We start from the raw sequence: 124,096 nt of genomic DNA, 5'->3' as shown, positions 1-124,096 counted from the left end.
TGTTTTATAAATGTTCAATGATTGGTTTTCACATTAAAAGTTTATATCACTCAAATTGCAAAAACAAATTGATCCCCCCTTGTTACGCCACTGGTATAGTTTTTATTGGTTTTAGCTGATAATTTTTCAATCTTATCGCATTCGGCTAAATTTGTGCGTAAGTGAATGACACCCGATGTGCGATTTTGTTTAGACGGTTGTAAAGAGAACTTGCGATGATTTCAAATTGAGTTTACGCCCACCAAAAAAGGGAAATAGAAAGAGCGCGTTAAATGCGATCAGTTCTTTTTTGAAACACAACGTGTTTAGTTTAGTGAACTATAATAACTGTAAAAATAAAGTGTAATGCTGAAATTTCGCACCTCAAAGTCGGCTAAAGCGGAGAGTCTTAAGGTGAAATTTGTAAAAAAAATCAAAAATAAAAAATAATATTAATATGGATGTATTATAAACGCTTGCAGGATGAAAAAACGCAGCTTGACGATAAACAATTGGTGCAACTCATACGTGCAACACCCGCGCGCAGTTCGCTCATTTTGGCGCTCAGCTGGTAAAGTTGAGGATAAGAAAAATTTTTTGGTGGAATTTTTGTGGAACAAATTTCAATTTTAAATAAAAAAAAAATAAAATATTTCGTAGTACTGCCCTCAATTCAATATTTATAAAAAAAATCATAAAAAATTCTGCTTAACCCTCGTGTGAATTTATACCTTTTAGTTTTACAAAATATTTAACATTATTTGATTTTTTAAGATATCTTTTTTTTTTACTTTAAAACTCTAAAATTATGCAATTTATTTTACGTTCATTTATTTTCATTTAATATTTTCTGATTTGTAATTAAACTCACGCCCCTCGTAGCAATCAGCCAGCTGAGCGTTGCAGCAAGTGCGGCAGTTTTAATGAAAAAATTACAACCAAGAAAACAAAAGCAACAAACACAGCAGTGTTACGCAGCAACAGCGGTAAGCTACCAACAATTAATTACACCAAATAATATATTTAGAAAGCGTTGGAAATTTATTTATTGCGATAAGATTTCTTGAAAGTGCAAATGGCAAGCTCATTTGGTAAAAATTCTCCATTCTAAGGTCCTGCCATAAATTCTGTTACAAGTTCATGCCATTACAAAAATTATACTATAATATATTTATTAATAAAGTCAGTTTTATTTAATAATGCATGCATTAAATGAGCGATGTACAATCTTTTATTCGAAATAGTAACCTTTTGCTTTGAAATAAGCATTAAACGATTCAACGGTGCTGTTCAAACCAAAGAATTTTCTCTAAATTTCTGTAGAGCATCTAACAGGGCATGTTCTCTATCGCTGAGCTCAAACTGTAGCCCAATGAATTCAATTCTAGACTTCCAAATAGCCTATCATCTGCTGTCATGAAAGCAGGAATATTGCTTTTCAGCCATTCACATATTGCAATATCGTAGGTTGCCTCGTCTTTGAATTCACCACTGTCAGTATCAGGTGGTGCACGTCTTGACCATGGAGTTCAGCTTCAGAGCCTCAAAACTAGAGAGAAAAACTGCATGTTGCTTATAAACCCTGCTATTTTAGACACTAACTTTTTTAAATATTTGAAAATTTGCCTCTTTGAAACATTTTTAGCGGGAATCGTTGAAATATCAAAACTCTATATTTGATGCGGCCTAACAATGAGCTGTTTCTTCTTTGACATACTAGTTGAAAAATTTTATGTGAGTCCATTTTTGGTGTGAATATACAAATGTACATGCAGGCATATAAGTTTATGTCGATTTCTGTCTCACATTTTCTTATTATTCTTCCTTCAGTCACTTCTCACTCTATATTAAATGCTTTTACAAAATTCTTTGGAAATGCGAACATTCATCAACTATCACCAGCGGCTACTACTTAATAGTTATTAGTTTTATTTACTCATACATACACATATTTCTACATACATACGTATACATTAATGTGTGATCTTTTATTAATAAAGCGCTTTGTAATTATTAGCAGAAGCTAAACGCAGCAGAATGGGTTTATTGTTAAGCTTAGCTTAATGGAAGAATTTTTTACTGCTGTTGTTGTTGTTGCATGCTTTCTATTTGCTCCAATTTCAAACGGACATATAAGAAATAAGGCCCATATACATACATACAAGTATATGCGTATCTATAAACTTAAATAGTTATGTGAGTATGTGCAGCTAATTATTTGCCCAACTGGCCAACTGTAAACTATAATTTCAATCACGGGACTTAACTGTCAGATGAGCAACTTAATGACAACAGAAATATGTTGACAACACTGACAACTGGTAGTCCGATCTCAGCAATTTACTCGTAGATTTTATCTTAGCCTTGTCTAGGCCAAGTTTCGTGAGGATGTTTTCCATACAAAAACTTGATTTTGATAGATCGGTTCAAAATTATTGGTTCCGACAAATGAGCAGCTTCCCGGAAAGAAAGAAACAAAGGAACATGTGCAAAATTTGACATCGATATCTCAAAAACTAAGAGACAAGTACGCGTAAACACCCTTAAAATCACACATAAATCTCTCGTTTATTTAAAAATTGGCAATATCGTATTTTCTATTTTTAAGCAAAGGACATTCAAATATAATATAATTTTCACATTTGTGTCATTCATAATTTTTTAATCAATATTGTTATTAGTTAAATTAATCAGTATTTTATGTTGACTTCACATAGCGGATGGCAACAACAAATTGCACACTCAGTGTGGGCTAGAGTCATCATAGGCCTTGGCACTTGTAAAGAATTTCTCAAAATCCTCTTTGCACATCAGTTCACCGTCTGAATTTATGATAATGCAACTATCTTCTAAAGAAGTTGGAGGGTCTAATAAAAGACGTTCTTCCAAATCTTCTATAATCCCGCGTCTGGTAGAGGAAGCTGAAAAAATATTTAAATTAATAAAATTCTGAAATATATATTTGCACACTTTGGTTTTCTCACTTGGGTAAAGACCATCCAATTCTGGGTAATAATTTTCCTTTTCATCTTCCAAGTTGGCCGTTTTGCCGTTGTCACAATCCAATATACGCGACTCTATTACTTTTATAGCTCTTGCCAATATATCAGCATGGTCCTCAATCACACGTTGTGACGACGAACAATTTAGCATTTGCGCACCCACGCCTTGCCATGGGTAAACACCCTCCAGTTGGGCAGCCATGTTCTCATAAAAAGCTGCTCTAAACTCCCTTTTAATTAGTTCGTGCATTTCGTTGGGCTCTCTGACTTTCACAGCTGCTCCTTCTGAAATTATTATCAAATTAAAAATTTATTTTATAAAGACAGTGCGTATCACTGCACGACAGTTTGGGTTATTGGTCTAACACAAATATACAGTAATACTTTGCAACGAGCATATTAGTTGTTCGCCAATTTATTTTAGTTGATTTTAGCATAAATTCAAATTTTACCTTCGGATATTTTTTCACCATGTTCATCTACAATTACGAAGCAGTCCGAATTCTCTTCGTTGCCACTTAGTTGTTCTATGTCTGTTTGACGAATACTCCTGAGTTGCGCTCTCATTGTACGGATGTCTGTTTAACAGATATTAAATATAAATTGTGTAAATAAATCTAAAATCGTATATATGTACATAAATACCTAATCTAATATTTGGATAATAAAACCTTTGTAAGATCTAACGCCTTTCTAGGATCTTACATAGGTTTTATTATCCAAATATTGGGTAGTCGAAAAAGCCTTTTCGTATTTTGTCAATAGATATCGTTGCAGTCGTATATCTCCAGTGCTACGAATCATACTGTGTCATGTCATATAGTGTTGGAAAAGTGAGATTTTAAGCTTCATTTAACCAAAAAAAGTTAAATTCGGGGAAGTTGGAAAAAGTTACAGCTGTTCAAAAATGAGTGAAAATAATGACGTTATTCGCTATTTTTGAAATTTTTTTATAAGTGATCGACCAAAATGGTACGTACTTATTTATGTATTTATTATTATAAATAATAAAAAAATAAACACAAAAGGACTTTTTCGATTATCCAATATTAGGGGTAGTGAAGCCAAAAAATATCTGACAGCTGGGCGATTGCGTGTGGATCGTTTTTGTAACATGTGTTTCAAGGTTATGAATTTAAAAAATAAGTCAAACTGAATCCGAAGCTAAAATCTGTTTCCGTGATTCCGTGAAAACCGCTCGAACCGAAGTGAATTCCGAAAAGCAAAAATAACTCGCCAAAAAGGAAGAATGAACAAACCCAAAGTGAAAACGATGCTGATTGTCTTTTTTGACATCAAAGGCATCGTCCACCATGTATTTGTTCCTCCTGGAAAAACTGTCAATGCCAAGTTTTACGTGGAAGTCCTCGAGAGACTCAAACGAATGGCCAATCGGGTCCGATAAGAGAGCACAACCGATTGGAAGTTGCATCACGACAACGTCCCGGCTCACACCGTCTTTCCTGTGAACAGCTACTTAACCAAGGCAGCAATGCTTCCGCAACCGCCCTACAGCTCAGATGTGGCCCACGGACTCTTTTTTGTTTCTTTGTCTGCAAAGTCCGATGAAAGGCAAGCTTTTTGAGACGACAGAGGGGATCCAAGCAGCATGCGGCTCAACTCTCAAGGTTATTCCGAAGAATGCCTTCCGCGACGACTTCAATGCTTGGAAATCGCGCCGGTAGCGCTGCATCAATACATAAAGAGCTTATTTTGAAAGTTTTTAAAGAATTGTAACGATTGGATCAACAATTTTTTTTAAATCGACTCAGTCCTATTACTTTCCGGACAAGCCCTTTATAAACGAATATTTGATTAGTATCCATATTAATTAACTTACCTCTTTGTATGCCTTCCAGTATATACTCTAATTTTGAAAGCTTAGCGCGTGAGTGTGGGCTTACAGCATTTCCAGCTAAACTAATTTTCGTTTCTTCTTCTATTTTTACAATTATTGCACGCAATTGGCAGACTTTCAGAACAATTAGCGTATCCTCTATATCAGTTTTGGTGTTGTTGCCAATTTTCAGAATGGGTTCTTCGTTTGCTTCAAAATTCTCCGCCTTGAAAATACTCCTTAACTTCGGGACATTCAGTGTGTTATTGCTATGAAAGGCGTCTGCGAATGCGTCTTTAAGGTCTAGATAAAACAATCCCATCTCAACAGCTAAAACATAAATTAATACGTCGATAGTAGATTGAGAGTAGTGTGCGGGTATTCAGTATTGGTATATAAATCAAAAGTCACAAATTTTTACTCATATTCCGTATTAATAAATTGCAGTAAATATCTAAATACACAATAAATTAAATATTTGTGCTCACTTACGATTAGGTTTTCGGCTAGCGCGACTTGTTGACGGGCCATCCGAAATTAAATCCAGCTTCTGGAGTCTGATAGAACAGTCGTCCGAAAAATGGCCTTGCATAAGTACCCTTGACCTTTGGATAATCTGTCTTTCCCTGGCAGATACGACTTGTTTGCCTTTCGTCCTTGCCTTACTCTTTCGTCCCATTTTTAATTTTAAAAAGTCAGCTGAATACTTTTATTGTTATTTTTATATTATCCAAAGATGAAACTATTCTGCTCCGATTTTTTATTTTTCTTTTTAGGAACACAATTTTATTACAAATTAATTAGAACACTAAAACATTAAGGCAACTCTTCTGAGAAACGATTATGTCTGTAATGAGAAGAATATTATGGTAGATAACTGCAGTCTTCCAGTAATCCTACTCCTACTCTTAGGCGTTTACCAGATCGATAAGGCAGTAGAATGATAAGTAGCAGTATACTAAGAATAAAGTGGACTATATGAAGAAATGTATACAGAATATAGCACAAAGTAACATGAAAACAATACAGTTCGAACAAAAAGCTCAAATTTTTTTCTGCGTAATAAATAAAGTAATTTTATTTAGTAGATTCTTTTATCTTCGAAGATAAGTGTAAAATCTGTTAGAAAATTAAAAATGTATAATCTCAACAGAATTATGTTTTCCACGAAATTTGGAACAACCATGAGGAAACGACGTAGTCCTTATAAAATATATATGGTAAATAATCAGAGTGACGACTGGAGCCGAATTTAGCATATCTGGCTTTCTGTCTCTTCCACCCTCCATCGAAGTAGTCTCTCAGTTTTTAAGATATTGATATAAAATTTTGCATAACTAAAATTTTCCCTTTCTCTTAGAAATAGCTGCTTATTTATCGAAACCGCCGATAACAAAACACTATAACATGTATTCAGCTGTTATTTAAATCTATCAAACAAGACCAAGTTCCTGCAAGGTATAATTTTTTATTTGGAAATATATGTATTCACGAAATTTGGCAAAAACCAAAGGTGCTATGGAAACTTTTTTATTTGAGAAGGGCATAATAGTTCCGGTGCAACCGAAGTTAACGCTTCTCCTTGCTTTTTTTTCATAGCTCCACCTAGCTCTCAAATATCGATTGTAACGTTGTCTGTCCGTCCGTTTGAACAACAGATAAACAAATTTATCAAATCGGTGCGAAACTACCCAAAAATCGTCTGAATGTCGCACTTCATTCCGACCGAACTTGGATTCACTTACTTAACTTATTTGCCAAACACAACTCAAGTTAAGCTTCCATTTAAATACAATTCATTGTCAATTTATAATTACCATAAATACCAATCATGTATTCATTAATTTTATTAGATTTTCTGAACTTCATTTAACCCGCGCACTTGTTGTTTTACCTGCCAACATTTCACCACTGACCCATACTTCGCTGTAACGTCATTTGTTTCATTTAAAAAATTGAGATCAAAGCCGAAGCCGCTCTTTACAGTAAGCTGCCATATGTAGCGCTCGAACCAAAGCTTACTATTGCTACATAAATACACATACATACATACTTACAAGCATATGAGCAAAGAATTAATTTTATTTTGCCCTCTGCTTTTGTCGCAAACGATTTTTTTACCCTACATACCCGCAAACACAACAACAACGTAAAATATTGTCTAGCAGCGCGGCTGAGCAGTCAATGCGAACACTTTGTTGTTGTTTTGCGTCAGTGCTTAGTCGAAACCCTAAATTCGCCAGCCTCCCAGTCAACAAGCCAGCCAACCGTTCATCCATCTATCTATCCGACCAGACAGATATACCCATTCATATACAACCGACCGACCAGCCGGTTAGTGAATCAGCGCCAAAGCGTTCTCGCTCCGATCAGTTGTGAGTTAGTGTTTGTTATTATTTTTATTGTTGGAAGCACAAAAATACTCGGATAGTTCCTACAGTGGTGCTGAATTGAGCAAAACACACGCTGAATATCAGACATTGTCTCTTCGCTTTGCAAATTCGACTTTATTGACGGATGTTCTATAATAAAGATCGCGCCAGGTTATCATAAAAAATGTTGTAGTTTCTTAGAAACTTTTCCGGCTTCCGGTTTCGGGCAATAAGTGAGCGATTAACTTGCTTTCTATAAAGGATTCTCTTTTTAGCCCAATGGAGTCAAAAAGAACCCATTTTTGATCCTTCGGAGAAGTTCATATTTAGTAGAGCTGCCAGACAATACAGCCAAAGCTAAAAGTCTCTTCAAAGATCTCGAACAAACTATCTAAGGACTCTATTAGCTCGCTAGATACAATACTTGTAGGAACCGTGCTTTCATTATATATTCAGTCTTCTTTTAAGGAGTAATTGAGCTCTAATTTCCGACAAAATTTCATACTTAATAGTGCTCCCGATAATAAGCTAAACGTCTATTCAAAGATCTTCAAAATGTTACAGTACCATCCGAGGACTTTATGAGGTCTCCAAACACAAGAATGTACGTGAATGATCTTTTTATGTTATGCCTGACCTTATACAGTAACTGAGCGATCAAAAGCCGTCGAAAAATTTCATATCCAGTAGGAACGTAATTTTAACTTACTTGTCATTTTTATGTACACTTGAGAACCCCTTAAAGTCTATGCAGCGCCTTACCGATAAAAAAATCCGTTATTATATGAAATTACACTTTTCCACCCACTGTATGGCCTGTTGATTCTAAGTTCAAATCCACACTTTGATCAGCCAACGCACTGAAAGTATGGTGGTCGGTGGTGGTTCTGGAGATTCGCTTAGCCCAGCAGCGCGCCTTAGTTCGTGAACACTGATATGATACTGTCGTCGTTCGTTTCATCTGCCGACGTCACCGACGACTACAGACTACAGCGGTCTGTTGAGTGATGGTGGTGGTGGTAGCACTGTTTTCTGACTAAGCGAGCGGCACTGCCTGTTCGCCTGCTTGCTAACCAAACGGCTGACGCTGACTGAGTGGCTGTTGGGTTGGCTCGTTGGTCGGCTGTTTGGTTGGTTGCTTGGTTGGATGTTTGGCTGTTTCGAGCCCCTCTGAACTTCAGCGACCGCAGCAAATGCTTTTTCAGTTATATTATAAGTTTCGTCAAGTCAAGTCGCGTTGATTACGAGAGGGTCTCTGTTGTTGTTTTGTTATGCGTCGCTGTCGCTGTCTCTGCCGATGAACGCATCTCGTTTACGAACGTACGTGTGTGTTGTAATGCGAAATTTGCAAAAACAAAATAAAATTAAATTAGAAATAAATAAAAGCAAATAAAAACAAAAAAAAAAACAAAAACAAAAACAAGAAAAAATAATTATAGTAAGAAATCAGCTGTCGACCGCAACAACAACAAGTTTGTACTGTAACCAGCAAAGGTTCTCGACGTAAGTGATTAAAAATACTTTTAGCTTTTATCATTATACTTTGCCTCTTTCGTGTTTTTACGCTGTTATTTAACAATAATTAGACACAGACAGGGTTAGAATAATTGCGAAAAATTAAAACACAAAATATTAATTAGTGAGATAAGTGAGAAAATGCTGAAAACGGTCGAAGAAATGTGTGAATGTGTTGGTTGTTAGGTTTGTGAATGAGCGCGCTCGATTCGTATGTTTGTGTATTTGTGTGAACGTTTGCTGCTATTTCGCTATGTTTGTGTGTGTGTTTGTGTGCGAATTGATTAGCATTTCTGTTTGAGCGCTCAACTGAACTTGCGCTGTGTGTTGTTTGTGTGTGTTTTATTTTGTTTTTGTCCAGTCGACAACAAAGTGTCAAGTACAGCGTTGATAAGCGCAACAGGTATTTACTTAGTTTGGAAGCAAAGCAAAGTCAAAAAGTGAAATCTACACCGCCCAACGGCGCCACCCTACAGGGCACGCGCTCGATTGACTTTCAGCATTTATTCACGCAATTCAAACGATCAGCGATGTTGCAACTATTTACGCACCCATAACAACAACAACAATAACAACAACATATGCAGTAATAGTAGTAGCAACATTGACAACAACAATAATAAATAGAAAACATAAAAATCAAAAGCGCTAGGGAGCAGATAGTACACTAAGCGCTAATCAAATGGATTATCACCCATAACAAGCGCAACGCGCGCAGACTTAAAAACTCGAGTTCACATACATACATATGTACATATGTACCCACATACAATACATACATATGTATATGTTTGTATTTACGAACTAACGTGGAAGAAAACGCATTTGCCTAGTTATTTGTACGCAAGCATGTAGATTATAAAAATTACTACAGTGTGTGGCATAAAAATGGACACACTTCAGTTAGTGCAGGTAGAATTGATGATTATTTCTGGCGATCAGCATCCAGTGCATTCGTAATGCACCGAAGTTTTGTGATTTCAAATACATTGGAACCCGCTTAAATGAGTCACGAAAAATTACAGCTTTTTGAGGTACTTAGGTAGGTTGCGTACTTCATGGGTACTTCATGTTCCTTCGACGCGAGAACTAAGCCCAAAAATGTTGGTTATTTAAGTTGGTTCGGTACTTAAGCGAGGGGTTTTTTATTTCAATGGCATTTTTATATCAATTTTCATCTGTTTCTGGATCAAGAGAAATTTGACAACATAGCTTAAATTTGAATTATTATCAATCTGGACAGTTGAATATCCAGTCTATATTCCAAGAATATCATATATTCTTCAAGTTTGGTCTAAGATCTTTCTGTAGTTATGGAATAATCGACAATTAAAAATTTATTATTGTTTTAAAATACTAAATTTATTCTTCAAAGTCTAGATCGTTCTCATCAAAGAAATCCCCCTTGGCCACAATACACTTGTGCCAACGTTTTTTCCAATCCTCGAAACAATTGTTAAAGTTAATTTAGGGAATAGCCTCATAATAGTGATTCACGTTTAATGTTGAATCAAAAAGGTTTCTCCGGAGCAGTAGTTTCAGTTTGCTGAAGAGCCAGAAGTCACGCGGAGCTAAATCAGGCGAATACGGTGGTTGCGGCTTGAAATTGGTTGAAAATTTGACGAAAAAGAAGAATCAATGCAGATGCGACGATGCATTGTCTAGTATAAAAACCAAGACTTGTCGGCCTATAATTTCGGGATCTTTTTACGAGCAGCTTCCCGCAAACGAGGAATAACACTCCTTTTTGACAGTTTGACCGGTCGGAAGGAGTTTGGGGTGCACCACACCTCGATAATCGAAGAAAACTGTAAACATATTTTGATTCTCCACTTGCTTTGACGTGGTTTCCGGTTTCGGTTCACCTTTGCCACGATATTCGGCCAATTGATCGTATGTTTCCTGGCCACAAGCAGAGATCCAAGACTCATATCCAGTAATAATACATGATATCCTGGTAGTTTGCTTCACAGACGTTAACGCTACATTGTTTTCCAAAAATTAAGTGATTTTGGAACCAATCGTCGTTTCATTTTTCTTAGGCTCAAACGATCTTTCAAAATGGTTTTCACTGTTGCTTCTGATATTCGAATGATGCCAGTAAGATTTCTGACTGTTAATCGTCGATTCTCAAGCATCAATTCATTTATTCTATTGACGTGTTGATTATCAGTAGATGTTGATGGTCGTACTGGATGTGGTGGTTAAAAAGCACGTTACCAATACTTTTTTTTGCAATTTTCACGGTTAAACTACAGAGACTCATCTGTGAACAAAAAGCTGTCGAGCACATTACATAAATTTCATTTCTCACACCGATTAGATCAGTGCTCAAGAGGGTTGAGCGAAACCAGAAGATATTTTCAACCCAGTTTAGGCCACTTTTTTCGGTTGTTATAGACCAAAAAGTATCAAATACTTATTTTTGGTCATATAAAACATGGGTACTGCTGCTATTATTGCGCTCGCATACTGTATTTATATTTGCAACCCATTGATTTCTCAAAATAAATGACATAAAATCAGCACACACCTTCAAAATTTAAGGTTTTGCCAATGCAACAATAACAAAAACAAGCATTGCGCGCATGCTGTCACCGCGCCCAGGTGCACGGCCCAAACGACGAGCCGAATATGCAGTTATTTAAATAGCAATGAGTACTTGACAGACAGCATACTGACAGCGCGGTGGAAACAGTGCGATGCGGTTGACTGGTTGCAATTATGACAACTTTTCATGGAAAACAATAACAAAACTATAAAAAATAAATAAATTTAAAGAGTATGTAATGAAAAGCAGCGGCAGTAGTTGAATTAAAACCAATAGTAATAACAACAACAGTAACGGCAATAACATATAATCTGCATATGACATACTGCATGATCATTTGTATGTATGTTTGCATGTAATTGTATTTGTTATTCTTTCTGTGTGCGAGCTAATTTTAATGGTGATTACCTTGGCGCTGGGCGATCGGTGGTTCACTGTTTGGACTATTACAAGCTCGTACATAAGCTTCTGTGTATGTATGTGTGTTTATGTGCGCGTAGCTAGATATTCGCCTGTAACTAGACTTGTATGCCACTTGTCCGGTTTGCTGGAGTGTGATCTGTCGTCGCTCGATCGCTTGCTGCTTAATATGCATACCAAAGTGATTGTGCCAGCGTACGCGAGAATATTGGAGCGTAATCAAAACAACAACAACAATGTGTATATATATGCAAATATAGAATAATAATGTAATAAGCGATGACGAAACCGACAATAAACGGTTTCCTACAGCTGTTTGTGTGTGTGTATAATTATATGCATTTGCCGGAGCAGCCAAAAACGGTAGCCAACATGACATAACAAAAATACAAAAAAAAAAAAATACCAAAAAAAAAGTAAATAAAATACAAAAAAAAAAAAAATACGAAAAAAACACAAAAATAGAATTTAAATAATTATATTAGAATTTCCTTATTTATATGAATGTAGTATAAACTAGTTTCGGAATTCCATTCAATTCATTGCGACGTGCACGTCAAGCATTAATTTAGAATTTAATTTCTTCTAATAAATGGACATTTGAATATACAAATGAGATAATAGTTAGATGTTGCTACTTAAAAGCTTGCTCAGATACAATAGCGGTGTAGATATGTAGGCGACTATCGGTATGTGTTAGCATAGACTTCTAGAGCATCCTTTGTTTATGATTAGTGGTGATGTGCCAGCGCTCACATGGTAGCTGAATAGTCGCTACATACATACACACATACAAACATGCATACACACATACATATAAGCACACATATATGTATGTATGTATGTAAGAAAAATTTATAATACTTTTTCCAAGAGATAAACAAGCGCCGACTTCTGGGGGCATGCGAACTTTTTCTGATTTTCAAGCGTATGCTAATTTTTCACTTAAAAACAAATTTGTGGCATTTATTTATATGCATGTCTGTCTGTATGTATGGCTATGTAAATTGCCGTGCGCTTGATGAAAAAAGTCATGCGATTTTGCGAAATTTCAAACGGTTGCTGCGCAAATGTAGGACAGCATTTACATTTCGCAACGCGTAATTTATTCTATTTCCAAATTGAAACATTTTTATAACAAACGTTATATGTACATACGTAAGTATGGTTGTATTTAGGTATGCACCTTGATTTGGCATTGAATTTTTATGGCGCGCAATTTGTGCAATTTGGTGCGAGAAAATGCACAATTTTGATTTGAATTGCGCCAGGAAATATTAGGTTAACGTTTTTGGGTTTACGGGATCCCGGAATTTCTTTATCTTAATGTGAAAAATATTGCATTATATTGAATGGTGAAAATTGTATCTGTATTTTGTGTTTCCACGTTACCCTGCTCGCATTGCCACTTGGCAAAATATTTGTACGGAAAATTCACTTTGTTGTTGCTAGTTGATTCAAAACAACAAAAGATGTCATCAAAATGTTATAAACGACTTTTGTTTAATTTCTAGTTTATTATACCAGTTTCGCCGATTTATACCAGTTGTTTTTTCGTTTCGTAAAACTGTAGAAATTGGTATTGCTCCTCATTTATATTACTCTACGTACTTAGAAATCCATTTTTTAATTATACCAGTTTCTTTGATTTATACCAGTTGTTCATTCGATTCTTCAAACGGTAGAAATTGGTATCGCTTCTCATGTATATTATTCTACAGAATTAGAAATCCACTGTTTAATTATACCAGTTTCATTTATTTATACCAGTTGTTTTTTATTCGTCAAACCGTAAATATTGATACCGCTCCCCTTGTGTATTATTCTACAGACATATAAATCCACTTTTTGATTATACCAGTTTAATTGATTTATACCAGTTGTCAAACCATAAAGATTGATATCCTTGCCCCTCTTTGTGTATCCTTCTACAGACTTAGTAATCCACTTTTCATTTAAATAACGTCGCACTATCTTTTCTATCGGGATTAAGCTACATGAAATTCTCTCAATTTTAAGGCCTACATTTAGGCGGAAGCAAATTATCGCATGTTCTTTTGTTGGGCCAGAACCTTATTTAAACTCTTTTTAAAGTTATAAAGATAGATGAAACCGGCATCTGCAAATTTTATTTTGGAGGACTAATCTTTTCTAAAATCTTATCATTCATAAATTATGTTTCTCTTGTAATAAATAGGCAAAGCAGATAGGTGCGCTCCAAGCACTCATAAAAGACATCCGTCGGGGAGTCGGCGAAAACAGCGATATGTTGAAGAACTTCGCATTGATGCGAATTGTGGCTAGACGATCATCGTCCGGGGTGAATGCCAGGACTCGACGACGTAGTCTCACTCCCAAACTCAGCGCACAACCCTGAGTAGGCATGATTAGCCTTCTAACTTTATATTTACCGATTTCGGAATAATTTACTTCAAAAGTAAACAGACGTGCAAAAACAAAAGATTAACCTCGATACTAAGTACTTAAAATGGCATTGAACTCATTCATTGATTCACTAAGAAAATATATTACAATGCTTTCTTCTTTCTTCAAAACCCCATTTGCACTGAATACGAATTTGCAACAAACAAGCTTTGTCATAAATCTAAGTATTTTATTTTTATAATTTCCTTTCTGTTTATTGTTTCGTTTGAATATTTGCCAAATACTCCTACAGTCACCATTTGGCTTGTTGCCAGCCATAAATTTCCAATGGCCACAGCTGACTGATAACAGTGAAATGTAAACGAAAAACTTTTTCGAATTTTTTAAGCACACAATTTCACGTCACAGCGAAAACTAAAATAAATATAATAAATATTGTAAACACCGAAACTATTTGCTGCCTCGCATGATTCGAATGCCGGCCAGTTAGCGCTTGCTCGGAAAATTTATGTGCGGAGCGGATTTTTGCAAATTTATGAAATATCGAAAATCACCAGATGACTGACAATGGTCTTGATCTACATTTGAACTACATTTGTACTATAGGCATGTTCGTACTGTATACATATGTATGTATAAATACATCGATATGTACATGCAAATCAACGGATGTATGATGTGGTGCTGAGGCTAGGGAAAATTATACTAAAATTTATTAGCTTATAGGAAAATTTTGGGCTTACTTTCGCTAATGAAGTTGTCTACTAAGATCAGCTTTCATATAATTTCCTCTTTTCAATATTAAATATAAAAAGATATGCTAATTTTTTTAATTATTTATTATGAAGTTTTAAGAGTTCATGGAATTCTTGGAATCCCAAAACTTCATAGAAAATAATTTCTCAAAATTCCATATTTCTTATATTTAATATTCAGAAGAGGAAATGATATGAAATCTGATCTTTAAAGACATGCACCATACTTGGTGACCCTTTATTCATTGATCCATAAACGTGCAATGCAACATTGGCTGAGCCATAAAAATCTAAAAATAAAAATAAATATTAAAAATTAGAATACATTAGCGGCTACATGTTCATAAATGTCAGACATGCATCCATACACACATACCAACATACATACATATGTCCATGTCATATAGTGCATTTGCCGTGAAGGAAGCCCAATTAAGTTATTGAGCTGATAGATAGGTGCATGCGTGCATAATATTTTTCATTGTCTAGCGGATCAGAAACACTCATACAAATGCCATATTTTATTTACACACAAATGTATACTCGTCAGTGTAATTTTTTTTTTGTTCTATATTTATTATTTTTATTTTGGTATGTGCGCCTCTAAAAATATGGGGCGTCTCGTTTGAGTAGCTGGCTATGTAAGTACATACATATGTATGTTTAACTACAGGCGGATATATGCATAAATATATTACCGTTTGGTAATTGTGAGCGCGAGGAAATTCTAGAGAGGAGAGCTTTCATTTTCAAGGCGCTTTCACTAGTTTAAACGTGTCGATTGGTACTTACTACGGCCCGACGGCAGTGATTAACGAAATCTCATTAAGAAACTTTAACATACAACAACAACAACAATTTTACACGCTTCAAAACAGTATTTAAAACATTAAAATAATTTATTTAGTGGAAATAATTATTATAAAATTTTATTAATTTTTTTTTTTAATTTTATTTTTCGAATTTAATTTATTTTTTCAAAATTTAATTAATTTTTAAATTTTTTTTAATTTTAAAAATTCTATATCTCTATGTAAACTTTCCTACAGGGCTCAAAATTGTATATATAATTATGCAGATACATTGACTTTGCCGTTGCATCTGTTTTCCATCAATTAGACGCTTAAATTATGTACATATTGTTGTGGCTTTTAGATAACAATTACTTATCTGTACTCTGCAGCTTATAGCTTGCATACATACATACATTAATGCACCAATACATTTACAAATATAAAAAATATGGCAAAAATTTATTTTTTATATTTTCCACATAAATATATGTGGGTGTATGTACACATGTGTTGGTGTATGTAGTATGTGTGCCATATGGCTTTAATGTAGCGAATGCCCTCAAGTGCTGTGTGAAGTTCATTATTGACCATTAAACGCAAATATTGCACATGGAAACAGTTATATGTATGTACGTGAAGTTGTAGACTTAGGGATTTCAGCATACAATACCTACATATACTTTTTACTGTAGAGGATAGTGAAATATCCAATAAGCTAGAGGCCGGTTTTTCTTAAGCGAGCTGCAAAAGAACACCCAACCCGTATAAAATTTTACTGAAGGTATTTAACTAAACTGGTTAAACATATGCTTAACTATTTTATTGGTAATTTAAGGGATTTTGGTAAGCGAGTTGCAAAAGAACACTCATATCAGCTAAAACTTCCCATAAGAGGAATAAGACTGAAGAGATCTCAGTTCTAAAAAATCTGCTTAATTTTTTGTTGGTACTTTGAGTGATTTGATTAGAAGTACGAAAAGACTTTTTCGACTATCCAATATTATACGAGGTATGGCAATTAAGTAATGAGACTGATTCCATAAAAACCGTATATTTGAAAATTATTCTACAACTCTACCATTCCCTTCAAAGTAGTCCCCTTGGGCAGCTATACAGCGATTCCAGCGCGTTTTCCATGCTTCGTAACATTTCTGGAACGCTTCGACTGGGATGTCCGCGAGTACCCTCGTCACGGCCACCTGAATGTCCGCAATCGACTCAAAATGGGTTCCTATGACCACTGATTTTATTTTAGGAAACAAAAAAAAGTCACAGGGTGGCATGGCGCGCGAATAAGGCGGCTGTTGCAACACGGCGATCCCTGGCCAAATACTGGGACACGCTGAGGGCGGTGTGGCACGGCGCGTTGTCGTGATGAAGGATCCAGTTACGAACGATGTCTGGGCGCACCCTTTTGACTCGTTTTCGCAATCTTTCGAGTACTTTGCAATAGTAGACTTGATTCACAGTTTTCCCCGGTGGAACGAATTCTTTGTGGACGATTCCACCGCTATCAGAAAAGGCAATAATCATCGTTTTCACCATCGACTTGCTCATGCGAGTTTTTTTCGGGCGGGGGGCGCGCGGAGACAACATCGAAGCACCTGGGCACGACTAAGAGCACTATCACCATACATCCTTACAATTTTAGCATACGTTTCCGAAGCTGCTTCATCCAATGCTCTTGATTTCGTTTTTCCATTTTCGTGACGAGCTCTACAAACGCAAGTCTACTCAACTTGACGCAGCAGGCGAACTAAACAAGATAGAGCGATGGTAATATATCAATGGAGAATGCCGGAAAAAGAGAAAGGTAATTAAAAGAATGACTTAGGGTTACGATATGGTAACTTTCGGATTGTGTTTACAATGTCAGCTTCAATCTTGAATACTTGTTTGAACCGTCTGTGCAGCGGGTTGACCTATTATTTGCACTTTTAGCAGAAATTGTATTATTATAAGCATTCATTAGCATTAGAGGCCTCGACTAGTCTCACAATAGCACCCTTTAATATAAGAACCACCCTAATAATAATAATAGTATATTGTGGAAAGGAAAGTTAAAAACTAATTTTCTGCTCAATTTATAAATGCAATATTGCATTCACGTTTCACACATGACACACATATAAACTTTATGTTAAATTAAAAATAATTAAAAGGCCCATTGCATAATCATTCATACACATTCACCGCATAGTGAGTAAAAATAATACAAAATTGCTCGCCGCTTGATTCCAAACAAACTATTATTGTTTTTTTAACGTTAAACGGAAATGGCACAAATATGCCTACTTTCACAAAACACATATGTACATACATACGTGAAATACTTATATAATATATTAGTTACTAGAAACTTTTAGGTTATGAATAGACACTACAGCAACATTAGAGAGAGTGAAGGTAATAGTTATTTTTACAACTTAATATATTAATGGTAAATGAATTCAACACATCTAATATTAACTAAAATTGATATCAAAGAAGAGTAGCCATCTCGCCTATTCTTGTTATAGAACTATTCTTTTCGTTCCTTGAAAACAACACAAAACCCAGCAGTCTTTTTCGCGTTTATTGAAGTAATTTTCCTTAAAATTTGTGAGGTTATTTCGAGTATATTCAGGCCACTGCAGCCAACTTTGGTTGAAATCTTCAAATATGCTAAAATTGGCTCTACAAACCCGGTCATAGCTTTATTTGCTTATTGAGGAGTTATGCATTTTTTCTGCTACGAAGACCACTTCTAATTTTTAGTGTAGTATTAAACTGGAGAAGTTTTCTTAACATCGATTATACAAACGCTCCAAATGTAGGCAATAATTTTTATTTATAGTCAAAATATTTTGCATACTTTCAAGCGCACTATCTCGCTCTGATGTTCTTGCAGCGGCAGATAATATTTTTGAAGTAATTTAGAAGAATGCTGCTGGTTTGACAATATTTGGCTGGATAGCAATACGGTTCCGTTAACGTAGACCTGACTGTCGTGACAACTTTCTCTCTCTGTTTGTTCTTTCATCTGTCTGTATATAATATACACGATCTGGTTCCTCAGTGTATGAGTTATCGATATGAAACATTTTTCACCCAAGAAGCAGCTCATTTGTTGTAACGTCGATATCGGAACAATAAAGCATACAGCGACGACTTAACGAAATTTGAAATCAAGACCACACTAGAAACGAAGAAATTGCTCGGATCGGACTATTAGTTTATATGCCATTCAAATTTACCGATCAAAATCAAGTTCTTGTAAGGAAACTCTTTTTTGTCTCGATATTTTCAAGATATTTGACTTCGATTATTGTCCATGGCAACGCTGTAATCTCTGAAGTAATTGTTCAGATCGAACCATTATAGTTACCATTCAAACTGACCAACCAAAATCAAGATGATTTTTTGTCTTATTAGGTATCCTTAGGTCAATTTGATGCAAACCCTTAACCGATCCCATTTTCAGAATTATTTATACATATTGTTGCTATAAAAATACGAGTGTGAAGGGTATTATAGTTTTTTCCTTCTTTTATATTCATAAATATTCAACAAATGCTATTATCTAGTGACAACTGTGGTTTTGCTTTAGAGCAATTACTTTGCTGTTAATGGATAATTTATTACATTTGTATGAATTAGAAAATATTGCAGACAATAAATAGTATAATTTCTATAATAAAATTTCAATCTATATTGAGTATACACATACACATATATACAAGTATACAATTATACAATTATATAGTATGTATATTTTATGCACGTTCAGGTAATTGACGTGCAATTTTCTACGCTTATCAGTGCGAGCATGACAAATAAACGTATTGATAAGCAATGGCAGTAAGTGTTTGTATACAAATACATACATACATATATTCAATATACATTTGTATGTATGAATAACAGTATAAATACGCATGTACATACATATTCTTTGTGCTTTTTCTGCGAAATATATCAGCACATTACCTTTTGTATAAACACACACATGCACATATGTATATATATTTACATACATACAAACATCTGCCGATAAAGCGCGCTTCCGCACAGCCGTTCTTCAGCTTCGCCACTTACACACTTCATTTTTGGCACATCACAAAATCACAACAATACAATGCCACCACGATTTCATTGTCATTTTGGAGCGGCCGATTGTTGTCACTCCGCCGCGCGGTCACGTTGCGTCGCAGCGCTGCGAAGACTCACCTGCGCGACAACGGCGCGCACTCACACAGCACCGAGCCAACTTAGCGAAGCAACCAAGTGCTGTACGAATATAAGTGCTTCGAGTACTTTAATTGCAAATCGGCCGCAATGACGCCACACCCTTCGGCCCACTGCGCGTCGCAAGCGCCCTCTGGCTGCCGGTGTGGCGTTTGGCTTTTGGCGTTGATATACCGCGCACACGTTGTTTGGCCGTGTGTTACGGTGCCTTTTGTGCATTGTTGTTGCTATTTTTATTTTATTTTACAATTTTTTTGTATTCCACGTACCTTGTTGTTGTTTTGTTTTATTTTTTTGAATTTGATTTTTTTGTTTCTGTGGCGTTGTGGCGTTGAGTGGTTGTGTACGACGGTTGGCTGCGCGACCGCTCGTTAATTGATCACTCAAGTCGGTGCTCCCGGCGGCAGGCGGCAGGCAGCGCGGCACCGGGCTATCTGTGCGCGCAGGCCGACAAGGCACAGCATTGTGTCAGTCAGTGAGTAACAGAACTCCGTTCCTGGCGTACAAGTATTATACTACAGTTCGTTCGTTCGTTCATTCGTTTGTAGCGGTAGTGATTTTTCGCCTGTTTTTCTTCTTTGTTTTATTGTTGTTAGGACCCACTAGCACGTTGCCGCGTCTAATTCTACTGGCTGCTCTGCTGTGTGTGCCTGAAGTGTGGTGTTAAGAGCCCTCTTAGAGTATTGTTCGCAGCAATTGCTAGTCTTTCGGTGCGGTATTGTTTAGCTAAGTGTTGTGGAGATCAAGTACCAACACACACACACACCCGTACGCACATGCCGACTTAATTATTTATTTGCATTTGCTTACGAAAAATCTCGGGAGTTGTGTGCGTGGGAAGTTGCGCACGCGGCTCTTGCCAAAAATAGCCATAGACAACAATAAAAAAACCAACAAAAAATCAACAAAGCCAATAAAATCAAGTCAATAACTGTAAACAAGAAAGCGGAGTCTACACATGTAGCTACAAGAATGTGAAGTCAGTTTTGTTTACACTTGAACACAGGCGCATGCGGTTAATAGTCGTAATGAACGCGCCGATCATCTCCAGCCGTCAGCTGTTAAGGACTGCGCAAAGTGCTTAATTAATTTGCTTAATTTGCATAAAACGGGCAGTGCATTTTGCAAAAGGTGTAATGAATTGCAATTAATATTAAAAATGCAGTGTTACTGAAGTGAAGTGATCGCGGAATTCGAAAGAACACTCGAAGGCAAAAGTATGTTTTAATTATTTTGAGCGCGGTAGTGTGCTTAAGCGCGAGTTTAGTACTGTGTTTTGTGCTTTTAATAAAATCAAGCTTAACTATATGATCAGTGATCGTTTTATTTTCAAGTATAATTTTTTTTAGTGCTTGAGCTCAGTCATAAACCAAGTAAAGAGTCATTGTTCTGCATAGAAATTTGGCTTGGTGTTGTTGAAAGTACTATCAAGACAATAAGGAAGCAATGACAAGCTAATGTTTGAAGTAAAAATATTCGACAAAAATAAAATTCAAACATTTTTACTATTTTTTGCTGACATTTGCTTTAAAAAGTTCTCAAAAAAGTGCTCGGGGAGTGAATTAACAGTGACAAACTAAGTGCTGCATTAATTAAAAATTAAGTGTACTAAAAAAAATAAGAAATGTAATTCCAAAATAAGCGCACAAAAACAAAAATTAAAAAAAAAATTAAAAAAAAAAGAATTAAAAGTTAAATTTGCTGCGGAAAACATTTTATAAAATTTTAAAATATCTAAAAAACATATAAAAAAGTCAAGTGCACCACAAATTTTTTTTAAGAATTTAAAATTTTCAAATATCTAAAAAATTGTAAAAAAACTGAAAAAATTCTCTGCGCGCAAAAATCAAGTTTATATTCACCATTTAATAACGAAAAGCACATTGAAGTCGTTAATTAACATTTTAATTAAATAAAGCTCTTGGCAAGCGTTGAATGTCATAAAAACGCTTTGAGCGACTAAAAGCCATAAATGTTATAATTGTTCGACACACCTGCATACAAACATACTTATGTATGTCGTCATACAGCTTTATTTAAAACCAAAACATTGATCAATTCTGAAAATTATTATGAAAAAGTTTGCTCAATTAATCCGCCACACACGCTTTGTACAAGCCAACTACAGTGGCCTATGGCTATATACGCTTAATCTCTGAAAATGCTTCACGTTACACACATACATACACATAGTTGAGAAATTAAATAAATTACGTTCGAATATGCTCAAAAGTACATTCAATTTGATTTAATAATGATAATAATAACATGGCAGTTATTGTTTGCGCAAATTGATATTCTCTTTTAGAAGCGTTATACGTCATGATTTTTTTTATTTTTTTGCTTTTTTTTCCAAAGATCGTTATCTTGTAGTATAATAATATGACGCATGGAATTTTTTAAGCATTTCGTGAAACGCGGTTTACTGCAATAAATATCGTGATCAGTAGTGATTGCATATAATTTGTTTTTTTTTTATCTATTTAAATGTTTATATTCATATAGTGGATCCTATCAAGGAGCACACCTAGTGTGACAGCCTTGAAAAATCGATTTTTGGAAATTAAAAAAAACTACTGTACTACTTTGAGCAGAAAATAGTAAGACTTTATTCATAATTTTTAAAACCTTTTTTAAACCAATTTTTGACCTGCTTTGAAGATTTTTTCGGTTTCTGCTCGCTTTTGTTACGATATTCGGCCGATTATAATAATTCGTTTCATGACATCCTGGTAGTCGGAAGCATTGTTTCACAGACGTTAACGCGACGCTGTTTTTCGAGAGAATTTAGTGATTTTGCAATCAATCGTGCTTTCACTTTTCTTAGGCTCTAATTATCTTTTAAAATGGTTTTCACTTCCGATATTCGAACGATATCAGTAAGATTTTTGGCTGTTATTTTATTGACATGGTATAACATTTTTGAAGAAAAACTTAAATATTTTTCGAGTTAGATGTGATCTCCGACGCCGCTAAAAAAGGTCCACTGCTGTAAGAATATCGTGGGTGAAACCTATTTAAAAATTAAACTACGATAATATAATGTCCGTACAATGGCACATCAAAAGAAGTTAAATTTTACACTTAAGAAGCCTGTAACTCAAAAACTATTCCAGATATCAATTTAAAATTCTAGTATACAATTTTTAAAGGTATGCCCTATCGAATGGTGAAAATATTATTGAGGTTTTCGAATTGTAACGATTTGTGACACAGCAAGCGCTTTAAAATACCTGTCTTATATGGGAAGTACATGACCTTGCAATCCAAAATTTCGTACTTTTAGATATCACAGACTTCTTTTTGTTTTGAGCTTTTGTTCATTCTATAAAAAAGCAGCGATAAAGATAACGTGGTCAATACTCAAAAGATCAAACATCTTGCAAAAACATCGATTCATCAGATGTTGCCATCGTCCATGCATCTTCACTGTATAGCAGGACAGGATAAATGGATAAACTAATTTTATAGATTTATCTAAAAGAATCATTCGATTTGGAAACACTTATTCCAAATTTTCGATTTAATTTTATGGAAAAGGAATAGTCACAGCAAAACAGCTGATTTCACCAATTATATCATAAACTCATTTATTTCATCTTGCTGTAATCAATTATTCGAAAAATAAAATTATTTTTAACGATTCATCTTAAATTAATAATGTTGAAACCGCATTGCTGGAAAACGCTTTTCCTTCTTCGATGACTTTGCACCTCTCTTTACAAGCTTTCGCACCTTATTTACACGGGTCAATTAGCTGAGATCATTAAGAGGTTAATTATGTAACTCATGGGCGTTGGTGTTAAAACATACTCAGTTTAGCTTTAGCACTAACATTCCGATATTATTGATGAAAAACTCACAATTCACGTTCTACAACTAACTATAAATAATAAAGACTAATAAAATATTTAATGATTCATCCTTTAATAAAGTCGAGTTTTACGTTGTTAGATGGCACTATGGTGGAGAAGTGTAAAATTACCTGCTAATAGTTCAAACATGTAGCAAAACGCTTTTTGTCATTTCTTTTGATGACGTTTTCTTTTCTCAGAAAACATACATTCCTTCCCTTCATTGAACCCACTCATCACTCCACCAGACTTTCAAATCTATTTATTTCAAATTAAATGCTAATTGAACAATTGGTTAATAGTTTCATTGTATGGTAAATTGGCAACAATTATGAGTCAAATGAATTATTTCAACTGGCAACTATGTAGTATAGTATTTTATTAGAAACTTGCACTTTTCATTGGCTATAAGAGTTTTGTGTGTTTTTTCAAGCATTTTATAAACTTTGTGAAATTATTTACTATAATAGGCAGGTCTAATAGTCAAGTCTACAAATCTAAATTCTGCTATGTATAGTCTGCATATCCAAAACTATCACTCGTATCAACTTAAAAATTGAAGACAATATTCCAGAAGTGTTGTAAAATTTTATAAGATATTAAAAAAATTGATTTTTTTAAACTTGTGAACCTATGTAACCCCTTAAAGCATTGACTCACAATTCCATTGTTATTTATTACCGTGACGATTTTTGTTCTGATAATAAAATATATGAAAGAAAAAAGGAAAAAGTCAACACCTCGTCGTTTTTATAAATGCTACAAAACATAAATTGATTACACCTTTTCCGGAAGTGAAAACATGAAAAACTACCACCCCAGCACATAGGCGATAAAGGTGTCAGCAGTTAGCAGACCACGCCACTGCTCACCTGCCTTCGCACTGCTGAAAATGATGCTCGGCACCCTGCGCGCCGTCGCTTACAACAGAGTGATGTGTGTGCGACGCTCACGTGTGGTTCGCCGACGCGGCAGCGCTCTATTTGTGGCACTTGCGGCTTGTAAATTCGCTAATTCGCAAAAAACGTCTGGCCACAAAATTGTGCGGCTGCCGCAATACCGCTTGCAACAGCTAATGCGCTTTGCAGTTTCTTGCATTTTTACTTTATTTACATATACTGATGTTTATATGTATATATACTTATGCTTATATATATGTATAGATGTATGTTTATGCACTTATGTATGTGTGTGACGCAATTTGCAGCTTGGTGCGCGCTGGTGGACATTCACTCGCCGCTGGCGCTGTCTGTTGCCGGCAACTGACAGTATTTGCTTGACCGTCGCGCCGGCAATAGGGCAAGTTTCTAAAGGGACGCACCAGCCACTAATAAGAAATACATACATACATATGTAAATACATGAGTGCAAGTGGATAACTGGTGATCCCTAATTAAATTGGCTAAGTAAATGCCGCGCGTTCGTGTATATGTGTGTGCGGGGCAGTGAAATAAACTGCAATAAACAGTGGATTTTGTTCGTGCGCCACAACAACAATAATAAGAAACACTTGCTAGGTACATGCGCAAAAATAGCCATATGATAATTATTAAAAAAATATTTGCAATGTGCAGTTTGATTGCAAACAAAAATTAAACACCCGCACACACATGCACCAGAGATACACAAATACACACACGCGATGTTGATGAAACCCGCTTATATTTGTTAATTATTGAATGAGCGCATTCACACGCTCACACACATATATATATCTCGGATGTGAACGCACACACACTCACACACAAGTATTTGTGAATGCATTAACTTTTGTGTGCCAACTTGTTTATCGCGACAGCGATCGTCAGCGAAGTCGTCGCTATTCAGCCGCTAGCCGGTAACGCTACACACAGGTGACATCATCACCAATAGTAAACATACGAGTCCACCAAAACCAAGAGCGCCAACGAAAAGCCACACGAAACGCAAATCACAATAAACAAAGCGGTCACATTCAGTGAACTGTCGACGCGCTGACCAAGCGACCACCGACGACCGACGACCGACCCACAAACTAAGTTAGGCGAAAGGAAATACGCGCACAACAACAGCAACTACACGCATGCAATGCAGCGATCGCGGCGCGCCAAGTGCGGTGTGGCGGCTGTTGGGGGTGTGAGATCGAGCGCTTAGACAAAAGCCGTGCGCGCCTGCCGTTGTGTGTGCGTGCGCGCAGCGAATGGTTTGAATAGAAACTAATTATTTCCAGCGCATTCGCATTAATTAGTGCTGTAAAAGTAGAGCAAAAGCCGAAGCTGCGCTCAGATTGATGATAATTGAAAAATGCGAAATTAAAAAGAGCGAAAATTAAAAAAAATAATGAGAACAAACAATAGATATGACTGAAGAGTGCAGTTGGTTTTCACAGCAATCAATTTTAAAAGTAATCTCCATAACCGAGTGTCGTGCAAACGAAATAGCAAAGCAAATAAAAAATAATAGCGAAAACATTTAGAACAAAAAGCTTAAAAGCAGCGCTGACTAATCAGCCGGTTTTTAGAATGTTTATTTACCTAAGCTTAAATTTAGTTAATTATTTAAAGTGTGTTTGCTGGTCTTCATAGATACATATACTGCGTACATATTTACATACAAACCCATGTATACGTAAAAGCACGATTTTAGTTTGGTTGTCAGTCAACTAAAAATACAACTAAGTGCTTAGATAATGCTTCGACGTAAGCAAATAGGGACGTAACAATTCTTTAGTGGGCTTGACGTTTGTTTAGTTGATATCTTTTAGTGATTTTTTGGAAAAAACTATAAAATTCTCATCAAAAAATTACAGTAATAATGGTCATAAGTTGAAAAAATTAAAAAAATTTAAATTTAATGAAATTTTTGGCAATTGTTAAAAAAAATTAAAATTTAAATTATTACAAAAAAAATTCTGTTCGAAAAAAACTTTAAAATTTTCTAAAAAAAAACCACAATAACAATGCTCATAAGTTGAAAAAAATTTAAATTTTAAAATAATCGAAATTTTTGCCAATTCTTCAAAAAAGATTAAAATTTAAATTGTTTAAAAAAATTTTTAAATTTGTATATAATGAAATTTTTGAAAAAAACAAAAAAATAATTTTAATTTAATGTAATTTTTTTAATTAAGTGGCGACACTGCTCAGCAATATTTTCGACCAGAAGCGTGCTTAAATCACTTACTTTGGATATCCAACCTGCGGTATGTTTTTGGAAATATTTTATAATTAAAAATTGCGAACAAGTGGCAACGTTGTAATTTTTTGTTTAAAAAAATCTATTATTTGAGCAATTCAAGAAAAATTACTCAAACCGGTTCCGCTTTTATTACGACGTCTTGATAATATGGGTGTGAGGAAATTTCGTTGCACAACAAAATTTCGTTGCTGTCGATCAATTTTGTTGTTATCAACAACTGTTTAGTTGAGAGAATTCGCCAGGAAAAATTTTAGATTAAAAAAAAAACAACAATAATAATGCCAAAAAAGCCAAAATCTTCAAAAATTTAATTTGAATAATTTTTTAATCTGGTGGCAACACTGCTCAGAAGTATTTGCGACCCGCAACTTGCTCAAATCTCTGGCGTTGGTTCTCTCTTCTCCAACCTGTGTGTAATATTTGATTTTATAATTATTTCGTAATTCAAAATTTAAACAGGTGGCAACATTTTTGCCTTAAAAAGAATATAACAACACAATAAACCATTTAAATAACCGCAATTGAAAAGTCTTTATTTTATAATAATTTTATAGTTCAAAATTTGAACAGGTGGCAACATTTTTTTCTTAAAAAAACATAATATTACAACAAAAAAATTGAATAAACGCTCTTTAGTTTTCTTTATTTTAAATAAATTTTGTAATTGAAAATATTAAACAGGTGGCAACTTACTAATTTTTTGTTTAAGAAAAAGGAGTACTACCTCAAACAATTCAAAAAATTTATACAAACCGCTACCGTCTTTATAATGCTGACGTTATGTAATAATATGGGTGTGACGAAATTTCGTTGCGTAACACAATTTCGTTGCAATCGACCAATTTTGTAGTTATTATAAATATTTTTCGCTTCAAAATTGCATATTATAGAAATGTGTTAAACGCGTTATATGATTTAATTATTTTTTGTTTCCTAAAGCCCTTACCCAAACTTGAGCTATGCCACATTGAAATCAATTTATGTTGATGTTCAGTTTTTAAATAAAAAACGATGTGTGGTATTTTCCGAAAGTGCATTGAATTTTAAAGAATATTCCGTTAATGTGCTTACTTTGGTTAATTGATAACACTTCAATCGGCATTCCATCATACAAACCACCAAAGCCCTCTCTTTTTACCCAAAAACGCCATAAACCTCAACACTTTCCATTCAATGCCCGTACCGCTGCCACTATCCGGCTACTCACCCTGTATGCGATATTGCCAAACCGAAAATGCCTGTTTAGTATATTTTTATAGAATTTTACTCGCACGCACACACACACACAGCCAAACAACACACAAAACTAGAACCATTAATTTTGCCGCACAGCTCGTGCACCGCTCCACCAACCCCTCACCTCCCTAAAATTGTAATCATGTGTGTGTGTATGGGAAACCGACGCTCAAAAAACCATTCAAATTTCACTCGCACTTCTATTTCCGTGGCGGGCTGCTCACAGCGGCAGCGTACTCACAGCGCGCCATATTCTTCCACTTCGAACTTTTGCTGCCTTTCCGCTCATTTTAGCACACCAAACTAAGCGAATGCCCAACAAGCATACCAAAATATGCACTATTTAGCTACAAACAAAAGCCAGCAAATAATGTTAGAAAGCAAAACACACACAAAAAAAAACAGCAATAAATATTATTAATGTTGAGAGCGCCTCGGAAACATTGCGCGCACATAGAATTCAGTTTGATACAACGACTCTCCGTGACGTGCGAGCGTGCACGGGTGAGCTAACGAACGCGCGCTGTTGCCGCACAAGAGCAAACGAAGCGCGAAAAGTTTTCAAAAATCCGATTTTTTTTCACTGCGCCTACTCGGTGGTTTTCGAAAACAAATCGAGTGAAAAATTTTGTAATTTCTCTACGCGTTATGTGAATTTTCAGTTGCGGCAGCGAAGCACTGTTGCTCGTGCTGTTATGAAATCTTCTGCTATCTATCTATGTGTATGTGTGTGCCGAATACCAAAAACAAATTGTAAAAGTTTTCTGCAGGCATATCCAAAATTCTGTTTTTCGAAACCTAAAAGGCAGCGCGCCAACATACAGACGCTGCTGCTGTGTGACATTTAGGGAAACAGTGCGCGTGCCCAATGTCTCTTGGGCCACCACCGTCCACCACGGCGAATAACCGTTGACGCTGTGCTCAGCGCTCGCCGGTCGGTGCTACTTTGTTGAACATTTAGTGGGGATCACTCAGTATTTTCATAGACCTACAGTCGAACAGAATGAGTCGACGATTTTCGACAACCGAAACGAATAGCAAAAAGAAGAAAACAAGCAGCACATTCAGCAGCAATAGCAGCAAAAACAGCAACAACAAACGAATTAGCGGAAATTTTGAAATACGCAATACGAATTTCAATTGATTGAGCAAACTTTTTCATACGCAACGAACAACTTTCCTTTAAACTGAACAAATATACATAACTGTATAGATACATTTTTTGTTTTTGTCTTTCCTGGTTACGCGACCTTAGTCACCACAAAAAGCGCTGAAAATCACCGCAAAGTAAAAAACTAAAACAAAAAGAAACGAGAACCTAATTAACATAGTAGTGGTAGAGTACGGAGACATTTGTAAGCACAAGGCATACACTTGAGTCACGGACCGCCTAGAACTGAAAGTAGACAATCAAAAGTGATCGATGAGCGATCGTGTTGAGCAAGGGACAACAAGTGCAATAAAAACTATCTAATTGAATTGGAAATAACATGCCAAATTATCGCCAGAAAAATAAGCGAAATAAGAATAAGAATCGACAGAAAAATCAACAACAGCAACAGCAGCAACAACAACAACAAAATAAAAACAAAAACGAAAACCAAAACCAAAACCAAAACCCACAACAACCAGAAATTCAACAAACCGATCAAAACCGGCAGCCAAGCAATAATCAAGACAATCAAAGTCAGGGTCAAAGCAGACGTGAACAATCTAATCAACAGCAACAACAACAACCCACAACATCGCCGCAAACACCAAAATCCCCCACACCAACTGCCACCCAAACCACACCGGCTGCTTCGGAAGACGAACCGCGAGCAGCTACTTCACCACAGCAGCAGCCGGCGAGCTCAGAAGATGCGCGAGAAGTGGACTCTGACGTCCCTGCTGCTGCGCTCAATCAGTGTCATAATTTAAATTCGAACGAACCCACAACCAGTCACCAAACGTTCACAACTGCAGTTGAACGTGAAGAGTGCAATCGTGTGGAAGATGCAGACGCACAACTTTCGAAATTAGATAATAAGGAAGCGACACACAGTGACATAGCGCGCATTGCGGAGATAGTGGGTGCCGAGTGCGACAGTGCAGTGCAGGAATCCACGATGGGCAATAAAGATTCGAAATCAGACATCACAAACGATGATGACGCTGCAACAACAGCGACGACCGAAACAGTGACAGCTTCGACTGATTTGTGCGGCATGAGTAGACCAGATCGCACCATAGCCGGTGCCAGAGAGTTGGACGAGCTGCACACGGCAGCGCCGAAAACGCAAATGGCAAAGGTGATTGTGCATAGAATAGTGCGCGAGACGTCAAGTGAGGGGGGCGAGAATGAGCAGCGCATTGGAGACATTGACAAGGTCGAACAAGTGGCGAGTGTTGGTGAGCAATTGACAAGTGGGAAGACGGGTGAGCTTAAAGTGGAAGTAATGGATGAGCAAAACGCACAAGTGACGGCGACTGATGGACAAATTGAAGGGTTTGCACTGCAAACGCAAGTGCAAAGTACAGCAAAGGAGGTCGAGACAATAAGTGAGATACAACAACCTAAAGTGATTGTGCACAAGATCGAGCAGAAGCCGGTAGAAGTGCAGGAAGCAAAGCACACGAGTGATGAGCCGAAAGTGATAGTGCATGCAATACAGCATGAAGCAGACGATCTAACGGTTAAACCGCAAACAGAAATATTTGCGACACAAACAACTAGCCAGACGCCACAATCGAATGCCGGCGCAAAGGTGATCGTGCATAAGATCGCACAGACATCGAACGATAACGCAGGTGCCAGCCAAATACAGCGCGATGAAGTCGATAATTCAAGAGTGACTCCAACCAATGCGGCTTGCGTTAGCCCCAAAGGTAGGCCCGATCAAATTGATGACTCCAAAGTCATTATACATCACATACAACTCGAATCCACATCACCCATTAACTATCGCGTTGACTCGCCGGACACTGACAGCCCCACAGCGCAGTTGTACCGCAGCAAACCGGCACAATTGCTCAATAAAAGTATTGTGCAAATACAAGAGCTGAGCGACGAAAGCTCCAGCGAATATAACGACAATCCGCCTGTGATAAGCGAAGCCGAGTCTGAGACCGAGTCTACGGCCGGCGCTTGCGCTTTAGACTATGCACAAGCTGTGCGCACACTCTCTCCTGACAGCGAGGATGGCTACGAGGTTTCGCGCAAACCCCCAGCCATACCAAGTCAGGAGCAACAAGACCTGAAACAGCGGCGCGCACAAAAGCGCGTGGCGCTCGAAACACATTTCCTGCCACAATTATTGAGTCCACGTTATTTGGACAGCATTATGGAGGAGAACAGCGATATGAGCGATGCGCGCAGCGATTGCTCCGAAAACCCACTGATGACCACGCACTCCGGCGACGATTTGCATGATGCATCCGCGTCGAAAGTGCGTAAAGCCAATGAAGTATTCCCGCGCAGCAATTTGGATTTCACGCGACGACATGCGAAAAAACAGCTTGGCGCACTGCCAAAGAAACCATTACCCATACGCGAAGAGCCTGTTGCCATGGTGGTTGCGGCCAAATTGATCGATAACGCAATAACGCCCGCACAGGAATGTTGTACGCGCTTGTCCAGCGAGCACACGCCCGAATCGGAAGCAGCTGAAGTGATATATTTGAGTAGTTCGGCATCGAGCAGCCTGTCCGATCTGATGGAGCTCGACGCGGAGGGTGACGGCGATGATGAGTGCGGCAACAGCAGTCGCTCAACAATCGATCTCGACACGGACGCAAGGGAAATCATAACACGACCGGGCAGCGAGGAGTGTGCGGCGACAGCAAGTGATAGTCGCGAGAGTACACCTGTTAATCAGGCATCAACAAGACTGTCAGAAAATAATGAAACGCAAAAAATTCACACAAATAACAATAACAATTCGAGTGGTTGGGTAGAACAAGCAACGCCAGCGGCAGCCGCTGTTAATGGCACAAATATTGACACAGCCAAGATCACTAATCCCATTGAGCACAGAATATTTGAGAATTTGAAAAGTTTGCAATTGCTGGCGGAGCCAAGTGGAGAGCGCACACTCTCCAACGGCAGTGGCAGTGGCGAAACAAAAACAAGCACAATAACAACAAGCATAAGTAAGCGCACAATAACCACACATAACGAGTCGGAAACGGAGACGGAGACGAGTTCAGAGACAACAACGGAGAGGTGTGAATATTTGCGCAGCTCGAGCAGCAGCGGCAACGGCAGCGGCAGCAGCAGTCTCACTAGCAGTATTGATGCTAAGTATCCGCCAGCCATAATTGCGACTAGTGATAGTTTAAACGTTGACCCAGCAGTGCTGCTTGAAAATATTGAATTGGAAATGAATAGCGTGCGCGATATATTAAACTCGCATACAGTCGAGACAACGGCGACAACGTGCGGGAATCAGCATGTCTCCGATACGCGTACTTCGTGTGAATTGAAAAATATTGATAAATTTAATAGTGCTAAGAATGTTTCGCCCTCACCACCACCCATACCACCACCACCCACCAGTGCTAGTGCTAGTGATTTTCATAGTGATTTTACAGGTTTTCAAACACAGTCAGCACCACAACCACCACCACCAATACCCGCGCGCGCCCCACAAGACAACACCTTCAACTCTGCAACGACACTTACAACAGAACAGAAGAGTCCACAAATGCAAACAACAAATACACTCTCCCCCAACACCCATAACGCTTTGACCACACTATCCTTGCTGTCGCGTCAAGAGTCCGCCGAGTCCCATTGCTCCGACAGCACACAACACAGTCAGTGTACAGCCATCAATGTTGGCTCGCGCCCCTCCACCGATCATGAGTTAACGCCACCACTGACTGCAATCTCACCCATTTCAGATGCGCAACAGCAACGTCAGCACACCGTATGGAAATATGGAGAAAATATTGAAAGCGACGCCAACTCACGCGGTCCGCAAAACGATTTAGAATTGCCGAGCGCCGAACAAAAGGATGCCGCAATTAAAAAGTTACGTCTCTTATGCACCGAAACATTGGCTTCCATGCCATATGGCGAGCAGGTACTGGTAGAACTGGCCACAGTAGCACAGAATATAGGTGAATTGCAAGCGAAGGCGCCAACACAAACGCCAACGGGACAGAGGTCTGCGCTGCCACAAGGAACAACACACGCAACGAACATGCCATACCCGTTACCCCAATTACCGCACATAAGCGAATTGCAATTGTCGATCGCTGCTGACGATCGTACGCCCACAACAACCAGTGAACCGAAGCGCGCACAGCCGTCACACAGCGCCTCCTCCACACATACGACGACTACCCACAATGTGGCGATCACACAGCGCAGTGATCCAGTAGGCGCATCGCGTGATCTCACCGCCGCCTCTGCAAAATTATTGCATTCGCCACCACCACCACCAGTGCCCGCGCCACCTGCGCGCTACAGCGATGCCCCTTGGCTGGGCGTGCCAACAGCAGCCGATCCCAATGTGTTGGTCTGTCTATCGCCCGCGCAACAACAGCAATTGACAACCGGCACGCAATCCTCACAACAGGCTGGCGCCCAACAAACGCCACAACCCGATCAACTTTTGGATGCGCATCAAAAGTTTCTGGAGCGACGTGGCTATCACGAGTACACCGAGGAACAGGTGAAATCGCTCAATGCTGAATTGCAGCCGGAGGAGCAACAAATCTTGAAGACGGCGGCGTACATGAAGAAATTACGTAAAAGCCTGACACCACCACCGCCGCCCGTGCCGCCACCACCAGTGCCAGCGAAGAATGCCGAAACTGCGGCGAAGGCACAAAATCAAGTAAGAATAGCCGCGTCGTCTTCGCATCTGAGCAGCGACCACAGCCAACGCGTTTATGACGTAATACAAGATAGAAATGCTAATGAGCAAATAGCAGGCACTTTTGCGAATGGAGAACCGCAGCGCCAGCAGATACAAGCGAACCAGTCAGAACAAAAGCGCTTGCTAAAGCTAATACAGAACGCTGACGCGCCAGCTGATGCTGTTGCTGTTTCGGTAGATGGCTCATCATCAACAACATCTTCGGCACACCAACAGACATCATCACTTGAAAATAACTCAAGGCAAACGAGTGCCGCTGACGCCGCTGCCGCCACAGCTGCTGCACAGGGTGGCGCGCCAGCATTCGCAGGAAAACAGCCAACAGCCAGCGCCGATACACGCCAGTATTCAAACGCAAACGCGTCCGCATCAACCAGCATTAGTAGAGTGTCCGACTTGTACGCTGCTAATAATTACACAAAGAACAATTTCCCAACAACAGCAACAACATCAACGTCCTCAGTCAATATGCAGGGTGTCGAGAGTGAATTGGCCAAAATGTTCCCAACCATGGGCTCCAGCGATATTTTCGACAGCAACCGTAAACGCTTCTCCAACATTGAATCCTCGACTACAACGAAGGATGGCGCTTATTGCGCTCAACTGCAGAGCACGCTACCCAAACGGTACTCCAATATCGAGACGCACTCCTACGAGGCGAAGAAGCGCATGGAAAATGGTCAGGTGGTCTATGACTATAGTGATTCACGCCACGAGCGTCAGTCGGATGGTGACAAGTCCTTGGAGAGCGCATCCACGCCCTCTTTGTTGCAATTCCCCGTCAGAGAGCCATCCAAAGAATATCTGCAATACCCGGTGGCTGGCGATGGCGTGTCAAGTAGAAGCGGAAACAGTGAAATTATGTCAGCAATAAAATTAAACGCAACAGAAAGTGCAAAAACAACTACGCAGGAAACTAACGTAGAAACAAAAGAACAAACCAACGGCATAAACATGACAAATTTCGCACACCCTGTCGCCACTTCAAACACCACCGCCACTTCTACCACAGCTACGACACAGCAAAACCCCACCGATCGCACGTTTGGCACAACGGCTACAACAACGGAGACCACAATAAAAGAAGAACATATTAAAAATAGTCAAGAGTTTGGTAGTAGCACGGCACGACCACAAGCCTCAAGTGGCGGTGGCGATAGCGGCAGTGCTTATGAAGAATTTAGGCAACGTGCCAAAGCAGCGGCGGATGGCGGCGCGCTCGGTGCTTTCGGTGGTCAGACGCCAGCCACCGCGCCACCGCTTGGCCAAGGCAATAGCAAGCATTCCGCTTTCAATTTTCAACATGACAAACTGTTCAAGGACTTTGATGCGTTGTCGCAACAATTACACATGGAGCTCGAAGAGGGCAAGGCGCAACGGCAGCAACGCGAGAAGTCTGCATCACTTTTCGATCTCAATCGTTCGCAGTGGAATTTCAAGGACCATTTCGATGAGCTGAAGCAACAACGGCATCAGCACATGCAAGAGTTGGAGCGTGAAATCGAGCGTTCGATGCGTTCGCGTCAATTGAAGGGGTGGGCGAATGGCGGTGCACAGAACACCACGAATGCACCAGCTGCTGGTCGTACTTATGAAATACCAATACAAATTGAACAAAATAACGGTGCCTACGACAGCGCACATTCAAATGGTTTTGCGCGCAAAAGTGATAGAAGTTCAGCGCCCAGAGAGCTAACACAGCCGCGCGCCTACAATATACCAATTGTAATGGAAAATGGTGACGCACCAGTGCCACCTCCACCACCTGCGGACTATGATACGGTGGATGATGCGTCGCGTTTCAGACGTGCCGAGTCAATGTTTAATATCTCCGAGAACACGAGACACGCGCAACCCCAAACACCGCAAACATATGCCACCTACGAGCGGCCTAAATCCGCCGCTGCCGATGATTGGGCGCGTTATGCAAGTGACTTTGGTTCTTCGGAAAATATCACACGTCCTTTCGCACGTGAAGTGGAGATCTGCTATCAGCGCCAGCGACCACGCACCATACGCGCACCACGCCTTAGCGCCTCCACCAACGATCTCTCGTCCTACACGCACAGCTATGACAACTATAACGCTTACAATGCGCGCCGCTCGCATGCGCCTATGTTGCAACCAGTGGCACAACAACAACGACCACATCACGGCAGTTGCTACTCAGTGCTCGAGCGTGATCCCAACCCCACTTATATTAGCACAACAACGCGACGCGGTGTATCGCCAGCACCAGTTTCACCTGCGGCACAAGCGGCAGCACAGGAACCGCTCTACAGTCCACATGCGCCTGAGCGGCAGCGTCGCGCCTCACTACCACGTGAGATACAAGAGCAGCAACTGAAATATATCAGTAGCAAAGAAGAAGAGCTGCGCATGGAATTCGAGCGTTTGCAAAATGAGCGACGCCGTCTGATGGAAGAACTAAATACGCCACCGGCTGCAACGCTGCAAATGCCACAACATCCAATGCGTGACATATACCGACCAGTGCCAAAGTTGCCCACACTCACTGAAGATGAGGTGTTCCGCCAGCAAATGGCTGAAGAGTGGCTGAGCAAAGTGGCGGAACGCGAAGAGCGTCGCCTACAGAAAATCATCAAAATCTCCAAGGTCAATGAGACACAGCAGGGACAACAACCGCCTGTGCCGCCACATCCCAAAACCGATATTAGCGATGAGTTCCTCAAGCGCGTGCAGGAGCGGCGCACGAAACTGGCTATGCCAGCTGACAGCGATTGGGAGAGTGGCGCCGAGTCACAACCGGCCAGAGCAGGACACGCGAGCGAGAGTGATGCCGAAGTGCCGCCTGTGAAAGTGATCGAGGGCAAATCGGAGGCGGATTTGCGTCAATTACCGCGTCACCTGCGCGAATTCGCGCGCTTCTCAAATCACAATGAAGAGAAAATCGACGGAGGTCATCGGGTGGTGCATCAGGAGGAGGAGCGTCGCCAAGAGGCGAATGGTAATTCAATGAGTAGTGCATTAAAGAAATCGTCTGTGGTGAAAACTGTGAAAATTGCAAGACCGGAAATCGTTACAAACACTAGCCAACGTGTGGCGCCACCGCCAGTAAGCGCGCAACAACAGCAACAATCGCGACAACAACCGCAACAACAAGGGCATAGCCGTCCAGTAAGCGGCGGTGAAACGGGTGAGTGCATGCACAGTGTGAACGCTCCTACATTACAAACTATTCGTAAAACATTTGCTTCAGCTTCTAGTACTACTACTACCAACTCCTCCACCATAACCAAGTCCAACTCAAATTCCTCGAACGCTACCGATACAATCGATACTACTGCTACTACAACAAGCGACAATGTTGTTGCAAACGGTAATTCAATCGACTCAAATGATTCCACTCCAACCTTACCCGCTTTAATTGGTGCTGGTAGCTTTTTGGGTACTGCGATCGTTGTTGGCTTGTCGATTTGGAGCGCTTGGAATTAAATATTAATACGAACAGCAAATTAGCAAGCGTAATGTGTGTGTGTTTTTGGTTTTGTAGAGTAAATAAAAATTTCGAAGAAATTAAATTGCAAAGAAAATGAGAAAAACATTAGTAGCACAGTATAACGGCAAAACAACAGTGACCTTGAGAAATGTCGCATGAGCTTTGATGCTTCGTATAAGTCATAAATTTTTGTTATGGCGCCTTAAATTTGAGAGGGATATAATATTCAAAGAAAAACGATTGAAACATTTTTTTAATACTTTATAGCATTGGTAGAGGTGCCAAACGGCAAGAAAGGCATTGAAATATGTATATATATATTTTTTTTATATCAGCAGATATTTTTTGGCAATTTAAGCATTTAGAGAAATTGGAATAATGAGAAAGCGGATTAATAGCAACACTATTTTATAATAATAACAAAAAAAAATAATAAAAAACAATGTCAAAATTTCTAGTTTTTGAAATTGAATAATGATAAGAGTACTGTTCTTACTTATTATTATAGCATAAATGGTAGTTTTACCTCAAAAATAGATTTATCTTATTTTCAAACTAACTTTTCATTACTATTTGGCTGAAATAATAATTTACGAATTAAATTTCAAAAACCAACGATAGCCAACCCAGTAAACTACTTCTAATCGGCAGCGGTCGTCCGAGCGATAAATATAAAAAATATCTCTGATAAAAACAATGTCGAAAAATTAAAAAAAAAATAAACAAAAATAAAAATAAAAAATATGAAACTTAGATAAAGAAAAAATTAAAAAAAAAATATTAAAAAAAAAATTTAAAAAAGCTAAAAAAAATAATTAGAAAAATTATTAAAAATATTTTTGTTTGTTTTTATGTATATAGATAGTTATGTCAATAGAATTTTAAAATCATTAACTTAAAAAAACTTTCGGCGGCGATCATCTGAGCGATAAATTTAAAAAATGTCTTTAATAAAAAATAGCTCGAAAAGTAGAAAAATAACAATAAAAAAAAAAAAACAAAATTAAGAAATAATAAATAATAATGCTTAGATTCAAAAAACAAAAATATTAAAAAAAAAAAATAAAAAACAAATTTTACCAAAATAATTAGATAAATAATAAAATTTTGTTTTGTTTTTATTCCATAAAAAATATGATAAAAATTGTCAAAAGTACAAAAAAAAAAACAAAATAAAATAATATGGACAATATATTACGTGAAAAGGATTTCAAAATCAATATAAATAACTTTCGTAATTTTCAAAAATTGTAATTTTGAAACACTTTCTTGTTAAGCTCTAGAAAAGAATTTTAAAATCATAACATTTAAAAAAAACTTCAGAAATTTTTCAAGATTGTAATTTCAAAACATTTTTTTGTTAAGCTGGGTCCTTTTAAGAAACTTTGCTGTTATACTGTGCTACTTTTTGTGTCAAATAAACCAAAACTACTTTGAAAAAATACACACAACTTTAACGCGCGCCAAGCCAACATACGATCCGCAGCTGTATCGCCCTCATTTTCACCACGTTTTCATCCAGACATACCAAAAACATAAAAAATCACAAAGAGGCTAATATGTACATATATACAATATAATTGGTAATTAGGTTAACTCATACTTTCGAGTACTTAAATGTTTCATAAACATCTCTACTTCCCTCAAAAACAAAAAAAAAGAACTGTGAACTATCTGCTTTATGTAACTACATACTCACCACATATACATATGTGTATGTAAAATATTCCAGCAACCTACTTTCCTATCTAGCCACCACTGTAACTACTCCACGCATCAATAGCTCATCGATAAACTGAATTATAACTACATCTGTGGTGCATTGTAAATAATTGTGCTTCAAAATTTGTACTTCAAAATCCACTTCGACCATCAACCATCTGGGAATATTGTACCTATGTATACATACTCGTACATATGTAGTTTTGTCTACACAATTCACAAATTAGTTAATTTGTTCACTATAAATCGTTAATGTTTCTCTTCAATTGCTCGCTTTAGTCGACGCTGCTGAAACAGCGCCCTTTACAACAACACCACCATCACCACCAACCCATTCACCATTCTTTAGCAAGCTACCAGTATCGCCCTCCTTTGACGAGATGTTCGCCACGTCACCGTTCAAGAGCCGAATTTATGACGAATTCGAAAGATTTTGGCGTAGCTTTGACCATACCACATAACTACATAGCCAAGCAGCTATCTACACACCTATGTACATTGCAACAACAAATAAAAAAATGCAAACCGCAGCAATGTGTCATGTGATGTTGCAACAACATTTCGTGTGATTTGCCACTAGCAAGCCGAGTATTCCCGAACCCTGTGAATGAAACCCCGTATTGTGTAGCCTTAACTACTTACGTCTTATATACACCTACTACCACTACTACTACTACAAATTACAAAAACAAAAATTTTATTAAACTATTCTTATTTTTTATGAAATATTACTAAAATTTATTTGGATTATTATTTCTTTCAATTACTTCTATGCGATATACTCGAAAACGATATTAACGAAATTATAAAAAAAAAAATTAAAAATAAAAAAATGTATTTGTAAAAAGAAACAAAAATACTAATGAAATTAAACGTTATGCATATATTTATAAAAAAAAAAAAAACAACAACAAAAACTACTGTTACAAAACCAACCCGCTTGTAAAATTAGTAGTTGAAAATTATGTCTGTATGCTCTTAATTTAATAATTAATAATATAATATGTATGTAATAAATATTAATGCAGTTCTTTGTTGAATAAAAAATACATATTCGTTGTTTTAACCAACCAAAAAAATGAAAAAATAATAATGCTGTTTGTTTTTCGTCTTTCGATTGATATGTTTACCACATTTTACGTATGTATGTATTATTTGCTGTACTATATACTTATTATATATATTAATTTTTGATTTTCTCTTCGCTGGCTGCTCCGCTTTGCATGTTTATCTAGCGCGAAAATCCCCGTTTCTTTATTTATATTCTTCTTTAGCGCCACTCTTTCGGCAATGATGGAATTAAAAAAAAAATATATATTTTTTCCAAATTATTTATTAAGTACTTATTTAAAATGATTTTTGAAATAATTGATAATTTTTTCAAAATTACTTTTACAAATCCCATAACATAGATATGTATATTTTCTAAATGTACAATATGTGTATGCATATGTTAAGTATGCTAAAATTTTTCTAAATTAGGGTTATAATATTCTCTCAATCTCATAAAAAAAAATTTTCTCGACTTCGAGATGTAGTCAACTTTAGGATATTGTATAAAATGTTGCCTACATGTGTGCGCTTAATATAATGATTATTTTCTTCGATTCACCACTTCACTACTCGTTATGTTAGAGCTCCGCGCTCTGTTATAGAGTTTACATGTGACAGCAACGTTTAAGTTATTTGTTTAAATTCATGATCATAGCGCCTTCGGAAAGTTCGTTCAAGAGGTATAAGGGCTTATTTTATATCGCTTTTTCATTTCTACAACGGCCTGTCTTTTTGTTCGATTTGGCGTTCTTCAAGGTTTAGCTAAGTGACAGTACTTTAATAAAAATGCAATAAAAAGCTAAAGTTGCTGGTAAATGAATTGAGTCGAGTTAAAAATTAATCCATTGGATAAAAAAACTGAATCAAACTCTTGATTGGTAATAATATGTATAATTTAAGCCTGTTAAATGATTTTTTTTACTTGTGTTTACCCTACCCGTCGCTTACCCTTCCTCCTAGGTACATTATCAAACATGAAATATTAATCTGTCTAAGTTATTGGTTTATTTGATAAAGAGAATTTCGATCAGCTAAGTCAAATTGTTTCGACTTTTTTATTGGTGTTTTCTAATATATATATTTTTGGGAATTCAAAAATGTTTATAAATTGTTCTCTATTTACTGTTCAATGTTTAATTTTCAAAAAAATATGGTTGTATTTTCTTCTGTTTTAAAGTCTTATCTAAGTAATTAATTACTAAACACTATCGTGAAAACAAGGTAATACTCGCATAATAATAATTTGGATAATATCCAAATTTCATGAAAAATATGGATTGCATGTGATACGGACATGTACATGACAGTAACTACTTCTTTGTAAGTCTCTCAAGAATACTAATTGAACTCACTTACGGATCTACTTCTTCGAAACAGTACATTTTCCGATATATCTACGAAGACTGTAGTAACTTTTCTGTATTATAATTCTCCTGCGTTCTTACAATCGGTCCTTATCCCTTCATAAAGTAACTAATTTACCCGAAACTAACATTACTTTCCTTAAGGGATTACAAGAGTTTCCTTGGGTAAAAAACAGCCTATTTTCAAAAATTTTTTATCATATAAAAAATGATATATTTTATTAGAATTTTTTATTGTTATAATATACATTATTAGCAAAGAAATTCTGAAACTTTTGGAAAAATATTTTAAACTAAGCCATTGTCACGACATTCATTTCCGGCGGAAAAAATATGCAGTTGGTAGGATAACTCCTTACCAGATCATTTGAAGTGAAAAAATACATATTTTAGTTGAAACTTTAACTTAGAACTTTTACGATGGAAAAAAAGGAAATTGGATTTTTGGCAGACATTTTTTACAAAAAATTAAACTTTCAGTGAAAATTAAATTTCCGACATTTTTTCTCAAATAGTTTTAATCGAAAAAAATCCTTTGTCCAAGTTTTTAAGAGTTGTATCATCCCAAAGACCTGTGTAAATTTCCATGAAGATCGGTGGAGTAGTTCTCGAGAAAACTTGCCAACCGACTTCGAAAACACAGTTTCGAGAAAAACGCGTTTAAAGACGGCGCACTGAGCCTAGCTAGCCTCGAGTGTACAAGTTCTCAAAGCTGCATTTCCGAAACTATTAATCGGATCAACTTGTAAATTTAGGAAAAATTTAAAAAATATTTTAGAGGTATTCTAGAATTTAATTAGATAATAAAAATATTTAATGAGATATTTATTTAAACCCGTAAACCCATGTAACCCTTTAAGAATGAGTCATTAAAAAAAATTGATAAAAATCACCATAAAATCTTCTGGTTTTTTATTCTCTTCTAGAGAAGTGTGAAAAAAAATATTTTCAAATTATGACGGCATAATTAACATATTGAAATGAACCCGCTTTGAGTATTTTTGTACACTTACTTTTGTATGGACACAGTTAGCTAACCTGTTCTGCGAATTATTGTGTTCTGTTCAATACCAAAATTTAAAGATGCAATAGGGAGGATCTATATTTACTTTAAAAATAAAAATTAACATATTTCAAACTTTGTAAATTAGGCAAAAGTTTTGAAATTTGTTTTTCATAGTATTCTTTGGTGTAACAAATTCTCTCATTGTAATGCTTTTTTATTTCAAGAAAATTTCGTAATTTGGAAATTGAACTATATGAAAAATTTCAAAAGCCAAATTTCTATTATATATATTTTCTATATTCATATAAAATATCACCCACCCTAACATGCATGCATACCTCATAAATTTCGAAAGTCACATGTAATATATCCGAACAAAAAATATAATAACAAGAAACGGAAATTGCCGCGAAGTGAGGCGAACAATTAGCGGATCCGCTACTTAACATTCGACAGATAAAGAGCAAATAAAAAGTCTCACACATATAAGAAAAGTAGCAACGCGATTCAGCGGTAAAAAAATATGAAAAATAAGAATCAATTCGTTACAACTTGGGCGACGAGCCGCGCTGGCATGCAATTACCGTTAAAGCGCGACCCGACGCTCAAAGCACGCGAACAGCTCAACCAGCAAACAAGCCACTTAAATTGTAGATCAACTCAAGAATTGCAAAGAGCAAAAGTTGAGAATGAAAGAAGAAACTGAAATGAAGAATAAATACAAAAGATAAGATAGAAGCGCGCATGAAAAGGAAGTTTCAATTAGGTCGGCCAACAGATCAGCGACTTTTGTGGCACTTCTGGCACGCTAATTGGTTTGATGGGCGGACTAGCGGTCAGAGCGTTGAACCACAAATTCAATAATTATTTATAAGCGGCATGGAAAATAAATGAACACGTTTTCAAAATTCAACACGCTCACACAAACTTATATAAATTTTTAAGCGAAATCGACGCAAAATTAAAAAAATAAAATATGGAAAAGGGATATATTTTAGTATGTAGGTCAATTAACGATGACAAATAACAAAAAATCAAAAGTTACTGCTCATAAAAATTAAACGCGCAACAATAATGCTTGCCATTCACTCCATAAAGACTCCCAAGCTGCTGTTGCACACTTTCAAGAAATCTGGCAAAATCAAAATTTCCAACCCTTCACCGATGATTGGCACAAAATTCCGCACATCCTTCTGTTGCCCGTTCGAAATTGAAACATACATACAAACATATGTTTTGTGGCTATCAGTTGTTCTTGTCAATGGTCAAGTTTCTGATGAGCTTTACCCTCTTCTCTCTCTCTCTCTTTTTATTACTTTTCTCCTTCATTGTTTCTTCAACCAAAAAACCACTTTAGTCGTTACGCGTCGCAGCCACATTTCCACTGCCACTTCAAGCACGCGCAGCAGCTACGAAACACACGCCAAACTGCAGCAGAGCAGCATTTCGAGAACAGGTGGAGCTGCTGGTGGTGCTATGGGTGGTGCTAACCCCCAACAGCAGCCGCACTCACACCTAAAGCACCAAAACCAGCAGCAACAACATCAGCATCACCACCATCACCAGCACAGTCACAGCCACAAAGCGAGCAGCGGCAGCCGGCCGCCAGCGCCGCACGTGCGCACCTGCAAGAAGACGCGCTTCCTGCTGGAGCCGAATCGCCGCAGTTGGTCCGAAAGCGATCTACTCAAGGAGATCGACAGCGAACTGAAGCTGGCGAAGGGCTTCCTCTATGCAAATGGTGGGTGAGTCAGTCATTCGGTCTGTGATTGTGTGTGTGTATGCAATTTAGCGAATGTGTGCATGCCACCCTCACCCCTTTAGCATTTTGGAGAGTATATGCATTGCATATGTGATTATATAGTTATTCCTAACAATGGTTTCACATATTCCTGCTAATTGTTATTGAATTGCATTCGAAGTCGATGCATGCGTTTAAAAATATATTGATGTCATTCCCTCTATATATGTAAATAATATTGGATTTGAAACACGAAATTTTTTTCAAATTATTCAGAAATTCCATTAAGTATTGCACTCACAAACATGTTTTTGTAAATCGATTTTTCCAAATTTATTATATTCCCAATTTTCGCATGAACTATTTTCAAATTAGAATTAGATTCAAAAGTATGTATGTTCTTCGAGTATGTAGTCGTAATAATTGAATCCCTAAGTTTTTATGTATTCCTACTATATTTATGGAACTGATTATGGAGCAGATCTTGTGCGAAATGAAAAAAACCTCGTTTTTCTTGAAATTATCTAACCCAAATCTCGAACTTTAGTTTAGGTTAGTTTAATCTGGTTGGCCACGTATAGATCAGTTTTGGTCCTTTGCGATACCAGATGGAGTTCATTTGCTAGGTTCAAGAGGAGTAGTCATCCTTTCGGATGTTTGCGCTTAACGCCTATTTTAACAGACTCGTCGGCCTCACTATCGATATCACCTCCAGTGTATCATACCGTGGGGACCCCAGATGCTTACAGCATAGTCTTTCCAATACGAGGCAAGTGCACAAGGGAGCGTCGTATAGACAATGCGTTGGTTTCCATTCACCATTCTCGGCAATCTTGTCTACTATTTCATTGCCTTCGATTCCTTGATTGCTGATTGGCTGTCTATGTAGATGTTGACTCTGGAATTGCCTGCAAAAACAGCAAAGACCTCAACTTGAAATATACTGCAGATGTCCGGCAATTTAAAAGGCTGTCTTCGGCCTAACTCTGGATAGAATATTCCCGCACCAACTCCATCGTCCATTTTCGAGCCATCCGTACAGATGTTTAGAGTGTTGCGCATAACTAACCTATCATTACGCCAGGCATCTTTTTCTATGCTTACTTTGCTGCGCAGTTTTCAGCCAAGAGGTCTGTAGGTGGCAGGTTTAGTACCAGTTCAAGAGCCGCCTTTGAAGTTGTTCTTAAAGCTCAGGCTATGCACAGAGCAGCCAGTTTCTGAACTATGTATTTCCATTGGCTTCCGATAAGTAGATCCTTCTGGATAAGCTGACAAAGATTATCCGCTGTGGTGACAGATCCCCTTGACTTGTCTGGCGTTAGTTGGTGAGGTAATGTGTTTCGGAGTTAGACGTTCTATGCTTCCAGTAAATATATGGAACATGGAAATACTAAATATTTATCAAGCACTTTTTGATTTTCCAAAATATCTTAGAAACTTCTGTGAAAGAGGTATAGTCGTCAATAATCTTGAAATTATTCGGCCTCTGTTAAACTATATTCATAAAACCAGAAGCGGAATTATAGATACAAGTAAAAGTATGTTTTTCGGATGTTTGATTTTTATTTTTCTTGAGATGTGCTTACTAAACGCGAAGAGAGACTTTTAAACCTACTCCTGTCATTTACTAATATCAACATTGAAATATACCGCGATGAACTCGTCAAACTGTGGACTGTTTCTCATTTGCATAAACTTTACTTATTATATGCCTCAATCATGAAGAAATAGTAGAGCAGGAGCACACGATTCTATAAAGTTTTGGTAGATAGTTCGAGAAACTCGAAAGTAAAAACTTTGCTCACTTGGCTTAAAGATCACCAGGCAGGGAGAGCGAACACAATTCCAATATACAAGTATGCGTTGAATAAGTTTCTCTCTCAAGCAAGTCAGTGTTCTACAGAAGCATACTTATCCAGACATTCTATATCCACGCTGTGCTCAGTGCTTCACTAATGGTTGCTCGAATTCTAAGAAACACGCTGCATCTGATGATTATTATACACTTATTTTCATATTTATAGTGAACATGGGTTTTAATGACTGCGAACATGTTTCACACGTAATTAAGTCGTCCATTATCCAGATGTCTGTATTTCGAAATGGAAACTATTTTTATGCGACAGCTTGTTAACTTGATATTTGCGCCATTAGCGCACATTTTTAGACAACACAATGCAGTGAACAACTTGTTGGAATTATCTATTTGAACTAAGAAAATGTCAAATAGAAACACTCGAAGCACACAAATTGTAAACAACTTAGTATAAATACAGACATGCTGACACACAGATGTTAAGTGAGTGGATCTTTAAGTAAATTTACATATCTATCAGTCGTGACATGACACAACGCGCGAAGGCGACAATGCGACAGCCAACTAATGAAAGTGAGAACGGATGTTGTGTTGAAATTTTCCGAACGCCTCGCTAAATATGATCGATAGGCGGCATTTGAGCTGAAGATGCGCAGGGTGTGTGGCGAGGCGTTGGGTGAATGAAAACTAAAAACATTTAATGAGTGCGTGTGGACTATTTATGTCGGCACAAAGTGTGTCTCTGGGTTAGGAAAGCAGTTGCCTTACCTCACCTAATGTTCCGTCCTTTGCAGCGGTGACAGCTGCTGCTGCTTCGCTCGCAGTTGACGTTGACTCAGTGTCGCAGCCGAGAGTTTGCGCCAACCGCTGCTCTGTAAATTTCCATCTCTCCCAAGCAAAGAATATTAAGAGATTCTGCGCATAATCCATTTGAAAATTTGAAAAAGTCGAGCGACGTTCACACCTGATGATTCTTGCTCGTTATTTGAGTGAAATTCAACGCTTTCTATTCACTCATAAATCGAAATGAGCTGAGCAGGTGTCTAAAAGTGGCATTTGTGAAGAAGTAAATAATAATTATATATATATAGTATGTATAATGTAGTATGTACTGGTTATATCACACAGTTACAAACAAACAATTTGAGTAGGTCTGAAACTTTGAAAAATTTTGGTATAGAATTTTGAGTACATTTTGAGTTTCTTTTTAAACACTATAAGTATATATAGTTAATGATTCAAAAAAATTTAAAAGCTTTCTTGCACATACGATCTTACCATATACATACATACTTTAATATATAATTTTTGGAATATTCGAATAAATATATAATCGATTATATTGTATATACATATGTATATGAAATGAAAAAGCTTTTAATAATGCTTTAGTCTTCATGAATTTGCACTGTGCTTTGGTGACCAAGAAATGGAGAATTAAATTTGACATTTCTTTGAAGAAAATACTTAAAAAACAAGTAAAACTAAAAAATCCATAAGCGGTGTATTTCTTAGTACATAAAAGGGTATAAAATGGTTTTATATTGGTTTCGATCGGTCAGTTTGTATGGCAGCTATATGCTAAGGTAGTCCGCGCTCCATAATTTATTCAGAGATTATAGCGCCAAGCGAAGCCAGGTCCATCTCCACCTGGTCTTTCCAATGGAGTGGAGGTCTTCCTCCTCCTCTGCTTCCATCGGCGGGTACTGCGTCCAAAAATTTCAGAGCTGGAGCGTTTTCATCCATTAGGACGACATAACCTAGCCATCGTAGCCGCTGTCTTTTAATTCGCTGAACTATGTCAGTGTCGTCGTTTATCTCATACAGCTCATCGTTCCATCGAATGCGGTATTCGCCGTGGCTAATGTGCAAAGGACCATAAATCTTTCGCAGAACCTTTCTCTCAAAAACTCGTAGGACCAAGATAGAACAAATTATCTACGACTTCAAAGTTGTGACTTTTAACAGTGAAGTGGGACCCGACCTCGATTAAAGAAATGAAATGAAATTTTGCAAGGGAAGCCTAACAGCCAAGTTTGCTCCTAATTTTCAACGAGGTTGAAACCCAGAAAAATTGTCCGTTTTAACTCTCGACTTTTCTCATACTTTGTCCTTTGACGTAGCGCGTCACAATTTTTGAAATCTGTCATTCTTGGTATATACCTTTCAAAAGAGCAGCTTGTATGTCTTTTTCTCTGAGTTTCACTTGTTTCAATTTATTTCGTGTTTTTCGTCGCATTTTGGTGTTCATAGGTTTTTTTTTATGAAAGTGAGTAGCCAATTGAAGATATATTCAAAGGGACATTGGCTTATCGACTAATTTTTTTTAATTGAGGAGCTTTCAAATTAAGATATACATTTTTTGCATTTCCAAAATTCACTAGTTATTTTTGCCATCACCCCACTGTACCCCAAATACACCCCTGCGTTAAACTGACTGCTGTCCATCCACTGTAGCGCGCTCGCCATATGCTTATTGTTTACGAAAGTTTTCCAATACTTTTTTCTAGAGCTCATTTTATTCGTAAAAAACTTTTCTATGCTATATCATCAACTTTTCTGCCGCTTTTTCGAAAATACAAAATAAATAACGCGCATGAACAACAATACACACTTCGTTATAACTGTAAGAAGCAATGCGAGCCCACAGCCGATCCGCCAATATGTGATCCATTCGTTTTTCAGAACACTCACTCGTCCAACTAGCCGATCTGCACGATTCGAATATGCTTTTCGAAAGTAAAAAATAAAATCAAAATAATTTGAAAATTTCGTGCAAGTTGAGCGGCGGACGCAAAGGCGTACACACAACCCACCAAAAGGCGCGTTCGTTTTGTATTTTTACGGTTTTCAAATTTTTTGTTGGAGATAATTTCAATTTCTGTTCTGTTTTTTGTAAAGACGCGTCAGCGAAATGGGACAGGGTTAGTTGGTTTTAGAAAAAAATTAAATGAAATTTAGTGTGTTTTTTAAGTGTGCCAAATGAAAAAAATTAAATTTGTGATTTTCTCCAAATTTGTGTGAGCCTCAACTTAGTGAGTGCAATAAAAAAGCCATGAAAAAATGATTAGTGATGTAACGGTAATTTTTGTCAGTCAAGTGCAATTAAACGCTAGCAAAAATTAAAAAGTCCAATTAAAGTGTCACATATCTCACACACAAGCAGCTAGTTAAATAGCTGTCAAGTGCTCATAAAAGCTCTGAGTAAGCCTCCCGCTACATCTTTTCCGTTAAATTGCAGAGCCAGCATCGAAAGGCAGCATGTTCGCACCGAAATTCAAAGCGACCGCACCAAGTGGCTCAGGTAATCAAAGCGCGCAGAAAAGTGGCCACGCATAGCCATTATCAGCTCATCTACTTTCGTCTCACCATCATCAACATCACCATCATCACAACCGCACATCTCATCAGACGCATCAGCGACTCGAAAGTCTTTCGTGCTTAGAACCTTGTCTCGCATAATTGAAAGTCTGCGTGTGTTTTATGGATTCAACTGCCCCAGTTCCGACTTGTGTCACCATTAGACAGCGCGCATATCTCCAAACCGCGATCTTTTGCGCTTTCACACGCATTCCTTTGCGCGCTTCAAGTGGCCGAGCCGTCTTTGCAAACAATTGCTCTTTGCTGACCGCTCGGTTGAGTCATCATGCTCGTTATTTTTCACTGATTGCTTAATTTTTTTTTATTGTTGTTACTAGAAGTGGCTCATATTAGTGTTTCGGTTAGTCTAAGCATTCACACGCTGCCAACGAAGTTGATGTGCCTTCCGCCACCTGCTCCACACCCACTATACTCGGCTAGTTCGCTCCATAAGTACTCCCTTTGTTGTGTCTCAAATAATTTTCAGTTTTTTTTGTTTTATTGTGCACTTCAGCAGTCGAATGTCTATTTGTTGGAAATTTATTACCGTTTATTTTTAGCGTTTTTCTAATTAATCGCATTTGTAAGCGTTTTGTGCGCTTTTGTGGCTTTTACGTGTGTTGTTCTTGTTGCCTCTGCTATGGTTTCCATCACAATTCACTTTCTCGAATTTTAAGTGGTCATTTTTGTTTTGAAAAATTATTATGTATTTTACGAAAATTATCCAGTTCGGCGGGCAAATGGCGAAAGAGTCACGAGTTCATTTCAAGTTTACGATTTTCCATTATTAGCGATTAGCAAATATTCCGTTACAAAAATGTGTTCGAAAGAAATATGTTTTTTGAAGTTCCTGCATTTTTTGTTTGTGCCGCAGTAGCTATGCTGCCATCCGCTACGTTTATTAAATATAAACAAATTCTAAATTTATTGTATGACGCGCTGTTGGCTTTGCCGTGGGCGTGTGTAGCGCGAGCTGATACAGTGTGTATTTTTACAAAAACAAAAATAACGTAATCGGCTTAATTTTGTTTGTTGTACCACTTCCTCAAAGACTTATGAAAAAATATTTGGAACCCAATCAATAAGGTCTTGTCACTCATCAATGCGGAATAAAGATTGAGGCTCAAGAAACACCTGTACGATATGGTTATAGGTTCCAATAGAAACGCCGTTTCAGCGACATGATTCTAAATTGCAAAATAGACTGCAAGTTAAATGCTCTTGGATGTTGTTGTAGTGGCTGCATTCTTGAGTTGACAGCCCTTGGCCGGATAAAATATTCGAGTCCGTTCCATCTGACGTGAGAACTTGCCGAGGGACCTATATATCCGTAAGGGATTACACCGCCACTACATATCGCACAGCAGATTTCTGGAATTCATCAGAGCGCTGGGTCTTATTGAGTATGTGTAATAGTGAAAGAGAAGGCGCACTAGACTTTAGTTCGCAAAGCAATCCTCAATGCAGTTCTTTTCTATTTTATTCTAATCGGAAGACGAATTTTCTGCTTACACATTTATCTGGAACCAAAAGAAACTATAATGTTGAAACATGAAAAACCGTTGAATTATGCATCGGTGAGCATATATCGCCATTTTAAGAAACTAATTCAATCGGTGAAGTTTAGTGGTTATAAGTCCGCTCTGTCGAAATCTGTTCGAACCAGTGAAGGGTATCAGAATTAGCCCTCGGCAGACCCGATTATATTTCAGTCACGACTAATTTTTTCCCAATAGCTGTTCGAAGTTGGTTTACAATTTGCAGATTCTTCTTTTGTTGGATAATATTTACGCACTCCAACAAAGAGGAGAAGAAGCTTGGCCAATATTCTGAAAATTGGAAGAGCAAATTACATATATAGTCACTTCGACAAAGCATCATGATGATTTGAGCAGTTCCATGGGTTTCCTCGGGTAAATTACAAACATACAGTATTAATAAAGAAATTCTGAAATTTTTGGGAAAAAAATATTTTAAACACGGCCATTGCGAAGGCATTTCCGGTGACCCCTCGGAAAAAAGATGCGCCCATGTTTGCAGGATCACTTACAGGATTATCTAAAGTCAAAAAATACGTGTTTTAGTTAAAGCCTTAACTTAGATCAGGGACGAAGGTAAAAAAACCTGAAATTTTAATTTTAGGCAGACATTTTTACAAAAAAAATTAAATTTTCAATGAAAATTTCGCGTCATTTAGTTTTCGAATAGGTGTAATCAAACAAATCATTGGTTCAAGTCTTTAAGAATTGTATCTCAAAGACCTGTGTAAAATTTCATGAAGATCGGTTGAGTAGTTCTCGAGAAATTTTGCCAACCGACTTCAAAAACACAGTTTCGAGAAAAACGCGTTTAAAGACGACGCACTTAGCCTAGCTAGCCTCGAGCGCACAAGTTCTCAAGGCTGTATCTCCGAAACTATTACTCGGATCAACTTGAAAATTTTAGATTATAATTCAAAGGTGTTGTAAAATTTAAGAACATAATAAAAAATTGATTTTTTGAAACCCGTAAGCACATGGAACCCTTTAAGCAAATAATAGACAGAAAGCATCGCAACCACACCGCACGAGAAAAATCTTTATTATGAAGCTAACCGCAATCACATCAAGGTTGTTTGCGTCAATATTTATTTTGCATTTTATATTACTTTTATTTAATCTTCATTAATTATGCCATATTTTCATAATTAAGACCCACTGTGCGTCATCCTGTCACCATTTCCAACGCTACATATTGTCCAGCATTTGTGGTTTTGGTGCTGTCGGCCAACATACAGTTAAGCGCACACTTTTCTTTTTTCACCATTTTCTTTGCTTTTAATTTTTGTATTTTCAACACTTTTTCACGTTTTTATTTTTTACTTTTTATTTCGTTTTTTCACCATTTTTTTATTTTTTTCACTTTTTTCGAAACTGCCACCCGCTGGAAATGAACTGTCAGCATCTCGTTGTTTGCCGCGCTCTTTTATGCCCCTTTTAAATCTTTCAACCAATCCATCAGCGCATAATTTTGGTAGTCGACTAAATCTATCATGTTTTTCGATTCTTTTTCCATTTTTTGTATTGTTTTTGTTTGCATTGGCGTCAACGTATTAAAGATTTTCTGGCAGTTTTACTGCTGCCACCGCTAAGCTTGCGAATGCGTGTTGTCGCTGGTAATCGTGTTTTTATTGGCAACGCCTGCATGTTGAACGAATGGTGTGTGGGTTGTTTATTCCATACACCCACACATACACATGTGCGTCTATTGTATATGCATCCTTTTTCTACGGCAAGAGTGCGTGCAACAATAACATCTAATTATATAGTCACTAATTTATGAACACATGTAAATGATTTATTTATGAGTCAATATCGCGCCGAATGTGTGTATATATATTTTACGAGTAACACGCGCGGGGTGAGCACTTTTGGCGCCCTTCTTACATATATCACATTCAAACATCTTCGGTCCAGGGCCATTGTCAGGTCGAAATGTGTGGGCGAAATCTTAGCAGTGTCGTTAATTAAATTTTTGACAATAATTTTCACTCAAGTTCACGTAGCTAAACATCCTTAAATATGTACATATGTGTTTTATATAGAAGCTGACAGTTTCGTCGGAGAGATCAAATTTGAATCACTTCTAAGCAATCTGAATATTTTCAATTAATTAGTGAGTGCTTTGAGCTCTCGAAATATATTCTCCACCTTCTTTGAAGATATTTACTGCAGAACTATACATCTGAGTCCTGGAATGTGAAAGAAGTATTCTTAAGGACTGTTTGAGGTACATACATATGTAGGTAGGTCAGAGTGCCGCCCCTTTGAGCTCAATTAAAGCTATGTACGTCATTGATAGTGTGTCAATATTATCGTAATCGTTTTACCGTTGCGTTCAAACCATTTGGTTGAAACAACCTATATCCGTTATACTTTTTGTAGATAGACATTCAAGGTTTAGTACCTAATGGATTCTAAGATGTCTATGTCGGGCTTGTGATAGAGTTGGGAATTCACAGAGAAAATGTAAAGCAGTTTTCTTATTCTCCTCGAGTTTGCAACTCCGGCCAATATTTTAATATTTGTTAATGCATGTTCTTCGAATGGCAAATGCCACGTTATAGTAACTGAAGGCTCTATATATTGTTCCTGGATTGTTTAATAGGTTCTTAGAGCTTGTCTTGTCATATTTTGGTCAGATAGGCTTCGCTATCTTGCATTTATTTATAGATTTTCATCTGTTCTGAACTTTATGTTCTTCTTCTTCTTAATTGGCGTAGACACAGCTTACACGATTATAGCCGAGTTAACAACCGCGCGCCAGTAGTTTCTTCTTTTCGCTACGTGACGCCAATTGGGTATTCCAAGCGAAGCCAGGTCCTTCTCCATCTGGTCTTTCCAACGGCGTGTTGGTCTTCCTCTTCATCTGCTCCTCCGACGGGTATTGCGTCCAATACTTTCAGAGCTGGAGCGTTTTCATCCATTCGGACGACATGAGCTAGCCAGCGTAATCGCTGTCTTTTAATTCGCTAAACTATGTTAATGTCGTCGTATATCTCATACAGCCATCGTTCCATCAAAAGCGATATTCGCCGTGGCCAACGCGCAAAGGACCATAAATCCTTCGCAGAACTTTTCTCTCGAAAATTCGCAACGTCGACTCATCCGTTGTTGACATCGTCCAAGCCTCTGTACCATGGAGCAGGACGGGAATTATGAGTGACTTATAGACTTCGGCTTTTGTTCGTCGTGAACTATATGTTCACGTTATAATATTTGTCTCACATTCTGAATAGACTTCTGATTTCACAAACTCATCTACTTTTTCGTTGCTGAAAATGTTCCTGTGACCGGGGACCTTGATTGTGGACCTGGCAGTGGAGTTGGCCTGTGAGCTAGAAGCTTTACCTTTAGCTAACTACGATGGCAGTAATCACTGGCGATGACAAGGTTAACACAACCGCTGGACTATCTGTGTATATGACAGCTTCATGAATTCTTCCCTAATCGTACAGTAGAACTTCACAAGCTTTTTCTATGTCTATTACTTTGACTAGCAAGATCCTAGGTGAGTTTGGCAGACGAATAGAGAGAAAGAGAGAGATTTCCAGATCCTCGGAGTAAACCTCCGTTCCTGTTGCGTATTCAGTTTTGGACCCGTCTTCTTTATTCATGAACATGCTAGCTGAGTTTGGTAGACGAAGATATATATATATATATATAGATCTTTAGAGTATACGTCGATCCCTGTTGCACAGTTCATTTTGGACCCGTATTTTCTTTTCACGAAAATAGGGTATTTTATTATATCCCGAACCCGCTGAACTCCGCAAAAATAGTCGAATTTCATTATTTAGAGAGCGTTTATAAACACTCAACGAACACACCAACAAAATATCATCTATTAAAATAGAATAGAGAGCCATAAAGAAGCAATAAAAGCAATTATAATTACGACCACCTATGTTCCCTTACTTTCTGCCACACATTATTTTATGAGATCCATGAGAATAACATGATAATGGTAATATCAAGCTATCAAGCTATTTTTAAAGCATAACATTATTATTATAAGCATATTTTTTGTCCTCTTCTCTCTTTCTCTCTGTCCGAAATTAATTGATTTTTCGCTTACAACTCCATTACTAGAACAACACCTATAATTACAAGAACTTTTCTTTTTTATGTCCAAATTAATGATTTCATTATATAATTACAACGCACGAACCTTGATCACTCCCATCAATCATGTCTTTTATTCTCCATTCTCCACTTGCTTATCTGCCGCGAATTGGGTCATCGCAAACAAATCTCGGAAAGCGTTAGAAAATTTCTATTTGCACGAATCTATGCTACGAAAAATCGATTTAAATCGCCGCACCTTATTAAGGGCCAAAAGCAAGAGAACAAAGGCATTAGTAGCATAAATAACATGAGATTCGCATAAAAAGCCGCAAAAGTGTACACAGTGTAGATAGAATGCCTGCCACCCGGCGCGCGCGTCAACTAAGGCTAAGCGGATGAAGCGACTAATCCTAACGGCCGCTTTATTTCCCAATAAATATCTATTTACTTTTATTACCATAGGGTTTTTGTAACTTTTTTGTTATTTAGCTAGGCGTTTCACTATGTCTCACTTTACGCTTTACGCTTAATAGTGTCCGTCGGCGCTTGCAGAAAATCAATAATAGTTTTAGTGATTTTTTACGATGAGCGCCTAACTGTAGCCCACAAAGCGCACCATGCCACAACTTGGTAGACAGGCGGGCATTGAACGCGTCAACAATCGCACACAAATGTGCGCATGTATGTGTGCGGTAAAGCGTAAAAATGTGGCGCAGCGCGATTGAGGTGGCGACTGGAGTTGTATTCAAGGCAGATTGGGTCTCGTTAAATTCAATGCACCAACGGCGCTCCTTGTACGCGCCTAGTTTTGTTGTTGCGCGCTGAAATTTTCACATTTTTTGTTTTGGTTTTGTTCCTTATTTTTACTGTTCTATACATAGTTTATTCGTATGTTCTTTATTTAAAAAAATACTTTTACTAGATGAAAAAGCGAGTAATGCAAAAAGAGCTGAATAAAAGCTTGTTTCCGATTGATTTGATTTGATTGACTGACTGCGACTGCCGTGCGCCGCTTGCTGCCTTCCACTTTACTACCAAGAGCTCGGCGCTCAGCGCCTGAACGGGCGCGCGGCCTTACAAATGGTATCAACGGCGGTGCGGCGCGGTTGAGTGCCTTGGAGCGGTCGCTATCATTGTGAACTACTTGCTTTTATACACGTTTGTGTGTGTATATGTAAGTCTTACTATGTACGCGCCCGCACATACCGGAAGCGCGTTCGATTGCTTCATGGCCCGCGGCGGTGGCGCGCAACGTTCAAACAACCACCGCTAGACTATATAAAGCGCATAAGCGCACACCACCGAAGCGAATATTTTAAAGAACCAATAATTAGACAATATGCGAATATGGTCTACAAATCGACAATAATGTGCTTTGTTATTGTTGTTGCTATTAGCTTAATTGTTGGCAGTTCATTATTACGTGTATGCATGCAGGCGCGTATGTGCGGTGGTTTACGCCGCCACTGTAGGGTGCGTCAGGGAGTCACAAAAATGCTTCAATACTCAAATTGTATTTGTGTACGCATATAGCGCGGATGGACGGACGGACGGACGTGGACGCGCACGATTGACTGATGCTTGACTGATCAGGTATTGCTTTTTTATTGTTTTCCATTTTTTATTTAAATGGCGAATTAAAAAAGAAATGGATTGAAATAAATTCCCGCAAAACAACAACAACAACAATATCAAAAGTAATATTGAGAATAAAAAGTACGCTTGATTTGCATTGTTCGCCCCTGACGCGCTAATTCACTCAGCCGCTTAGTCAGTCAGTCACCGGTTGTCGCATTGCCATTTCGCTTTTGTAATTGATCGCCTTGTTCCTCAACTGGTACATGTAAGAGTTGTTGTCATTGCTGTTATTATTATTGTTGTCGTTGTTATTGCTGTTGTTGTTGCTGCACTCATTTAACGCCACTCGAACTGGGTGTGTGCTTGCGTCGCATTGGAATCTACCGCGACAGCCTAGCCTGACCTACGCCCGTCCAACCGTCTGTCTGCGCGTCCGTTCTGCCTTCAGCCACCCGTCCATCCGTCCATCCGTCCGTGCGACCATCAAGCCATAGTCTATTCAACAAGGTAGTGATTTTTGCAGTGCACTTATTCCGCCTGCGGTGGGCATTTAGCTGCCTCAGCACAACACTACAGCAACAACAGAAGCAGCAGCAGCAGCCGTCGCAGTCGCAACAACAACAGTAGCGCTGGTGTTTTTGCCTTCGCTTCGAAGCAGTCAGCAGTCAGCTTTTTGGAGTGTTTACTTATGCGATGTCACGCAACATTCAGTCGACTCCAAACGCGCGCGGAGTCAGCCAGCAAAAACGCGAATCGTCGAGCAAATCTCTGAGTTAAATGTATAAAAAAGCGACATTTTGCAAGTGAAAACGAAATCACAAAAAACGCTTCCTTTTCACAAAGGTCCTGTGCGCATACAGCAAAAGGATATTGCCGCTGCGTTAGCGGTGTAATTGAAGTTCGCTATTTCAAGTATGTTCGAAAGTGTGTTAAGTCATGATTTAGTGTTTGGTGTTTGCAAGTGTTTTTGTTGTCATTAAGAGTGATTTGAAAGCGCAAAAGTGATTTGAAAGTGTGCATAAACTACATGAAGGGCTGACTAATTTTTTCAAAACAAGTTTTGTGTTTACTATACTTTTAATTCTTTATGAAGTTGTAGGTGACTTTCAGGTGTTGAAGTAGTTGTATGTGTGTAAATAGTGGCGATCAAGGGACTGTGAATTAAAAATAATAATAATAATATTTCGTTATGTAAATTTTGCAAGAAATATGTCAAAGTACATATATATACATATGTATACATATATAAGCTAAAACTAATAGTTTATTATTTATTCAATACAATTTGTTTTCCTAAAACTTTTATTTATAAATTTTTTTCGAATGGAAATCATTATCATCTTACAACTTAGTAAAAAAAGTTCTTCAATACGAAGAACAGTGCTGACAACAAATAGTCTGAATTTCTTCGTATGTAAGTATGTTTGAAACTGGGTTTAATAGGATCTAATACAATGCCACCATGACAAAGAAACTAGAAGGAGTCAATCAATAATAAAAAAATGTTATCGTAGAATATGAAAGATTTTTATTTGGTCTAAGACCGGAAGTCGTGAACTGCTTGAACCATATTCGAAGATGCGTTTTTGGCCACTTCTACTCATGTCTCCATCCTCCATATAGCCGCGATGGCGGTGTCTCCACACCGTGCCTCCACAGCACAGATCCGAATTGAGTTTGATCGTAGGAGAAGAGATGATTCCCTGCCGGTTCCACCAAACACTCAGCGCTCGTGTGGCACGCATACATCGAACTTCTTTTTATATTCAGCCTTATTTTAATGGTGCTAAACGATTTTTTGTGCTATGCCATGTTCCATTATTTTATCGATATTTTCGATTGGCCTTCCAGCGCGTGGTGGATCATTGCCATAAAAATTATCGGAACGGTGTTAACAAAATCTAAATTACACATGATTGACTTCTACAATACCAGGATCATAAATACTACTAACATTTATTAAAAAAAAACTGTAAAATTTGGTGTAGGTTTGCTGGTGTCCACATTTGAGCCATATTCAGATAATACTGAGTCAAGCAGTCACAACACTGTCTGAAAATATTTTTTAGAACGGCATCTTTTCTTTCAATAAATCGATTGTGACATTCCCTGTGTGGCCTGTGGCGCCGGTCTGGATTATCACGGAAGAAGTACGGCCCAATGACGCTGGCGGCACATAAACCGCACTGAACCGTAATTTTTTCGGGATGCAATGGCAACTTATGAAGTACTTTTGGATTGCCGCGTCACCAATATTTTGCTTACTGACAAAACCATTCAGTCAGAAATGAGCCTCGTCGCTGAGGAAGATATTTCGATGAAAATCCGGATAATTTTCAAGATGTTGCTCAGGCCAATACGAACATGCAACGATTCTGATGGTCAAGCGGCTTCTGTTTTTGCGTCAATTTGAACTTGTAAGGATAGAAGTCAAGATTTTTTCGAAAAATTCGCCACAACGATGTCGCAGAGATACCCACTGTTCGGGAACGGCGTGTCTGTGGATGCAAATTTTTCCCACTATGCACTCAATTGTTGATCAGGACGATTAAAGTTGAGGCCACTGAATCAGAATTTCGGTAGTTATTTTTAATAATTACGACTCGTTGTTTGGTCGTGTATCGTTTCACAATAAAATGGTAAACTTTACTGAAGAGAAATGTCGATAGAGTAGGAAAAAATGGCGTTTTTTGCTATCCCTATCAACCTACTTTTGTAGCATCCCTATTGAAGAAACCGTTATATATTGAAGCTTCTTGGTAATTTCCTTCTGGGTGTAAATATTACGAAAAATACACACGCTTTATTCAATAATATACCAGATAATGTAATAAATTTTAATCAGTTAGTTTTTGTGAAACTACGCTATGTTACCAGTTTGTTCTTCTTTACTTTCCTACTTATAAAAAGCCAAAGACAAATCGAAATTTATTGAAACAAATATTAGTAGTCTACATGCTAATTTCAAATATTCACCTTCCTGTCTATAGATTTAATCAACTCACACGTCAAAATTAATTGTATTCAAAATATCAACGGAATATGCATATACCACTGTTGTTTATTACTACAATGTTTTTGTATTTCCTAAAAATAAAGAAAGACCACTTTTATTGATTGACAAAAATATAAAAAAAAAGAAACATAAAGCACAAATAAAATGTACCATATCGCATCAAAAGCAAAGCAACTGTGCTGAGTCAACGTTGATGTGATGCTGATGAGAAATGAAGTGTCGCCACTTCCCTTGAGACAGTTTCTTTTTTATGCTTGTAGCCAAGAAACCCGCGGTGCTGCTGATGCCTCTGGTGGCAGCCACCTTCACCGCGTTCGTTCACTTACAGGTGGCCGATAAATTGAGGAAAGCAAAAACCAAAAACAAAATACATTTATGAAGGCGTCGAAATTTTATTAGATTCACTGCCGTTAAATGGACATGTACGCACACCATCAAATGCCTGTATATAAATATCGGCGAGAACGCTGTGATTTTAAAGCTTTGTGCGTAGTTTTCAGGCAAAAAATAATTAAAAAGCAACCGAAACTATATTGCGTTCAGTGTTGGCTTTGAGACTGCAAATGATGTTGTACACTTCACTGTCTACATTCGTGTTCTTTTTGCCGTTATTTTGCCCGGTTCTTTGGTAGCTGCCCCTAGTAGCGACGTGCGCCAAAACGGATGATTCATCCAACGCCGTTGGCCACTACTATTGGCCATCCATTTCTTGACTGCCTGCCAAATGTGATGCTTGCGCGTTGCATACATGTTGTTGTTCAATGATTACCTCAGTGTTGCACGCAAATACTGAATTACCCTGTAAACAAAAGCGTGTCGAATGCAAAGAAGAAATGCCAAAAACATTTTTTTTTTTTAATTTTTTGTTCTTTTTTTTAATCAATTTACTTTATTTCCGTTCGAAATCCCATGATATTGAAATCTTTTTTTCGATATTTGGTTGTTAATCATCATTTCTAGCGTGTGTTTTCTTTTCGGACATACATAAATAACATGAAAGAATTTCGCTTTGCGAAAATTTCTGTTCCCATCTGCGGGTGATTTCAATTTAGCAGCATACCTTAACGGTTTACGTATGTAATTAAGTGTTTTTATAATCACTTAAGTGAGGGCAAAGTAAGAATTCCAGTCTGCAAACGTCACGCATCCGTCTATTTCGCTGCTGCTATGGAAAAATTCATTCTTAGCTCTATATAAATATATACTATATTACATACATATATCTATATAGGTATATTCTGCTAAAAATAGACTCCACGTTTGCGTTTTGCGTTAAATTTAGCTTCACACTGTTTATAAAAATAATTCATTAAAGTTGATGCTGTATTTCAAGGAAAAAAAGTAAGCTTTGCATTACTTCAGCGAACTTGAACTGAAATTGAAATTGATAAAAATAATAGCAGTGACCTAAGCATGTAAAAATATTATATTTACTTGCCTCTATGGATGTTTCAATAAGTTTATTCTGGACCATGAATCATAAAAAATCTTGACATGGCAGTATTTCACAACGGGAAACTTTAAAAAATAATAATATTAAATTATAACCGAGCAGAATACACTATGAGGTTTGAGAGACCTGACGAGGTGCAATTATTGTTTGAAAATATCCTTTCTATAATATTTCACTTCTCATGATGTCACGCACTTTGCGCTCTGAAAACCTGTTTTCGTCTCTATTGGTTGTCATCTTCTCAACTGCAGCACTTCGCGAACAACCTTCGCACAATTTCTTTCCAGTGTACATTCTCTTGAGATCTAAAGTCACGAAAAAGTCGGCGGAAACGTTTGTCGGATAATGTGGAACATGCGAACACAACTCTAAGATAAATTTATGCAAATTTTTTCTGTGATTCTTGACAGGAAGCATTGTTTTGATAAAAAAAATTGTCTATATATTCACTTCTGCAATCTCAAACGATCCAGTGTTTTTGATGTTTTCGAGCATAAAAGTCACATTTGGGAGTCTACTATGTTGATTGTCTTTAAAGTATTGCCTGTTGATAAAGTTCAATGCTGATAGATAAGATTTCTAGAATCTTGTTGTTGATGTGGTAATCAAAACTCTGTGTAGATGACAAGACGATAGTGATCCAACGAGAAGTCCAGGAAACGTGACGTTTCGACGCGGTCCGTCTATTGCGAAATGAGTGTTAGAGGAGTGAGATTCGTTGGACGTGCGGGGATTCATGGCACATGAACCATATATTTCATATGTCAGGGTAGATTCTAGATAGCTAAGAGTTTAACATTATCTACGATGAAGTTCCGCAAAGCTCAAAGTACATGGCACATACACCACATATTTAGTACATCGGGGTCGATTCTAGACACATATGAGTTTAGCGTTATTAAGACTGAATGGACTTTCGAAACTCTAGCCCTTCGGTCTTACGACTATTGCGAACTTTTTTACATCGTGGGTATTAGGAAATCCTAAAATCATATTGAGAGTCCATTAAGAAAATACTGTACCTGCAAATATGCAAAAAGTAATTGCCAAAACTTCTCCAAAAATGGCAACAATATTAAGGTTTCCTCATAAAACTAGTGTCGTTTCGCTTTTCACACGCCCTTTATATTTGTAACCTCGTTATTTTCCGGTCGTTCCGACATACATTTTTTAGAAACCTTTAATAGCCACTGTCAACGACGTCTTTGTTATTCGTAAGTACTTTACGAGTCGTTTCCGTGATCGCCGCTATCAAACTCATCAGCCTCATCTTTATCAGTGTCACACACATTTAGTTCAAATTCGAATTACATGCGATTTCAATCAAACGTTTTCTCTTCACTTTCCTCATACTGCTTATGGACATACGAATGTTCGTGCATATGTGTTTGTTTGGACTATATGCACATTTAGGCATCTGGACACCCGGCACGCAAACACCCAACACATCCTTCACCAATTTGAACGACATACACCCGAAGGTCAGCACACCCACACCACCGCCACCACCACTTCCAGCACAAGCCGGCGGACAAACCGTTTGGACGCCACAGCCATCGCCAACTAGCGGTCGTAAAGAATTTCGTCCTGTGCGTTTCGAATCGCCAACACTGCCACGTCGCTACGTCGTTACGCCGCAATCGAACGACGGTACAGCTCAAATACCGCCACCGTGGCGTCAAAGCACCACAACCACGGACGGTGATAGCTCCTATGCAGCGCCCTCACCACGTTCCGCCTACAGTTATACGAATCTCAGTACGCCAACAACTACGATCGGCTCGGCTGGCAGCACGAACTACTGCGACTCCATACCGTCTGAATCGTCATTGCTGAATCACGTGGGCACCGGACCCAGTCACAGTGTGGCGGACAAAATCAAAAGTATGGGTGGTTAAAATGTATCGCTATCACTTAACGGTTACATTAAATGTTTTTGTCGTTGTTGTGCTGTTTTTGTGTGATTTCATTTCATATTTTGTGCATAAACAGTGAATTGTGCCTACGAAATCGTCTCAATCACGAACAGATCATACGCACAATAGTGTTGTTTTTTTTTTTTTGTTTTCGGCTGCATGTGCGAAACTGTGAAGTTTAGACAATTTGCATAAACAATATACATACATACATTTGCTCAACTCTTTGAGGAGGCTGGGTAACGTCTCGTCCAAAGTTGTTTTGGTTAATTTGTATTTGTTGCAAATATTGTCTCGGGCACATTATAATAAGTTCTCTCATCTCTAACCACATAACATTTTCTCACACCCTCTACAGCGTTCGAAAGATCAGCCTCCACATCGGCATTATACTCGCCGGCGGCGCGACGCCGACACGACACCGCTCAGCCATTTTACAAACCCAATGAAGTCAGTAAGTATAGCCATAGTATGAAGGTCCATGAAGGTCCAAAGACACGGCGAACTCCGTTACGTGCTTATGGTGTTCGACTGTGTACGTATTTTATACTAACGACCACTTTCACGACGACACTTGCACACTTTCCGGTGGCAAAGCAACTTTGTGTTTATATTTTTATGATTTCTTTAATTTTTTTGTGGGAACTTATGGGACTTGAAAAGCGTCGGTGGCACCTTTTTTAATACTTAAGAGAGATTTTTTTAAATAAGTTACGAAGTATTATCGCTTGTTGAGAAATAGTGCGTAAGAGCGTAAATTTCGAAGTGTAAGAATATTTTATTTTTTTTTTAAATATCAAAAAATTCTTTAAAAATAATTAGGGTGTGTACGTTGTGTTTTTGCATGTAAACTACTTCCTTTTGTTATTGTAATTTTAATGTGGTAACTTTTTTCAATATACATGTTGCCTAGTAAACTTACCAAATCTTATATGTTTTTTGAGAAATTTTTGTTGTGAACCAAAATACATACAAAACCACTAAAATATGAACAAATAGTAACTACAACAACAACTCCTCACTCTATAATACTGAATTGCAGTTTTTAAAGTTAAACATGAGTACATGAGCGAACCGGAAACGGAGCACGATCATCCTAGAAAAATGGCACAATTGGGTCGACGGCAGGTCGACGGCATCGGACCGGTTACCAACGATGGAATGCCCATCATATTGAGATCGGTAAAAAGCGCAAAATCATATACACATTACAAAGAAATTTAATTTAAGACAATTCGAGATTTATCGTATTGAAAAATTTCATATTTTAACACTTCACTGCAAACACGAAACGATCCGAAACGAAACGTTCGTGCTTTTTCGATGTCTAACGGCGTTAATGATGTGTTGTTCTTCGGTCACGCGTCGCAGGAAGTGAAGGAGCCACATCAGCATGAATGGTATAAACGACTCTATCAGACGATACACAAGCAGAAGAGCGGCGGTAATGAATACAAATTGTTTAATGATTCCAAGATATAAAATTTTACTCTTAGTAGAATTAGTCTTATTACTTAAATGAGGTTTTATTAGGTGAGGTATAGTTTGTATAGAAAAAGACTACGTAAAATTAAGGGGTTACATGGGTTTCCTCGGGTAAAAACAACCATTTTCAAAATATTTTTCTCATACAAAAAATGAAATATTTTATTAAAAAACAAAGAACTGAAAATTGTATTTAAATTAAGATTTCTGTGAAAATTTCGATTCTTTTAATTTTTTTTAAATCGTTGTCAAAAAGATAATCCTTCGTCCAAGAATTATATCTCAAAGACCTGTGTAAAATATCATGAAGATCGGTTGAATAGCTCTCGAGAAATCTTGCCAATCGATTTCAAAACCTCAGTTTTGAGAAAAACGTGTTTAAAGACGGCGCACTTAGCCTAGCTTATCTCGAGAGCACAAGTTCTCAAGGCTGTTTCTCCGAAACTTTTACTCGTATCAACAATTAGGGCAATATTCTAGAGATGCTGTAGAATTTATTAAGCAAATAAATCTTCGAATTTTTGAAACCCGTAAGCCCATTGAACCCCTTAAAAATGATGAGTTTTGTGTCTTTGTCAGTTAGGTGTATGTAGAGAAGTGAAGAGAGGAGATTAATCGAAGACAATTTCACTCTAGTCAACAATGTTTCACAGATGTTTTTATCCAAAAATTCACTACAATCATCTCCGGTAGTCCCCTTGGGTCGATATACAGCGAGAATCGCGACTAAAATAAGTTCAAAATACACTCTTACAATTTTTGGAAAAAGAGAAAGGGAATTTCAAAATAAAGATTGTAAAAACTGCAAAAGGTACAGATCTGAAGACATATCCCCAATAAACATATGTATGTACCTGTAGTATGCACATGTATACATATTTGTTTTTGGTTTTTGGAAAAAAGACTGGAGCCTACGTTCAAAATTATCTAGATTTATCTATAATGAGATCTTGTGAATGATCTATGGGATCTAATACTTACAAGCTAGTTAAACGCTCCTAATAATACAAACAAATCTTGTCTCAGTTCATCAGAATCTATCTCATAGCAACCAACAGTTTCAGAGGAAGGCATTTCCGATAGATAATGGTTTTGAGAACAGTTGTAATTACAGTCGTACTCTCGTTTCCTTGCCATATTTCAACAAGGAATATCAGGGTGGTTCAAGTAATGCATATAAAAACATTATGTAGTGATTATTCGGTATTTTACAAGCTATTAGTAGTTGTGACCATAACAGAATCAAAACAGTAACAAAATATGAAAAACACACAATGATGTCAAACCTTAAATATACCATTACATGACATAAATGTTGGGAATCTATTTCAGACGAGCATCACCAAAACTATCAAAAACTATTTTGTACAATACTTAAATAAAGATTGTTTGTTTTATTTGGTAAAAGCAACCGAAAAATTGATTTCGATTCAAAATGGTCATCACCCTCCCACACTTTTATTTTCCTCCAACATTTATTCAGTTATTGAGCTCTATGTGACGAATTTCATGTTGTGCTGTCACAAACCCAATTTTTTTAATTAATCGAGCGGCACTAATTTATAGTGAATGTAGAAATTGTGCAAAAAATTTATTGCCGCGCCATATTTAGTAGCATTTCCGCTCGTTAAACGGAAATTAAAATAACTATGAGCACATACCATATGAAAACGTATGTTTGTGCAAAGAAAAGATTTAGTGGAGCGCGTGGCAGAACTGACAATAGCCACATAAGTAAGGCAATCAGTGATAGAAATTAGAGAAATCTTAATTGTCATAGAAGAAAATCAACGGAATGTTTTTTTTTGACAAAATAAAATAAAAAGTAGCAAATTTATTTACTTATTTTATTTTTTTAATTTTTTAACTTAAGCTCTTGAATAATTGGCAACATAAATAATAAATAAGTTATATAAGTACTTAAGATATATGAAAGAATCATTTCACCCTTTTAACCACTACTATATAAGTTATAATATTTACTATCCCTTTTTTATCGAATTCCGACTCGCTCATTATACGCGTTACGCTTTTCGGCTTTCAAAATGCTTTCCGGCGTTTATACCATTCCCCGTTTTAATGCTCACGCCACACTACGTCGGCAATGCCGCTCCGCAACGCAACGCAACGCAACTGCAACGCGCCTCTACTCGCCCCTACAACTACAACACTCACAGATGATTACGTGATTCGCTACAAATGTCAAAGAGGTGATGATTTTTACGTTTACTTTTTAACAAGAAAATTAAAACAACAAGAAAAAATAGTTGAATGTAGAAATAGTTGTAGAAATTGCAAACGCGTCCATTGGACTATATGCTTCATTAGATATTTATAAAGCCTTAGACGTACATTAATAGAACGCGTGCCTTGGAATGCTTGAAATGCGTTATTAGAACCTGAGCACATTTGTTATGCCTCATTGTCTTATTGTGTGTATATATGAGAGTCATAACCATATTAAGAGGGTTAACATTATTACCCATGAACTCCTAAACTAAAATAAAAATCTAGAATAAATACTTGCATGCCTGACCCCTTGGGAAATGTTCTGGGGGTATTATTTAAAAACATATTTGCCACACCTAGCAATAAGCATCAGCACTGCATATAAGATACCAATTAACAACAATAACAATTCTAACAACAAACACTTTATATTATAAGTATAACACCGCACTAAATGACCCTTTACTAAGTGGTGGTCTTGGGTTCTCACTGGTATTTGTTACGCCGCTAATGCACCAAAATTTTACTAAAAACTCGCTATACGAAAAATAACAGAAAATTAAACGAATAATACAACAAAAAAAAATAAATGTAGTTAATAATCATAATATCTATCACAATTTGATTCCACATTTTATTAAATAATATTTTACGCATTTCGCAACAGCTCGTCCACAATTGAAAGCGACTGGCTACCAATCAGAGCCCGAGCCCAATTACGATTCCGACTACTCCACAGTAAAGTATCGAACATTAGATCGCCGACGTTTGCAATCGGTCTCATCGGCCACGAACGTTGCGAATCGCCACACGAATACATACCAGGACGATAAGTGAGTAATGTAGAATTAAGATAATACATAATTGCATAATTGCATAATAGAAAATTTATAGATGATAGGATAGGTAGATAATAGAATAAGTTTTCTCTGATTCCGCGCTTCCTACTGAACGGCTTTTGTGACTTATCTACTTGTATTCTCGTTGAAGTTGACTTCGCATAACTAGCCCCTTAGTTTTTAGAGCATCGATCTAAATCTTTGACATGTCCTTTTATCACCAAAAGCTGTTGATTTGTCAAAATCGTCGATTTAGGAGCACTATAGCCAATAGCTACCATAAAACCTGTCCGATCAAAATCAAGTTCTCGTATAGAAAAAGTTTTTTTTTTGTTCCTTCTTCATGAAATTCGGGATATATTTTAGTCTAAGACAAGGCTTCTCCAAAAATATTGTTCGAATAGGACTAATATACCATAGCTTATACTTGCCTAACAAGATAACCGATCAAAGTCAAGCTCTTGTATGAAAAAATTTGTCATTTGACAAGATGTCTTCACGAAATTTGGCTTAAATTATTAAAAATGGCAGTACAAGGTAAGGTTAGTCTTAGTTATGAATCAGTAAGACCTTGCCATCAATTTATTGAGGCGGCTAATATTCATTCCAGCCGATTGGCAGGGTTTTTACAAAGTATGACAACCCAGATACTTCAATTTTAGTCTGACGAAAGCTGGACAGTGAAGAAGAAAGTGTCTAGCTGTTTCCATCTCATCTTATACCTTGTAGTCAACAGGAAAACGTTCAGTTAAGACTTGCGGCGCTGTGAACCTTGCTTAGAAGTGGCAAATCAATGAATCCTTTCTTCTTATTCTTCTTTAATGACGTAGACAACGCTTACGCGGTTATAGCCGCGCCAATCGTACTTCCTCTTCGCTGTTTGGCGCCAATTAGAGAGTCCAAGTCCTTCTATTCCTGGTCCTTCCAACGTAGTGGAGGTCTTCCTCTTATTTTCAGAACTGTAGCGTTTTCAACCATTCGGACGACATAACGAAAAGGGGGTCTCTCATCCGAGGCTGTTTTCTTCTTTTAGACAAACCAAACCCAGCGCACAACCTTGGGGACCGAATGTTTCGCCATCTCATATGTTAGAAACATATGTTTTTTTGGCTACACAGAGGATACTTGGTCTAAGACTTGGAAGTAGTGAGCTTTTACAATAATATAAGACAAGCAATTATTTACTGTCCTCTCCCCTAAATTGGGCTTGAATGATAGTATTCTATCAAGAATGCCCCAATACCTCACGTTTTCGACAGAGCGAAGTCGAGAGCTCCCTAATGAAGAAAGGGATACATCTATGAGTTTATATCTCTTGGTAACTAAAAGCAGCCCAGTTTTATTTGGAGTGACAACTAAGCCGCTTCTTTCCGTCCAATTGGCTACAACTTGAGGTACCCTTTGGCTAATTTATAAACGGTATCTAGAAATTTTCATTAAACCTTTGAGAGCAGCATCATCTGCGTTAGCTATCACATTACAGCCGCATCTTTTAAGTCAAGCTCAGGGTAAAGCAAACAGAATCCCATCACGCAGGGTTTATTTGTTGACCTTTTCTATGTTAGTGCACGCACTCTGCCCCACACCGCTACGTATACGACATTTATGCCTCCGGACGCTACAGTCCTCGGACAAAATTTTAAGATCGGATCACTACATATGTATATCATGTAGCTATCATGCAAACTGACCCATCAAAATCAAGACAAATATCCTATGACAAACTTAGCTGAGAAGGGTATTACAGCTTTGATGCTCCCAAAATTAGTGTTTTTCCTGGTTTTCATTTCCAAACTATAAATATCAAATTTTGCAATTCTTCAGCATCCATTTCATAAACATTTCAAATGTTTTAACATTTTCAGATTATATGGTACTATGCCAAATCCGATTAAATCGGAACAAAACCAGTACAAAAATCAACCTGGACGCATTGAAGACTACGTAACAGGACGTTCATCGGTCTCAGAGAAGGAACGCAAAGAGGTATAAATATAAAAAGCTAACAACTCGAATGCATAGTTGCAAAGAAAAAAATCCAAACTCATTGAAATTCAAAAAAAATAAATAAAAAAGCATATTCAACAGCAATTATCAATTCAGCCAGGTTAATGCAAAGTAATGCAATCTAATTGCTGCGAGTAATCATACGTTCCACTTTAAAGTCACACACACACAGTACACTACGTACTTACATTTGCATTCTACGCTATTCACTTTCACTTGCCGTTAGCACTCGAATACTTATGCGATTATCACACGATTACACATACTCATTCCCACCAACACCTACGCTCAGTTATTAACTCTTTGAACCACATACATACACTCATACCATTAAACGTGTTTCTATTTGCATAACAGTTATTTATAATGTTAATATTATTTACCTTGTCCGTGAATTTCGATTACGTCGCCGTACAATACTCGTACGTGTACAACAGTGCTTATCACGTTTCCAGCTGATTATCGTCAAGGTTTCTGCAGTCGAAAACAGCCACAACAAATCTACATACATAGTCTTATATAGCATATAAACTTTTGTATTCTTATGCAGCTATTTTTGTGTTTTTGATTTTTTATTTATTATTTCATTTAACTGAATCTATTTTATTCCACGTTTTCTAGTGGTGGGACGAAGTGATGGACATCTTTAATGGGGTATGCATCACCTTTTTGATTAAACTTTAACTATTATTTGATACGAGTATAAAGATTGATAAATATGAATTATGATGATATGATTGAAAAGCCATAAATTAATTTGAATAAAGTATAGTTTAGTGTTAATATGGTTGTGGGAATACATTTCAATTGGTTATGAAGCCATTGAAGGCTGAACACAGGGTGGTTTATTATATTTGGTTATAAAACCTACAAATATGTTTGAATTTTAGTAATGGTACTGCATGTATAAGGTCCTGTGAAGAGAAATCCATTATAGTTAACAGATTTAGCTGAAATGTGCACCTTTTTATTCCAGAATTAGAGTAAAGGTTATTTCTTAATCCCACTCTAATAGAAAAGCTCGTCAAAAACCCGTGAGAGTCGATTCTCACAAGCTCCTCTTTAGGCCAATTTTTTCTTCAGAAAAATCATTCGCATTAGACAGGAACAGGTTAGTAGCAGTTAGAAATCGGTCGAAAACAGGTCCAAACTATAAAGTAGATGCATAAGCACATCCCAACCAAGCTTCCAGAGCTGCTGGCGAGTCACTTTCGATGTGTGTGGCCTAGCGTTGTCCTGATAGAAATCATTTCCTCTCCATTTGCCCAAATACGGCCGCTTCTGGGCGATTGGTTGCTTCAGATTGTTTAATTATTGACAGTTCAAGTCTGAATTAAGAATTTGGCCGTAGGAGAGCAATTCATAGTAGAATTAAATCCCTCGAATCACAAAACAAACCCATCCTAGCTGTCAATCTTGGCTTGGTGACCTCTTGCACCGGCTCATCGCGTTTCGACAAAGAACCTTTTCACTTGAGGTTGTCGTAAGTGATTAACTTTTCATCGCCAGTAACCATCGGTTTTAGAAATAGATCAATTTTGTAACAAAAATGGCTCGATTTTGTTGAAAATTCTGTCCATGAGATTTAATACCTATGTGCAAGTAGTACCCACAAATCCAGCTTCTTGTTATACCCAGCCTTACTTAAATACATAAACCAAATTGTTTTTTTTTAGCTAATCTTTAGCTTCTCAGTAATCGAAACAATAATTACATGACGGTTACACTCAAAGTCTGCACGTGATTGACTCATACTTTGTTAACACCACAAACAGAGTTTCTGCCGACTCGCTTGTGGATTCGATTTTATCGAAGAAAAGCTATAAATTATGGCTTGTCTTTGCTGGCGTCCAATCACAATTGTCTGATAGGATGCTTTAGTTCGAAATCTTATCTTTCTAAAGCCATATTGTGTAGTCCATTCCCACATTAACAAGGCGAGGTATGGATTTCTAAAGCCATATATTGGAAAACCCATGGATTTCTTTTTACTAAATCTAATATTATTAATTATTTAGACAATTACTTTCTCTTGGAAGAAGTTTACCCGAGCTCTAGATGTTTTTAGAATAATAGAACTATTAAAGTCTGTTTGAGATCAAAATAGAAAATGTTTTCTTAAAACAGCATGAATGTTGGCTGGATTTATAATATAAGTGACAACCTCTTACCCACTAAAGTTCACTTTTATATTTAGAATATAGTTAGAACTTTCTCAAGATTCTGAAAAAATACTTGTTAGTAATCAAGCGCAATATAAATATATTTCTTTCTACTGAAATCATCCATTCACAATAAATCTTGCTTCACTAATATTTTCTGTTTCGAAACAATTCTATATCTGGAATTCACTAACTTGTTAAGTGGTTAAGGGAGCATCGTGTAATTCCGCGTATATTCATCGAATTCGCCGATGATGTAAACGTAAGTTCACAACAATTTCATGAGCACTTATACGAGTATAACTTAGAAAGTGAATCACGTGTGTATTATATTGTATATGGAGCACACAGATACTCGTAATAACTACTTAGCGTAGAAAGCACTGCACAGAATGCACACTTTATAGGTGTTTAATAAAAATTTGGATAGATCAAATATATTAATGGAATCTCACCATGATATTTTTTCGCGTAGTGGACAAGGCACCTGCAATTTATCGCATTGAAACTGCATACTATATTTTAATGACTTCTTGAAACGAATTTTACGAGAGAAATAATCAACACCACTATTTATTTTATTATGATTTTAAGCAATTTTTTAGTTTCGCTTTAGTTTATTTTCGATTTTTATTATTTGTTTTTATTTATTATTATTTTTAAGTTATGAGTTTGAATTATTATATTACGAAGAAAAGCTTTTTAAGTTTGTGGAGTGATGTTTGAATAAATTATGCTCAATAAAATTCTTTAAAGAGCACACTCAAAAAGCAATGACGCGTAAGAAAAATGGGGTTAGGTTTGGACACTTTTTCTTTAACGAACAAAGTCTACAGCCGGAATGTAAGACCGTTAGTCCAACCCAGCCGCGTGAATTTTTTCAAATTTTGATGCTGCCACTCCATCACTCAAACTTAAAAAGCTTGAACATATATTTTTTTATAAACATATTTATACTCATAATCTTGTTATTAAAAATACCTTTTTTTAATGCAATCGACGCATTTCTCATCTTCACCTCGACAATATGATAACATGTGTATTCTCTTCTCACTTTTTAACACACTCCGTTAACTAACAGCACTTGGAACAAACAAAGCTCTCGCCGCACTATACTGAAGGAAATCTTTCCAGGTAAACCTCGCTAGCATCCATATAAAGTATATTTAAATTGATCTCACTTTTCACAATACTTTTGTAGAGCCTTAGCCAAAGAGTCTGGTTACGCGAGTGATTCAAATTTGGTATTCCGCAAGCGTGACGTGCCACAAGCCAGCCCACTTAGCCCGGTCGAACAAAAGCAGGCTTACAAGAGCGTGCAAGCCGGCGGCGAACCACCTTTATTCGGGTTTAGGAAACCAGCACCGGAAAGACCAAAAGGTGAGCACCGAAAATAATAATTTTGCCTACGTAAAAGCACAAAGATTTTGTTATCGAAAGCATATAGTATTTTTGTAGATTTTGTTTTTCAAAGTATTAATATTGTATAACTGTTGATGCTAACACTGGGTACGAGTACAAGGTTACGTGCATACTAAAACCGTTTTTAAATGTTTAGAATTACTTTATCATAATGTTCTATAAACACACAATACCAAACACCACTACAAAATACACGAAAAGCAGTTGGCTTAACTCTTAGGTTAAAACCGGTGTGGTCTCAAGTGTAACTGATCCCAAATAAAGTCTGAAAAACTATTAACCTTTATTAAGTACAACTACCATTAAGTTAAACTGTAAATTAGCAATAATTCACAAATACAAACGCTCAACAAGCGCGTTGAAAAAAGTTCGCGCACAAAAAGTTATTTCTTTACCACGGAAACGCACCGCACCGTTTGGAAAGCAACATTCACAAAGTATTGCCACACTAACGGCTACCGCAACAATTTCTAATATATACATTTAAATTATTCCATTTTTGAAAACGTCAAAAGAAATCTTCGACTACACACAAATCTCGCCAACATTGACGCGAATTCGCGTGATCTCGACAGCACCAGCGTGCAATAATACTGCCAGCAACCAATTGAAATCTAGCCAAGTCACACACCAACAAGCGACTCCACCCCAACTGACGCATATTAAAGTTCACCACCAAGCGAAAATGTTCACGCCGTCATTCATACCGCTCGGCGGTAAGCGTGCCTCCAGTACGGGCGGTGCTTCACCACCACAACCGCCGAATCGTAAATCGTCGTGTCAAAAAGTGACTGCAAAGACGTCCCCAGCGCGTACACCGAAGCCGACACCGGTCATACCGAAACGTCATGAACAATGTTTTCAAAGCCCCGAAGAAACTGTATTGGGCGCCAACAAGTATGCAACAATTACACTGCGCAAACACGGGCGCGTTAATGGCGCGATTTCTCGTTCAAAATCTGCTGGCGCGGTTTCAACGCTGTTGGCGGCTACGAAAAGTAGCAGTGATGCACAAGCAGCACCGAGAGCGCTTAGCATTTGTCGCGATGATGCAAACGGTACAGATGGCATGAAGCTCAAACGTGTACAACAACATATGCGCTTTCGTTCGATTAGTCCCACACGTTCGCAAAGTCGCGTGGCGACGTTAAGACAGTCGAGTCGCAGTCCGGTTGCTTTCGGACGTTCGATATCGAAAGAGCGTACATTTGCCGAAGAAAAGAAGCGTTTGGAGAATACTCTGCCTACTGCGTTGACAAATTTTGAAGCCAGTACTAATATCTTACGCGATCCATCACTCAAATCACCGCAAGAGGTGAAACAAGCCGTGCGCTCATATGCCACATGTGTGGCACATCTGCGCAGTAAGTCACTGCCACGCCTTAGAGAAGAAGTTAAGAAGACGGAGAACTCCAGTGTTAGCACCACGGTACGTCATTCAATGTGTTTTCCACAGGCCAAAATATTTGATTGTGCCAAAGCAATGCGTAAGTCATTGACACGTTCGAAGAGTCCACGCCCGAAAACGGTCTCTACGGTCAGTCTTGCCCGCACAGACTCCACCTTCTCTATAGAGTCTACAACACCTAAAAACGTGAGTAGAACTAATTTAGTGGTTACGAAACGTGTTGCACCGCCCAAGTCTAAGCCTGAAAGCAAGTCCGTTAAAACAAAATCTGTAACCCAACAAAATGGTAAACGAGTTCCGGCTTCGGCGAAAGGAAACACAATACCTAAGACGGTGAAAACGCGTAGCTCATTAAAGGCGCAAACTTCGCCTACAGCTTCCACTTATAAGCGCGCGGAAGACTCGCATACCATACCACGTAGCGGCTATCAATCAATAACCCTACATCAATCACGTAGTCTCAGTCCGAAGCGTTACTATCACCTGGCAGAGTATAACGCCAGATTAGACGATTACGATGTAGTGGATCGTAGTTATGTAGATGATTTGCTTTGGCAATACGAACGCAGTAATGCCAAACGCCATCCACCACAGGCTTTGCAAGTTGAGCCAACTGCAAGAGATATTGCACGTCCCGAATCCCCCACACCAAGTTTGAAACATAGAAAGTTTTCTCCTACTCGTGAAGTCCGTGTACCACAAGAGCTCAGAAGTTTGCAAGTTTCGTACAGCAAAACCGAGTCACCGAGAGGGGACCCAGATGTGGCTCAAACAGTCAAACGCACGAGTAGATTTTCTCCAACACGTGAAGTACGTATGCCACACTTGCCTCCGAGCTTGCAACCCGTAATTCCACGTTCGAAATCGGCACGAACAGTGCGTGATATCGCACGACCGGAGTCACCGGCTATTGCGGATAATACACGACGATTCTCACCCACACGCGAGGTACGTGTGCCACAGCCTCCACAAAGTTTGCCACCTCCATTGCCACCAGTTTCTTCGGCACACGCAGTACGCGTACAATCTCCTTCAAGAGACGCGAACTCCACTTCGCGAAAGTTTTCGCCCACACGAGAGATACGCGTACCTCCACAACAGAGTGCGCGCAGCGTACGTTCACCCTCGAGACGTCGCATAGACACTTATCGTGCCAGCACCACAAAACCTACAGATAAATACGATGGTGGTAAAGTGATTAGAGCCAGCAGTTTGAGCAGTGCCGATGATCGCAATAAACGGGGTCTCTATCTATGTGGTGAGTTGGCGCATAGCGCTACTTCGCTCGAACATTATGAGCGGCACAGTCCCACATGTCGCTATCGTAATAATTCCGAACGTTTTACGGAGTTGAATCGATTCTACAGCACTCTAGAGCGGGTCGGTCAACTAGAGCGTGCTACTTCGTTATCATCATTTAAGCCGATACGCCGAGAAGGCGAGCCCTTAGATTTTGATGAGTGGCGTAAGATAAGACATCATGAACGAGCCGAGAAGGAGTTAAATTATTTGGTAGGTAAGCTAAAACACGAACAACGTACAAAGGATTTTGTGTTTCGTCCAAAAGACGTGGAGGATGTGAAATGGCGTCAAGATACAGACTTTGGCTTGCACTCAAAAGATAAATCTGTGGAGGACTTACGATATACTTTCGAACAAAAGAATATTTTCGCAGATTATGAACAAAAAATGCGTCAAGAGTTTGATGGATCACGTGATATTGTGCGACCTTACTGGCGTCGAAACACCGTAGCAGATTTGGCTTCCAGTTTGGAAGGCAAAATCCAGCCACATAGTGTAGTCGATCACATGACAGTAACAGCAGAGCCTGAAGAGCTCGCAAAATGTCAGTTAAGCAGTCGTCTCGTAAGCACGCTCTCCAAAGATCAGATATTGAAGATTACGCAGCAATTAAACGAAATATATTCGAACAACACGCTTGCCTCTTCGGAAGATTATGTGATCACTGTGGATGAGGATGCTAAGAGACGGGCTGCTTTACCGGGTGCACTCAAAGTGCGATGTAACTCGACATTGACGAAAGAGGAACTTTTAAAACCAACGATTAGCAAAAAGTTGGCAAAGGAAACTACAATTAGCAAAGATTACAGCAAAGGTAAGGCCACAAACGAATCTACTTCGAAGGAACCCACCGTTAAAAGCGCACGTAGCAGCTCGCCAGTATATCTGGCACGTGAAACACGTGGTGCCGTTGCCGCAAAAAACGCTGAAGTTTTTATGCCCAAACCACCGCCAGTACCAGAACAACCGCAATCTATAAAACTTGATAGGAAAACCACGGAACATCGCGAACATGCAAAAGTGGCAACTGAAGAAACCAGACCATTTAGGAGCCATGTGCACTATGAGCAACCCGAGAAGGATATTGAAAGCGAGCAACATAAGCAGTGTGAACCTTCGCCGAGTGGAAAGGAACCGAAAGAAAAAATCACGCAGAAGATACAATATTTTGAAGAACGTCAATATGATGAACCACCAAAGACAATTTATCATGCACGCGAAGACTCCTCCCCGGACGAAGCCGAAGTAATGAAAGTAATTGAAGAAAATATGAAATCGCGCGCACGCAGAGGATCTCCAACACCAGCACTGCATCATCATAAGGAGCTTAGTCACTCTTTAACCGATCTGAAGGAGATTTTTGGCGAACGCCACACAGCACGTGTAAATTTTCACATGCATTCACCACCTGAGCGGCCACCCGACGTCGGCAGCGTCTCTCAGCCCATGAGTCCAGTGCGTGATTGCGTGGACGTGACAGAAGACGCTTGGTATAATTTAGGCGAGTTGACGCCAAACAGTAGCGCCGAGCAGTTGGATGGACACTATCGCTCGCGTAGCATTTCGCCCGTCTCACAGGCCTCATCCTCTTACCTATGTCGCGTGCACACTGGCGATGTACGTAAAATGAAGGAGCGCTTCGAGAGTTTTGGTGCACACGATGATAGTCGGTGTCATTTTTTTGGGGTTAGTACGCTGAGAAAGGTGCGCAGCGATCCTGAATTGAAGCAATTCAATGCAGTTTCAAAAGACGCCTTAAAGATGGAGACCACAAATGAAGAATATGGTGATGTACAAGCGCTGGCGCACAAATTCGAACAACGCAGTCAAAGCATGCGCCTACGCACCGGAAGTGGTCGTGGACGTACACCATACCGACGCGTAATCTCGCCGATAGGTGTGAGAGATCGACTTATGCCGCATATCGATATAATAAGCAAAACAGCTGCTCTAAAAGAGAACAAGCATGTGACTGCGCAGCAGCGTCTAGTAAAAGCGGCACCTGAACGTGGCTTTGTCGTTGAGAAAATACGCAGTCAATACGAACGTAGCTTATCACCGCCAATAGACGTGTTTAAATCGCGCTCAAGCCCAGACATACCACAAGCAGCTATCTCACCGCATCTTTCGGCGGACTGGACTGCACACAGGTATCCAAGTCCCACACAAAATGCATTTAGAGGAAATGGAAGTGCAAAACCGTTAAATAGAGAACGCACTTCGGTACGTATAGCGAAAATTTTACGAAGGCTGCCGCCGCGGTCGAGTTCGGCTTCGCCGCCGAGACCACCGAAAGCCCAGCAACATACTCGTGACACCTCGCTACGGAGAATGCACCGTAGCGATATATTTGCAAATCAGCAATTCGATCCGAAGAAGCATCAGCCGAAAGCGCGCTATGTGCCAGACGGCGCCGAGGCAAGTGAGCGGAAGCGCGCCTCTTCGCATCCACGTTGCGGCGGCAGTTGTGAGATACTCAAGAGTGCGATGGCGGTATCATTTCAAGGTTTTTAAAATACAAATTTACCGAATATGCACAAATTTATGATGATTCTTACAAAGCGCACAATAATTAAGGTGATTTACAAAGAACTATCGACCTATAAAATTCTTTAATAGTCCTGATTGGGTTACTAGCGCCCAATGAACTGAAGAAGCATATTATTTTCATAGTCTTTAATACTGAAACCCCCAGGTTTGGGCTCATACCGTTCTCCCTACCAATTTACATATTTTCTTAAGGACTTGCATGTGTACTTATAAGAAAGAAGTCGCCTATAAGTATTTTTTGTGTTTAAGATCATATTTTCTCGATACCTCGTGCCATTATTACAAATCCATTTTCTCAGTAGTTAGCTGCTCTTTATCTTTTACTTACAAAATTCGTATACGCTTTGGTATTTGTGTAAGAGTCATTACATAATGGTTGACTGATTCGCTGGGTTATACCGTTTTTTGCTGCTTTGGCTTAATAGCTTACGAGTTTTCACGCCCTCTCCTTATCTATATCTCTATTAACATCTTCAACTTTTAAATGTCCTTTTTCATGTCCGTTTGGTACGTTCTAAACACGTTATCGCAGATGACGGTAACGATCCACCAGTACCACCAAAACCCAGTGGATATCGCGCAGGTGAGTTGTTACATATAACTGATATTCATAGACGATTTAAGGGATGATGGGATACTACTTAATATGTACTATATGTTAGGCCGCCTTCATTTCACTAAACATTGAAGTGTGGCTAATCGAACAAACAACTGGTATAAATCGGAGACCCAGACTCTAATAAAATATAGATAAAATAGTAAGGGGTTTTATGCTTTACAACACGAGTTTTCCTACAATCTTATATTTTGAATTTACTTAGATACTTTTATTATTGCTTTTGCCTATCAAATGCTCAACAAGATAGTAGAACTTAAATGTTGGACGAATCGAACGGTTCAAGTACAAAATTTCTTTAAAAACCTGACAGCCTACCCTTAGACTAGATTGTCGTTTAAAATAGAACTGTAATCGACACTTCAAAGAGAATAGATGGTGGTAAAAATTTAGATGAATTATATAGAAGTAGAAAGGATATGCGGATTTAATGCTACAAATCAAAAATTAATGTCACCCCAAGGTCTTGTTCGAATGATTATTCATTCCAGAGAAGAATATCATATACTTGTAAAGCTGCTGATCATTTCTATCCCTCTCACCGTAGTCTGTAAGCATGTATGTAAGATTTTGCTATAGATGTAAGTCTAAATTTTGTGAAGAATGCCAATATCTTAAGCGCTTTTAAGGTGCGAGACCGTTTTAGAGGTTACCTAAGAGTAGAGTGCCACGCCGAAGACATAAGTCAACGAAAACTTTTCTCATATTAGTCGACAAGTACATCGCAACAGTTGAAGAAATTTTAATGTATACTTTCAAGGTTCCCTACTTAAAAAAAACACAGAAACTTCAAATTCAGTGGGGAATGTTTATTATCATTCGAAAGAACATTCCTTGGAATTTATTTTTTGAAGATTATCTTTTCGCAGATGGTCTATCCGTTGAGCCCAATTTTCGATGACTCGTTCGAACAATTCGACTGATAACTAGTGAATGACACGGTGGTGCTTTGTTCCAAGGCCTGAATCGAAGATGAATTGTCCGAATAGACTTTAGACTTTACATATCACTACAGGAAAAAGTAACGGTGTGATATCACACTATCTTGAAGTCAACAATGACGTGGGAGTCAAGTCGCGAGTGCGACGACTGTTCGTTTGAAGACAGGAGATATTTCGTCTTGTCTTCGTACACTGCCAGACCCATACGTTTCGCTTCCTCATCCAGTCTGGAAAAAACAGAACTAACAGCGCGGTTGTTGAGCCCATTTATATCAATATTATCGGCATTCGCCAATAGCTGTACACTCTTATAGAAGATTGTACCTTCTTTATTTAGCTCTACAGCTCGTATTATTTTCTCCAGCAATAGATTGAAGAAGCCACACGATAGGTAGTCCCCTAATTTCTCTTTTGGTATCGATCGGCTCGGAGAGGTCCTTCCGGATCCTGACGGAGCAATTTATGTTGCTAATCGTCAGCTTACAAAGCCGTACTAGCTTTCCGGGGATACCAAGTTCAGACATAGCAGCATAGAGACAGTTCCTTTCTTGCTGTCAAATACGGCTTCAAAATCGATGAAGAGGTGGTATGTGTTGATCTTCCTTTCACTTGTCCTTTCTAATATTTAGTGCATGGTGGAAATACAACCAGACACAATAACCATAAAAGATTCCAAAAGTTGCTGATAAGCTTTTCAAACACCATTCCAATATAAAATTAGAAACAACATTTGCTTTAATTCTCTTTCGCCTCCCATTGCAGTTCTTCGTTACAAAAAAAAAATAATAACAACAAATAATCATTTGTTTACATTTCTTACGCGTACACGGCACTTACAAAGTCCGCTGCTCTTTCTACCGCAGACAAACTACAAGCTCAATAGGCCATTGACACACCCAACGAAGTGCGCGTAACCTTTAAGAAACACACTGTCGTCATTAAGATTATGAAAAGCAAAGTGAAAAGAAAATGAAACCAAAAACTAATAATAAAAGGAATATTTCCTTTTGACCGCAAAAAAGATAATTCGCGCACACGAAGGCGAAGGCAAGTGCGAAGCTCAAGCAAAACAAACAACAAATCGAAGACGCTTAACGCTAAAAGCCGTTTCCGTCGCCGGTCCACAACTGCGCACTACTTAGCAAGTACAGGCTGAGAAGGTTAGCGCATTGCTAGGTGCAGCACCGTCAAAAGTCTCATTTCCTTCATTTCGTTTAGTTTTCTTAACATTCTCATGTTATTTTTTCCACTTGCGCACCGTTACACCTGTTCGTTGGTGTGGTTGTTGTTGCTCAAGACTTAAAATCAATACTACCAATAGTGCTTTGTGACCTCCTTAGCTTGGCCGGTGGTGCGCTGCAGTACGCAGACTATTAGTTAGTTAGCCAAGTTAGTACGTAGTTGGTGGCAGAAAACCTCGCAACGTCAAAGCCAGTGTGGTGGCGTTGGTAATTAGAGTGATGGCGGTGGTGGTTTTCGGAGGGTTGCGCTCATATAAACGTGCAAAGCGTTGCCATGGCCAGCGCTAACAACAGTCATAACAAAACAACAACTACAACAACAACAATGGGCAGAGCAATCATGCAGCGCTCAATGTTAGTATCGAGCGCCCTTCCACAAGGCAATCAAGTTAGCCAGCCAGCGGCAACAGACCACCAGACCAAGAGGCTAGTAGTAAACAGGCTTAGCTGGCGCATTGGACACTCACGTTGCACCACCAAGGCAGACAAGTTGGTCAGTCGGCGTTGAGCCGCCGCTTTTTCCGCAAGTCTATCAGAAATTAGACGCGTGCTCCGCGTGCACCACTGTGTCCAATCGGCGAAAGAAAAACAAATCGATTTTCTTATAAATAGAGTGTGTAGATAATAAGTGAGCAGCAAATAGTGAGCTAATAATAAAATCGAAAATGAAAGTGAATAGTGAATTGTGAGTGAATTGAAGTGGATTAGTGCGTGCGTCAGTCCGCCAACTCACATGCAGTGCCATAACGAAACTACGCGTCCGCTAACGCAGTACACGCGCATCGGTAAATTTTCCTATCAAGCGACGCAAAATGGTTTCCCCTTGCCGCCCAGCACGGTGGCCACAAACCGCAGATACCATTTGAATGCGGAACAACCGCAACATTATGGTCGCGCCACCAACTTGACCAACCACTTCACCACCAGCAGCAACAACACACCCGCCATACCAACCTCAACAACGCCGAGTCGTTTGCATCAGAGTTGTCATGATTTACGTGCATTGCAAGAGCCGCTGACTGCTGCGCCGCGTGCGTTAGCCGGTATGGCGCCCGCATTTCAACGCGTTGAGACACCTGTCGGCGCCAGCAACAATGCAACAACTGATGGCAGCGCAACGCTTGCAACACACCGCTGGTCGCGCCAACGCTCCAGCGACTCCTGCAATATTGCCAATTGCGGTAAAATACTGTGGGTGAGTCGCGAGACAGTCGGCGTGCCAGTGGACAATGAGTATGAGGCAGCGCGCACGTTTGCCGCTAGTAAAGGTTATTACTATGATCGCGAGCAGAACGTGCGTATACGCACCAATGCCAAGGGGCTGCCTTATACGCCGTTGCCGGAGCGCAAACAGGACTTCCTCGCCAACCAGCGCGCCATTGAGGCGGTGGTGCCGTTGGTGTTCAACAGGCGCCGCAAGTCGAGTTAGTATCCTAATGTCCTATTTGCATTTATATGTGTGAACATATGTATGTGGTAGAAGAGAAATTTGCATAGTGGCATATTTTCAAGTGAAAAGTATGTCAATGCAGCTAAGGCGGGCTCAAATTTATAGCTACAGCAGTGACTAAAATAGATTTACTTTGCTGAAAATGTAGGCCAAAAGGTTTTAGACCTTCTATATATACTCGTACATGGAAGTTTATTAATAGTTACAAAAAAGTAGTGGGCAAACTAAAGTAAAAGAAAGTGTCGTTTAAAATTAGTTAACAAAAAATAATATTAACTTTGGATGCGCCGAAGCTAGGAAGTGTTTTTGGGCGGTATGTTTGAATGATAGCTAAGTTTTGTAAGGGTCCAATGTGAAAAGCTATATAGAGTCTAACGTTGTCTTAGCCAATAGTAAATGTCCAATTCAAAAAGATATGTTGTCAAATAAAAATATTTTTCTTGCATGAACCAGATCAATTATTTTCTATGGTAGCTATGGAAATACTACAGTAGTCCTATATCGGCAGTTCGGGCAAATAAAATAGCTTCTTGGTAAGAAGAGGACGTGTGCAAAATTTCATATCGATATCTCAAACTCTGAGAGACTAGTGCGCGTATATATAGACGAACAAACAGACGAGCGTAGCTAAACTGACTTAGCTCGTTACTCAAACTCATTTATGTATGTATAGAAATTACAGCGTCTCCGAAAACTCCTTCTATATAGATGCCACAAACTTCGTCGCAAATTAATTATTCTCTATTCAGAGTATAACAAATCCTAAGTAACTTAATAAACCTTGCTCATATTATATTAATGGGGATGGGAATTATAGTATATGATGATGGATCTTTGACCACTTTGTATGCCCTACTGTAGTAGGATCACTACTCTTTGAATTGATTCAATTAATGATTTTGGAAATAGTCCAAAAAACTGTTAAGATTAGACTAGGTCAGATTCAAATCCAGAAAATTTTGCAAACCTACACACTTCCGCCTCTCTATCTGTAATTTCAGTTGAAGAACAAGGAAAAATCAGACGGAGCCAAATCTGGTGAATACGGTGGTTGATCAAGGGTATTCATTGCATTTTTGGCTTTAAATTCGGTCACAATTGTGGCTCGATGCGATGGTGCTTTATCATCGTGTAAAATCCATGAATTGTTCTTCCACAATTCCAGCCGTTTTCGACCGATGTTTCCATGCAAATGCTTCAATACGGCCAAATAGAACTCTGTCTCTCCGAAACAAATTTATGATGCAATTATGCGGCTTTGTGTGGTCTAGTTGATTTCAGCTTTTCCGATGCATGTTGACTTGTTTGCATGTCAAACTCATAAACCCTTTTTTTATCGGCAGTCATAATACTGTTCATCGTGGGATCGGAATTCGCACGATCAAACTCGTCCAAAGAGACCATTTACGATACTCTTTTTGAAAAAAAATCAGCTTTATCGAGACGAGTCGAGCAAGAACGCATACCCAAATATCCACCAAAATCATTCGAACGGACTCGCGAGAGATGTTGAGCTCTCTTGCCATGTCTCTAACACTTGCCTAAAGATTTTCAAGCACCATATCTACACTTTTTTAATTATATTTTTTTATTATATTTTTCTAGAACTTAAAATGTATCGAACAAAATTTTTTGTGCGGTATTACAGCTGCATAATTTTTTGTGCAATAATTTAATTGCAATTTTGAGAATGTCATTACATACTATAGAGAACTAATTTTCAGAAAGTCTTCGTCGAATAATGGTAAAATGGAGAAATACTTTTTCAGACTAAAAAAATCTGCACACTTCATTAGCTTCTTTTCACAGTCCATTATGAACTAATTTCCACTACTGTAACGGAAAACCACATAGCTTTAAATAAATTGTGACTCGAGTTTAGAGAATTGCTTTTAAGGTCATTGTGTACAGCATACATCTATACATATTTTATTTCTTCAAACTACGAAGCCATTTCTCTAAAATAGGGCAATTTTCAGAAATTTGCATATAATTATATTTGGCGCATATGAAATTGAAATCCTTCCGAATATGCCTATGCCTTAGAGAAATAATAATTTTAGCTATTAAATGCAATTTAAAGTAATTTACACCGCAAAGCCTTGGCATAAATGCCATGTGGCGAACTGCTTCAGTCAAAGGCTAGAATTTAACCGCCAAAAAACGGAAGAATAGAAGGTTATTTCCTTAGAAAAAGTTGTTCTAATAAATGACACGAGTCACAATGCACTGAATGCGGGAGACTGCAAAAAACACACGTATGTACATATAATATATAATACATATGCATATGTGTGTATATAAAATAAAAGTGACCCTCAGAAGTGAAGTGGACTGTGTAGAATAAGGTTTGCAAGTACAAAAACATATATTCTACATATTTATGGGTATATACATATGTATGTATATAGGTAATTTTATAACTATATAATTAGCTGCAACTGAAGCGTAACAAAAGGCAATTAAGAGAATACTGAGCTTATTTGACAAACATTTAAATGTAAATTTTTCAAACAAGTGCAACTCTTTTCAAAAATATGGTCTACAGAAAATATTTACAATAATTTAATTAAACAAAAATTGCACTAGGCGGCAAACCTTACCCAATTTTTGGCAAAATTTAGCTTTAAATATTTTACTACGTTATAAACAGGTGGCAACATCAAAAATTATTTACAGCTTTTAGTTTTATAAACCTTTTCAGTTTTTTAACCACATAGTATTAATTCAATAATTACATTATTGTAATGGAACATAAAATTAAAACAGGTGGCAACGTTTTTCCAAATTTTCTTAAACTTCAAACCTTTCTAAACTCCTTAGACACTTCTTTTTATGTTTTATTTATATTACCAATTGTATTTGAAAAAGGTGGTAACCACAAAATTTTTGTACAACTTTTAGTTTCTTACCTTAAAATCGTTTATTACCAAAATAGTATTATTTCATTAATTTTAGTAATTTAAATAAGCATAAAATTCAAGCAGCTGCCAACCCTTTTGCAGAATTTTTTTTACTTTAAAACTAAGCGAACTCTTTTGATAAATTAAATTAAAAATAATTCTATGATGTAAGCAATTTTATTTTGAACAGGTGGCAACCTCAAAACTTTTTTACACCTTTTAGTTTCTTACTTTAAATCAGTTTAATACCTACAGATTGTTATTCAGTTAATTATATTAATTTAATTAATCATAAAATTTAAAAAAGTGGCAACCCTTTTTCATAATTTTTATTTTTTAAACTTGCAAACTCCTTTGATAAATTGAATAAAAAATAATATTTTTATACGTTAAACATATTATTAAATTGTAAAGAAGTGGCAACACTTTTCCAGAATTTTTTCAACTTGGAAACTATGCGAACTCTTTTAGTAAATTAAATTAAAAATAAATTTATTTTGTTACCAATTTTATTTAAACAGGTGGCAACCCTTTTGCATAATTTTTTAAGCTTCAAAACTATACAACTTCTTTGATAAATACAATTAAAATTTTTTAAATAGTTGGTAACCCTTTCGAAAGAAATTTTCTGATGTAAACTTTTTTTAGCCTCTTTGCTGATAATTTCAAGCAGTTGGCAACCTTTCACACATTTTTTTATAATTTAAACTACTTCTATAATTATAATTACGGGTGCCACATAAACTACTTCTCTGACGTGATTTTATTACCTCTTACAATTATGTTGTAACAAATAAAAAATAAGTTGAGGTTGAACTTTATCCACTACATAACTCTCCTTTCTCTTTTCCCACACTCACGCAAAACCCTAATTTAATTAAGCATTTAATTGAACACACTAATTTGACTGATTTAACAAAAGAGAAGCAAAAAAGTTAACTTCGGTTGCATCAAGCTAGAATACCCTTCACAATCTAAAAGCTTCCATATACAAAATACTCGTATAGATGGGGAAACTGACTACACACAAAACTTAGTTTTTACGGACATACCTAAACTTAACATAATATAATACATACTAAAATGAGCCCTAACAAGAATAGCGAAAAAACGAAGTAGACATACTAGAAATGGAACTATCTTACTCAGACCTCTCAAGAAAAATAAACAAACGGCAAAAAGGTAAACATATCGCTACTTTAAAACACCACAAGATGACAACAAAAATAGTTATCACGTAGAGTTGTTGTAAATCAACAAAACAAATTGTTACTCGGTATTTGCGGAGAAGCGTCGAACGCTGAGTATAAGAGTGAACAATCTAACCGCATTGTTGAGATATTAATTACAACTACAAGTGAATTAACTACGAATTACCCTCGTGGCACATATGAAAATCGTAATCACAGTGCAAGTATTAATATGAAAAAACCGAATGAATGGAGAGTCTGTCGTTACGGTAGTGCGTCAAATGAGAGTAACGAGCAATTTCGCGCGCGCTCCATAAGTCAGTAAGTCAAAAAGCATATGATTACAGTGACACAAGATGAATGGAATCGAAAAAACAACAATTTAAATATTTTAAATTTGAAATATTAATAATTGCAAGGAAGCTCTCTAGAGGTATCTTTAACGGCGATATAAAACAACATTAGTTAGAAATTAACAGGAGAAATTATTTTTAAGTTCAGCGTGGGAACTTAAATTCTTTATTTAATACATAAGAGATGATCAAAATTGACCCGGACTGAAGACAGGTATTTTACTACAAGTATTCAAAATAAGCTCTTGAGCCAATACTAGCCAGCCATTATTTCAATTTTCAATACATTTGTTATAAGGCAATTGTTAAGTGCCTTCAGCGCAGTTTTCTTCGGTTTCGCCTCATTTTTGGAAGATCATTCCCTATATTGTTGGAGAAGTTTCGACGTAATCTTCATAACTCACGTTGTTAATCACCTATTTTGCGACCTCTACTCGACGTCATTAAACATTAACCAAAATGAGTTAAGCCCATCCATAATGAGTGTTGAGATCCTCTGCTATCTTCTTGACTAGAAGAACTAAATTATTTTCGGACTTTTTTTCGAAACGGTCAATTATTATCGTTCTTCGAAAATATTAACTCCCACAATCACTCCATTATAAGTTCCAGAGTTAAAATTTCCCCCACAAATGTTCTAAATGTGCCACAGTGCATACAAACCAGTCACTCTAATAAAAGACCGTTGCAAATCTAAATGAAAGTACGTGAGCACAACCGAGTACTTGGCGACTGAGACTCATCGCGAAATCTGCGCCAGAAGCATGCACGGTCGCGCTAACTGGGAGTAGCGCAGCCGGCAATGGAGCAACTGGCTGAGTGCCCCAATCGAACGGCGCCACAAACAGTTGAACGATGCGCGCCCGCCAGTAATGTGCACACGCTAACGGTTAACGGTTGAATTGTGTCGAATTTTTCATTTCAAGTGGGTTCAAGTAGACTTTCGCGAAGGCGCAGCAGCTGAGCCAAATAGAAAACCAAATTGAAAGAACAAAACGACTTCAACGAATCAAGCGCTTTAAGCACGTTCACTGGATATAAAAAAGAATTATATTCGAGTAAGTGTTAGCACAGACGAGCGACAGCGGCGTGCCGCCGCACGCAAAGATAACATTAGCGACTGTGGCAACGAACTGCATGTTTAGCATTATTGTTGTTGTTATTTGTGAACTGTTCTAATTAGCAAACAATTGATACGCGCGTAATTCGAAGCGCGCCGCCTGCCCGTAGACAGCGCGCGTCTCAGCTTGCCGGACCGCAATCACCACACGCCGCGCTGATTGTATTGTTCGTTGAATAGAGGTTGAAAAAAGTGGAAAACACTTAATTTTACATGCGGCCATAAAGTTCAATTCAGTTCAGTTTACAGTTTAGTGTCTACAAGTTGTCTTATCTGACGACGTCGTTGATCGCCGCGCCGCGCACCACCGCACACCGTCAAATGCCGGGCGCTAGACAGTGCAACGTTTTGCGAGGTATTTTATGTGCAATTTTATACATGCTTAGGTAGTTAACCCGCCAAGCAGCGCTTTTGTTAAAGTCACTATGAAAAAGCAGCAACAAAACGATACGAAAAAGTTAAGCACAAAATAAAAAAGTTGTGGGAAAAGTGTTGTGGAAAAGTTGTTGCCCGCTTGCGCAGTAGTGAAAGTGTAAATTAAACGCGCCGCAAAAATAACCGGCGTCACAAGACAAAGCTCGTCCGACAGCTGGCGCTGCCGCTGCGGCGCGCACAGACCGCAGACAAGCGCTAAGTGACAAGCTGGTTCGACTGGCGCGCAATCAATTTACCGCATCAATGTAGCAATTTGTTGTTTTTTATTTTTGTTGCTTTTGTCTTTTGGTCTGTAATTATTTTTCAGTTTTTGGCAAGTTTTGTCTATTATTATTCTAGTGTTTATGTTTTTTATTTAACACTTTAGTGTAGTGCTTTTCTGGAGGGAGGCGAGGCAATAGTTGATGCTGTTAAAGCGAATCTCTTTCTGGGTCAAACGAAATTGGTTTGTTCTACATTTGATTGGCTCCATTTAGCCAATTTATTTTTTCTTTTCCTCAATTTTCTGCTATTACTCGCTTACTTTTCTCTTTCTCTATTGCATATGCGGAAGAACTTTAGATTGAACGTATGAGTGTATAAAATTAGCGTTTTTATCTCAAAAGCGTTGGTTTTCTACTTCTCGAGATTTGATTCTATATACCTTTGTTCTAAGCGATTTCGGGTGTCTTGTGTTTGCAGCTAAGATTTTGTTTTAGTGAAAGTGATTCAACATACCATATAATGTTGACAGATCTTATATCATTCACTGTAAGATCCGCAATAGTCTCTCGAATCATAAAATTATTTCGTTTTCCACCTTTTTATTTTCTTTCTAACAACAGAATTAATAATATTGATGTATAGTTTTGAGGAATGTTGCCGAGTTAACATATAAAACTATTATAGTTATTTAGATCCGATTGCCATCGGCATGGTACAGTAACCTGTAACGTTACATAGTATATTCTTTCCTGATGCTATATATGAATATATCGGAGACTTTCGTATCTTTCTTAATTACTATTGACATTTGCTTGTGAAACAGTGACAGTCCTACTGTTTTAACAGAACTCAATTTATCTTGCCTCAATTTTTGATATTTTGACCTGAAATATTTCACACATACGTTTTCTTCAAGAACCTGCTCATTTGTCGGAAACTGTGATATTGGACCTCTGTAGCAAGTATATGTACCATTTTGGTCGATCACTTTTAGACATTTTTGCGCTAGAGACATTATTTCATCAGTGTAAAACTTTTCTGATAATTTTTACAGGCTTCTCTTGAAGCCAACTTTACTCCATAAAGAGATTTCTGCATTGACCGAAACAAATGGTAATCCGATGGTGCCAAGTCAGGACTATATGGTGGATGCATCAAAACTTCCCTGCCAAACTCTGACAATTTTTGCTGAGTCATCAAAGATGTGTGTGGTCTAGCATAGTCCTGATGGAAACGAAGAATGTAGAATCAATCGTTCGTCCAGGCTGCAGCAGCTCATGGTGGGCGATTCCTTTCCAATCCCCTTAAACACTCAGCATAACCTTTTGAGGCGTCAAGACTGGCTTTGCGACCATTTGTTGAGCTTCACCTCGCTTGGATCATGATCTTTCTCGCATATTATTGTCGTATTTGATGCACTTTTCATCCCCTGTTACCATTCGCATCAGAAATGGTTCGATTTCATTACGTTTCAGCAAATAATCGCAGATGAAGCTTAAAATCTCATGTTTCCAACACTATATGGTATGACACAATGTGATTGGTAGCACTGGAGATATACGACTGCAACGACATCTATTGACAAAATACGAAAAGACTTTTTCGACTTCCAATATCTTCACGAAATTTTTCATAGAGTATTAACTAAAACAACGAAACAATTTTCAAACAAATTCTTCAGATCGGAATACTATAGGTTTAGCTGTCCTACAAACTGACCAATTAAAATCAAGGTCCTTGAATATAAACTTATTTTATTTGACAAGATAGCTTCACGAAATTTGGCCTAGATTATTTTCAAGGCAGCTATAATCTTTGAATATATTGTTCAAGATGAAGATTTCTTACTTGCTGATTATATTTATTTTTTTGAGCAGCCGAAATTAATCTGTTTTCCTTTTTTTTTTTGAATAATTCTGTGAACTCGAAGAAATAATCGTGTCTAAGTAGTTACTTCGGATGTATTTTAGCACTGTTTTTTCTGCTCGCTTACAAGAAAACAGACTAAAAAATATTACACAACGAAATCCCCACTTTAACATATTTCCTGCTTTAATTTGCATTATTTCCCCATACGATCTTTCATTATTATTTACGCTTCGAAAATGTGTACATATACATATACATATTTATGTATGTGTGTATTTATGCATGCAATTACTAACTGTGCATGCAATTATTACTTTTTACCGTCAATCACAGCAAGCCAAGCAAGTTATGCATACGGCAATCAAAATAATTAAACAATTTCCAGCTGCTCATGCGGAAAATGCCACGCCAGCCGTACAAATGAAATTTCTTTAAAAAAGCTTATCTGCAGATAAAGTCAGGAAATTAGATAAAAAATGTGTTGTTTTTCATATTCAATAACAAATTGCCACACACAAACATACTTTTTGTTTTCTTGCTTTATTTGCGTTTATCTAGCTGTTTGTTTACCTTACTTTTGTAACTGAAGGCGAGGCAGTCAGCTTGAGACGTCAGTCGTGTCAGCCACCAGCCACCCAAACGCACGTTCACTCGCCGCTTTGATGCACACACACACACACATGCTTGTAATCATATTGCGCCCATTTGAATTGAGTTCATTCGAACCACCCAATGAAGGTCTTACAGCAGATACGACGGCCCTTACCTACTAGTAACTAGTGCTGCGTCGATCCACTTGCCGCCTTACTCTTTCGACAACACGCTAGCGAGCACGCGCATTGCGGCGGCGACCTACTAATTGTTATTTGACAATTATTATTTGCTGTTAGTCGACAATTGCTTCATTCAATAAATTTGCGGCGACGCAAATACTTTATGTACATAATTTTTTTAATAAATATAAACTCGCGTGTGTATGTGTGTGCGTTAAGCGCTGCGCCGCAGTAGCTTCCCGCGTTTCAGCTTTTCTTTGTCGGCCATCACTAAGTTCTTTATGTCAAGGCAAAAGTGTATCTACAAACAATTGAAAAACATTGAGGAGATCAACGTGCGTCGTTCAAGTTTCCATTGAACGATCAATGATTTGTATGACAGCAATCAGTGACAGTCTATTTTCTCTAGGCGCATTGTTAAGGCTGGGTTTTCGTAGCTAATTATATAGAAATATTTTCATTTTATTTTTTTTTTTTGACGCGTGCGCTGATGGCGGTATGTAGACATGCATCGTATATACATATATACCGTAATAACATATGTATGTGTATGCTATTGAAAGCCTCTTTTTCCAAGCTTAAAAACAAGCTGCACTTTCAATGGTTTCGAATTTCACTAGACCAAATAAGTAGCAAGTACAAAACACAACAAAAACGGTTAGCGCTCGCACCTGTCGCAGAGAGAGCGTCATCATTCATTTATCCATTCATTGAGACTTGCGTTGCATTGTTCGCTGTTTGGCTTGCGGCGCGTGACAATTGCTATACATTTTCTAATTGTGTTTTTAGCGCAATTAAACATAAATCTAATTAAATGTGGACAAATACAAACAGCGCAAATGGATGACATATAGTACTCGTACAGATAAAGCTGGTACTGCAACACAGATTTCGTGACTATTTCAGATTTGGTGCAATGCGCAAGAAGTTAATTTCAATTTGAAAAATTAATCGACAATAAAATTTACTAACTCTCAGAGGAGCAAGATAGAAGATAGAAGCACTAACACACAAATTTGAAGCCCTACAGAGCCGGTAATCCCCACCACTTCGAAGGCATTAATTGAAAAGTTACACTGGAAATCATTAATAATTCGAAAATATTACTATCTCCCGATTGTATTAATCTGGCACTAGTTTTGAACTAGTCCTATTCTACTTGTATTGAAGAATTTTATTTGAATAAACACAGAGGCATTTATATGTTGATTTCGTGTCAATATGCCAGTGAAATGTCCCCCGCGCGGCAATAAAAATGTTAATTAATGAATAGCTAGCTACTCATAAATTATTCGTGGAATTTTGTATTACGTATACTATAAAACAACAACAATAAAAATACTTAGTAATGTCATTGTAATGTTTGTGATATAAAATATACAAGTTGTTTATCAAAACGATTGTGCAATAATTCATGAGCATTGAACCGACGATTCGCTAAGCAGATAAAAGTCAATCGATTTACATATCATAACATTAATCATTGACATTGATTTCAAAGAAACTATAATGCGATTGACAAGTCCTTTATGGCTTATTGATTTTGATCGGTCAGTTTGTATGACAGCTATATGCTATAGTGTTCCAATCTGAACAATTCGTTTGGAGTTTGTAGGCCTTCTTCGGAGAAAGATCTGTGCCAAATTTCATTAAGATACATTGTCATTGGAAAAAGTTTTCCATACAAGGACATAATAAGGCAAACTTAATACACGTTGTTCAGGATATGGTTTGGATGACAGGGTTTTCTTTATAGTAGGAGTAAGCATCGAAAACCGGAGTGCGGACTGACTCTGTTCTAAATGTCTCAATCTTGCCATAATTTAAAATTGCCGCTCCGCTGACAGCTTTCCATTTTACAGAGGACTCTCATATATGTAAGTACAGTAAAACTTTCCACCGTGAGATTACCTCCAAGTGTGGTTTTCAGCATTCATGTCGGACAATATGGACTAAATTTGTACAGATAGCTTCTTAAGCACCCTTGCCCACTAAGCATTTGGGTAAGGTGGAAATCCAGGTCCCCTATTGTTTATCTAACCACGAATATATGTCCGAAATCAGTCTGTGGGTCCACCGTCCTTTGCATGAAGTTTGACACCATTGCTGCCACATTACGATGTTTTTGATACTTTCCTCTCTTTTTACTGCGTTAGACGTCTCTGATAAGATATATATTTGCGCGAATCTCACACTCTCTCGGGGTGAGCGATATCCGATATCTTTTCTTCAATTTTTCTGGAACAAGACTTTTGTTTTCTCCTCAGCCAACTCTAGACTCATGGAAACATCATTGCATTTGATCCAGAGGTCATCAGATATTTAGCCACTGCTACTATTTTTGAAAAAGCGTATTTTTCGCTCAAATTTGTGAAATAAAATTAAAACTATTTCATAAAATGCTCCCAATTTGAATATAATCTCCAAATACTCATGCACTTTATTGCTAAAGCAAAAACCAGCCGTTAATAACCTTTCCGCTGCCTTTATTTCTCCTCCATAGAATCTCCAAATCGTTATCTTGAATCGGATGTAAATATCCATTTCAAGACCCCAATACGTCATGAATACAAACAGGCCATGTCGGACGAGGATTTAGCACAACGGCAAGCCGAACAAATGCAAAAGCTTTATCAGGAGGAACGGCGTCGCAAGTACTTACAGGAGTTGCAGGATATGAATGCACGTCGTCACACCGATAACTTTACACCCACACAAAAATCACCAATACCGTTAAATCGTTATGATGACTTCCAATCGGACTTGGCGCCCAAATCGCCGAATGCGATAACAACACGAACGGCAGCGCGTGCGCTATACAACTTCCAAGGACAAAATCCAAGGTAAATTGGAGATACTTACTACAAACTTTGTTAAACTGAAAATTATCTGTTTTCTATTCTTTTTTGGCAGAGAGCTCACATTCAAGAAGGGCGACATCATTTACATACGACGCCAGATTGATCGCAATTGGTACGAAGGCGAATTTAATGCCATGATTGGTCTGCTGCCCGTGAGCTATGTGGAGGTGAGTGTTGCCAATTTTTGGAAAATAATAGTAAGTGAAGAAAAGGCGTTTAAGTAATTTAAAGAATTTTTGAAAAAAAATGTTAAAAGTTCTACCCTAGGAGGATTTTATTTTAAAAATAGATTTAAAGAAATTTTTCTAAAAAAATTTTGAAAGTAGAAAACTGTACGATTTCTATTTTAAAAATAGGTGGCAACCCTATTAAAATCGTGCTTTCAAATAATTTTATAATTTTTTTTTTTTAATTTTAGAAAATTTTAACTAAGTTTTCCAATGATATCTCTCAGAAGACAGTCTCATTTGAGAATATTAATGAAACTGCAGCCAGAACTGCTTAAATTTGGCCCTAACCTCAAAAAATTAACATTTTGGCGAAAAAAATTCAATAATCTGGATTAATATTATTTCTCATAGGTCGTCAACAAAGAAACTGCTCGTCAACAACCAAAGAAACCATCAGAGGGACAGGCGCGTGCCAAATATAACTTCCAAGCGCAATCCGGCATCGAATTGTCGCTGAACAAAGGCGAACTGGTCACACTCACACGACGTGTGGATGACAATTGGTTTGAGGGCAAAATAGCCAATAGAAAGGGCATCTTCCCAGTGTCATATGTTGAGGTGAGTTACTCGAGCATAATTAAAAAATAAATATTACCGTTATTCAAATATTTATTAACGGAGTTTAATTTAAAAAATAAATATTACCGTTATTCAAATATTAATCAACCAACAGGTACTCACTGATATTGGCGCCGAAGATATTGCCGCTCGCACCGTTATCACCGAACAGGCGAGCGTCACGAATTTACGCCCCTCACTCGACACACTACGCACAAATATTAATAACGAGTTCAATTTAATAACCAAAAATGGCCATCAGCCACCCAATGGCATACTCAAGGAAACCAAACATCACAACAACAAAATTGATGCACTGCACGTGGACACGCATTCAGAGCCTCTAGTGTAAGTTGCAACAAAAAAACAAAATTTAACTAAAATATCGCTAATTTTTCTCCAAACATTGTCGCAGTTATCGCGCACTCTACAAGTACCGGCCGCAGAACTCCGACGAAATGGAGCTGCTGGAGGGCGACATCGTTCACGTGCTGGAGATATGCGACGACGGCTGGTTCGTGGGTACGTCGCAGCGTACGGGCTGCTTCGGCACCTTCCCCGGCAATTATGTGGAACGGGTTCGCTGAGCGCCTCCGTGCGTGGATGCCGCCAGTGGAACTGTGGTCAATGCGTTCTATTAAACACACTCACACACAATCACAAACAAAGAGAAATAAAAAAGAGATGAACACTTTAGTTGAATGAACAAATTTAATGAAAAGCAATCAAAGAAATTAAATATTAATGTAACAAAAACAAAAACAAATACCAGCAGCTGCAATAGTAAAAGTCGCTTAATATAAATTACATTTAATTTTTGTTGTTATTATATACATACATACATATATATTATTTTATTTTGCAGACTTGTGTAATGGTTAAACTTAAAACAAAAACACAAAAAAACATATTTATTTACATATATTAATGTTGAAGAATATAACTATATATTACATACATACATACATACATACATATATGTATTATATATTATTAACCACAAAGTTAGCGTTGGAAAATAATAATTTGTATTTAATTTGCTAAAAAACATAAAGTGAGGTGCTTGTGAAAACAACAACAACAAGTGTAGTCAGCACAAGTGCGGCCGCGTTCCAAGCCACCAAATGGTTTACTAATAAAACTAGTCAAAGCTATTTCCAAAAAAAAAAAAACATTATTAATTGATTAATTAAACATTTGCACAAGCAGTACGAAATTAACTTAAATAAAGGGGCAATAAATCACAAAAAAAAATCTCACTGTATCACAAATATTTAATTTGAAAAAAAAAATTAATAATAAATAAAATTTAATATTCAAAAAGATATTCAGCCGATATTAGTGTCACTGCACAGCTTAGTAAAACAAACCGACATACCTAAACTTGTGTTGTACCAAATTTTATTTTTATATACCCTTTACATACATACATAAAAAACACCAACCGAATGTGCCTTTTCTCGTGTCCACCATCCATCCATGTTGCCTTATATTAAAAAAATATATATTAATAATTCTGTAGCCGCGTTGCATTGTAATTGTAAAAAATAAAACGTTAATTAAACATAAATATTTGCCTGCTGGTTTGTAGTTGACACAATTTAGTTTTAATTCGCATACATATTAATGTATTTGTTGTTATTAGAATAAAAAAAAAATAAAACAAAAAATAATAAAAAGCATTAAACACCAAAAAAAATCATTTGTTTCATTATTAATAAAACTTTAACAAAATTTTGGAGAAATCGTAATATTTAATAAAATTTATGTCAGACTCGCACAGAGTGTGCAGAGAATTTAGTTCGTGATAAGTGTACCTTAAATCAAAAAAAAAAATAATAATATTAATCAATTAGGATTTAAAAAAGTCTCTCTCTGTCTCTCTGTATATTTCTATAGCACTCAACTATGTTTAGATGAAATTAAACATACAAGGAAAAAATTAAAACCAGGAACCAATTTCTCATTACCTAGACTAATAACTCTATCTAAAGGAAGCTATTTTAAATTATATATACTCATGTAATACTATTATTATACGACTTGACTCACTTAAAAACTTAAAAAAGCGAACGCCAAACACTACAATAGAATTAAATATTGTGCAATAATTTACTCTTGTCGTGCTCAATATTCAATTTTGATATAATGACTAACTGAAAATGGAACAACAATAAATGTTAAATTTTATATCAGTAAATAATTATTAATAATAACAAATAATTATTATTAATAATGAGATTAAGAACTTTAACTCAATTATATATATAAAATTTTATGTTAAAAAAATAAAACACAGTGCAAACACATTTCTTTATTATTCGAATCACCCTGTGGCAGCTCACATGTTCATTTAACCACCAGCTGTCAAACTGTATTTGCTAAAAACGTAAACAAATTAAAGACAACGATGAACTGCAGTAAAAAGTGAGTATTTTGTTTTCTTCATAAATATTAATAAAAACGTACAAATCTTCCAGCACTGAACCGCTGGAGAGCCTTAAAAGAATTGAAATATTCTTGCAGTCACCACCATTGGATGACACAAATGCACCACATTATATAGAGCAATTGAAGGCGCTGCGAAATCTTTGTGCCGTAGATCCGGCACATCAGAATACAATTGCTGAACATGAACATTTCAATGAACAGTTGCATCAGCTACTATTTGATAACAGCATAACGCCTAGACCACCACAGAATCTACAACTTATGGCGCTGCAGTTACTCGCAAATGCAATTGTGCAAAATCCAAATTCGCAACGCAACATTTGGCGACGTCATGGCGCTGCTATTGTAGAGTGTGGATTGGTGGCACCACTAGGTCGTCATACTAATATACTGCTTATGATAGTATACAATGTGTTGAAAGGTTCTGCAGTGTCGAATATGGAACAACAGGCGTTGTGTGCTGCAGTTCGCACATGGCAAGCAATTGTGGATGAACGCAGCGAGGATAGCTATGAATTTCTACATTTTCTCTTTGAACATTTCATTGTACATGGTGGGCACAATACCGTACGCTATTATGCGCACTTGACGCCGGCAGAACGCATTTCCTTTCTAGAATATTTAGTGCATTATCTGCGTCAAGACAGTCCAAATGGTCACATACATCAATTCCTGTTGAAATACATAACCAAAGAGTTCAATATCAAATCTGATCGTATATTAATCTGCAAACCGGATAGCGCCCAGCTGCCTGCCTCTGATCCAATGCCCGCGCGTGAAGCTTATGCGCTATTGCGTGTAATTGCCAGCGCGACTGGAAGTGAATTCTATGCAGACAAATATGTGAGCGAACAGTCACTGTTTTTGAATGTGAGTAGCCTGCTACGTTGTCTGGCGCAAGTGGGTAAAGAGTCCCAAAATATTTTTACGCCCATGAATAAATTGGAAGAAGTGGCGCTCACATCGAACATATCGCGTGATTTCGAAACAGAGTTGTCATTTGAGCTGAAAACCTTATTGGTGCGTTGCATAGCGAATTTGCTTTACAAAAATCCAGCTAATCAAGGCTACTGCATAGACACACAATTGTTGCCCACTTTGCTGGAATGTACCAATATGGATGCACGAAATCCACGTTAGTATTATAATTCTTTAATATTCTTAATTTTTTTTGGTTTTTAATTGTATTGGTTATCTTTTTAGTGCTGAAGGAGTGGAGCATATTGGCAATTCGCAATGCTTGTTACGGCTGTCCAGAGATTCAGGCAATGATAGCGAATATGACGAATAAAGGCGCTGCACAAAATGATATTATTGACGAATTGAACTTGGATATGGGTGCTCTGCGCATTAAACCGAGTCGGTGAATTTGTTCACTTGTAAAAAACTGGATATGCGTTTTACGGTCTAAAGTTATAATATCCTGAACAGATCAAAATTCAATCCTTGTATGGAAAACTTTTTTATTGGACGAGATATCTTCTATATAACTATAGCATATAACTGCCATACAAATTAAACGATCAAAATTAAGTTTTTGCACGGAAAATTTTTGTATTTGTGAAGAGTATTACAGCTTCGGTCCAAACGAAGTTAACAGTGTTTTTTCTTTTAATAAGGATTTATATACAAAGAAAAATGAATATTCAAAATTATTAGTAATATTGTTTTTGCTAAAGAGAAAATACTCCTAAACACATAAATAAATCATTAAAATGGTTTTCAATTAGGGTGAATATTGTATGTTATCTATGTATGAACATTCTTTCATTGAAATATGCTTCGCTGCATTGATAATACAGATTTATGAACTTAACACAGACAATGAAAACGTGACACAACACTTCCGCGTTTGGCATTCGGTAAAAATGAATAAGACACTCACAGGTGCTTTTGATCGCAGAAAGTATTCAACTACTGTGTGTGCAAGGGAACACACACACATATAGAAAAAGTGTTTTTAAGAAGGATAGAGTGTCTTACAGGTATAACTATTTTTCTGGAACGTAATTCCCCGCAAAATACATAGGTAAATTATCAGTAAATTTAACAGTTACGTGATGCCTTACAAAACGACCGACTGTTTTCCTATCAATCAATTGGGGATCCCAAAATTATATGGACGCGACTTCAGCAAGCTGAGCTCAAATCGCGTATAAAACCGAGCTGAGCAACTGAATTGACATCAAACTATCTCTAGCGCCTACCACAGCAGTAACTATTTGCAGTAAACCAATTCAACTAAAACTCAAAACCGTCAATATGAAGACAATCGTGCTTTTCGCTGCTTTCCTCTGCGTTTTCTGCCTGCTCCAAGGCACCAATGCAGCTCCCGCTGATGCAGCTGCTCTGGAGGCCGATGACGCACAATTAGCTGTGCTAAAGGAAGAGCCTTCAGTGGAGTTGAGTCGCCAAAAACGCGCCACTTGTGATCTATTGAGCGGGACCGGTGTTAATCACAGCGCTTGTGCAGCCCACTGCATACTCCGTGGCAACCGTGGCGGTTATTGTAATGGTAGCGCTGTCTGTGTCTGCCGCAACTAATGGGATTCACAGCAGTGATAAAAGAAACCACCGCATTTCGCTTAAAAATTTAACGAATATTTTTTTCAAAAATGTATTTTTCCAATTCAATAAAATTTCGAAAGGATTAAAAAATAACTATCTTGGAAAACATAATGTGGTGTTGGTAGGGGATGGTTTTAAGGGGAACAACTAGTTTTTTATAAGTAGGTTACACCTTTATCGATTTATGCAATAGTTTTTGAAATAGAGCTTTTAAAGCTTATCCGCTTAGTTCGATCGATCATAAATATTTATAAAGTGAAATGAAAAACAAATAATAATCATGCTCCCTCCACATACTGATATTACTCAAAACTGATATATAGTAAGTACGATCAAGGATAAAGCTGGGAATGTAAAATTCGAAATCCAAAGGGTTATAGCTCTTATTCTGGGTATTCGTTCTGAGATGCCTTGAATTTATTCTCCAATTTTATAATAGATGGCCACCACTTCAAACTTTTAACGGTCCACGTTTTTAACATGATAATATACACCTAAAACGTTTAGACTCTTGATAAGAAAGGTGACTCTGTCCTTGGGAACACAACCTTACATCCCTGCCCTCCAAGAGACACGATAAACGAGGTAAGTCAAAAGGTAGTTGGACTTTGCGATGTTTGCTACCGCGTTTGTTGAAAGGTAAACGGCTACCACTCCGACTTTTCTCGCTTCCTCGCTGCACGGAACTTAACACTCTCCTCCACTACAGCCAAAGTGACCAAATTCACAAACTGGACGAAGGAGTACAGACTTGACCTTAATATGCCTGGATGCAGTGAAAAGCAGAAAAGGAAGCTCCAGACTTGTCAGAAGACGGCAGTCCGAACTACGATAGGATGCCTCTTGATGTCTCGTATCGAACAGTTCTTGCTGGGCTGCTTTCGCAGAAAACATCGCTGAAGTCATCTGCTTGAAGCGGAACCGCCTCCTAGGAGCATCAAGAGGTAATTCCTCAACGCAATTAACTTCCGACAAGTACTGTCATTATACTCCTTAACTGGGAGCATATGGGCCTTACTATGCAGGTGTTCGATGGGAGATATCAAGGTATCCTGTTGGAGTCCGGAGTGCAATGTTCTGCCATGACTGCAGCTTCCTCGGCTGCGTTTAATTGCATCTAGGCGACCATATTGGTGGGGCGTAGTTAATGACCGGTCGGCCGATTACCTGGTATGTTGGCAACCACGTTGCTTTGTCTTTTCCCCAAGTGCTGCCGGCTAGCGATTTGAGATTTTGGTTGCAGCTCTGTACCTTCGTCGTGTGATTAGTGAAGGAGCATAGGCTGTCGAATGTCACATCCAAAATTTTAGGGTTATTGACAGTCTGAATTTTAATGCCATCGACTGCAATATTAAGATGAAGTCGGTACTCCTTCATCCAGTTAGTGAATACGGTCGCTGTGTATTCGGTGGGGGAGAGTGTTAGGTTCCGTGCAGCGAGGAAGTGAGAAAGGTCGGAGAGATAGCCGTTTATGTTACAATCCCACAACAGCCGGTTCTATGTTACCGGAATTGACCCAGATATTATCCAGCCAAGGGCTGTACTTTCGGAGAACTAACCTCGTTTGGGTCGGTAAGTTTGACTTTGACCCAGCTATTTATATGGTAATCAGTGGCCAAGAGAGGGCAGAAGATAGGAGACAATTCCTCTCGGTATCTTCAGGGCGGCCCGGGGACGTACATATAAACACGATAAGCTGCACATGTGTGTTAAAGTTTAAAAAAACTGTTCGATCAAAATGGAAAACTATGGAAACTTTTTTATATGGTAAGGTACCTTCACGAAATGTGCTTTATCACCTAAAATGGATGAGATCAGTAGACGTCTACACCTAACACAATATATTATATAAGAAATATTTATGATAATCTTCGTACCACTTATAAGTTTGAGTGAAGCATCAATAAAATTAATTGAGATATATCACCGATCAATTATCAATATCGGTTCTCACCTTGGTAATTTTTCTTAATTTTTTTTACCCCATAGGTAATACTAAGTCTATATTAAAGTATATATTTTACCTACAAACAAATAGCCTTTCAATGCAGAAATTAATCAATAAAACTAAAAATTAAAAAAAAATCAATAAAGGTAAAATTATATAAAAATTGGGCCGTGAAATTATCTACTCAGGTACATACTTCCACTGAAGTACGTAAAAGTGCATCCCCTTAGCAAGAGTACCTTATGCACACACAGAATATTGATAATGCTAATTTAAACTTTTCACGAACAAAGAAAAAATGACACAAAACGCCCGCCGATGTCTTTAGGTGCGAGCAAATAAGTCTTACGACAGACATGCTCGCACATAATCAGATCAGAACGATTCAATTACTTTCAAGATTTCAATGCGACGTCGCTACATACATACATATGTACATACATATATATGTACATACATATATAGGCAGTGACGTGGATTTTCCCAAGAATACTTAATATTCACGACTTATCAATAACATACTTATACTCGTACCTATAAAGCATAAACATATGTACATCCCATCAACCGCCAGCAGATTCTACCAAAACCAACTATGTGAGTCCCCTGTCATTGGGGTGGAGATGCCAAGCTGCATACGGCAACAGCAATATGACACCAAGCTGAGCTCAAATCGCGTATAAAACCGAGCTGAGCAGCTCAGTTGAGCATCAAACTATCTCTAGTGCCTACAGCAGCAGTAACTACTTGCAGTTAAACCAATTCAACTAAAACTCAAAACCGTCAATATGAAGACAATCGTGCTTTTCGCTGCTTTCCTCTGCGTTTTCTGCCTGTTCCAAGGCATCAATGCAGCTCCTGCTGATGCAGCTGCTCTGGAAGCCGTTGACGCAGAATTGGCTGTGTGGAAGGAGGAGCCTGCGGTGGAGTTGAGTCGTCAAAAACGCGCCACTTGTGATCTGTTGAGTGGGACCGGTGTTAATCACAGCGCTTGTGCGGCTCACTGCTTACTTCGTGGCAACCGCGGTGGATATTGCAACAGCCGTGCTGTTTGCGTTTGCCGCAAGTGAGGGGGACATGTGTGCTTGCTTGAATACATATATAAGTATTTTAATATTAAAACAACGATTTTCAAATAAAAAAATATAAATAAAATTATTAAAAACTATACTTTTTTGGTTAAACGTTTATATGTGGCTTTATATTAAGTTGAAATTTGATTAGAAATACGAAAAGACTCTTTCGACTAGCCAATATGCAATGTACTAAACATCAAATATTTCCGGTCCATATAAACTGAGCACGCAAACTGATCCGATAAATATTTTTTCCTTACGTTGGTACGACGTTTTTTGTACGAAGTTTTATCTCCATATGTCAATGAATATGAGATCGCCAACTCTTTGTCTGGCGACATGGACCAGTACGGGTCAAATCTGATATGTATATTAAGAATGTATTTTTTAATTTTTTACAATAATTTAATTGTATTATTTTTTGGACAATAATTTAATTGTATTAGTTTCGCTTCCGCTCATAACATGAAGTGATTTATCCACATACCATACACTAATGACTTAACCCATACCCTACGAAAACAAAAAAAAGTGCCTTATCAATCTTCTATCTTGTTATAACTTTTTAAACTCTTGCAACATGTTATGGAAGTATAATAAATCGCAGTCTTTATGGCAGTACTTCCTACAACATACATATGTACATATGTATGTACAGTTGCTAAGTTTATGTGCGATTCGTGCTTATTTTCCTTTATACGTAAGAGTAACTAACAAAAAGTGAGACGAATTCAATATCGCGCTGGCGTAGATTTCCCAGTATCCGAAAAATATTTTTTAAGTTCCCATATGACGATCTCAACTCAATAAAGCGCAATGAATTATTGCAAAATTACCTGATTGAGTCCGCTCGACAAAGTTATGCACATAGTTGTTATTATTAGGAAAATCATATACATGTGATCACCACCTTTTCAGCACAACTGAGCCGAGGCATATTTAATGGAGACCAACACCTGAATTTCATGTCAGAGTGCAATATACTCTAACAGTGCAACATTATACACCAGCTCAGTAAACGTTTTAAAATCAAAAAAGTTTCTCAAATATTCAACATGAAGACACTCATACTTTTCGCCGGTCTCATTTGTGTTTTGTGCCTCTTCCAGGCGATCAGTGGAGCGCCTGATGGAGCATATTTTGAAGAATCAGAGGAGACACATTTGCCCGGATTGGAGGAGAAAACTCTTTCGATTCGTCAAAAGCGCTCCATTTTTAATATATTTAAACATATAGCTATTTGTCATGCTGTGTGCGCAAGTGCTTGTATAATCACAAGCAAGCCTGTAGGTTACTGTAATGAAAAATTAATTTGTGTTTGCCCCAATTAAGGAATATCTACATGTGAACGCGCATACGAAAATGAACAGGCATACGGAAATAGAATATGTATTCTAATTATATATAAATATAAAACTATTGTTAATATTAAAAATACTAAAAAATTAAAAAGAAAATAAATAAAATTTAAATAAATAAGTAAGGAAGTGCTAAGTTAAGATGTAAAACGTCATACCAAAGGATTAAATTCCAGTAATTTATATACAGGGTTTGTACGGAAAGTAATAGGACTGGGTCAATTAAAAAAAATTTTTTGAACCAATCGTTACAATTCTTTAAAGCTTTCAAAATAGGCTCCTTCTGCGTCGATGCAGCGCTACCAGCGTGATATCCAAGCATTGAAGGCGTCACGGAAGGCATTCTCCGGAACAACCATGAGAGCCGAGGTGCATCGGCCTTCAATCGGCCTTTTCAGGCAAGGAAACCAAAAAAAGTCCGGTGCGGCCAATGATCTGGGCTGTAGGTCGGTTGCGGAAGCGTTGAAAGTGAGCCGTGGTGTTGTCGTGGTGCAACTTCCAATCGGCTGCGATGTCTTGTCGGACCCGATGAACCCTTCGTTTGAGTCTTGAGAACTTCCACGTAAAACTTAGGGTTGACGGTTTGTCCAGGAGGAACAAATTCATGGTGGACGATGCCTTTGATTTCGGAAAAGACAGTGTGCATCGTTTTCACTTGGGATTTGCTCATTCTTCCTGTTTTTTGGGCGAGATCTTTATCAACGACCTCTTCCCAGCCATTCCCTTAATTTCAATTGCATATTTAACACATTGACCGATATTTTCTGTCAAAAGTCATTTATAGTTACAGGGGTCCACATATTTCTAAGGGCTTGAACATTTTGGGTTAGATTTGGACAATTTTTGAGCCAAAGGTGGCATATTTTATAGGATTTATAAGTGCAAAGTTTTATTTTCTTCTTTATTGGCGTAGACACCGCTTACGCGATTATATTCGAGTTAACAACAGCGCACCAGTCGTGCTTTTCCACCTGGTCCTTCCAACGGAGTGGAGGTCTTTCTCTTCCTCTGCTTCCACACCGAAAACGTTTCAATTGATGAAACAAGTTTATGGCGATGATTACCTATCCCGTAGCAGAGTGCACGGGTGGTTTAAACGTTTTCAAAGTGGTCGTGAGGACATAAATGACGAACAACATGTGGGCCAATCAAAATTCGTGATCACCGGAAATGCCATCGAAACTGTCCGTGAATTCATCAAAAATCAGCCGAAATCATCATTGAAATTCATGGAAAAGGAATTGAACATTTCCACACAAATTGACCGACGACCTAAAACTGCTCAGAATTCAACATTCGAAGGACGATTATTTGATCAATTATCACATTTTAACCATTAACCACTCCCCGTATTCACCTGATATGGCACCGTGCAACTTCTTCCTTATCGGAAAAATGCATTTTCCCATGAAAGGATAGTGTTATGCAGACGTAGAGGCCATTCAAAAGGCTTGCACCGGTATACTGGCGGCCATACCGGCCAATGAACTAAAACACTCGTTCAACATGCTATTGGACCGTGCAAAAAGTTGTACATATTGAAGTAGAAGGAGACTATTTTGAATAAAATAAATTGATTTTGCCGAAAAAACCATTTTTTCTGTTTTTTTTTTTAAGTCCTGTTTACTTTGGAACCCACCTTGTATATTGTCTTGGTAGAACAACTTTTTCTTCTTCTTCAAATGCGAGCGTTTTCGGCGTTTTCGTCCTTCAAACGACCCATTAATGCTATGTATGCATATTTTCCCACGCTTCATCGACGCAAAAACTCAGTTATATTACGCTTGAACATCTCCAAACACTGTCTGAATCATCAACTCGTCGTTGTTTTTGGTCAAAAATGCGCTCGCTCGGCACCCAGTGCGCACAAAGCTTTCTTTCATTGATATCTTTAGAGCGCCTGTTATCTCGAACAACTTTATTTTACGGTCATTCAAAATTATTTTGTGAACTTCTTTGACATTTTCGTCGGTAATAACGTATTTTGGGCATCCATTGCGTTTACCATTTTCAGTACTAATTTCTCCATGTCTAAACTTAGCATACCAATTCTTAACGTTTGGTTTTTATGGGGCAGTGTCCGGAAACTCGTCATCAAACCAAGTTTTTGCTTCTACTGTATTTTTTCACACACGAAATTCCGCATTTGGGCCAAGAGCAACCTGAAAAAATTCAAGAGCAGCCATTTCATTCAAAAAAACAACGGTGGGATCGTAACCGTCAATCGCAACCGTTATAACGCCATGATAACGGACTACAAGATGTTTGAAGTTGTAGCTAGCGATCTCGGCGACATTAGGTTTCAATAAGACGGCGCCACTTCTCACACATCGCTTCAATCAATAATTTTATTGAGGAAACACTTCGGTGAGAAAATAGTTTGACGTTTTGGGCCGGTCCATTGACCAGTCGAAATGCTCGATAAGTCAACGAAAATAGGACTCAACGTAACCGCATCCAACATTCGAAAGAGATAATCTTCACAACATAAATGCTAAAGAATGTTCTTTCGAATGAAACTAAACATTACCCGTTGAATTAGAAATTTCTGTGGTTTTTGTTTAAAAAGTAGGGAACCTCGAAATGGAACCTTGAAATGGATATTATTAATATGCTAAAAAATAAATATTACTGGGCCATGTAGGCTGAGCATTCAAACTGAGTCGATATATATATTTAGTGGTATAGTGGTTAGGGGTATAATAAGTCGAAATTTTTATGGCAGCACTTCCAAGACCTACAAGATATATTCAGTTGTTAAGTTTATGTGCGATTCGTGCTTATTTTCCTTTATACGTAAGAGTAACTAACAAAAAATGAGACGAATTCAATATCGCGCTGGCGTAGATTTCCCAGTATCCGAAAATATTTTTTAAGTTCCCATATGACGATCTCAATTCAATAAAGCTCAATGAATTATTACAAAACTACCTGATTGAGTCCGCTCGAAAATGTTATGCACATATTTGCTATAATTAGGAAAATCATATATGTACATGTGATCACCACCTTTTCAGCACAACTGAGCCGAGGCATATATAATAGAGATCAAGACCTGAATTTCATGTCAGAGTGCAACAGACATTAGCAGTGCAACATTATACACGGCTCAGTAAACGTTTTAAAATCAAAAAAGTTCCTCAAATATTCAACATGAAGACACTCCTACTTTTCGCCGGTCTCATTTGTGTTTTGTGCCTCTTCCAGGCGATCAATGCAGCGCCTGATGGAGCAGATTTTGAAGAATCAGAGGAGTCACAATTGGCTGGACTGAAGAAGCTGATTCGTAAAAGACCCTTTTTTACTTTATGCCATTTCGTGCAGTATTACTTGTTTCTTTCATGGCAAGAATGATTTTTTCTGTAATGAAGAATTTGTCTGTGTTTGCAAAAGCAATGTTCGTTTTTTTTTTTATTTCACATAGTTGCCTTCAAGTTCTTCAACATCTTCCACGCCCCTACGGAAGAGAAGGACCATTTGACCAAAGATGTTTTGTACAGGCGCTTGGAGCGCACCTATGAGATCTGCCCTCGCCATGATTTCAAAATCGTGTATGGCGACTTTAACGCCAGGGTGAGCAAGGAAGGTATCTTTGGCAGAATAGTCTGTAAGTTTAACCTCTACGAGGAAACATCCCCAATTGGGTTGAGGCTGATCGACTTCACTGGGGCTCGAAATATAATTAGCGGTAGTACCAGATTCCACCCTAGAAAAATTCACCAATCTACCTGGCCACCAACCAGATGATCATGAACGGAAGACACGTCTCCAGTATTTTAGACGTCGTAAGCTCCAAGGTCCTAACATCGACTCGGACCACTTTCTTGTTGCGCACCCGCCTCTGTGCAGCAAAAAACGCGCGTCACAAACACAAGGAAGGTTCGACGTCGAGAAGCTGCAATCACAAAAAATAGCAGAACGACCCCTTTTCCCCAATCGATAACGATGGAGCAGACGTTCCATTGCCCGACCATGAACAAGTTCGAATAGCAATTACCCGTCTGAAGAACAACAAAGCGACAAAAGGGCTGATGGATTGCTCGCCGAGCTATTCAAACCCGGCGATGAAGAACTGATAAGGAACATGCGTTAGCTTCTTTGTAAAATATAGTCGGAAGAAAGCATGCCCAACGATTGGAATTTAAGTGTGCACTGGCGCACCTACAAAAAGGGAGACCCCACAATCTGTGCCAACTACCGTGAGATAAGTCTCCTAAACATCGCACATAAAGTTCTATCGAGTGTATTGTGTGAAAGATTAAAGCCCACCGTCAACAAACTGATTGGACCTTATCAGTGTGGCTTTAGGCCTGAAAACCCATCAACCAACCAGATATTCACCATGCGCCAAATCTTGGAAAAGACCCGTGAAAAAAGAATCGACACACACCACCTCTTCGTCGATTTCAAAACTGCTTTTGACAGCACGAAAAGGAGCTGCTTTTATGTCGCAATGTCTGACTAATACGGCTGTGAAAACTGACGTTGAGCAATACCAAAAGCTCCGTCAGGATCGGGAAGGACCACTCCGAGCCGTTCGATACTAAAGCGACTCTCTATCGTGCAGCTTCTTCAATCTGCTGCTGGAGAAAATAGTTCGAGCTGCAGAACTTAATCGAACAGGTACAATCTTCTATAAGAGTGTAAAGCTGCTGGCGTCTGGCGATGATATTGATATCATTGGCCTCAACACCCGCGTCGTTAGTTCTGCTTTCTTCAGACTGGATAAGGAAGCAAAGCAAATGCTTGAGCTACGTAAATCAAGACTAGATAAAAGATACATGACGTAATGCTAAACAAAAGCTCACAATATATGTTTTTGGATATCTGTACAAAACTAACAAAAGATGAGACTAATCCAATATTGCACTAAAGTAGATTTCCCAGAATGCCGAAATATTTTCAAAGTCCCCAACTGTGATCACAATTCAATAACTCATAATAAATTACAACAAAACCATCTGAGTGAGTCCCCTAAACAACGCTGAACCAATATTTGTTATTATTGGGAAAACCACACCTACATATGCGTGATCACTGCCTTATCAGCCCAACTAAGACGAGCTATATATAATGGAGACGAACATCTGAATTGCATATCAGAGCGCAACAGACTTTAACAGTGCAACAGTATACACAGCTTAGTAAACTTTCTAAAACCAAGAAAGCTTCTCAAATATACAACATGAAGACAATCGTACTTTTTGCCGGTCTCATCTGCGCCTTCTGTCTGTTACAGGCGATCAGTGCCGCACCTGCTGGAGCAGATGTTGGAGAACCAGAGGAGACACAATTGCCCGGCTTTGGGGAGCAACCGCTTTCGGAGTTGATTCGTCAAAAGCGCGCCACTTGCGATCTACTGAGCGGTTTCGGCATCAAGCACAGTGCGTGTGCAGCTCATTGTCTACTCCGTGGCAATCGTGGCGGTTACTGCAATGGACGTGGAGTTTGCGAATGTCGTAATTAAGGATGTACGACTGAATAGAAGACCTTAGATTTATATCTACATATATTGAGAATTGAATTAGTCAAAACATAAGAATTTGTATATAGAAATAAATAGGCTATGTTGAAATAAATAAAAATAAAAAATAAAAAAAAAGTAATTTTCGAACTTATTAAATTTATTAATTCTTTGTTAGTTTCGCTGGCTGAACTCCTTCCTTAGTGTCATATTGATTTTTATATTTTTACAATATATTTTATATCCTGAACAGGGTAGATTAAGTTTTCCACGAAATTTAGAAGGGAAACGTTGTTCACCAAATAAAATATATACGTAAATGATCTGAGCTGAGTCGTTAGCCATGTCTCTCAGTTTTAAAGATATCGGTCTGAGATTTGGTACGAGTACACTTCCTTTCGTGACCAAGAATCCATTATCTGGTTGATTAAATCATTCCAACTATTATATATCATATTTAATAGCAAACAATAAAGGCAACCTAAATAAGTCTATCAGCTAAACTGAACCTGTTGGGATCATCTCGTTTTCTTCTGTATTATTAGATCTATACCAGATTTGTCAACGCTTTAAGCTTGCGAGTGAAGATCCTGTATATGTATGTATGAAGAGCATGGTCGCTAAATGTCGTTTACACTGGCTTCAATTGAATGTTGAACAGTTTACTAATATGCACTACTACTGAATCTCTGAAATCTCTGTGAGATATCCAAGGACCTAAACTTTAGATTAGTAAAACTAACGGGAAGCAGATCTCTTAATTATAATATGATATGTGAAATATAAATTAGTAAGAAATCTATCTTCAACTGAAAATATAAATTATACATAACGAACCTGGCCCACCCTGATCTCTATATAAAACTGGCAAGGGGAAGAATCTAGAACTAAGGAAACTTCATATATGAATATAAAATGTTTGCTTTGAAAGGCTCTTCTTTTTTACAGTGAATTCTTCTCAATTTGTTTTCAGATCAGGTCGTACATTTAGTGGACATGCCAGTCAATGCAGAGTCTAAATAATTATTATACATATACCACATATTATATATAGTAAAATTTAACAGTTAAATAACCTAAATTGCATGTACTACAAATAGCAAATTTGTTACTCCCAAGTTTCTGCCTCACACTAATAATAACTCTCGCCCGAAAAACCTCTTCCAGAGACGAGTTCTACGTTCCACAAAACTTTTTTGAAAACCCAATTTTACGACTACGAGTATAGGACTGCACAATAGACAATATGTTGAGATTCAAACGAACCTAGGAAGCTTTTTTCAACTGATCGCAATTGCCTTCTAGAATATCTAGTGGCTCAACTGTTGTTACAGTATAATAGTTTTGTTATCCTAACGGTTGTACGTATCACCTAAAACTAAGCAAGATAGATAGAGGGTTATATAAATGATCAGGATAACGATAAAAGTTGAAATCCGGCTGACTGTCTGTCTGTCCGTCCATCGATACTAGCTTTAGCTTGAGTAAAAATTGAGATATCTTTATGAAACTTGGTAAGCGGGTTCCTAGATGGGCGTAATTGGATCACTGCCAAGCCCACAAAACGCCATTACCCGATTACATATAAAGGGCCATAACTAAGCACCAAACTAAGATATAAAACTGTAATTTAGTACATGAGACCGCAGTAGCAAGGGGCTACTGTAGAAAAAGATTTTGAATGATTAGGCGTGGCCCTGTCCTCTAATAAGTTTAATATATATATCTCCACCACTAAAGCTACAACAACCAAATCTAGTGTGAAAAAGAATGAAATCGGAAGATAGCCCCGCTACTACAAGCGCGATAAAACAATAACTAAAAATGCGAGAGACTTTAGGATATACCTCCGAGATGGTATGCGAAAGTTTTATAGGTGCCAGTGCTAAAATTAGATATTGACGTGACACTGCCCACTTTTTGGTGAAATCACATATCTCGACCAATATTTGTTTATTTATTTATTAGTATAAATATAAAAAAAATAAGTTGAAGTTTGATTAGAAATACGAAACTACTTTTTCGACTTCCCAATATAATTGGCTTTTGACCGAATCCTTTCTTGGCAATAATATCTCTGTGTATCAGTAATGGGTTGAATCGGATCAATGCATTTCTGAGCCCTCCAGATACCCAATAAAGAACTTTTGGGGGACTTTATGGTGGATATATCAGCCAATATGTAAGTTATCTCAATAAAAATCAGAGAGTGTGTTTTATACAGAGTATCTTAGTGCCTAAAAATATAAAATTGGATGAAAACTTGACCTAGCCCCCACATAACTAAATAACAGGATTTTCGAACATCCAGCTGACTTTATTCTATATGATTGATTTTACACTTTAAAGTATTTCCCTTGCTTCGATTACGATAGCAAGAGTATAAAATGTTTGGTTGCACCCGAACTCAGCCCCGAACTTCTTACTTGTTTATATAAAATTTTATTTAAAAAATTGAATTGCTAAAAATAGTGAAACGTATTTTCCGAAATACAAATGTTTCCCAGCTTATCAATAACAGATGAGGCCGACATGATTCACATAAGTAATATTAAATTCACCTATTTATAAATGCTTTTTGTTGTTGGAATATAGAAATGTGTCGCGTGAGTCCCCGAAAAGTTGGAAAGAAATATTTGTTTGCAAAAATTGGACTACGTGTCTTATCAGTTTCGCTACAGAGTGCTAAAGAGTATAAAACTCAATTGGGCATGCAGGTCTAGCATCAGTGTACAGCGGTCTTCGCAGCAACAAACACAACTCAAAGCAAAGCTATCTGCTATCGAATAGACAATATTTAGTGCCCACAACAACAACCTGTACAAAATGAAAATCGCATTTTTAGCTGGACTCATCTGCGCTTTCTGCTTACTCAGCGTCTCAAAAGCGGCACCCACTGAAGGAGATAGCGAAACGGTTAATGCTTTCAATGCACAATTGGCAGCCGAAAATCCCGAAACTTTATTGACTTTAAATCGCCAGAAGCGTTTTACTTGCGATGTGCTGAAGAGTCAGGCGGCCTGCTCAAGTCATTGCGTGGTCCTCGGAAGATGGAAAGGCGGTTACTGTCGTAGAGGAACATGTATCTGTCGTCAATGAAGCGAATACATATTTTATAAACCTATTACTTACATTTATTTGAGTTAATCATTTTAATCAAACAAATATATGTCTTATGTAATTATTAAATATAATTAATCAAAATAAAGCATTAAATTGGTTTGCTTAAAAAGTTATCTGAATTTTAATTACAAATGTTATTCTTTAAGACATTTTTAACAAGTGAAAATTGGAGGATGGACAGGGTACCGCCAGGTTTCGGTGAAAATCCAAATCTCAGGATCTAATCGATCGAAACCTACAGGGTTTGACCGGAAAGTAATAGGACTGACTTTCTTCCGCCTCAACTATACTTCGGAGCGTGCCCGCACCGACTGGATTCGGTAGAGGGCATTCCTAGCTAACGAAGGAGCGGCTGATCAGTTGACTCCGAACAAATCCAATGTGAAAACGATGCTAATTTTTTATTTTTTGACATCAAAGGCATCGTCCACCATGAATTTGTTCCTCCTGGACAAACCGTCAACACCAAGTTTTACGTGGAAGTCCTTAAGAGACTCAAACGAAGGGTTAATCGGGTCCGATTAGACATCGCAGCCGATTGGATATCACGACAACGCCCCGGCTCACACCGCCTTTCTTGTGAATAGCTACCTAATCAAGGCCGGCATCCCAATGCTTCCACAGCCGCCCTACAGCCCAGATGTGACCCCACCGGACTTTTTTTTTTGTTCCTTGCCTGAATAAGCCGATGAAAGGCAAACATTTTAAGACGACAGAGGAGATCCAAGCAACATGCACCTCGGCTTTCCAGGCTATTCCGGCGAATGCCTTCAGTGACGCCTTCAATGGTTTGAAATCGCGCTGGCAGCGCCGCATCAACGCAGAACCAACCTATTTTGAAAGTTTTTAAATAATTGTAACTATTGGTTTAATAATATTTTCAAATCGCCCCATATACATAACTAACAAACCTTATGCACCTGAAGGTATTTCACTGGCATTGATCAAGTTACACGAGTTATAGCTTTATAATGAGAAATATTTGTATTTTATCTTAAATGAAGTCAACAATAGGAAAATGGATACAATCTTTACAAAACATTTTCTATCGTCTTCTTAAACATTTTCACAATTATTGCTGTAATAACTTTTTTCCCCAAAAGTATAGTTATCACTAACGACAAATACAGACTTTTTTGCTGTTACAATAACCGCCACTTTTGCCTTTAAGCCAGCAATGGACTGCGCAAGCTGGATTGTTCTCCAAAAAATCGCAAGTGAAACGCTTTTGTCGATTCAAGGTCCTGAGAGGTGCGTCATTTTCCACATTTAAGTCTTCAACCACAGATCCATGCACTGCTTTTGCGGCAACGTCTTCGCTAGGATAGGCCTGAGCGACAGTAAACAGACAAAGCGCGCAGACGAGTCCAGCAAAGAGCACGAGTGTCTTCATATTGAATAGTTAGTTTCGCTCGCAAATCGAATAAATTGTTGGGTTTGCTATGAAGGCTGTTGTGTTGTGAGGCTTGAACTCGTTATTCATCTCTTTTATACACAATAATTTGCCATAAAATTGATGGTGTTGACAATTAGGCTTATCCGACACAGTTTCTTTGCACAATTTGAATGAATGAATGAGTCTAGACACTGCCATTTTCGAATGATAAGCGCTGATATACTTATATTTGTTTTTGTATTTCTTACCTAATAATGCACTTATTCAACAACTTTTTTTTTACCTCATAAGCTCATTTTTTATCCGACACGATATAGTTTTATCATGCAACTTAAATGAATTTGCATTTGTTTGATTTTCGTAACGGCTAATTAGTACTATTTAAGTTGTTTTAGTTAAAGCACTAAACGTAACATTTACATCATCATTCCTCATTATAAAACTATAACTCGTGTAACTACTTAAGATGTTTCTTAATAATGAAATTTTAGTAGAAAGAATGCTCACAAAATGATCAGCCGGATCTCGTCTGGATTGCGAATCAGAGGAATTGATCGCAATCAGCCTTAAGGCGCCTTGTCGATTTTCGAGATACTGTACAAGTGGGCTCCTTTATGATTCCTGTCGCAAAGATCGGCCATATTATTCAATATATTCTTACTTAAAGCCGAGCTCTTGCTCTCCGAATATTAGGAATAGGTACAGTAGATAACTATCAAAACAAATCGGTCCAAAATTTCTCCAAATAAAAGAAGCTCACTGTCTATTCGAATGATTCTCCATTCGTTCGGCTCAATATCTAGTTACTTTGGTATAAAGCGGACGTTGTTTCATTTTTTCCAATACCCCTATGTGGTATGTTAAGAAGGAATTAATTTTCTTTTTTTAATTGAAATGAAACCATCGGTAAACTCCAAGCAACATAAGCTTGCTATCGTCTAACACCAACTTGAAGAATACCTAAATTACTATAAAAAAGCTATGGCAGCAGGAGGTAAAAACCAAGAGCGTTGAATAAGAGCATACACACCCACCTACATACATACTTGTATATAAATACTAAAGAGGTAAAGTAAACAAACATTACAGCGCTTATCATTCGCAAAGCGCTGTGTCTTGGGTCACGCATTCATTCACCTTCGGGAATGCCTTGTATGAAATAACGTAGTGAACCCCCTCAGCGTTGAGCCAATTGCGCAAACAAACTGCAACGGAAAATCCTAATAGTCAACACTATCAGTTTTATGGCAATTGTTGAGTATAAAAGAGATGAGTAGTGAAGTAAAGTCTCAGAACACAACAACCTTCGCAGCAACAGCAATAATTCAATCTGAGCTAATTACTCAATATGAAGACACTCGTGCTTTTTGCTGGACTCGTCTTTGCGCTTTGCTTATTTACTGTCGCTCAGGCCGACACCGTGGATGGAGCTGCCGTGGAACCAGAAGATGGAAGTGTCTCGGGAGCACCTTTGACTGTGCAAAATGTCGAACCTTTGAGAAGCTTGAAACGACAGAAGCGTTTTACATGCGATGTGCTGGAGAGCACTGAGGCTTGTATATTCCATTGCTTGCTGCTTGGCCGTCGTGGTGGTTATTGCAGCCGCCAAAAAGTCTGTATTTGTAGAATGTAAAGATTTTTCGCTATAATGATTTAATAAAAAAAATTGTAGAAAATTCTATTTGGTTTCCTGTATATTGACCAAACTTAAGAAAAAACACGAATTTCGCGGATTCTATAACTAAGGCCAGTTTAACTCCTTTAAAGTGTTGCGTGTATAAATATTAGTGAAAAGGATGCTCCCAAATGGTCAGCCGGATCAGGTCTGGCCCACAGCATTATAGATAACTCATACTACATACCATTAGAGTTGGCAGTTCAAATAGAACTTTTTCTTAATGGTGATAGGTTGAAAATGGGTAATTGAAGTGGGCGAACACATAACCATAAACCTTCTACGACAATCAAGGACACTCACCCGAGATTTCTACGACTCGATTGATGCTCTCTTGCCTTTGTCTAGCACTAGCCAAAAACTAGCCTAAGTTACTACGAAAAAAGTATTTTCAATACTGAATAAATATCAATCGGCATTTAGTGCCCATTGTTATAGTCGGAAGGTGTATGGCCGCGAAACTTGCTATCAGGCTTAGAAAATCTGAGCAATACTTACACGCTTTGACTTCATATCGTTTTATTAAATAGTCCCCAGACCAAACTCTGACGGCGTTTTCTTGGCCCACATACCTGCGGGGGAGTTTTTGATGAGTAGAAGCCGATGTAGGGGAGAGCAGATGAAAGGAGCTTCTTTATGGGTTCTTATGGGTGGAGAAGTATATTGTCAGGTAGCTAGTATCAACTGCAGTTTTTTATTCTAGCTTACTGACTACTGTAGCGTTTTTCAAGCCGTTTTTGCCGCCATTAAGATAGCAGTAAAATTACTGCTATGAAGTGCAGGTGGAATTGAGTAATAAGATTCGTATGGGTACTGGGCAACAGTGAAATCACAGGTAACTACAAAGCTGGAGAACTGGCAAGAAAAGGCAACATTGCCCCGCTATAAGTAGAAACGGAATGACTCGGTGCTCTTCTCTCTTGGTGCGTTTTACTACTGGATAGCTGGGCTGCAATCGGTTCTTGCGCTGTCGCACCAAAATCGACCTTTGGTGATCAACAGAACTTTTTGACCTCAGTAAAGCAAGCTTCTCTTTAGTTCTGAGGGTTCTAACAGGTCAAAGCTATATCGGCGTCTATGTCAACTGCAGAAGCTGTACGAGAAGAAAATGATATGTTAACATCTCAACACTATACAGAATTATTCGTTTGTTAAATTAGTTCATTATGTACTCAAATTGAGTAGCGGAAATTAATTTCTAGTAGTAGCAATTGAATCTTATCTAAACCTAAATGGTGGCGATAGACTTAACGGAATTTCCCTCATTATACTTGTATGTATATACTTATGTATGTATGTATATGCATATGGTATGTGTGTAAATAACTGTTACGCAAATACATGCACAATTCCATACTTTTATATACATCTCATAAATCCCCTAAATTTTCATGGAGGGCTCGTACTTTATATAATCATTTGGGTAACCCGCAGTTATTCTAACAACTTACATAAATATGTACGTAGTGTATACGGTCATAAATTTAATTAAGGAATTTTTTCAAAAATCAGACTAACTTATTTACTTGTACTTACACTTATACGGTTATAGTCGACTTAACAACAGGGCGCATGGTGAATATCTGGTCAATTGTTGGGTTTCAGGCCTAAAACCACAACGGTAGCCATGGTAAAATCCCATACGCATGCAGTATATACGCGATTTAGTTCCATGGTTTTAGACATAATGATCTGCAATTTTGCATACTCTTTTTCTTTTAAAGACACTTTTGTTAGAATTCCCGATATTAGCCCAAAATAACATATAGCTGTCATACAAACTGAGCGATCAGAACTAAGTTCTGGTACGAAATTTGGTACAGATTATTATACAAAGCAGCGCTATAATCTCTGGAAAAATTATTCAGATCGACCTACTACAGCATATACTTAGCTTACATACAAATTGGCCAATCAAACGCAATTGCTTGTATTGAAAACTTTTTATTTGGCAATATTTCTCCACAAAATTCGGCACAGATCGTTGTCCGTTTGTCCACATAGCTACCATACAATGGATAGAATGGAGTTCTTAAAATGTCAGATGTTGAATGATATTAACTACTCTTGATTACATTAAAAAAACCATTAAAAATTGTCTACTAAAAACCGTCCGCTGTCATGATCTCAACTCAAATCAAATAAGAGGAACCCTAATGTATGTATGTATGTGCACACATCCATATACATACATACATACATATGTCGTTGTAAAGTTTGCACTGTAAACATAATACGCTGGGAATCACAAGCGCGATTTTCGCGTTATCGCCAACAAATTTGAAGCGAAAGTGCTCAAGTGCAATATAAAATAGAAATGCGCCGCAGTTGAGAGCAACAGAATTCAGTTGACTTCGCGGCGTTAACAATTCGCTATGACAAAAATCGTGTTTTTCACGTTTTCACTCTGCCTTTTCTGCATTTACGCCTGCAGCAGTGAGGAAGTGCCAGCAGACGACACAATACCGTTAACATCACAATTATCTGAAGGAAAGCAAAATCCCGTTCTTGCACTGAGTCGGCAAAGGCGCTTCACTTGCAACAGCTACGCCTGCAAAATACATTGCATAACGCTCGGGAGAGGAAACGATGGTTACTGTAATCGCAACAGGTGTGTTTGTCGCTGATAAATGATCAGGCAGCAACACGGTTGAGACGAGATAACTGCTTATTTGCACTTTTAGCAAGTAATTTGATAACCACTATAGCATTTCAATGACAATAAAAATGTTTTATGAAAACCGCCAACAACAAAAATAAATGGTTTAATTAATTAATTGCCTCTGAGATTTGCTCGCCGTTTCAACGATCATAAAGCGTTTCAATAAAGCAATGAAAGGATAGATGCGCCGTTATGATGATTAGTGAGTCCGATAATGAATTAAAGGCGTGTGTGTATGATGTGTACATACACACTCACAAATATTTCGTGCGAATTTCACTTGGCTCACCTATTAAATCATCAAAATTAGAAATTGTCGAAAAATATATTATAGAAAAATTGTAAATAATTTGGGAAAATCAAAATTCTGTGACTGTGCAATTTCTTATGCTCTGTTGAAGATTTTAATAAATGAGGCGAATCGCCGTCGTCACCATCTGGTCCAATCAACTGACTCAACGCCAACAAGCGGACGTTGTTGTTAACAAGTGGCTTTGTGTTAAATAAGTGTGTGTGTGTTATACTTGTATGTATGTATTTATGTACATACGTTATGTATGTTTATATGTGTGTGCACTTGTGAATATGCTTTGAAAGCACTCAAAGTAAAATATTTATCAAAGGTTTTTTTTCAGATTTTATTCTTTTATTGAACACATTAATTATGCACGCAGTTGGTGGGCGTGGCAATTTTGGTAGTATTTTGACATCATAAAATATATAGATATCATATATTTTCAAAGTGACTGCTATAAATTAAGAGGCATCAAAACCTACAAACTATACTACATTTGGATGCTATAAATATATATATTATCACTTTTTTATATTATTTTTCTTTTAATTTTTTTCTCTGTCTTATTTTAATTTTATTTCGAACCTATTTCTGAGGGGAAGAATTTTCCAAAATTTTCTTGCATAATACTTTATAAAGTTATGTTATAAAGAATCAAAAAATAAACTAGATTGGGAATTTGAAAAAATCGATTTTTTAAGTTTCACACTAGTTGCGCCACTTAACATAAAATATATTAGGTTGAGTTAATCTGTTAGGCCAATGAGTAACGCATATACCAGTTTTGGTTTTTTGCGATAGCAGAAGGTCCATGAGGAATAGTCATCCTTTAGGATGACTGCGCTTGACGCGAGTTTTAACAGACACCGTAGCCTAACTATCGCTATCCCCTCTAGTGTAACAAACCGTGAGGATCCCAGATGCTTACGGCGTAGTCTTGCCAATGTGGGACAAGTGCACAAGAGATGTTCCAGTGTTTCCCTGGTGCCTTGCTCTAGACATTTCCTGCAATATTCTCGATCTGTCAGCCTCACAGTGAACAGTTAGTATTCCGATCATGTTCCTACAGTCTCTTCTTCTCTTAACTTCTGTCCGATATGCGCTACGAGATTACTACTTTGATTGCTGCATGGCTGCGTACGTAGAGGCAAACTCTGGAATTACTGCAAGTGTATTAAAAGCCAGCTCCGTGGCTTTCGCAATAGCAAATACCTCAGCTTGAAATATATTGCAGTGGTTTGGCAACTTAAAAGGCTGCCTTATGTCTAATTCTGGACAGTATATCCCCGCGCCAACTTCATCGTCCTTTTTCGAGCCATTCATTTATTCGGAATATAATATAAATTTTATATATAAATATATTTTAAAATATAAAATAATTGTTAAAAAAACAAATAAAGCGGCTTAAAAAATAATTATTTTAAAAAAAGTTGCCACCGGTTTGAAAATTGCATAAATATATTTTCAATAGGAGCATTTAGGAGTTTTTAGAATAAGAATGCACACACAAATACATATATATTTTAGTTTTTAGCACACATAAATCAATTTTTTAACTGTAGATAATTTCAAATACTCCTAAATAATATTAATTTTAATTAACAAAAACAACGCAAACAACAAAGCTTCCAAACGAGATTAGCATGCATCTTTGCCGAGAAGACTTAGACAGACACAAATCAAAATTTCGAGTTGTTTCAATTTTATGGGTTATAACAGTTTATTTTTGTCACTCACCAAGCGATAAGCAACAATTTCGAACTCAGTTCACAGCCAGCACCTGTTGCCCTTGGTGCAATTTACATATTTTTTATGTTTATACACACACACGCGTGTCTACATCAGAAAAAATTTTATTGTTTATAAATATTATTCATTAAATAGGGCTTCCCCAAACAAATAAACAACGCTGAGACAATTCGACTGGATTATTCTTTATTGCAAACGATTATGATTGGGCATAAAGACACTACAACAATATTGTTTACCTACTGTGAGCACATACATACATACATAATTGTGGCGATAAGTCAAAGCATATTAGCTTCTGGAAGCGGAATTATGAAACAATTACTCAGCAATTACTCAAAAGAGGAAGAAAGACAATAGATGACTATCAAATATATATAAGAGTATTCATAATACCAAAAGATTAGACACATCCACAAATCTATATATACAAGTATGTTTACCAGTTAGTTAACTAGTAGTAAGTACGTGTATAAATTGACCTAGAAAAGGAGGAAAGGGTAAGACTCAAATCAATAATGTTGGCCCATTTTGAAATTTTTTTTATAGACCTGCCTATATTCCAAACGCATTTATCTTGATTTCGAGCAATCAGTTTGTATGGATGCTAAATGCTATAGTAATCCGGTTAGAACAATATGTTCGCAGATAGTAGCTCTGTCTTGAACAATAAAATCTGCCGAAATTCATTGAGAAAGCTTATCTTACAAAAGAGTTGGTCATCAAGAACTTGATTTTGAATGGCAGCTATATGCTATAGTGATCCAATATCGGCTATTCCGACAAATGAGCAGCTTCTTTGGTGGAAAAAGATGTGTGCAAAATTCCATATCCATATCTCAAGAACTTGTAAACTTATGAAAAGTGTTGTTACCTTTTTTTTTGCATTTTAGCTGGCGATATATAACTTTATTATTTACAATTCTTATACCATAATATCAAACTAGTTACATACTACTCCAAATATATCCACTTTAGAAGTGGTATTGTAACTACTGCTTCACTGTGGTAGTTAATTTTAACTTACTGGGTTTCAGTACTTCCATCTACAAACATACTATACATATCTACATACATAATATGTACATAAGTTTGTAATTCAGAGCTTAAACATGACAACAGCTTGCACAAACGCCGGTAAGCGCAACAACAATGCGGCAACATAAGAAATCAGCAATAATCTTTAAGGCATACAAATACTAGAGCAGGCCGTGATTTTGAAATTCTTCTTGCACTTTTGCTTTATTTTCACAATCAATTTAAATAATTTTTGAAAAACGCGAAACATTTTCGAATACCGTTTAATGAACTTTAATTGGCGCACCCAGCTATTCGATATACTTTTGTATACGACTTGACAATTCACACGACGGTATTTATGTACGTATGTATGCCGAGAGCGCCTGTGTCCGTGGCAGATGCCAAAATAATAAAATATGCTAAAATAATGTAGCGATATAATCAAAGCAACCACCAGCGTCGCAAAGCTACAAAATATCAAAATGATTTTCGGAATTTCCCCATGATAATGTATAACGGTGGTGCTGGTGCTTGCTGCTTGTGGTGGTGAGGGTAATGGTGCTCACTATAGCATTGTGGTGTTTCGATGCGGACACCTGTCGCAGAAATATTTTTTGATGTCGCAATTTGTCAGAACTATTATTGTCAAACGATCGGTAGAAGAATTGGGCGAAAATAATATTTTAATAAAATGTCATATTGAATTGATTGATATTTTACCTGGCATTTATGAATGTGGCCCGATATGAATTGATTTTAAGAGCACACCTGTGAAAAATTTGAAAAAAAAACGAGTTTACAACAACGCGATAGTCGTTTCTTCTTTTTTTTTTGCCCCAATTCGAGATACCAATCGAATCCAGATCCTTCTCCACCTAATCTCCAACGGAGTGGAGGTCTTCCTCTTCCATCGAATGCGATATTCGCCGTGGCCAAAGCGCAAAGCACCCATAAATCTTTCGCAGAACCTTTTTCTCGAAAACTCGTAAAGTCGACTCATCAGATGTTTTCATCGCTCATGCATTCGCACCATATAGCAGTCCTGACTCGAATAATCCCTGATTTATAGAGTTTGTCAATCCGAAGTACCACCTGTTGGCAAGGATTATTCTGCGTTGGATTTCGAGGCTGACGTTGTTGTTGTTGGTAATAATACTGGTTCCAAGATAGACGAAATTATCTACGACTTCGAAGTTATGACAACACAGACGTGGGTGCCAAGTCTTGAGTGCGACGACTGCTTGTTTTATGACTTGAGATATTTCGTCTTGCCCTCGTTCACTAGGAGTAGATTACAGAGTTGCACGATAGGGAGTCACTTTGTCTGAAACGTCGTTTAGTATCGAACGGTTCGGAGAGGTCCTTCCAAATCCTGACAGAACTTTTGGTATTGCTCAATGTCAGTATCACTGTGGAGTATTACTTTTACGGGGATACCAAATTCAGACACAGTGGCATATTGCATATGATATAGTTTTTCAAATATGTATACATATGTAAATTGATTTTTTAGTAACGAAGAAACATTTATCGGATTTTTCAATCCGAAATAATAGCTCCCAAAAAAAGCTCGTGCTAGTGCCAATTGTTGTGAATGAAAAATAAATTACCAAAAAATGTTGATTAACTACTTCCAGCAGTGAATCACTAAATCTGCCACTCAACTTCAATAGCTTTGATTAAAATTCACTTTTGTTGTTGTACGATTAATGTAAATAAGTGCTACGATTCTCGATTAGCAGCCAATTTCCGAAATCATTCATACGAATTGGCAAATAAATAATATGAAACCCTCCCGCCTTGCAACGTATCGCCAATGCTCGATACACTTTCCACTCTATAAACGTATATATGTATATATGTATGTATGCTATGCTTGTATGTATATTTGCATGATTAAATGTATGTGTGTGTACGCTAATGTAATATAAATGTAAATGTTTGTCACCACCAACGCCTACTACATGTAGGCCACCTAGTGCCACCCATGCCATTGCATATATAATATACTCATACATATAGCATAGCACAGGTAACGGTACAGGTGAGTATGTATGTTGTTTTCACGAGTGAGTTTTGACAAAATAAATCGCCAGCGTAC

The 124,096-nt window shown here is 37.7% G+C and overlaps 6 protein-coding genes across 47 annotated transcripts; 5 read left to right on the top strand and 1 right to left on the bottom strand.

Moving 5' to 3' along the window:
• Window positions 1-2,528: 2,528 nt before the first annotated feature.
• Window positions 2,529-8,316, bottom strand: LOC105229702 (uncharacterized). Of its 4 annotated transcripts, none has more exons than XM_049453721.1 (6): window positions 7,900-8,316; window positions 5,311-5,665; window positions 4,822-5,148; window positions 3,434-3,559; window positions 2,964-3,266; window positions 2,529-2,900 (listed from the first exon to the last, which is right to left on the bottom strand). In XM_049453721.1, exons 2-6 carry the CDS (start codon window positions 5,495-5,497, stop codon window positions 2,722-2,724), a joined length of 1,122 nt encoding a protein of 373 aa, XP_049309678.1. In that variant the 5' UTR covers window positions 5,498-5,665; window positions 7,900-8,316; the 3' UTR covers window positions 2,529-2,721. The 4 variants fall into 4 exon arrangements, with proteins under 4 accessions (XP_049309678.1, XP_049309677.1, XP_049309676.1 ...); XM_049453720.1 differs by having other exon boundaries at window positions 7,953-8,316; XM_049453719.1 differs by lacking the exon at window positions 7,900-8,316 and adding an exon at window positions 6,636-7,813.
• Window positions 8,317-8,410: 94 nt separating this feature from the next.
• LOC105229701 (sorbin and SH3 domain-containing protein 1) lies at window positions 8,411-96,512 on the top strand. 39 transcript variants are annotated; one of them, XM_049453681.1, is made up of 20 exons: window positions 8,676-8,693; window positions 32,989-37,128; window positions 43,934-44,317; window positions 62,560-63,030; window positions 63,421-63,516; window positions 64,105-64,244; window positions 64,434-64,506; window positions 66,725-66,757; window positions 67,444-67,609; window positions 69,481-69,601; window positions 70,244-70,276; window positions 71,987-72,046; window positions 72,866-72,918; window positions 72,986-73,164; window positions 73,722-78,422; window positions 94,065-94,404; window positions 94,475-94,589; window positions 95,004-95,210; window positions 95,326-95,558; window positions 95,626-96,512. In XM_049453681.1, exons 2-20 carry the CDS (start codon window positions 33,153-33,155, stop codon window positions 95,795-95,797), a joined length of 11,553 nt encoding a protein of 3,850 aa, XP_049309638.1. In that variant the 5' UTR covers window positions 8,676-8,693; window positions 32,989-33,152; the 3' UTR covers window positions 95,798-96,512. The 39 variants fall into 39 exon arrangements, with proteins under 39 accessions (XP_049309652.1, XP_049309654.1, XP_049309651.1 ...); XM_049453664.1 differs by lacking the exon at window positions 8,676-8,693 and adding an exon at window positions 20,249-20,387 and having other exon boundaries at window positions 29,360-37,128; XM_049453680.1 differs by lacking the exon at window positions 8,676-8,693 and adding an exon at window positions 25,093-25,208.
• On the top strand, window positions 37,137-39,647 carry LOC105229700 (uncharacterized). The gene is made up of 2 exons (XM_029551756.2): window positions 37,137-37,311; window positions 39,433-39,647. The coding sequence occupies exons 1-2, from the start codon at window positions 37,137-37,139 to the stop codon at window positions 39,612-39,614; spliced, it is 357 nt and encodes a 118-aa protein (XP_029407616.2). The 3' UTR covers window positions 39,615-39,647.
• Window positions 96,513-97,549: 1,037 nt separating the features above from the next.
• On the top strand, window positions 97,550-99,364 carry LOC105229699 (ataxin-10). The gene is made up of 3 exons (XM_011210128.4): window positions 97,550-97,637; window positions 97,691-98,796; window positions 98,865-99,364. Exons 1-3 carry the CDS (start codon window positions 97,621-97,623, stop codon window positions 99,026-99,028), a joined length of 1,287 nt encoding a protein of 428 aa, XP_011208430.2. The 5' UTR covers window positions 97,550-97,620; the 3' UTR covers window positions 99,029-99,364.
• Window positions 99,365-99,828: 464 nt separating this feature from the next.
• LOC105229698 (sapecin) lies at window positions 99,829-100,322 on the top strand. The gene has a single exon (XM_011210127.4). The coding sequence runs from the start codon at window positions 99,924-99,926 to the stop codon at window positions 100,203-100,205; it is 282 nt and encodes a 93-aa protein (XP_011208429.2). The 5' UTR covers window positions 99,829-99,923; the 3' UTR covers window positions 100,206-100,322.
• A 9,388-nt stretch (window positions 100,323-109,710) lies between these two features.
• On the top strand, window positions 109,711-110,096 carry LOC105229697 (phormicin). Its single transcript, XM_011210126.4, has one exon. The coding sequence runs from the start codon at window positions 109,797-109,799 to the stop codon at window positions 110,076-110,078; it is 282 nt and encodes a 93-aa protein (XP_011208428.2). The 5' UTR covers window positions 109,711-109,796; the 3' UTR covers window positions 110,079-110,096.
• The last annotated feature ends 14,000 nt before the right edge of the window (window positions 110,097-124,096 follow it).

This window comes from Bactrocera dorsalis, chromosome 3 (assembly GCF_023373825.1).
Source record: "Bactrocera dorsalis isolate Fly_Bdor chromosome 3, ASM2337382v1, whole genome shotgun sequence".
Taxonomy (NCBI): Eukaryota; Metazoa; Arthropoda; class Insecta; order Diptera; family Tephritidae; genus Bactrocera; species Bactrocera dorsalis.
Note: the sequence above shows the minus strand (reverse complement) of the source record. Positions and strands in the feature narration are given on the sequence as shown.

What these genes read in the sequence shown, in the direction of transcription:
- LOC105229697 (XM_011210126.4), top strand. Translation starts at nt 109,797, where the DNA reads ATGAAGACAATCGTACTTTTTGCCGGTCTCATCTGCGCCTTCTGTCTG.
- LOC105229701 (XM_049453704.1), top strand. Translation starts at nt 29,595, where the DNA reads ATGCCAAATTATCGCCAGAAAAATAAGCGAAATAAGAATAAGAATCGA. An exon ending in AATTCGCCGATGATGTAAAC is followed by an intron (nt 72,047 to 72,865) that starts GTAAGTTCACAA and finishes GTTAACTAACAG; the next exon opens with CACTTGGAACAAACAAAGCT. An exon ending in ACTGAAGGAAATCTTTCCAG is followed by an intron (nt 72,919 to 72,985) that starts GTAAACCTCGCT and finishes ATACTTTTGTAG; the next exon opens with AGCCTTAGCCAAAGAGTCTG.
- LOC105229698 (XM_011210127.4), top strand. Translation starts at nt 99,924, where the DNA reads ATGAAGACAATCGTGCTTTTCGCTGCTTTCCTCTGCGTTTTCTGCCTG.
- LOC105229700 (XM_029551756.2), top strand. Translation starts at nt 37,137, where the DNA reads ATGCACAGTGTGAACGCTCCTACATTACAAACTATTCGTAAAACATTT. An exon ending in CGACAATGTTGTTGCAAACG is followed by an intron (nt 37,312 to 39,432) that starts GTAATTCAATCG and finishes TGCTCGCTTTAG; the next exon opens with TCGACGCTGCTGAAACAGCG.
- LOC105229702 (XM_049453721.1), bottom strand. Translation starts at nt 5,497, where the DNA reads ATGGGACGAAAGAGTAAGGCAAGGACGAAAGGCAAACAAGTCGTATCT. An exon ending in CGCTAGCCGAAAACCTAATC is followed by an intron (nt 5,149 to 5,310) that starts GTAAGTGAGCAC and finishes TTTATGTTTTAG; the next exon opens with CTGTTGAGATGGGATTGTTT. An exon ending in TGGTGAAAAAATATCCGAAG is followed by an intron (nt 3,267 to 3,433) that starts GTAAAATTTGAA and finishes TAATAATTTCAG; the next exon opens with AAGGAGCAGCTGTGAAAGTC.
- LOC105229699 (XM_011210128.4), top strand. An exon ending in TATGGATGCACGAAATCCAC is followed by an intron (nt 98,797 to 98,864) that starts GTTAGTATTATA and finishes TTATCTTTTTAG; the next exon opens with TGCTGAAGGAGTGGAGCATA.